The sequence below is a fragment of the Trichomycterus rosablanca genome, chromosome 2 (genome assembly GCF_030014385.1).
Source record: "Trichomycterus rosablanca isolate fTriRos1 chromosome 2, fTriRos1.hap1, whole genome shotgun sequence".
NCBI classification, from domain to species: domain Eukaryota; kingdom Metazoa; phylum Chordata; class Actinopteri; order Siluriformes; family Trichomycteridae; genus Trichomycterus; species Trichomycterus rosablanca.
In genome coordinates this window covers 32,844,532-32,981,095 of record NC_085989.1, presented here as the reverse complement: position 1 = coordinate 32,981,095, position 136,564 = coordinate 32,844,532, and the positions used below count along the sequence as shown (strand labels likewise).

The following is a 136,564-nucleotide window of genomic DNA, read 5'->3' as shown; positions in this document are numbered from 1 at the left end:
GTAGGTCTCATCATGGGAAATTGGGGTCACTATGGCCATTTGATATTGGGATGCATTTATACATAACACTACTTGATAAATAGCCATTACCAAGTTTGTATGTGTGAGTTCTAATTCTAAATCCACAAACTTTATATATGACTTTGCAGTAAGTGACAGGCATACAACATTCAGTTTTTAACTAGCTAGTATTATTATAGACTTACCCTTTTTTGACTAGTAAGTATTATTATAGACTTACCCTTTTTTGACTAGTTAGTATTATTATAGACTTACCCTTTTTTGACTAGTTAGTATTATTATAGACTTACCCTTTTTTGACTAGTAAGTATTATTATAGACTTACCCTTTTTTGACTAGTTAGTATTATTATAGACTTACCCTTTTTTGACTAGCTAGTATTATTATAGACTTACCCTTTTTTGACTAGCTAGTATTATTATAGACTTACCCTTTTTTGACTAGTAAGTATTATTATAGACTTAACCTTTTTTGACTAGTTAGTATTATTATAGACTTACCCTTTTTTGACTAGTAAGTATTATTATAGACTTACCCTTTTTTGACTAGTTAGTATTATTATAGACTTACCCTTTTTTGACTAGCTAGTATTATTATAGACTTACCCTTTTTTGACTAGTAAGTATTATTATAGACTTACCCTTTTTTGACTAGTAAGTATTATTATAGACTTACCCTTTTTTGACTAGTAAGTATTATTATAGACTTACCCTTTTTTGACTAGTTAGTATTATTATAGACTTACCCTTTTTTGACTAGCTAGTATTATTATAGACTTAACCTTTTTTGACTAGTAAGTATTATTATAGACTTACCCTTTTTTGACTAGTTAGTATTATTATAGACTTACCCTTTTTTGACTAGCTAGTATTATTATAGACTTACCCTTTTTTGACTAGTTAGTATTATTATAGACTTACCCTTTTTTGACTAGCTAGTATTATTATAGACTTACCCTTTTTTGACTAGCTAGTATTATTATAGACTTACCCTTTTTTGACTAGTAAGTATTATTATAGACTCACCCTTTTTTGACTAGTTAGTATTATTATAGACTTACCCTTTTTTGACTAGTTAGTATTATTTTAGACTTACCCTTTTTTGATTAGCTAGTATTATTATAGACTTACCCTTTTTTGACTAGTTAGTATTATTATAGACATACCCTTTTTTGACTAGTTAGTATTATTATAGACATACCCTTTTTTGACTAGTTAGTATTATTATAGACTTACCCTTTTTTGACTAGTTAGTATTATTATAGACTTACCCTTTTTTGACTAGTAAGTATTATTATAGACTTACCCTTTTTTGACTAGTAAGTATTATTATAGACTTACCCTTTTTTGACTAGTAAGTATTATTATAGACTTACCCTTTTTTGACTAGTTAGTATTATTATAGACTTACCCTTTTTTGATTAGCTAGTATTATTATAGACTTACCCTTTTTTGATTAGCTAGTATTATTATAGACTTACCCTTTTTTGACTAGTTAGTATTATTATAGACTTACCCTTTTTTGACTAGTTAGTATCATTATAGACTTACCCTTTTTTGACTAGTTAGTATCATTATAGACTTACCCTTTTTGCTTTGGTCCCAGTAATGAAAAAGTAATGTGGAACAGTGTTACTGTTTTAATAAGCAGTTTTAATAACCACTACTTTGTGGGTGAGTTGAACATTGTAGATTGTGGGACACAGAGATTGTGGTGAGGTTTAGGGTAGGCAGGAGTGGGGGGGACTGGCAATTACCAACAGCTGTAGAAGCTTAATAAAGAGATGATTCTAGTTTAGTTGCAATATCTTTCTCAAACTAATACATCATGTTTCACCATCTAGCAGACAGACACATTTGGGTTTGCTGGATGCCAGAAGAATGTTTGCTTCTGGATTGTACTGTGCTACATGTTCATTTTGAAGTGCAATAAGCTATGACTTTTTTGTGGGGATAATTTAAATGACGCAGCATGAAATGACATTTATAAAATGTGTTTTCCAGTTTGTTGCATTAGTTTGTGAAAAGCTATTTCTGTTTTAGCACACATTGTGACAACATTTACTGGCAACATTTATGATTGGTTGAATTCATCAATCTTTTTGAGATTTATGAGCATACAAAGTAACCAAAGCACACAATTCTTGGGCCACTGATTACTTACCTTCCTAAATCTTAGCTGCTTCCACCCAGAGTCATTGCCATAACATCGGCAAGCTGTGACTTAAACACTTAATTCAGTGCTAATGCACAAAGCTAATTAAACAGATACTTTTTAATGATTTACTGTTATTGTTAAAATGTCATATTACTGATTAGGATGCACTGAATGGTTTGAGACAACATGACCTGGTAAACGGGGTCAGTAGTTACAATAGCAGGCTCGGTGGGACCTCAGAAAGAGCAGCTGCTTTCCATGGGCACAGGCAAGGCACATTCCACCAGTGCCATGCTTACACAAAGCCCACCATAAACAGGTGCTAATGCTGAATCTGATATCACCGTTGGTCTGTTTCTTTTTACCTAGATTTTATTTTTATTTAAACAACTGTGTTCTGAACTTTAACTGGGTAAATGACACTTTCAGAGCTGTTCAAACCAACCTTATAAGGCAAATCCCATGATAATTGTTATATGGTACAGAATTACAGACAAAGTGAGGTACTGTAATCCAAAAGCACATTTTCTAACATCGTATGCTAAAAAGTAAAGTACTCACCAAGTTTATAATGCTTCTTTTTCCCAGTCTTAAATTAACATCTTTCTTGTATAAAACACTGAGAAAAGTATAAACTGAGGTAGAGACAGTCTGGCTTCTGTCTTCCAGCTCCAGCAGACTGTGCCGAGTCACCAGGGCAACTATGAGTCTGTTTACATTCATGACTAAATAGTAGGAGGGACGAAATATGAGTTAAACATAGAGGCCAATTTAAGCTGGGCATGTCCAGTGAAGTCCACTGGGGGTCTACCCGCTGGCACAAGTCGATGAGGCTCTATAAGGAATGTTATTGTAGGAATCTGTTATGCACAATGAAGCAAAACCACTACATGGCCAAGCTTTATTAGCGTAGTTTGGTTTAGCTTTTTCAGTCCATGCATTGCATAAATCTTGCATTACACTATGTCTGTGCCGATGTGGCACAGACATCGAGCACCACCTTTCTAACAGGTCTGAGATCAGACTGTGAACCACAGCTCAGCCATGAAACAGTAAGGCAGATACATAAACCCACAAAGTGTTGCAATGTAAATTTTGTGACACTAATAACAACACTCACTCAGTACTGCTTCTGAATGAAACATCAAACTGTTTTTGGGAGCCAATTTATTGATTGAGTTTCCATTGCCGAGCAGCTGCACAGAAACTTAATATACATGCACAATGTCAAGCGTAATGAAAGCACAGCACAGTCGGACTCTGTGTTATAATCAAATATTCTCCAGACTAATGAAGACCAAATGACAATTTTCTGTCTAGAATAAGGACATATAGCAAAAAACATGCTTTGCCTTTGGTGACTCTCTTGACTTTTGAACAATTTCTAGTAACACACATTCAGTGACCCACATTACAGCAAAGCCATAAAGTCTGGCTAGCATCAAGCACATGAGTATTGGAAATCCAGCAGCACCAAACAGTGAATATAAAGTCATAGGACCCATGAAGATCAAATTAATATTTTACAGTTTGTATCTTTGTTTGTTTGGATTTTAACGTCATGTTTTACACTTTGGTTACATTTATGACAAAAACAATAGTTATTTGTTACACAAGATTCATCAGTTCACTAGGTTATATCAAACACTGTCATGGACTGTTTTGTAGCTCCAGTTCACCTCAGTTGCATGTCTTTGGACTGTGGGAGGAAACCAGAGCTCCTGGAGGAAACCCACACAGACACGGGGAGAACATGCAAACTCCACACAGAAAGGACCTATACCTAATCTAAATTAATAAATGGCTAAAAGGAAAATGACTAAAAAAAGAAAACCTTTAACCATTCTGAAGAAGATAGAACAAGTAGTCTGATCATCAAAAAATATATAAAAGGTGCAGGGCTTCACCTTGTGCTTAAATTCCTCGTTACAGATTGGGAGATTCCTTAATATAAAGAGGTATTTTAGTCTAATGAAACTAAGCTAGAATGTTTTGCTTTTATTTATTTTATTTTATTTTCAGGTAACATTATTCCCACTGTAAATTATATTGGTGGTAGCAGCAGAAGGACATTCAATCATGCTGACCCAAAGTTCCATGTCAAAGCAACACTGAAATGAAGAAAAACTGTTGGTATCAAAGAGGACTTTGTTTTATTGGCAGTATATCCAACTGTGTGTGCCAAGCTGCTTAAATGTTGGCTTAAGTTTAGTGACAGATCATTTTAATTTGGTTTATTAAAAAAAACTTGGATGTCGTCTTAAACACATGTTAAACCTAGAAAAAACCACCAGGTGGTAGTGTTTTACTAGTGAATTGTTTTTATTTATTTATTATTATTTTTTTATACCAAGTCGTATGTTATGAACCCCGGTTTAGGATCAGATAACAAAATCCAGAATCAGAACAAGACCAATTGCAGCTACTAAATTTGCCCTAAGTGTATGTGTGGGTTGGTTTCTGCCCTGTGATGGACTGGCGACGTGTCCAGAGTGTGTTTCCTGCCTTTCGCCCAATGACTCGTACACACTGCAACCCTAACAAGGATAAAGTGGTTAAAAAAAAGACAAGAAATTAATGATCTGTGCCATATTTATGAACTTGTCTTCTGCTGTCATCAAGATCTTCTGCATTAAGACTTAAGAAATATGTAGAACACCGACAGAACAAAGAGACCACTGATACTTCTCTGGAACAACTAAAAGTATGCAGTGATTAGTTGCTTTCGTTACTTTTTATCACCACATTCCGAATGTGAAACTAATATGAGACTATGTAGAGACCACAAAAATCCCAGTCCTTTACATTTCATGTAGATTCAGTCAGAGTTTGCAATTCACTTAAGGAATGCAGGTTTGAAAAAGCTCATAACAAATCTCTTGGTGGTCCCACATCGTTTGTAAATGGGTTCACAGCTGAGTAACTTTTCTACTTTTACTATAATTCTCTAAACATTTACATCAGTCTGTCTGAACCTGTAAGAACCCCCTGCCCTTCCTCCTTTTGTCTATCATCAGGGTAATACAATTTTCTGGAATGCAGCAGCAATGCAACTGTATAATAAGGCTTTGTTGAGTGATAGTTTAACTAATTTAACATGATCAAGTCAGCTCTGACTGAACCACTGAAAATTCAGCACATTCATTAAATTACTGAATTTTATTAAACCTAGAACAATGATTAAAAAGAAGCTGCCCTTAAAGAACATATATACTATAACTACTACTATATACAACACAAAATTTAAGCAAAGGTACCTCTGGAAAAATATGACAGCACTGTTTAAGTCAGGATTAAACATTTCTCTATAACAGTTTTCCTGATCAGGGTCATGGTGAGACCAGTGTCAACTGTGTTTAACCACAGCAGACACAGTAGACAGTGTGGTTAAACAGTAAAAACATGAGACTCTAATGAAAATGAAAATCACAGTTATAAAACTATGAATGTGAACTGGAACACTGCAAAAAAATAACAATAATAAAGTAAAAGAGGAAATACTTTTTGTCCACAAAAGCTTGTCCACTGATGGTTACCATTTTTCTCAATTTATTATACTCAATAAAATCTACACTGCAACACTTTGTGAACACCTGACCATAAGCTTGTAAAATATCCAACTCTAAAACAATGGACATAAACATAGAGTTGGCTACACCAGTTGGCGCCAGTTCTGGAAAGGCTTTCCACAAGATTTTAAAATGTGTCTGTGAGAAGTTGTGCCTATTAAGTCAAATGTTTTGGAGAGATCCAGCCAACCCCAGACTCCCATCAAACGTCTGTGCAGAGAACGGAAGATGAAGTTTACATACTCATTTACATTTATATTTTCAGCATTTAGTAGACGCTTTCATCCAAAGCAACTTACAGTACTGTGACAGTACACTGTCTAAGCAATTGAGGGTTAAGGGCCTTGCTTAAGGTCCCAACAGTGGCAACTTGGCAATAGTGGGGCTTGAACCAGCGACCTTTCGATTACTAGTCCAGTATCTTAACCACTGGGCTACAACTGCCATACTCCTGCAATTCAATCTAATTACATCCACAAAATAATATTAAAACAGCAAAACATTTTTTGTTGTTGTTCTTGTCATTTTCTTCCAAGTGTGTCAATTTTGTCTTTTCTGATTTCTAGCTCGCAATCTCTGCCACATACACTACACACACGCTGACTAAGGAAAGCAACAAGGTAGTACACACTTCCTCTAACGTGTAAATCTGCAATGCACTTCTTTTCACCGGACATTAGCAGATTCACAGCGAGAATTGTATAACATATAAGGAGGAATATGCTAACTCACTCACTCACTCACGTTATTAACCGCTTATCCAGTTAGGGTCGCGCGGGGGGAAGGGGGGGGGGGGTATGTGCTGGACGGGGCGCCAGTCCATCACAGGGCAGACATACAGGGGTTGGACAAAATAACTGAAACACCTGTCATTTTAGTGTGGGAGGTTTCATGGCTAAATTGGACCAGTCTGGTGGCCAATCTTCATTAATTGCACATTGCACCAGTAAGAGCAGAGTGTGAAGGTTCAATTAGCAGGGTAAGAGCACAGTTTTGCTCAAAATATTGCAATGCACACAACATTATGGGTGACATACCAGAGTTCAAAAGAGGACAAATTGTTGGTGCACGTCTTGCTGGCGCATCTGTGACCAAGACAGCAAGTCTTTGTGATGTATCAAGAGCCACGGTATCCAGGGTAATGTCAGCATACCACCAAGAAGGACAAACCACATCCAACAGGATTAACTGTGGATGCAAGAGGAAGCTGTCTGAAAGGGATGTTCGGGTGCTAACCCGGATTGTATCCAAAAAACATAAAACCACGGCTGCCCAAATCACGGGAGAATTAAATGTGCACCTCAACTCTCCTGTTTCCACCAGAACTGTCCGTCGGGAGCTCCACAGGGTCAATATACACGGCCGGGCTGCTATAGCCAAACCTTCGGTCACTCGTGCCAATGCCAAACGTCGGTTTCAATGGTGCAAGGAGCGCAAATCTTGGGCTGTGGACAATGTGAAACATGTATTGTTCTCTGATGAGTCCACCTTTACTGTTTTCCCCACATCCGGGAGAGTTACGGTGTGGAGAAGCCCCAAAGAAGCGTACCACCCAGACTGTTGCATGCCCAGAGTGAAGCATAGGGGTGGATCAGTGATGGTTTGGGCTGCCATATCATGGCATTCCCTTGGCCCAATACTTGTGCTAGATGGGCGCGTCACTGCCAAGGACTACCGAACCATTCTGGAGGACCATGTGCATCCAATGGCGGTGCCGTGTATCAGGATAACAATGCACCAATACACACAGCAAGACTGGTGAAAGATTGGTTTGATGAACATGAAAGTGAAGTTGAACATCTCCCATGGCCTGCACAGTCACCAGATCTAAATATTATTGAGCCACTTTGGGGTGTTTTGGAGAAGCGAGTCAGGAAATGTTTTCCTCCATCAGCATCACGTAGTGACCTGGCCACTATCCTGCAAGAAGAATGGCTTAAAATCCCTCTGACCACTGTGCAGGACTTGTATATGTCATTTCCAAGACGAATTGACGCTGTATTGGCCGCAAAAGGAGGCCCTACACCATACTAATAAATTATTGTGGTCTAAAACCAGGTGTTTCAGTTATTTTGTCCAACCCCTGTACATACACACACACACACCCATTCACCTATAGGGCAATTCAGTGTCTCCAATTAACATGACTGCATGTTTTTTGGACTGCGGGAGAAAACTGGAGCTCCCGGAGGAAACCCACGCAGACATGGGGAGAACATGCAAACTCCTCACAGAAAGGACCCGGACCCGCCTGGGGATCGAACCCAGGACCTTGCTGTGAGGCGACAGTGCTACCCACCGAGCCACCGTGCCGCACATATGCTAACTATTGTAATATTTTTATTTATATAGAATGAGAAATCTATTTGAAGTTAATTTAAGGAAACACATTTTGTAGTTAATTAGGTATTAAAACATTTAATTCATTATCAGTGTCTGTTTTACCACTGCTTTATCCTATTCAGGGTCCAGTTGGTGGGTCCAGTTCACTGGGCGAGAGAGTAGGAAACACCTTGGACAGGTTGCCAGTCTATGACAGGGCAGGTATTAGAACATAGTCAGTAAAAACATTCCAGATCCAAATACGCTAATAAGCAAGCCTAGTGTGACAGTGGTAAGGTAAATGTCCCTAAATTGTATAAGAACTTGAGAAATATTATAAGATATTGAGAGTCAGCAAGACTCAGCAAGGACCCATTCTCCTTGGCCGTATAGTATAGTATCATTATTTGGTGTTTGGTGTAAATCATTGTGTATGAGAAATCATTAACATGATGCTAATATTTATCTAGGTCTCTGCTGTACTGCTAAGAAACTATAGCTGCCATTGTTTGTCCATTCATGAGAATACAAAATTCAATAGACCTGTTAGCCAGAACAAACTGAGGTTTAGATTTTATGTATAGCTTGGCTTAGCACTAGTCCACATTTGCCATTTTTATCTGCCAAATAAAAATTCCACCTTTCTGGAATTAATAAAATAAACTCTTAATCTGGCTTCTTTAACAAAGCCTTAGCATAGAGACAAAATATTAGGCATAATTTATACCACAACATACAGCTGATGCACCTTCAGTTCAAAGTGAAGCATAAATGAGCCATATGCATTAGCTATAGCTCAGTTTTTTTTTTTTCAATTTCTTCATGCATTTTCTCCCATTTTCTCCCAGTTTAGTGTAGTCAATTTGTCTTTCACTGCTGGGGAATCCCTGATTGCAGTCAAGGTGGATATATTGCTGCCCTTATCGGAACCCTTTTTCACCCATCAACCGAGGAGTACAGAATCTCGGCGCTGGTGTGCTAGCGGAATATCCCGCTGCGCCACCTGGGCGCCTTATAGCTCAGATTTTAAGTGACTTGAAAATATAACAGCTGGCTACTTGGTGAACTTTGGCACACATAAAACTTAAAACTGCTTAACTTAAACCACACAAATGTTTTTTTGGTTTTCAGAGCTTCAATGCTCTAAACAATTAATTTTTTATTTTATTGTAATATCATTATAATATTGTAATAAATAACATTTTTATATATATTTTATATTTTAATTAGATATGTTTAACCATACATTCATATGGAAAAGTTTTGACACCTATGGTCAAATCCCTTTTTTTTTAAAAGCATGTTTGCTGTCCACCCTAAGTCTAAAACTTTGGTCAGCTCAGTATTATTTATTTATTTATTAGGATTTTAACGTCATGTTTTACACACTTGTTACATTCATGACAGAACAGGTATTTACTCATTACACAAGATTCATCAGTTCACAAGTTTAATGTCAAACACAGTTATGGACAATTTTGTATCTCCAATTCACCTCACTAGCATGTCTTTGGACTGTGGGAGGAAACCGGAGCGCCTGGAGAAAACCCACACAGACATGACATGGCAGTATTTACAAAAATCCTGCTACTCTAAATACTAAATACATTTTCTTTCATTTGATGTATCATTCAACTGATAATGACTAGCGCAATCTAGCTCTGCAGAAAAGTTTTGCAGAAGAATTTGAATTTTTTTGTTTGTTTTCTGTAGAACAGCCTTCCCCGACCTTTTTTGCAGCTTGGACCGGTTTCATTTAAGATATAATTTCACGGACCGGTGGGGGCGGGAGGATTTAAAATAGAATAACTATAGAATGGAAAAACAGTGTGAATCCTGAGCTTTTTTCGCTGCAACAAGACGCTGCTCCCACTTAGTGGTGATTGGGGACAATAACACCCGGAGAGTATTGGAAACTTAATTGCTTTTGTAGCGATTTCTAATTATTTATTCTTTCTGTGCAATCCGGTAATAAATGACCCATGGAATGGTACCGGTCTGCGGCCTGGTGGTTGGGGACCACTGCTGTAGAAGATATGATATGAAGATAAGATATTATTACACCACTAGTATCATTAGGCTATGACAGTGACTATGTTAGGTCACTTTTACCAGTCAGGAGTGCACCATTTCAGATTGAAATAGTATGCAATTACCAAAGGCTTGTTTGAACACTACCGACAAAGCCGTAACTCACTATTAAGTCTGATGGCACAGCTGTTCTCTGACCCCACAGAAGACAGAAATGTAGAGTAAGAAGCAAAAGGATCCTACATGTTTTACACAATGACATTTAGAAACTCACTTTGATGATTTGTGGCAGCATTGATAACTGAGAAACCAGGCAGAGTTCAAACTGGTGACATAGTGAATTTATTATGAACTACTGTGAGTTAGATTTCCAGTTCTTTAGTTGGTGAAATGTCAGCGTTTTGCTGTGTAGTTGTTTGGAAAGTGTTGGGAGAAAGTTAGGACAGAGACATGTTTAACATTGTATTCCATCACATTTGCTATTAATTAGACTTTTTAATCATTTGGGAACTGAAGATACTAATTGTTGCAGTTTTGCAACGGCTTGCGTGGCTGTTCTCTCATTCTCTGCTTCATGGTGCACCATACATGTTCAAATTCCAATGCCAATCCCTGCTCTGATTAAGGAGAACGAAGCTAACCCACGCCCCCTCCGACACGTGGGCAGCATGCCGTATGCATCTTATCACCTACACTTTGATGAGTGCAGTGCAGATAAGCTGCGTGTACGGAGGGACACACCCTGAGAGCACTCTTTTCTCATTTCTGTGCAGGTGCCATCAATCAGCCAGCAGAGGTCGTAATTGCACCAGTCATGAGAGAGAGACCCCATCCGACTTAGTCCTGCCCATATGAACAACAGGCCAATCGTTGTTCATGTAGCCGCTCAGCCTCACCCGGCAAGGCAGAGCTGAGATTCGATACGATGTATTCGAGATCCCAGCTCTCGTTCCAGCGTGTGTTTTTACCAGCATAATTTATGTGTGGAAATATTATAAACATGGAAAAAGATTTAAAAAAGAACAATAACTAAGTGAACTTTAATGTTCTGGTTAACCACATTACCCATAGGTACTGTAAATAAACTTGAACCTGTGACTTAAAATGCTAAATGTCTGTCCAGGCACCTCAGTGCCAAACATAATTAACCCAACTTAAGAAGGGAACAGAGCCAGCAGGTCTCTGTAGTCAAAACAAAGCCCACTTGTCCTGCTCCACATTTTCAGGAAAGTGGAAGAAAACGTGACACAAACTTTGTTCCTGGTCCTTTGTATGGTGTAAATGAAGCAAGATGGAGGAATTCCAGTACATTCAGCCTGTGGTGTGCCCCTAGGATAAAGAGGCCCAAAAAAGTAAGCAAGAGAAGGTGGGGGTAGAGGGTAAACACCATGCCTGGACATGTGCCTGTTGTCCTGAACTGAAAGAAAAGGAGGAAGGGATAATGAAGTAGACCAGTTGTCTGATCTCTCGAAATGTGCTCACTCAGCAAAGGAAAGCAAACAAAAGTCTATGTGTGAGAGATAAATCGATTTTTTTTTTCTCTAGCTGTGACTTCTCTGTTTGGTACCCAAAGTACAGCGGAACCTTTCCGGGTACTTTCCAAGTATTTAAAAAAAGTATATAAATAAAGACTTTTATGAGCATGACATTTCTTCTTTGATGCTGACTTCACAAATAACTATCAGATATTTAGATTATTTAAAATGATGCCTTATATGTATGATATATTGTGACATCACACACACAACCTCAACACGACTTGTTGCTATAATACATAAGCTGCACAAAATTGTGATTTTTAATGACTTTTAATGACTACTGCAGGTTTACAATTATTCAACCATCTACAATTTACACAGATCAGCCATAACATTAAAACCACCTCGTTGTTTTTACACTCACTGTCCATTTTATCAGCTCCACTTACCATATAGAAGTACTTTGTAGTTCTACAATTACTGACTGTAGTCCATCTATTTCTTTACATATCTTTTCAGCCTGCTTTCACCCTGTTCTTCAATGGTCGGGACCCCCACAAGACCACCACAGAGCAGGTATAATTTGGGTGGTGGATCATTCTCAGCACTGCAGTGACAATGACATGGTGGTGTGTTAGTGTGTGTTGTGCTGGTATGAGTGGATCAGACAGCAGTGCTGATGGAGTTTTTAAATACCGTGTCCACTCACTGTTCACTCTATTATACACTCCTAACTAGTTGGTCTACTTTTTAGATGTAGAGTCAGAGATGATTGCTCATCTATTTCTGCTGTTTGAGTTGGTCATCTTCTAGACCAGAGGTCACTAACAGGCGGACCGCGGTCCGGATCCGGACCCAGAAGCTGTCCCATACGGACCCGGACCTACAGCCAAAACATAAAGTTATTATTTGAAACCTGACGGAGCGCTTCTATTTTAACCGGCGCAGCTTTTGTAATCTTTACGGTAGCGGTTTAGCGGATGAGAAAACGCACAGACCAATCACGTGACACCACTCAGCCAATCAAGTCTGTGCATTCCAGCCGGTAAACACTGCGACTCTACAGTGCAGACAGATGAGAGAGTTAGAGGCGAGTTACATGTGGAAAGACGGTGGAAAGAAAAAGAAAGATAGCGAACGTAGAAAAAACGAAGGGAGAGATACAGACGACTGTGCAGGAGAAAGTTGAGAAAAAGACGAGTGAGACAGGAGACAAATAGCGCTCTCCAAAAAAGAAACGTGTACAGCAAAAATACAGCATTTAATCCGTGATAGAGAGACTCATTTCTGTTCTTACTTCCCACTGGAGTACAATTTATTTTTATTATCTCTTAATTTGATAAGAGAAAGGTTTGATAAGGTGGGGCGGCCCGGGTCCTCTCTGTGTGGAGTTTGCATGTTCTCCCCGTGTTCGCGTGGGTTTACTCCAGGTGCTCCGGTTTCCTCCCACAGTACAAAGACGTGCAAGTGAGGTGAATTGGAGACACTAAATTGTCCATGACTGTATTCGATATAACCTTGTGAACTGATGAACCTTGTGTAATGAGTAACTACCGTTCCTGTCATGAATGTAACCAAAGTGTAAAACACGACGTTGAAATCCTAATAAACAAACAGACATCTGATTTGACAGTCAGTTATTGATTACATGCAGATGTTGATACAACTACTAGGCTATTTATATATAATATATATCAATATATATATATATATATGTAGTTAAACATTCCAGACCTTTGCTTCAAGAAATTTTCTCTAACTGGACCTCTTTAAATTTTAGTTGAATACCCCTGTTCTAGACCTTCATCGGTGGTCACAGGACGCTGCCCACAGGGCACTGTTAGCTGGATATTTTTGGTTGGTGGACTATTCTCAGTCCAGCAGGGACAGTGAAATTCCATCAGCGTTGCAGTGTCTTATCCCCTCATACCAGCATAACACACACTAACACACCACCACTATGTCAGTGTCACTGCAGTGCTGAGAATGACCCAGTGGAGCAGATAAAATGGACAGTGAGTGTAGAAACAAGGAGGTGATTTTTATGTTATGGCTGATTGGTGTATATGTATTTAATTGTGTGGCAACAGTTTACAGAAAGCTTTTTTCAGCATTATGTCCAGAGGATGGATTTACATTCATTTATTCACTGTCAGTTTTACCACTTCATCTTGTTTAGGGTAACTGTGTACCCAACTGCATGTATGTGGACTGTGGGAGGAAACTGTAGCATGTGGAGAAAACCCATAGAGAGGAACATGCAAGGGGGAACATGCAAGGGGGAACATGCAAAAACCAAACAGAAAAGACCTGGAACGCTTGACTTGGGAATTGAACCTAGGACCTACTTGCTATGGGGCAACAGTGCTAACCACCGAGCCACCATGCTGCCAGATTTACATCCAGAGCTGCTTAATAGCATTTGTGAGCAGTTCCACCCAGTGTAGATCATTGTCACAGAAAAAAAAGAAACAAAAGAAGAAAAAAACATGGCTCTATCTCATAGTCACATAAGCTAATAAGTAATTTCATAACACATCAATATCGAACAGGTGCATGAACCACAAACAAGCCCTTGAATTAGTATACTTAATGTCAAGTCTTAGCTCAGGTGGTGTAAAGCACCCACATGATGCTAGAGCTTTGGGACTATTTTCTAGCTTTCTAGCTATTGTCTAGCTTGAAATTAATGTGGCTTTGGATGTGATGTTTGGGTGCTGGGGCATTTAGCTTATCAAATGTTTCAAATGACTTATCACAGGTGGTGTGTGAATATTGCATACTTAGGGTGAGCTCATGTCTGTCCTGTGTGCCAAGCACAGAAAGCTTTGCTAGCTATTCTATTATTTGGTAGAGGTATGTGTGCCTGTATGGGTTAGATGGCTTATTGAGAATATGTGGTAAGACTGATGGGGTTATCAGCAGAGCAACTCGCTGGTGCAGAAGAAAATGTTATATCCAGAGGACAAAGAGATAAGCAGAGGGATAATGAATGATGGGTAAAAGGTGGCTTAGTCACAGTGGCCTATGGGATTTGCTGCTTGTGGCTTCATGAGGGTTTCAGCTTGGCATATGGCAAAAGGCTTGTTTTGAAATTCATGTCAAATTCAAACGATAATTAGTTACTAACATTTGCATACACTATATTGCCAAAAGTATTCACTCACCCATCCAAATCATTGAATTTAGGTGTTTCAATCACTTCCATTGCCACAGGTGTATAAAACCAAGCACCTAGACATGCAGACTGCTTCTTCAAACATTTGTGAAAGAATGGGTCGCTCTCAGGAGCTCAGTGAATTCCAGCGTGGTACCGTGATAGAATGCCATCTGTGCAACAAGTTCAGTCATGAAATTTCCTCACTACTAAATATTCCACAGTCAACTGTCAGTGCTATTATAACAAAGTGGAAGCGATTGTGAACAACAGCAACTCAGCCACCAAGTGCTAGAGGCCACATAAAATGACAGAGCGGGTCAGCTGATGCTGAGGCACATAGTGGACTCTAGAGCAGTGGAGACATGTTCTCTGGAGTGACGAATCACGCTTCTCCATCTGGCAATCCGATGGACGAGTCTGGGTTTGGCGGTTGCCAGGAGAACGGTACTTGTCTGACTGCATTGTGCCAAGTGTAAAGTTTGGTGGAGGGTGGATTATGGTGTGGGGTTGGTTTGGGCTTGGCCCCTTAGTTCCAGTGAAAGGAACACTTAATGCTTCAGCATACAAATAGAATTTGGACAATTTCATGCTCCCAACTTTGTGGGAACAGTTTGGGGATGGCCCTTTCCTGTTCCAACATGACTGCGCACCAGTGCACAAAGCAAGGTCCATAAAGACATGAATGAGCGAGTTTGGTGTGGAAGAACTTGACTGGCCTGCACAGAGTCCTGACCTCAACCCGATAGAACAGCTTTGGGATGAATTAGAGCAGAGACTGCGAGCCAGGCCTTCTTGTCCAACATCAGTGTCTGACCTCACAAATTAGCTTCTGGAAGAATGGTCAAAAATTCCCAAAAACACACTCCTAAACCTTGTGGAAAGCCTTCCCAGAAGAGTTGAAGCTGTTATAGCTGCAAAGGGTGGGCCGACATCATATTAAACCCTATAGATTAGGAATTCAGAATAAGTTCATATGCGTGTGAAGGTAGACGAGCGAATACTTTTGGCAATATAGTGTATCTTTTTTTTTTTTTTTTTATCTATTTTTTCCCACTTTTTTCCCCCAACTTTTATCCCCATTCTAGTCGTGTCCAATTACCCTGAATGCGTCCCCTATACTGATTCGGCCGCTTACTGAGGACGCCACTCAACTGACTTGCGCCCCCTCCGGCACGCAATCAGTACAGCCTGCATTTTTCACCTGCACGAGCCGAGTTCATACACCGAGAGACACTGCGCACGGAGGGTCACACCCCCCTCAATGTTATTCCTCAGCCCTGTGCAGGCGCCATCAGTCAACCAGCAGGGGCCGCAGTTGTACCAGTTATGAGGACCTATGCTCCGACTTCTACCCCTAAGCCCCTGAACAACAGTCAAACGTTGTTCATACTGCCGCCCAACCCAGTCGGAAAGGTAGAGCTGAGTTTCGATACGATGCATCTAGAAACCCAACTCTGGTGAGCTGCGCCACCTGAGCAGCCAATATAGTGTATCTTAAATGTACATTTCCAAAGTCCCCCTAAACTCAAAATGAGATTTTAAAGGTTTCACTCCTCTTGCATTGCTCATTCAGAGTACTAACTCCCACAAAGGCTGGGTGAACATAATAAAAAAAAAAAGTGATTTTTTAAAAATTCTTGAATGTTTAATTAACTGAAAAAAAATAATAGAAAAGGTTTTTCACTGATGTAATTGTATTTAGTAAATATAAAATGTATAGAATTTTTCTGGTTACACCTTTCGAAACATTTTACAATACGCAAGTGAATTGGTAACAGGTGTTAATTTGGCATAAAAAGAGTATCCACTAAAGCCTCAGTCTTTGCCAGTGAAGGTGGGTCATGGTTCACCACTTTGTGCCAAACTTTGTGAAATAATTTAATAGGTGTGGCTAGTGAAATTAATTGTTTCAATAATTGGTTGATTTAGTAGTTAAGGGAGCAATTACTTTCCACATTGGCCAGGTAGGGCATTATCTAATATTAAAGTAGTGTAATGATCTAATACTGTACATTAAATGTGACATATGCAAAAATAGATGACATGGGTCTGTAGAAGTACAGAATCTGTATACTAAGCTAGCTTGTGAACTAAGCAAGTACAGTAGTAATGATCATTCAAATCACTGTAATAGTATGTCTCAACATTATTGGCTACTGTAAAGTAAAATTTTGTCAATAAGATAATGAAATTCAATACTCATTAGCCAGCTTATGTGCTAACATTTCTTACAGCATTGTATCAACAGACATCCCAAGTCTCCCGAAAGTTCCGGGAGTCTCCCGCATATACATAGCGGCTCCCTAATGCCCGCAAGTCAGATAAAATCTCCCGGAATCTAGAACGAGCGGCCAAGAGCGACACACACGCACACATACACTCGCAGGCAACACAGACTTTTTTCCCCGATCGCGTATTAAATCCGTTATCTGATATAATAACAGACCCATGTCATCTATTTCATGTCATCTATATGTCATCTTCTACAGACCCATGTCATCTATTTTGGGCCAGTGATAGCTCAGTGGTTAAGGTACTGGACTAGTAAACAGAAGGTTGCCGGTTCAAACTAAGTTGCCACTGTTGGGTCCCTGAGCAAGGCCCTTAACCCTCAATTGCTCATTGTGTTCAGATCATTGTGTAAGTCGCTTTGGATAAAAGCGTCTGCTAAATGCTGAAAATGTAAATGTAAATGTAAATGATATACAATCTAGCGCACTGTGTAGGGAACACAAATCAATTGTCTAATATACTGTCTAGTGCACTATGTAGCCACTCTGGTGACTGGTTGCATGTGACTGTGTAGAATGTTTCTGAAATTAAAATCTATGGCTAATGTAACGCACACTAATGGAACAACTTTTTTAACTCTATTTTGTTTGTTTATTGGATTTTAACGTCATGTTTTACACTCATGACAGGAATGGTAATTACTCATTTCACGAGGTTCTTCAGTTCACAAGTTTATATCAAACACAGTCTTGAATAATTTTGTATTTCCAATTTACCTCACTTGCATGTCTTTGGACTGTGGGAGGAAACCGGAGCACCCAGAGTAAAAACACGCAAACACAGGGAGAACATGCAAACTCCACACAGAAAGGACCCGGACCGCCCCACCTGGAGATTGAACCCAGGACCTTCTTGCTGTGAGGCGACAGTGCTACCCATTAAGCCACCATGCCGCCTCTTTAACTTTATTTATTAAGAATTTTTTTTTAAAGTATGTAGTCACCTTCTGATGCATTTTCCCCAGCATAGTACCAACTTTTTAATGCCATCAGCAAAAAATGTTGCAAAGCCACTGCAGCGCTGCTTTCACATCATATGAAAATCTTCTTCACCTTAAAGCTTCTTTGAGCGGTCCAAAAAGGTGGAAATCAGATGGTGCTAAATCCGGACTATAAGCTCTGTCTCAGTCTCTCAGACACGACCAATTACTGCTTCCCCCTCCCTCACTGTTTCCAACCAAAATATGCAAGTGCTGAAACATTTTGAAGATCCCTCATATGTATTAGATTATACAGTACATCTCTTTGCCACCTAGCAATAGTACCTAACCTTAGCTGCAGCAGTTCAGTGCTCGTGTGGTTAAACTGAAGTAATTTCATACAGTTATATTCCAAAATCTAGCAAAGCTGTCCCAGAAAAGCAGAGTCTATGAAAGATGACAATTTTTCACAAGCACATTTGGATTTGATGTATGCATGTCCAGATAATTTTAGTCTTGTGAAGTAACTATGCATACTAACAGTTCATTCTTAAGGCTGCGATTGATGGGTTTGTTAGGATTGTTTACTTGCACTTGGAGAAAGTTAGTATTGTCAGATGAAAGACTGCATGTTCTGGTGGTTATTCTTCCTCCACAGCTGTACAGAAAAGAACTGACTTTTAGTAACCTTTAGTTTGTACCAGAAAAAAGCTTTTTTTTCATGGAGAAGCAGATGGCTGTTTTCTTCATTGTTGCCATAGAAGCATTTAAACATTTCAGTCTGTTTGGAGTGACTAAACTTCAGTTTGACTCAGTCCGGCCCCACCCTATACTCTACATGCTTATGTACTGGGGCTCTTATTTACTGTTGTTTCTCTCCAAAAATTGGTTTATTCTCTTGTTATTTATTGTCAGTTTAACAGTAAAATAACCACATAAAGTGAAACAAATCCACACTCTAACAATGCCAAATGGATTTAAATGACAGTGAATTCAGAAAGTATTTAGACTTTTTAACTTTTTTTTTGCAAACTTTGTTTAGTGAATTTGATTTTATAGATATAATTTTCATGTTTGCCCACCTATCAATTTACACTTAATAACCCATAATAATTGTAAAATATGTTATTTATAAAATTATTCAGATCCTTTATTTGATACTACTACTACTACTACTACTACTAATAATAATAATAATAATAATAATAATTAAAATAATAATAATAATAAGAAGAAGGATAAAAAGATGTTTATACAGCACTTTTCTAATACCCAAAGGTCACTTTACATATCAGAAGACAAGAAGAAAAAACACACCTAAAACATACAGTGGGGCCAAAAAGTATTTAGTCAGCCACTGATTGTGCAAGTTCTCCTACTTAGAAAGATGAGAGAGGTCTGTAATTTTCATCATAGGTACACTTCAACTATGAGAGACAAAATGTGGAAAAAAATCCAGGAAATCACATTGTAGGATTTTTTAAGAATTTATTTGTAAATTATGGTGGAAAATAAGTATTTGGTCAATAACAAACAAGCAAGATTTCTGGCTCTCACAGCCCTGTAACTTCTTCTTTAAGAAGCTCTTCTGTCCTCCACTCGTTACCTGTATTAATGGCACCTGTTTGACCTCGTTATCTGTATAAAAGACACCTGTCCACAGCCTCAAACAGTCAGACTCCAAACTCAACCATGGCCAAGACCAAAGAGCTGTCGAAGGACACCAGGAAGAAAATTGTAGACCTGCACCAGGCTGGGAAGAGTGAATCTACAATAGGCAAGCAGGTTGGTGTGAATAAATCAACTGTGGGAGCAATTGTAAGAAAATGGAAGACATACAAGACCATTGATAATCTTCCTTGGGGTCAAGATCTCATCCCATGGGGTCAAAATGATTATGAGAACGGTGAGCAAAAATCCCAGAACTACACAGAGGGACCTGATGGATGACCTGCAGAGAGCTGGGACCAAAGTACAAAGGCTACCATCAGTAACACACTACGCCGAGAGGGACTCAAATCCTGCAGTGCCAGGCGTGCCCCCCTGCTTAAGCCAGTACATGTCCAGGCCCGTCTGAAGTTTGTCAGAGAGCATATGGATGATCCAGAAGAGGATTGGGAGAATATCATGTGGTCAGATGAAACCAAAATGGAACTTTTTGGTAAAAACTCAACTCGTCGTGTTTGGAGGAAGAAGAAGAACCCAAGAACACCATACCTACTGTGAAGCATGGGGGTGGAAACATCATGCTTTGGATCTTTCTAAGTAGGAGAACTTGCACAATTAGTGGCTGACTAAATACTTTTTGACCCCACTGTAGGAGGAAGTACTGAGAGAAAAAGTAGGTTTATAGCTGAGTATTTAAAGAAGAAAATAAAGAGCAGAGGTTAGGTGCCGTAATGCTGATCCGCCACCAACAATAACTAATCTTAATTCTGGAACAGACAAAAAGCCACTATCAGAACACCTAAAGGGTGTAGAAGTTCTGATAAAAAAAGACTGGAGCCAGACAAATTTAGAAATTGGTAGCAGTTCCAGATGTAACGCTCCTTTGATACATATCTACAAGTTTTGCACATTTAGACAGGATTTAGACAGACTGAATGGTGAGCATCTGTGAACTTCAGGTCTCTCTACAGATGTTTGTTAGGGTTTATGTCTGGGCTTTGGCTTGGCCACTCAAGGACATTCAAAGAGTTGCTCTGAACCCACTCCTTGGGTCAATGTTGTGTCTAAAGAGGAACTGTTGCCCCAGTAAGTTTGTATGTGCTATGTATGTGCTAACTTTCCCAAGACGGACAGCCAACTGTAAAAAAGGTTAAGGATGTCCCAATCTTCTTTCATTCAAAATGACTGATGTCAGAGCACTTCTGGGAAACTCAAATATTTAGATATTGTTTCATATCCTTGCCCTGATCTGAGCCTTGCCATAATTTAACCGCAGTGATCCTTAGACAGTTCCTTGAACTTCAGGGCTTGGTTTTGATCTTGACAATGCACTGTAAATTGTAAATACCATAGACCTGGTAGTCTGCCTTTTAAAACTATGTCTAATCAATTTAAATTACAACTCATTGACTCCAGTCGAGTTTCAGATACATCTCATGGATAATTAAAGCAAACAGTTAAATAATTAAAAGCAAAAACGATGCACCTGAGTACAACTTGGAATTGGGAGATTTTACTCACTTACTCACTTTCCTAACCTCGTATCCAAATAGGGGCGGGGGGATGCTGGAGCCTATCCCAGCTTTTCAATGGTCGCAAGGCACACAGTAACACCCTGGACGGGGCGCCAGTCCATCGCAGGGCAGACACACATACACACACACATTCACCTGTAGCGCAATTCAGTGTCTCCAATTAACCTGACTGCATGTTTTTGGACTGTGGGAGGAAACCGGAGCTCCCAGAGGAAACCCACGCAGACACAAGGAGAACATGCAAACTCCGCACAGAAAGGACCGGACCACCACTTTCCATGTCTGAAAGTGTTATTCTTTCTGACCAGTTTTTATTTTTTTTAAATCTTTGGTGTATATTTCTGGTCTGGAGTGCTGATAAAATATAGACAGTGATCCCTGGATACCACTGATTTACTGGTTCAGCCCATTACAGGAGGCCAGGAGTAGAGAAGCTCCATCTGTGCTTGGGAAAGTCAAACAAGTACTGTAAAGGAAAAAAGCTCCTTCACTCTGTACAGTGTATATTGAGTCTTACTATATACATGTACCGCTTTACATATTTCCCTTATCTATGTTTATCTTACATCCCACTTACATTTCCTTTTCTTTAAATGTAACGAAGAAAATACATAAATCAATACCTGCAATATGGCTCTGTTTACTGCTGAAGTATGAGCTTAACACCTAGCAGTAGATGTTAACTGCTAAAAGTAGAAAGGAAAGATTTCCATTGTTCTCACTGATCATTGTATTTTGTAAATATAGACACGTGCAAAATACTCCTGAAAGTTGGGACAGAGGCGTGTTTATTTATGTTCCATCACCTTTCCTATTAATGAGACTTTTTAATTGTTTGTGAAATAAGACACTATTTGTTGCAGTTTTGCAAGTGAAATTTTTGTCCAACCCTGCTTGATACAAGACTTAGATACTAGTATATACTAGATACAGTATGCTAGATACAGTATATACCCGAAATATTCAACACCCTAAAGAAAATAGGATTTATAACTCTAAACTCTAAAAACAGAGTTTTACTTTTAGTTTGGCCAGTTGAACAATACAGCAAATGAATAAAGAAAATAAATGAGTAGCAGGATATTTTTATAATGCCATGTCATTCAATCCCTATGTAATATAAATGATCTTAAAACCTACTGCTCGTCTGAATTGCCTACAGTTGGGTTATATGATTAAACCATTGGGAACTCGATAATGACCCATAATTTCCTTTAGCTGTGATGTGTTATATAAACACCACACAAAGATTCAAGTGTTCAGTGTGTGTTGCAACCACATCGAAAACTAAGGAGCTGTAACAAAAGCTGAAAAAGGAAATAATTTCATTGCACCAAAAGGGCAAAAGTGCAGCAGCAAACCTACCTGAATGGACAAAAGGAATGGACAAAATAACAGAAACTAACAAAAGTATCAAAAGAAAAAAACAAGTCATAGTGTACAGAAAAGGAATAGAATCAAAGAGAGAACTGATTTTCACAACTGAGCCAGCAAAAATGTAAAAAGATAAAGCATGTTGACATTAGCACTGCTGGAAAACCAGACCTAGCCAAGAATCATGGTTTCAAAGAGAGTGAGAGTTTAGGTTTGATTTGGTTAAGGATCCATTTCCATTTGTTTTTTTGTTTTGTTTTTTGTTTTGTTATCCATGGGAGACCAAAATTCAGATGCATTGACTGTATAGCTTTCACATCCATAATTAACCACAGAGAAGACCATAGTCTGGACAATTCTAATCTTTGTTTGGACCTGTAAATCTTTTCCAGGTCCTTGATTCTTGTTCAGTCTGTGTTATATTTCCTGACTGCTGAATCCACTGCTGTTAATAATTGATCCAAGTAGGCAAAAGCTGTCCACTACATCAACACCATCTCCATTAGCGGTTAAAGTTAGTTACAACAGGGAAGTCCTGCTGTAATGACATTCCATCGTTTCAGTAATTTTTTTTAACAGCAGTATTTATTGTAGCAGCAGCCAAATAATGGAACTTTTGTGTGACATGTTCAGGTTCACACCAAATTACCCACTTTATCAAGGTAAGCCCTCATCACTACATTACTATGCCTGCTTTATAATGAGTTTTGCCTTATGGCCTCTGTCAACTGTTAAACATTAGAAAAGTGCACATTCAAGCTAACTACTAAAAGTTTAAGGTAATTATTTTTATTATTAGTTAAGGAATGACCATAAAATGAATACATGCCCACACAAAATACAATATACAAACGCATGTAGACACCTGGCTGACCATGAGTTTTTTTGGACATCCAATTCCAACAAACAGCAACTTGGATAACTTATTGGTGATGTAGTTCTATAATATCAATGAACTTGGTGACATGGTCTCCTAACTTATTATGACTTCTTTGTGTCCATATTTGGGACAGTGGTAGCCTAGTGGGTAGGGCCCTTAACCCCGTCTGCTCCAGGGGCACCGTACAATGGCTGACCCTGTGCTCTGACCCCAGCTTCCAAACAAGCTGGGATATGTGAAGAAAGAATTTCATTATACTGTACATCTGTATATGTATATATAACAAATAAAAGGCATTCTATATAAGCTTGACACCTGACCATTAGCTTGTTGGACATACCAACAACAATATATCAAAAACAAATGATATTACAAGAGTGACCTCTGTGTGATCTGCTTAGCTTAAACAACAGTCACTCTTCTGAAAAGGCTTCTCACAAGAGTTTTAAGTATGTATATGGAAATGTGTGGCTATTCAGTCAAAAGAGCATTTGTATAGCTGGACACTGATATTGATCAAGAAAGCATCAATTGATGTTCCAGTTTATTCCAAAGCTTTTCAGCAGGGCTGAGATCAGAGCTGCATAGATCTGTGTGGACCACTGGAGTTTCAAGCTTTTCTTTATGTCTTTATAGACCTTGCTTTGTGCACAGAAAAGGGCCTTCCTTAGACTGTTGCTGCCAGTTAGGAAGCATATACAGTAATTTCCATTATGTAATTGAATGATTACAACTGTTGTGGCTGAAACACATGAATTCCAACATTAGAAGGTGTGTCCATATAGTGTATACAGTGTTTAATCAAGTGTCAGACAATTGACTTTGGCCCATATTTGGTAGTGACTTTACTTGGATTAAAAACTCATGGATTATAACAGAGCTCTATGCATTTTGTTTTGTCAGAACGTGCTGCAAGTTTTAATTTTAAGTCTTTGGAAAAATACCAAATGCTAAACTGTTTGACCATGAAAGCTAGCCAGGTACACTTGATTACCCAAATTCTACCACCCTGTCTGTGTTTGTAGGCAACTTAGTTTGCCACCCAGACATGTCAGGTTAGGAGCCACAGGTCATATTTCACCTGTTGAAATCTTTCCCAGTGTTATGTTCAGTATGAGTGTATGAGCCTCAAGGTTTTCCCCAAATATTTCTCATCCAATATTCTGTTGCTAAAGCAGACATGGGATGTGAAGTTAATAATAAACAGATGTTGAGTACAGATCACGTCACCTGTTAATATTACAATAGGCAACTCCATATGAGTGTAAGTTAACCCAGGCAGGGACAGATTAAACAGAGAATCTAATCAGAAGTAGACCAAACTAGACCTAAAATAAGCCAAAAACATAGACTAAGAGCTAAGAGCATGGGTGGAGAGCACTGTGTGTGGGGACAAGTGAGAGATAGAAAGAGAAAAGGCGAGAGAGAGAGAGGAAGGCGAGAGGGAGGGAGTCTGTCATTGTGAAACAGCATTGGCTGGAATACACGTGTGAGTTTGCAGTTCCTCTCTGCAGAGTTGAATAGAGGCCAGCACAGTGCTGGTGCTGGAGCAGACAAGAGGCGGAGGACTGACCAGCATGGAGCTTCAGTCACCCCGAAAAAGCTGAAAAAACAGGACAAGCAGTTTGGACAGAGGAAGAGACAAAAGCAGACCAAAAGAGAAAGGAAGAGAAAGGAGAAAGGAACCCCTTTGGATTTGTTATTATATGTAAGTGTGTTCTGTTGTTGTTACATGTGAGTGTTTATCACAGGGTTGGGCATTACCGGGCAGTAATGAAATACAAGTGTTTAGAATACAAAAACAAAGTGTTTGCATTTATTAAAGGAGATATGAAGACTACAGGACACATTTTAAGTATTCAGATTAAAGTGTAATTTATAATTTTAGGAGTATACTTCAAATACTTTATAACTGATAGAGTGGGTGCAGCACAGCATCACGGGTCCTGGGGATCTTGGATCTTGGTTTGTTTTCTCCCCTGAGCCTTGTTTCACTGTTTGTGAGATGTTTTGCATGCTCTTCCCATGTCGGTGTGTTTTTTCCTCTGGATACTCCGAATTCCTCCCACCACCCACCCCCCAAAATTATGCAGGTGGACCGGCTGGACAAAATCAGCCATGGCTATAAGTATGTAAATGTGAGTGTGTTGCTACTTGATGAATTGGGGCCCTGTCCAAAGTGTATTTCTGTCTTCTATTTGGTCTAAATAAAGTAGAAAATTAAACAAAATAAATAAAAAAAACCCTGTAGTTTGTATTAGTTTGTTGAACAATGGGACATTGTACAAGAACATGTAAGCAGTGAAGAGTTGATGGATATCCTACTGAATGTCACTTTTCTTTACAGTGCTCGACAGGTTATTAGATGCACATTTTTGCTACAGATGTGTGGTTCTTCTGAACTGCTGAAACACATTGTATTGGGTTGGTGTTTTGGGTTTTGAGTATTTATTAGGTACATGTACAGTAATATTGTTATTTGTAAGAGTATTACAGTATATACAGATGCTTGCTGACAGAGTAGCATTTGTGAGCAGTGAAGAGAGAGGTGGATTTATGGGGTATCGGGGGGGGGGGGGGGGTGTCTGTAATGCAAATGGCAGAAGGGCTGCACTCAAACCACATTTTTAGGCACATGGTATATCTACTTAAATATCACATTGCTTCAACAATTATCATTGTATTGTTCAGACAGGTCCACCTTATTTGTAACTGTAAGAAAAATAACAGTGTGATGCTTTGGCCAATGTTCTGCTGAGAAATCTTGGGTTCTGCCATCCATGTGGATGTTACTTTGACATGTACCACCTACCTAAGCATTGTTGCAGACCATGTACACCCTTTCATGAAAACGGTATTCCCTGATGGCTGTGGCCTCTTCTGCAGGATAATGTACCCTGCCACAAAGCAAAAATGGTTCAGGAATGGTTTGAGGAGCACAACAACGAGTTTGAGGTGTTGACTTGGCCTCCAAATTCCCCAGATCTAAATCCAATCGAGCATCTGTGGGATGTGCAGGACAAACATATCTGATCCATGGAGGCCCCACCTCGCAACTTACAGGAGTTAAAGGCTGCTGCTAACATCTTGGTGCCAGATACCACAGCACACCTTCAGGGGTCTGGTGGAGTCCATGATTCGACGGGTCAGGGCTGTTTTGGCAGCAAAAGGGGGACCAACACAATATTAAGAAGGTGGTCATAATGTTATGCCTTATCTGTGCATATACTTCCCAGTCCCAAGTTTAAGTATCTGTTTGTAAAAGTGTTTTTGGAGGTTTCCACTAAGCATGTGTTTGGAATTATTGTTCTACAAGCAGTTGCTTTTTTTCTAAAATGAGTATGGAGCCAGATTTTCCAAAAGCTCAAAAGTTACATCCCTCAGATGTGTAATATTTTGCCACCATCACTACCCTGTGAAAAACAAAGCACTCATGAGCAATTCTTTTGTATACTTTTGGCAGGTTTCTATATGTGGCCCCTGCATGGACACTCCAAGCTTCTCTTTAAGCTCCTCTGTTGTTTCTTTTCTCGTTTTTCTAGTATTCAAAACCTGAATGATGTTAGAAGGCCTAGTGTGATGCTATGTTTCTCTGGATGGAGTGTGGAGTAGGCTACATTTGCACATGAACACCACAAAGAGGCTAAATTGGTCCTTATGATCACCTGAACCAAAAGACATGTCTGCCAGCAGCATTCATACCCCTCCCTTTACCTTTCTTTGTCTGTGAATACCAACAAACAAGGATTCCTCTCTGGACTAGCTACTAGTCAAGAACCACTGCATTCCTGCAAATTTGGTTTCCCTACCACTCCTGTCTACTAACTGTCAAGTTGGTCAACAATGTTATCATAAACTATCTTTCATTTACATCAAAATGTCACTCAAAGCTGTTTTTATTGTTTTTGTTTAGTGCAACTGATATATCAGCGGAACAGACTGATTAAGACAAACAAAAGGATGTCCAGGAGCAGCTCGACAGGAGACCTTGTACCAAGGGACATTACAGAAATACTGGCCTTGCAAAGTAAAGTCAGCAAAGGCAGGACTAAACGTGCCACCTCGCTTGGACGAGCCTTCAGCTGGTTTAAAGGAAGTAATTTAAAGAACAGCGCCAAAAATGATCAGAGTCGGTCCGGGAGTCTGGGATGGACTGGAGAGTTCACCACAACCAGAGAGGATCATGGCAATCAAGACTGCTCCAAAGGTAAGTCAACCACTAAAGACTAAATCTTGAAAGTCACATTTCAAAATGTCAAAGTATTAGGTTTATCATGTTGATACTTCAAATTATATGAAGCTCGTCACTGGCTTTTTTGAATTGATGCTTATGCAACATCAGATGGCAGCTAATCCTACATGGAGGGGGCATTGACTGCCACATTCTGTATAAATGTGTCATCCAGAATTGGCATTTTGATCTTTATTCTTAGCATAGATTGTCTGAAAATTCAAAGCTGACATTTTGTCTACTACGACTTGTCACTCCATGCTAGGGATTTAGCGTACATGGAAAGCACAAGCAATAAAACAGTGTAACATCCACTATTATAAAATAATAAAATGTTGATCAACATTCTTTATGTCCAGGAAATATTTATTGTGGCTTTATTTCTGAGTTGGGTGATAATTTTGTTTCTTTAGGAGGCATTGTTATGAAAGTGCACAAGGCCCGTATTTCAGCCAAAGGAGACTTGCTATGTAGAAGCACATGAGTTCACCTCTGAGAGTCATTCTTTAAAACCTGTTAGGTAACATGAGCCTGGGAAAAGACCCACAGGAGAGAAATCATTTGTAAATAAGTTGTAGTCTAGTGGTTAAGGTACTGGACTAGTAATGAAAAAGGTCACTGGTTCAAGCCCCACCACTACTAGGTTGACACTGTTGGGCCCTTGAGCAAGGCCCTTAACCCTCAATTGACAAAAACACAGTACTGTAAGTTGCTTTGGATAAAAGCATCTGCTAAATGCCAAAAATGTAAATGTAATTAATAACTAATCAAAATTACTGTAAATGTAAATATACAGAGTAGGTGTTCTATTTCTACACACCTTGGTGTTATACTGTTATATGCAATAATGAGAATGCACCAGTATGAACCCCCATACAAAAATCCAATTTGTGTCAACCTTGAATAAATAAAAGCTAGTTTGTTAGCTGTAAACTAGCTTGCCTTGCCTTGCATATGTACAGTACAACACATTTGTACAGTTGCATTGCACAATGTCAGTAATGTAGAGTTTATTATTTTCTATGTACTTTCCTAGGACTCCTAGGCCTTTGGCAATATACCAACATGGGGCAGTTAGGTAACAGAGTGAGTTTGGGATGACAGGATGACTTAGGATGACTGTTTTCCTTGCATGTCCTGTTTATTTGTAGACTCTCGTAGTTTTTAAAGATGATACAGTGTAGTTGTATTTTGTAGTTTCTTGAAAAATACAACACAACCAATTTAGTATGCAACATACATTATATTTTATGGTTTCGAATGACATGTTTGAAGCATAGGAACTTTTCATGATCATTCATCCTGTACTACAATAAAAGTTAAGAGAGTGAGAGCAAGCATCTGTATGATCTTGTGTGAGAAGAGAACAATTAAAGAAACAAAGCTGTATTGAGCCAGATAGATGAAAGAGTGAATTCCTTATTAAATGTTTTTTTTCTTAAATTAAAGCTCACCATCCCATTCTTTAAGTTCTCACAGACTGTGCAACTCCTTCACAGTAGAATTACAGGGAGCTAGAGTTACACACATGAGGCTAACCAATTCAGTCATTCATTAGAGCTTATTATGGTAGATTTTGTACTTAAATTAACATTATAATGTTCTTTGAACCTTCGTGTGACTATTATGGTAAGAGATGCTTACAGACTGTAGGCTTTAGGTTGCAAATATTCTACAGTAGCTGGAAACGTCTTGACTTTTAACTTTATTTAAGTCAATAATAGACAAACACATTTTGGACATATTACCTTACCTTCTGTTATCCTATCTACTACTACATTCTCTTTAACAGAGTTGTGTTCTTGGATTATTGTCTATTTGTACTGGATTAAAAAAAAAGGTTTACTAAGGAAAACATTTCTGTAAGTCACTCTGAATGAGGGAGTTTGCTAAATGCTATAAAAGTAAATGTTTATTTAACACATTCATTAATCATTTACAGTCCTAGCTAAAAAAGGTATGTGGGGCCTTATATTTAATAACTCACATCACATCACTACAGCGTCATCGCTTGGTGATGGTTGGCTGCACAGATGGCTGAGATTTCTCCAATGCCCTTTGTGTCTGGTTGCTTGCAGCAGACTAGCCCTTCACAATAAAATTCATGTCATGATGTCAATCCAGCTTATTTTTGGCCGTCCTCGTCTTCTTTCACAAGTCATAACTTTGCCTTCATTGTTGTCATGTGGGTGCCTTATCACATGCCCAAAGTAACAAAATCTGTGAGAGGTTTAGTAGCTGCTTTTCAGTTCTTGTAAACTTCTCAGTGGTCATCATCTTCCTCCATGGGACTTTCAGCCTGAATTCATCCTTGTTCATCTGTCTTTAGTGTCCAGGCTTCACAACTATATGTGGCTACTAGTCTTTCATCAATCGTAGCTTGGTAATGCTGCTAACTGACTTGTTTCTCCAAATCTTTGACAGTTTGACCATTACCGCCATGCGCAATGAATCAGCATTTTATATTCACTCACAGCCTTGTTGATACAAGACACCAGCTACTGTAGTTGTTCTGGTGATGTGACCAATAATACAATGCCATCAGCATACCTAATATTGCTTATGCTTTTTCCACCAATCCTGAATCATCCCACAAATTCTTGAAGCACCTTTCTCATTAATTTAATAATATTTTTTAATAAACTACCCTCTTCTGGTTTTGCCACTTCATCTCCCGTGCTTACAAAAGATTTAAAATAACAATTGTGTATGATGGCAAGTGCTGTTCTAATGTTGTGTTAAGCTGGGACAGAGGCAAAAAGGTGGCCGATATAAGCAGATTTACTAGGCTAATAAAAAAGACTGGACAGGTCATTGGAAGCAACTTGGACTTATTGAAGCTGGGAGTGTTCATTACACAAGAGACCACATGACACTGCACACTTTTATTACATTTGTATTAATGATTTCATTAAATTTTCATAACACCACATTACATTATTTTATTTTATTTCATCATGTTCTTTTCAGTTCACCTGCATTCTATTTCTCTTTTTTATTAACTTCTCGTTTACTTAAACGTCTGTGGGCACTTTATAATGCTCACCCATGCACCAGTCACTTTTGTCCTTGTAAGAACTTAGTCAGCATTTTTCATGTAATGTGTCTTGTATACTGCTACAGTAAAACAGTTTCCCTACATGATCAAAAAGGCTTCTCTTTTTCTTTAACTTTAATACAGTGTTATCATTAATCATATAGTCAGTATAACAATTTGAGTAAGTCAAATGTACATACATTTTATAATTTGGCACTACCAAAAAGCAAGTATGCACATTTGTGAAACTGACCATGTCAGGTCCTATATACAAAAGGGCAGATTTCCTTGTCTTGTTTTTGTATATTCAAGACATTGTAGCTATGTATTCAAATCTTTAATCTGGGTTAATTATTTGCAACCATTGTTCACCTTGATTATGATTATGTGATTTGTAATGAAAAACATTTTGGTAAATTTGAGAAAAATGTGAAATAAAAGCATTTTTACTAGTGGTTTCAGACTTTTGGATCCACATTTTAGAAAAGCAGAGGCAGAATGTGATTAGTGCAGAAATTCAGGTCATTCTGAAAGGCTTAGTTTTGTACAGAGAATGATGACTTTGGTGTCCAAGTGGAGAAACTTCTGATTGTCTTCTGATTGGCCTGGATATGTTTTAGATGTGTCAAACTTAAGGCCCGTGGGGCAAATCCGGCCCGCCATGTCATTTTATGTGACCCGTGAGAGCTTAAAAGACTTACGATTGTCCTAAAATACACTGTAAAATCGTACATAAACGGCATCTCCCACAATGCATGCTGATTTTGTGACCCGCGAAGTGACCGCATTCTACCACTAGATGGCAGTGTTTTCACATCAGCGTTTAACTAAGGCGGTTTTCCAACAAGTGATGTTGAGAAATATTTACAAATAATCCCAAGAGAAAATTGAAGCAGAAGGAAGGGAATTTAATGAAAGATGGGACAGTGAAAAACCGGTATGTCTCTTGTGTTATGAGGCCGTGTCTGTGGTAAAGGAGTACAATATAAATGTAGATATACATTATAAATATACAATCTAAATTTGGCATTTTGACACCAAACACAGAATTTAGCCTCCAAGAAAAATAACAAATTGATCTAAAAGGCAGACTGCAATCACAGCAGGATACGTTACAATCGGCTCTTTGAGGGCCACCATAATGCAGATGCATAATGCTTTGTTTGGCCTCCTGCTGTCCTGTTGGCTAGCCCATCATTCTAACCCAGTTTAGGCAATGTTAGCACATCTTTGAAGCTAGGGTTCCCTGTCCCTTAAAAATAAATGTAAGAATTGTATGTTAGTGACAGTAGTGTACAATCAACAAGCACAGTATTAGTAATAAAAATATGTATTTTTATAAATATTACTAATACAACACACACCTTCATGCTACTAGCATTTTAGCATTACTGTAGACTTTTACATCAGTCAGTCATATAGATATCATTGAAAATATATCATTGAAATCACTACAAAAATATTATTGAATATAGTGCTTGTTATTTTTGCAAATATTAAAGAAGACTATTATAAAGTGCAAATCTTTTTAGTGCCAGGCAAATGCAGTGTTAGTTTGTTATCAGCTACTGGGACTTGGAAAATATCTGTGCCCAAATACAGGAGAACTGAAATGTGATGCTCAGTAATTATGCTGGGAAAACACAGCTGAATTTTTAATGATGTTTAGTGACAGTGATATACATGCCTATCACAGGTCACACAATCAAACATGTGAGCCTGTGGATAAGAAGAGAGACCTTGATGACATGGTCAAGGCTGTTTCTCACTTCAAAAACATTTACAACATTTCAGAGCTGGTTAACTCCCTAAGGAACACAATGTCTTTCTGTTGACTCACTCACAATTCACATTCACACTGATGCGAGACATCAGTAAAACTGCTTTTCTATATGGATATAAAGTTAAAACAGAATCATGTAAAAGAACAGATTTTCAGAACATAAAGTGTTGGTTCTGTTGGCACCAACCCACATGGAGTAGAATATTTTCCCAAGTTTATATGAAGAAGACACAATGTACGCAATGTTGTGACAAACCTTAATGTAAAATACAGTAGACCCTTGAGTTACGAACGGTTTACCATACGAACATTTTGGGTTACAAAAGATCACCAAAAGAACGTACGAACAAATTTCGGATTCCAAACCGAAATTTGCAAAACATGTCACGAACAAGTTGACTCCGAGTGTCTCTCTCTCTCTTTCTATATATATATATATATATATATATATATATACTGTATATACGTATATACAGTATATATATACAGTGAGCGAACATTCGGACAGCAGATGGTGTTTTTTCGGTGTTGTCTTTATATTTTGTAAAATTCAATATTAAAATGGCCTTAAATAAGGTGCAGAGAAAGCTTAGTGTTGAGAAAATGAACAAATCTATTACATTTGTTGTTGAATAATTACTCCTGCCAGTAGCTGTCACTGTGTATCAGACAGAGGGGACAGTGAGTGACAGAGAAGAAGGAAGTCGGCTGAGTAAAGTATTCTTTCTTTCGTGCAATTACACCTACAAAATACAACACTATTGAAATAAAGAAAGAAATAATAGAGAGATGTGAGACTTATTGTTGTTTCTGGTAGATGCATTTTATAAAAAAAGAAGGAAATGTATTATGGTGTATGATACAGCACGTACTGTACTGAGATGTACAGTATGTGTTTTATGTACACTACTACTGTGTATTGTTGTTTATTATTATTTATTACAGTATTATCTATTCTATAATTTAAGATTAAGGGAAAATATACTTGTATTTATAACAAAAAAGACCATTTAAGACATTAGAAAGGTTAGGTAAGAAGGTGGTTTGGGAGGTCTGGCACAGATTAATTCTATTTACATGATTTCTTATGGGAAAAATCTAACTAACAAACATTTTGACTTAAGAACAGCCCTGCAAGTGATTTGAATTGGAGATACAAAATTGTTGATGACTGCGTTTGACATTAAACTTGTGAGCTGATGTAACTACAGTTTCTGTCATGAATGTAACCAAAGTGTGTAAAACATGCAGTTAAAATACATACAGTGTATCACAAAAGTGAGTACACCCCTCACATTTCTGCAAATATTTCATTATATCTTTTCATGGGACAACACTATAGAAATAAAACTTGGATATAACTTAGAGTAGTCAGTGTACAACTTGTATAGCAGTGTAGATTTACTGTCTTCTGAAAATAACTCAACACACAGCCATTAATGTCTAAATGGCTGGCAACACAAGTGAGTACACCCCACAGTGAACATGTCCAAATTGTGCCCAAAGTGTCAATATTTTGTGTGACCACCATTATTATCCAGCACTGCCTTAACCCTCCTGGGCATGGAATTCACCAGAGCTGCACAGGTCGCTACTGGAATCCTCTTCCACTCCTCCATGATGACATCACGGAGCTGGTGGATGTTAGACACCTTGAACTCCTCCACCTTCCACTTGAGGATGCGCCACAGGTGCTCAATTGGGTTTAGTCCATCACCTTTACCTTCAGCTTCCTCAGCAAGGCAGTTGTCATCTTGGAGGTTGTGTTTGGGGTCGTTATCCTGTTGGAAAACTGCCATGAGGCCCAGTTTTCGAAGGGAGGGGATCATGCTCTGTTTCAGAATGTCACAGTACATGTTGGAATTCATGTTTCCCTCAATGAACTGCAGCTCCCCAGTGCCAGCAACGCTCATGCAGCCCAAGACCATGATGCTACCACCACCATGCTTGACTGTAGGCAAGATACAGTTGTCTTGGTACTTCTCACCAGGGCGCCGCCACACATGCTGGACACCATCTGAGCCAAACAAGTTTATCTTGGTCTCGTCAAACCACAGGGCATTCCAGTAATCCATGTTCTTGGACTGCTTGTCTTCAGCAAACTGTTTGCGGGCTTTCTTGTGCGTCAGCTTCCTTCTGGGATGACGACCATGCAGACCGAGTTGATGCAGTGTGCGGCGTATGGTCTGAGCACTGACAGGCTGACCTCCCACGTCTTCAACCTCTGCAGCAATGCTGGCAGCACTCGTGTCTATTTTTTAAAGCCAACCTCTGGATATGACGCCGAACACGTGGACTCAACTTCTTTGGTCGACCCTGGCAAAGCCTGTTTCGAGTGGAACCTGTCCTGGAAAACCGCTGTATGACCTTGGCCACCATGCTGTAGCTCAGTTTCAGGGTGTTAGCAATCTTCTTATAGCCCAGGCCATCTTTGTGGAGAGCAACAATTCTATTTCTCACATCCTCAGAGAGTTCTTTGCCATGAGTTGCCATGTTGAATATCCAGTGGCCAGTATGAGAGAATTGTACCCAAAACACCAAATTTAACAGCCCTGCTCCTTATTTACCCCTGGGACCTTGACACATGACACCAGGGAGGGACAACGACACATTTGGGCACAATTTGGACATGTTCACTGTGGGGTGTACTCACTTATGTTGCCAGCTATTTAGACATTAATGGCTGTGTGTTGAGTTATTTTCAGAAGACAGTAAATCCACACTTCTATACAAGCTGTACACTGACTACTCTAAGTTATATCCAAGTTTCATGTCTATAGTGTTGTCCCATTAAAAGATATAATGAAATATTTGCAGAAATGTGAGGGGTGTACTCACTTTTGTGATACACTGTATATTTAGACAATTGCACTTCTCCATATTGGTCAAAATAATAAACAGATTAATAAAAAATTATATAGTAGGACTGCTGTAGTAAGAAGCTCTTACTACAGCAGCTTTGTCCTTATTTTTTCTTACGTACAACAGTTAATTCACATTAAGGACGGGTTTGAATGCACAACCAAGACTGAAGACATATTCGGGAACAGCTCTAGCCAGGGACAATCAGGGACATCTGACCCACATCAGCCTGACCATCTCAGGTGTCTCAGTGTGTGTGTGTGTGGGTGGGTATTGTTATGTAACCCACAGTAATGAATACATCTGGGGACAGATCCACTCTTAGCATTTACTTCATCTATGCCACTCAGTCACTTGTAATTTTCCTAACAAACCAATGGCTCTTTTTTATAATCTCATTATGAAAACTAAAATAGCACAGTACATCTTTATTGTTATCAGGGGGAACAGATGAGTGGGTGATCCTTTTGTAGTTACATTTTATGGGGCATTAATTCATCACCCAAATGCTGGCTGGGCAGTGCTTGTGTTTGATGTAGGACTGTGAGCTGTGATGTTAGTGTGTTGTGACAGAGGAGGTAGCTGTGTGTATAGATTAGAATAGAGTTCAGAACTCCAGGGGATAATCACACTGATGTGGAACATGTATCAAATCAGGCTGCAGAAGGTCATGGGGAAAGTGGCATCAGACAAGGTCATTCTGGTTACACCCTTAACTGTATGACAAAAAAACTGCACACAAATTCCCAGACCAGCCTACCAGACTGGAACCCTGTGACCAGCAATAACAAAGATAGATCACATCACCACAGAGATAATAAACTAGGTTCCTGTTGTCATAGGAGCTACCATGCTACCTCCCAATCTCCATCACACAGTGTCTTTCTTTGTGTGTTATTTCAGTGTGCCACTTTTCCAACTTCTCATCTAAAGCACAGTGGATGAGCAAAAGCCCAAATGCCTTTCAGTAATTCAGAGCTGCCCTATTAGCTTCTTCTTTGTGTTTCTTTAAGGATACTGTACAAAAATCTATCATGAAGCCTATTTCTTAGTTTCTTCATTTTTGTTTGTGAGGAAACAATAATTTCTGGAATTAGTCTATCTACTTGTGTGACTGATAATAGCCTGTATTGTAACAAAGGAGGCGCTCAAGCAGTGTGGATACAGGTGCAGTTTTTTCTTTCTAACAATCTGTGTAAACAGTACAGACAGACACAATTAGAAATACTCGTGGTCAAAGAACGTTGGTACAGGTCACTCGATTGCCTAACAGGATCCCAAGGGCTAGGTAAATGGGAATGGTCGTGGGTACAGGCTACGGTCAAGATCAGAAGGCAATTTAGACAATTTAGTATCTCCAATTCACATCACTTGCATGTATTTGGACTGTGGGAGGAAACCGGAGCTCCTGGAGGAAACCCATGCAGAGTTCAGAGTTGCGGTGGTTATGATTCACTGGGAGAAAGATAGGAAACATCCTGGACAGGTTGTCTGGCCATTACAAGTTTGCAAACCTGACTGCATGGCTTTGGACTGTGGGAGGAAACCGGAGCTCCCTGAAGGAAACCCACGCAGACACAGGGAGAACATGCAAACTCCACACAGAAAGGACCCGGGACTGCCCCACCTGGGAACTGAACTCAGGACCTTCTTGTTGTGAGGAGATGGTGCTACCCACTGAGCCATCGTGCCACCCCCACACATAATAAATGAAAAAAGAAAATAGCTTTAGTACCTAACTGTACACCTACAACAGGTGTGTTCCTAATAATGAGGTCAGTATGTTCATTTGTATGGTAGGTGTAGCTTATAAAATTATAAATGTCCAAGCCTGGGCAACTTTAAGTTTGGTGTATTTTATGCCCAGGAGTGTACATATCAAATAGGTGTACCTACTTAGGTGCTTGGTGAGTGTGTATCATCTGTTAAAACTGTTGTGTTGTGCTACATCCAGCAGATCTACTAAATTACTCTCTGCAGATATGTTGAAGTAAAAAAAGCATTTTACCTTTTGAAATGTAGTAAAGTGAAAAATGTCAAAATATCTTTACTTGATTAAAATACGAAGTACAGTACCAAAGTTTCCTACACCTCTATACATAGCTGTATACTGGTAACATTTACTCACCTCATCATGTGAAATCAGTTAAGAACAGAAGAGATTGCAAATTTAAATAAATGAAAAAGTAGAACTGCTGCCTGTTATGAGGTATCATTTATAAATGAATCAGAAAGCAGAAAAACAAATCCTATAAAAATTAAAAAGTTAATTTAATTACATATATGGTATGTGGAATTAGGGCGATCAGGCGACGCACCACCGAAGGGCGAAAGGGAAGAAATTTTTTGATCACAGCTGTGACTGTTTTGGTCTGTTTTGCCTTTGAATATTGTAGTCCAATCAGCACCGAGTTGTGTTCTGTACAGTACCGCCCCTTTTGGGGCGATTTTCAGTCAGACTGAAATTGCTCGCATTGCTCTCATAGACTCTCATGTTAAGGCTCTTTTTTTCGAACTGCAGGTGCTGCAATACATTGTAAATGGGTTCTGGGAGGGCTCGCACTTACGTGCTTGCGTCACATGTAACCTGGTGTCGCGATCTCGTCACCATGACCACCATTACCTCAGTTCGGAGCAACTCCATCGATGCCATTCAGTCATCGTAGTAATCAGGATAAATTAGCAACTTAAGAATTAGGGCCACCCAGACCAGTATACAGTCTAAGCAAATGAGGGTTAAGGAGCCTTGCTTAAGGGCCCAACAGTGGCAAACTGGCAGTGGTGGGGCTTGAACCAGCAACCTTCTGATTTTTAGTCCAGCACCCTAACCAGTAGGCTACAGCTGCCATGTTAAGTTGGTAAATGAAACTGCCGTGTGTGAATGACACAAATATTGTGAAATGAGCTTATGTGTGTTCAGGGGAAGGGACACAGCACAGCATGTAGTGAAATGCTCATCTGTGAGCTACTTCAAGTTACACATTTCCACCAGTGAGGTCTCTAAATCTCCAAAATCCCAAATCCTACATTCAGGAGCTTTAATTAATTTAGAATAGAAAGCCTTAGGAAATAGACACATCACATATTTGACTTCATATGTTCTCCATCTTAGCATCCCTAATCATGCTAAATATTCAAAGAGATTTAAGTTGTACAGCTTCACTATATGGCAAAATATGTGGACACATGACCGTGAGCTTTTTGGACGCCCTATTCCAAAACCATTAATTAATTAATTGTCTGTTTTACCAACGCCATTGGGTGAAAGGTATGAAACACCCTTGACAGGTCACCAGTCCATCACAGGACAAACACACACACACACAGCTGGGAGGAAACCAGAGTTCTCAGATCAAACCCACACAGACATGGGGAGAACATGCAAACTCCACACCCAGGAGCTTCTTGCTGTGAGGCAACAGTGCTACCCACCGAGCCACTGTGCCGCCCCCTTTTCCAAAACCATCTGCACTGATAAGGAGTGGCAGCTAAAACAGCCTCCACTTCTTTGGATGGGCTCTTCACAAGCTTTGTAGCGTGTCTGTTAGAAGTTGTGCTTATTTAATCAAGTGAGTATTTGTGAGGTCAGGCACAGATGTTTAGCGCGAAGGTCTACACTGTGGTTAGGGTCAGGCTCCTGTGCAGGCCACTGGAGTTTATCCACTTGCCAAACCACGGACCTTACTTTATGCACAGGTACACAATCATGCTGAAGCAAAAAAGGTTCTTTCCCAAACTGAAAAGCTGAGTTTTATATAATATATTGTATACACATTTTAGCAACATGTGTGGCTAGAACACCTGAATTCAATAAATAAAATGGGTGTTCACATACTTTTATCCATAGCCTATAGGATATAATAAATTATGTGCTCTAAAACACTTTAAGTTCTTTTTATTGAAAACATGGCAAATATTACATCATATCTCCTTAATTTTGAGCCTTTCTCACCTGTCCCGCTCTTACCACAGACCCAAGCATGCCAGGAATGAAAACAGGAAGAATGGGCACTAAGCTTGCTTCAGAAATCTAACCCATCAGTTCCTGATTCTTTAAGTCAAAATCAGAGACAAACAAAAGAATCGGAACATCTAAAAAAAGAAATGTAGAGGCCAGGCTGACATGCTGGCACCAGGTGAGCACTTTATGTGCCTGCCAGTTCCTAAACCTGCTGGAATGGTTTTCGTCTCGATTCCAGCTGTGTTTCGAACTGCTGGAACACTGGATTTCCAGCAGATTTAACAAAGCAGATTTGTTTTGTTTAATGTTTCTGACAACAGAAACAATATCCAGAGCATTTAATGTGGTCTAGATGGCTATGCCACACTGTAGCTGTCTTAACCAGCAGGGGGCAGTATGAAGCAAGCACAATTCTCCTTATCAATACGCTGTAACTCTACAGTCTTAGGTGGTAAAGAGAAGACATGCCACACCTAAGACAATATCTTTCCCAGCATTCACTCACAATGTTAAACATTTGGCTAGACCAATTATGCAAACCGTATCGCTGTATTTTAAAAGCAAATGTTTAGCCAAAATTGCCACCACTACAGTTACTTTACTTTACACTACGTTGCTTTATTCATGTTTTAAGTGTATTGCCCTAGTTCCAAATTAAAATGCTCTTTTCTTTATACTAATGAGCCAAAACATGAGAACCCCCTGGGCCATGCCCATTTCATAAGAATTGTGCACATGATGGTCAGGAATACATTACATGTTGGGCTGATGGTAATTATGCATAGTACATGTGTTAAGTGCATCAGATATAAAGACATATGTGATTTTGATAAGGGTGATTTTGATTATTAATGCAAGGTAACTAGGTTGAAGTATCGTCAAAATAGCAAGGTGCTCACAGGCAGCCGTACTGAGTACCCACTGACAGTGGTCTGATGAGGGACAAGCTACAAACCACCAACAGGTTGTTGAGCAGCCGACACTCAGATGCCCCCATGGTTGAAATACAACCCCATGATTGAAACTGCAAAACTATAGTGTGCTTTATAGTGGCAAAATTCACATGGGGAAAATGTCCCTTTTACGGTGCTGGCAATAAACTATGATGATATGCCCTCTAGAGCAGGGTTTTTCAAAGAGCCGTAAACTTGTACACGAATGTCCCCTTGTGAAGGCTTTACGTAACATCTTGTAAACCACAGAGAGAGTACATTTTTACATTTACATTTTCAGCATTTAGCAGACGCTTTTATCCAAAGCGACTTACACAATGAGCTGAACACGATGAGCAATTGAGGGTTAAGGGCCTTGCTCAGGGACCCAACAGTGGCAACTTGGTGGTGGCAGGGCTTGAACCGGCAACCTTCTGTTTACTAGTCCAGTACCTTAACCACTGAGCTATCACTGCCCAGAGTAAGATGCATTGCTTGTGTTGCCTGGGTCACGTAAAAAATTCAGTAAATTTAATTTTAATGGGTGACCTTCCGATAAAAAAAGGTGCCATTATGAAGTGTATTCTATGCCAGCCCTAATTGACAGTGTCCTAAATGGTTCCTTTTCCAGAAGAGAAAATGGGATTCAGTGATGTGGTACTCCTACAGGTGATGCAATGCCCAATTAGGTGCTTCTCTAATGGAGTCATATCCTCCAGGTGATAATGTGATGTTGTAAAGGGTGTCCCTACATGCATGAGAAAGTGGGGAAGCTTCTTAATTGATGCCTATCCAGTGGAGAAAATGTCATGTAGTGCCCTCACAATGGGATGAACTTGACATTTCCTCATTTTCCGACACGTGTACAATCGCCAGTCGCTTCTTTTCACCTGCCAGGGATGAGGTCTCACACCAAATCCCACAGTATCGTGTAAGAAAAGCCACGCACTGACGTCTATTATTATTGTCTTCCCCCGTGCAGGCATCTCGACCGGTCAGCAGATGCCAAGGATCCATGTTTCAGCCATTGTCCCTCCCCATACAGACACACAGACAACCGTATGTCTGTGTAGGCACCCAACCAGCTGATAGGAGAGCTGAGATTCGAACATGAGAACTAAAGACTTCTGTAGTGTGGGGCTAGTGTGACTCGCTGCTGGGAAGTTCCCAGGAGTTCTGGGAAAATGTCAAAGATGAGCAAAACTGATATACAAAACTAAAAGTCTTAGAAGCTGATATCACATAAGATCATGACAATGCTCATAGTTAACCTAATAAAGGGAAACACGTCACTGATGAACACAATCAAGAATTGAAAGCAATGACATGAAGGGTGGCGGCAGATAAAACAAGAACAAAAGCACATTGCATGTCTTGTCAGTAAAGCTATGTGTTTTACTTAAGGGTGTGATGCTTTAGGCAGGCTGCTTGCTTGCTACAGATATAAAATTTTAAATGTAGGATTTTCTTACGTCCTTCTTCACCCCTTTAAAACCACATGGAGACTTAAGGAAGATGAAAATATGTACCCCTAAAAAGACATGCAGCACCCAACATGGGTAAAGAAGTGAAAGGTAGATGTCTGGATACCAGCAGTTATCAAACATGACTTGAATATAAGAGGCTAAGTACCATGAAGCCCTCGGTTTATTATATCCTTGTCATGCAATATCCACTTCTTCAGATCACGAGCCAACTAAAATACCAATGTGCATTTTTGGGAGAAATAAAAATCTTTGTGACTGACAGGTTTAAATAAAGCATGCTTGCAGTAATACAGTCAAATAACCAAAGACAGTTGCTCTATAGCATATGTCTTTGCAAATTATCAATGCTAAACTACACTATTCAGCCAAAAGTAGGATGACACCTGATTATTAAGTTCAAATTAAGTTTGTCAGCCACATCCATTGCTAACAGATTCATTCTATAAAATAATTAATGCACTCCCAACTTGGAGTAATTGCTTTGGCATTAGGGTTGAAGCCCTGACCTCAACCCTACTGAACATCTTTGAGATGAATTAGAATGGCTTTTGTAAGCCAGGCCTTCTTAGCAGCTACAATATTGCCAAAGCAGTGAACATAAATTTAACAAAACAACAACTAACAGATATTAATACTGAAAGAAAAAAATACAAAAGATAATAAAATTAAATAAAAAAAATAAAAGTACTAGTTGTACGAATAAATACATTTATAACAGAAAATCTGAGACAGGCCTGTATGTGTGTGTGTGTGTGTGTGTGTGTGTGTGTGTGTCTGTTTTGGGTGCATTACTCACTGTGTGTGTGTTTTGGTGCATCACTCACTGTCCCTTAGATTGTGACAGGCTGTTTTGTACAGTACTATGCAGCCAGGATGTTGCTCTCCCCCTGCTCCCCTATCAGGAAGTATCTCTGTCTGTGTCTGTCTGTCTACAACCCCAAATCAAATCAGAAAAGTTGGGACAGCATGAAAAACAATAATAAAAAACCCACCAAGTGGTCTCTGGAATGAAGGACAGATTCATTGGCCTCTTCTCCACTGATTCATTCACATTGTGTTGTATGGTGTCCATGGCTTTTCGACATCTGACATTCGAGCTCTTTTTCGCTGGGCGGTGTAGACCTATATCCCAGTGGAGTGAGTATTTATTTTTCTTTGCTGGGTGAGTGTGCACATTGTGATACCCCCTACTCCACTAATGTGTTTGTTTTATCTTTCACCTTGTCTCGTTGGACTGCAGTTTTTAGTTGGCCTCCTTTGTTGTTTCTGTTATTTTGGTCACACAAAAGTGAACTGGCACCCTGTCCAGGGTGTGTTCCCACATTGTGCCCAGTGTTTCTGGATGGCATCCAGTATAAAGCAACCTTTACCAGGATGAAGTGGTAAATTAAAATTATTAAAAAAAAATATAGGAGAAAAAGAATGAGTGCACTGTGTAAATATATGTGCTCCTCTTTAATCCTGAATGTGAACTTAGCTTATATTGCAAGTATTATGCAGTATTATTTAAATGTGTTTTTCTACAGCTGATCCCATATTTGCATTGTTTTGTAAGGCCCAGCTTTTTCTTTATCCAGAAACGTGCTTCTTTTCTGTCTACCTTGCCTAAACTTGTTACTGTAAAACTTTGAGTAATAGAAAATACTTAAAATTATTATTTTTTCAAAGGTAGAATTATTACTATCCAATGTTTTAAAAACATTATCTCGAATTAGTGAGATATGCCAGACAGGTGCATCATTGGAAAGGACTCTGCATTGCTTATCAAAGCTATTCTGTATAAAACATCTGGGAAATGATGCCATTGACCACTGTTATTAGAAGAAGAAGAATGCTTTTATTTGTCATATATACATATACACGTGTACAGTACAATGAAATTATTTTTTGGCATATTCCAGCTTGTTTGGAAGCTAGGATCAAAACACAGGGTCAGCCATTGTACGGTGATCTGGAGCCAAGAGAATTAAGAGCTTTGCTTACAGGCCCAAAAATGGCTGCATGGCAGCTGGGATTCAAACTCTCAACCTTTTAATGGATAGCCTTTATCTCTATCCACTAGGCTACCACTGTGACTTTATTCCTAGTTAGCATTAGTTAGCATAACTGCATAATAACTCTTCAAAATGAAAATTGGATGCAGAAGAAGCAAGACTACTGACAGGAACCAATGTATTACATACAACAAAGCTGTCATATTGAGACTGGAAGGCTTTAACGTAGCATACCTATTTTATAGTAAACCCGACCGTTAGATTAGATGGCTGGGTTTAAATTCCCACTTGAATTAATAATGACTCTCACATTTAACAGGTATGTAAGTAATAGGTCTGCTCTTTTGATAAATAACATTTTGCTTCCTTTTGATACATGTATGCGTTAGCAATCAAGAAGCTTATAAACTAAAGAGTATTAAATTACATGAGCACAGGAAGCATTTACAGAGAGAGAAAATGGGCACTAAGAAGTAAGGTAAGAGGGTTAGAAATGCAAGAATATGGTTACAAAAATAGATTTGAAGAATATTCTAAGATTCAGGTGCTGTGTTGAAGTGAACCAGGGGTAAGTGGATGTAAACAGCTGGGTGCGGTTGGACATAAACTAAAGCAGCAATAATAGAAAACAGTGTTGGTTATAAGGTTAAAGTTTTACCTAAGCAGGCAATAATACTGAACTGTTGCTGTATTATACTGCTATGCTGTGACATTTTCATCAGATTCAGTCCTACAAATAAGATCACAAAATTAGATTTGTGCCACAAACAGCAGAAGTAATCCTGATCCTTCTGATCTTTCACATAGTGCTGATCACAACTAAACTGCCGATATGAAAAAAGCAAGTGTGTGTGTGTGTGTGTGTGTGTGTGTGTGTGTGTGTAGAGTATCAGGGCAGGGTTGAGCCTGCAAGAGCTCGTTGCAATCCCTCCTTCCTCACTAGAGTGAGCTATAACATATCATCACTGAAAGCAGGGTGTACTAAACAAGGCAGAGAGGGTGGTGTTCATACACACCATGCACACTGACACACACACTCACACTCTGGATTACTGGCATAGCATGCACTGGCGCTTTGTCCTGCATTGGCAGCCTGAGTAGACTCCTTCTGGAGTAAAAGACTAGGTGAAGAAGCTTGTAAATAAAAACACAGAGAAGATACTTCAGATGCAGAAGGCAGATGTTCCTGACAGTTTGGGAATCTAAAACTCGCAGGAGGTAACAGTGATGACATGGGGAACACAATCAGCAAGAAGAAGGCAAAGGCCAATATTAACACCAGCCACCACCCAAGTAAAGTTAAGTCTTTCTGGAATTTTGGATGTGTGGACAAGTTCAAAGGTAGGCAAAGACATTTATTAAGAACCACTGATTTTTGGTAATTAATTATGTGTCACTCTGGACACCATAATTTCTAAAATACTGGATTAATTACTCATCTGTCATCAACATCATAATTTGTATATTATTTAGATACATTTTGTACATACTAAAACATCAGAAAATCACTATTTTCTTGTTTTTGTATTTTGTTTTAGATTGTTTACAATGATCTTATTGTTTTTACCTTGAATTACCTTTCCGACACAACCTTCTTTTATCTGGACTTGGGACAAGCACTAAAGGTGCACTGATGTTTGTCTTCCCAATGACCAAGTTCAATAACACCATGCACATTCTGTTTGTAAGACCTGCCAAAAACAAATCCCAGAATTATTCTATTCTGGTATAGAGCCCCTCTCCCCCCCAACATGCTAAAATGCACTTTTAAAAACTAATAGCTTCATATTTTTTAATTGTTCTAACAGGGTATCAACATATTTGTGTTGTTGGACTGTTGTCTACTTGAACTAGAGTAGGGAAATGTTTATTGTGGAAGCACTTATGTTAGTCGCTCTGGATCTGAGCGTCTGCTAAATGCTGAAAATGTAAATGTAGTTTTTGCTTAACCATGGTGCATTTTTGTTTAGCATTAGCTAAAGAAGCAGATTTAATCTGTTCAAAGACTAAAATATTAATTTTAGCAGATTCAACATTATCATATTGCATCATTATTCAAATTCACTTTGTCTTCTAAGAATTGCCATTGGCAAGTATCAGATTATTGCACAGCGCAACTGATGGTACAATATTTACTTTTGCCAATTATTTGCAGTTACATATTTCTGGCAGAGATGTCTTCAGATTCCCATTTATATTCAATAGCATTAACCAGAACCTTGTTCTGGAGTAAACAGTCACATAATAGTCTAAATAGTGCCAGTTTCTTTGAAAACATAACCATTGCACTGCTAAGTTTGACTAGTTGTTGCAGTCATAAGATTTGGCAAATTAATATTAGATAGTATACAGTGGATTCTTGTTTGTTTGTTTATTTGGATTTTAATGTCATGTTTTACACACTTTGGTTACATTCATGACAGACACGGTCACACAAGATTAATCAATTCACAAGGTTATATCGATCACAGTCATGGACAATTTTGTATCTCCAATTCACCTCACTTGCACTTCTTTGGACTGTAGGAGGAAACTCACACAGACACGGGGAAAACATGCAAACTCCACACAGAAAGGACCCGGACCGCCGCACCTGGGGATCGAACCCAGGACCTATATAGTGGATTCTAAACTTTTTTTTTCTGCAACTTCTGCAAGGTTTACAAGTCCCTATGCTGATGATAAATTAGTATGCTCATCAAACACAAACCACAATCACTCAATACTACATGTGTTTTGTACCATTAACATATTTGACATTAAAAGGAAATCCACAACTACTGGATAACTCACCGAATACAAACATAATAATTTAGTCAGTTATGGTTTGTGGTTCAGGAGCCTTATTCCTGTTTAAGTTCTTGTGTTTGGTTCCCTGGCCTGAGGACATCTGTGGGTGTGTCTAGCAAATGGAAAGCTGCCTTAAACCAGCTTGATTTCCATCACTCAAGCTATTTGCTCTTTTCACAGAGCTAAATGAAGGTAGATAAACTGGTTTGCACCTGGCAGCACCTACACTCTCACCACTTTATTGTCTTTCTAAAAATTCCTTCTAAAATTTACTGGTTCTCCTTTCTGCTTTCTGACATGATCCGCTATTTAGGATAAAGGTCTTTGTGCGAGTCTTATTTTGATTAACATGAGAAACAATGGGATTTGCTTTGTCGTTTATCAGCAGAGGGTCTGCTGTTTTAAATCTCAGCTTAAAGGTAGAGTCAAAAGCTTCCTCTAAATCATCTTGACTAAGTCAACAATGGCCCTTTAATTGCTTGGTAAACTACATATGTCGGGCTAGGTTTTTTGTGGAATCTTTCATTCCACTTATAATAATTGTTTCCATTGTCTTACAACCCATAATGAATCTATGTACCAGTCCCAAATTTGGTTACCTTTCTTGACCAGGGACCAAGCATACCAAAGTGCAGACCCTTGATTAGTCAATCACCACAAACTCACCACTACATATTTTAAACCCACTTGCAATAGATTTCATTAAGGAAGTTGCCATGATTAAAGTCCACTGGAGAATGCCATTACAGCCTCACCTTTAGCAAAGTCTGTCTACTTTCATGTGTACCGTTGTTAATTTGAAAACAGCCACGTTATATATGGCACGGATACTTAAAACTTTTTAACCCCATCCCCTTTGTCCAATCCAATTGCGACATTCAACTAGAAGTCCCACCAATCACTTTCGACCAATCAGACAAGGTTTTGCCAAAAGTCCCACATTTCATCTACCATTTAATTAGTATTTTTTTTTACTCTAAAATCCTACCTATTTATTTATGGATGTATTATTCATTGATTTATATGATATATTTAAGGATTTGATCATTTTCACTGTGTGCCTAATGTGTTTCACATTGACCATCGTTTATATTCTGATTTAAGTTTATAAATAATAATAAAATTTTTATTACAATATGAAACATTAATGTTTGTTGGGTATACAAGGCCAACTTTTTATCATCATACTGTTACTTTTGTTTTGAGAAAACCTTGTCTGACTGATTAACACTAAGGCGGGATTGCTGGTTGAAATGTTGCAATCAGATTGGACACAGTCCAGTGCAGCAGTTTCATTATTACTGATGAGACTTTAATGCTCACAGTGTGATAGATGATTCAGAAGTGTGTGTGTGTTGGAGGGGTTCAGCTTGTGGAAACTTCATGTTTTTTTCACCATACTGTCCCACCCAGCATACTAATGTATTAAATCCTAATTGCACTCATCAAACATTTTATTAAGTATGCCATTTCTGTTGAAATGTTTACAGCAGTGGATGTTGGGTTTAGACCAGCTCCCTATCAGTGCAGGTTAGTCCAAAAAGGCTGAAAGGAAGCCCAACATCCCAGCCTGTCTCCTAATGCACCACTGAACATATCACATAACAGACTGTTCAGGCCCTGTGTGGCAGAGTATAGGTTATTATGTATCCTCTGGTCCAGGCTGTCCAGGGTAGAGGTGGTAATTTTCCTTTATTTTAGTCTGTTATCATTGTCCACACAGCTAAGCTAATAAGCACCTTCTCTTAAAGGTCTCTCTGTCTGAATATGTGTCAGCTATGTCTCCCTGAATAGATGACACCTTTTGTGTATCTTATGTGATGACAGTTGACTTTTCCAGGGTATGGTGACATGTTTGATGATTAACACTAGAGTATTAGTCCTGATCTATCCATATCCCCTCCATACAAAGAAGGGATGAGACACGGAATGAGGTGGGGGAGGGCTACTCTGGCTACTGTCAGGCAGCCAATAAGAAATATGAGAGCTTGATGCTCATGGATGTTACTAAAAGGCTAAGGATGATATGCCAGCACTGTTGTTTATTACCAGATAAAATGGTTAAAGAGACCGCTATATAAGACCATTATTAATGATGTCTGTAGCTAACCCTCAGTCCATGTGAGTATGTCAACATTGCATTGTTGCTGTACAGAAATAGAAATTATAACAAAGAGTAACACCTACTCAACTAAAGACTTTTATCATATACTGTCACTTAAAACTCAACTATTAAAAGCTGTTAAAAATGTTTCTTAAAATATTAGAGTCTCAAGTATCTGCTAATACCAATATTGATTTGTGATCGGTGTGTAAAAACCACAAGGGCTCGCTTATTCTTTTCTTTGGAAAATCGTTGTCACTTAACACAGTCCACCACTGCATCAAGAAATACAGCTTTCAATCTAAGAATTAAATCAATTAAATCATAATCTATTAAAATTTGCTCCTGGTTAATAATAGTCTTAATTTTGTATGCATTGTGGTCTTGGTTGATTTGTGTCTTGGCCTTGTTTTTATCCTAGTTGGTATGTGTCTTGGTCCTGTATTAATCTTGGTTGAGGTGTATATTGGTTAAGTGTCTTAATCCTGGACGGTATATATTTTGGGTTTGTCTTAATCTTAAATGATACTAGTCTTAGTGTTGACTGGTATGTGTCTTGTCTTAATCCTGATTGATATGGATCTCTGTTTGTATGAGTTTTAGTCTTGTCTTAATCCTGGTTGGTATAAGTCTTGGTCTCACTGTATATCAGTCTAGTCTTATTCTCACTGAAATGTTCTTGGACTTCTCATAAAAATTCACACAAAATCTTATGCATGTGTCATAGTAAATCTGTGTGTGGTCCACTTTAATGCATTCTTTAAGACATTAATGTGGGACATTATTTGAGATGTAATGTCAGACATGTTTATAAAAGAGGCAGCAAACAGTGGAACAGTGATAATAACAACCTGCCTGGCCTTCATGGTGTACAAGTTGTAGTCATAAGATCTAATTTGACTAACTGAGAGCATGCTCTGTTTGGCTCTAACCAATTTGCTGTCATGCAGAACATATTTAAAGCCTTATAAAGCTAGCCTAAAGCATAGCTTAAATGGAACAGCAAATAAAAAGCATTGTACAATACTTTTTCTCCTCAATCTGAAAATTATATGACTCTGATAACATAACATGCTGGTTACTGGTGTTAAAAATTGATGCTGCCTTCAAATGAAAGTTTAGGGTTAACAGCAGCCAACACCAAACAAGGAAACTCTTGAATGTTCACAAGTAATCACTAAAATTCAATTTTAATGTAAATGGGAAGTTCACGCCTCACGGTTTGAGCCTCGTATCTGCTAGAATGAAAAATAAACCAATTTGCAGAAAGCTTAACCAAGATAGAATAACACTGTGGCTAAAAGCTACAAAAATGGTAAGGGTATATAACAGCTATGGCCAAGATAATGGAAGCAAAGTAGCAAAAACTTCTGCAGCATGGAAAACTGGTTGTAACAATATGGTTAGCTACTCAGAGCACCTGTAGCAACCATTTTCTTTAAAAAGCATTAAGAAAGGAAGCTCAGAACAAGCAGGGACGGGAATGCACAAGTGGCACCCCACCTAGTGAAGCAGTCAATGCCCAGGGTCGGTCCAAATGTGGAGTCCGCCTGTAGGGCGGCTCGCTTATCCAGGGTGGTTCCCTCATGATGCCCAAAAAGTACCCTTTCCCAGAGTGGGTTTCCAGAAAAATACAAAAGTGTGCCGGCCTCATACTCCAGTAGAATAACTGACTGGTCCAAGCCCAGCATCACAGTTTCAAGAAAAAGCAGGTTGCTAACTGGGGACATGGCAAGTCTGAGAGCAAGAAACCATGATAAATAGAAACACTTCCACCTGGAGTGAATTAAACCTGTCAGTTAAGAGGAACTGATGTCAATCATCTGCAACTCCATGCACCACTTGCTGACCATATTTGAGAAGCATGATTCTGTAACTAAGCCATGCAGAGAATGTACATGACAGACAGGCTTGTTAAATTTTTAACTTAATTAATTTAGACAAATCGTTTGTTTTATCAAAGAAGAGGCTTATTCATTCAAGCTTTCAAACAAATGAGTAGAACAAGCTATGCTTTCTCTCTTTTGATGTTTAGAGAGGTCTATCCTTCACCTTTTGACCACCCACCCTCTTTGTCACTCTCATGCTCTTCTCACTGAGTGACTCATCCCCAGCAGGCTTTCTCCCAGCTCTGTACCAGACCGTCAGATCTTTCACATGAGACTGAGGGCAGTGTGGAAGAGAATGACATAGCCATTTATTTCACCACTGGACATATTCACAAAGTGCAGACAGGCTCTAAAGTTAAGATAAACAGTGGTCATTCAGGGCTGGTGAGAAACAGGTCTAATCATGTCTGTTAAATCTGCATTTAGAAACACCATTTAGACTCTTTTGCTGCTTGGTGTGTTTGAAGGTGTGGCCTTCAGTTGAACTTGCTCAATACAACAGTGTCTTTTAGTTTTGCTACAGATAAGGTTCAGGGCTGCTGATGAAAACACTGAAGCTGTCTTCTTGTGTTCTTGTATATCAACACATGGTTAAGAGAGGTGGGAAGTATTTTGTTTACTAAATGTATGTACTACAGTATTGTTTTAAGTATTTCCACTAAAGTTAAGTATTTGGCACGTTTTCAGTATATTTTTACTATATATAAAAAATGATACCCTACTTATTTAAAATAGCTAGCTAGCAGACACTCAGGTGGCACAGCGGTAAAACACGCTAGCACAACAGAGCTGACATCTCGGTTTGAATGTATCATTGTATGCGAACAACAATTGGCTTGTTGTTCCAGGGAAGAGTGCCGGAGGGGATTGCTTATAACTGCTGCAACTATGACCTCTGCTGGCTGATTGATGGCGCCTGCACAGAGATGGGTGATAATGTGGACAGGGTGTGTCTCTGCATACACAAAGCTGATCCTCGTGCAGGTGAAAAGATGCAGTCAGCTTTGGCACGTGTCAGAGGGGGCGTGTTAGTCATGGCTCTGCTTAGTCAGGAGTGGAGATCAACATCAGTAGAGAGGAAGCGTAATGCAATCGAGTGATTGGATACAACTAGCTTGGGAGGAAAATTGGGGGAAATGCAAAAAAAAAATGTATCTAGATAGATAGATAGATAGATAGATAGATAGATAGATAGATAGATAGATAGATAGATAGATAGATAGATAGATAGATAGATAGATAGATAGATAGATAGATAGATAGATAGATAGATAGATAGATAGATAGATAGATAGACCCATATCAGCTACACTTATTGTAAACCAGTGAATGTAGTTATGTACTCTCCATAAACAATAACAGTACAATGGGTGGAAATTTATGTTCATAGAATGGCACTTTTTCTACAAATCAGATCTTTAAATGACTGCCTGGCTAGATCTGTACTAGTCAACTGAAAGTGTTACGTGAAATAGAAACACCTAGGAGCAACAACAGCTCAGATGTGCAGCATGCAGCCACATAAACTCACAGAACATGACCAACTGGGGCAAAGGACAAAAAAAGATATCTCTGGAAGCAACAACAGAGCATAACATATATAATGGAAGCTTTGTAAACTGTTTTAGAGCCAAGCAGCAGCACAAATAATACAGATACTGAACTGTGAAGTAAGTCTAAAGAATGTACATGGTCTGAAACTTAACCTGATATAATGTAGTTGAAATGAATTGAAACTGTTACTGTGAGCCAACCCTTATTATCCAGCAGCGGTGCCTAGCTGTACATGTAGTGTGTTTGATTAAATAAATGAGTTGTGTAGGGAAATACAACAATGAATATAGAATTACTAGATACCTTGGTATTTATTGCATGAAGATCTACCAGACAAGTACCAGAAGACAATAGGCTAGATGTACTGAGCTGTTTACCCTCAAATTAAGACAATTTGGTTGCATGCTGTGTAAAAAATGTATATGCTCAAATAAACCTGTAGTAAGAGCCTAAATACAATGTTGACATGGCATGTTCATGAGAAGTAGCAGTAGTAGATTTTGTAGCTCCTAGATCATGGTTTAGCTATTTAGTCATGTATACATTCAATATTAAAAACTACATTAATTATATATAGGAAACATAAATGCATTCAGTCATACATGGTGGTCTTCTGCTATGAGTTTACCTTTTGACGCTTGGTCACAAAGATTGACTTGTTTTCGCCCATTTGTTATTTTTATATGTTTTGTTATTTATTTTCTATTTTCTAGGCGTATTGCTTTGGGTTTCTGTTCTGGTGCTTTGACGTCTTCCATCGTCTGCCTGTATGTTTTTCTTTTGTAACCTTCCCATTTTGTGTAATCCTGCACCAAATTTTAGACATTGCTGACTGGGAGCAACCAAAACCTTTTATTGTTTCAATTGACAACACTTTTGTTGAAGCCATATTTTCTTTTAATTAGTTCATTAGTAATCCAACAGCTTATTATGTTCTCTAAGCAGTCCCTGTAACCCGCTGACTGATTTACCTTTTCAGACTTGCTGGTATTTGTTTTAGGAATGCAAATAAAAAGGTTTCTCTCAACACTGAGTGATTCCATAATTTCTTCCTCTACTTCATATGGAAAAATATGACAATAATTAAAATCATTTTATTTAATTTGTTTGAGAATGTTGTCAAGTGCCAAGCTGTGTACTGGGTACTAAAACTTTCATGGGAGTATGTTTTTTTTTTTTTTTTACAAAAACAAAATACAATACAAAATACAATCGGATAATTGTGCACAGTCACTGGCCTTGAGGTTGGGTTTGTTTTCATAATCCTCACACTGACAAACGTATAAACAACACTCCCACTTACAGGAATTTTAAACAACTGGTTTAGTTTCAATTTTAAATAGTACTTCTAGTCTTTTGTATTATGCATTGAGAGTGAGTGCGTTGCTAAAGGAGAAGCTTTCTGATATAAATCACACTATGCCTGTAATAGGGCCCAGAGCTGGTGCTTCCTGCATTAAGCACTAATTAAATTAGGATATTACAGTCTAGGAGACAAGACAGGCACACATACAAAATCCTTTGTGTATTCATGCCAGTTTACAATTGTTCAGTTATACTTACACAAAATGATCATGACATCGACCTGCAAAACACATCTGAAAACATACAATGACAAAGTTTTAAACCATTTTTGTTTGTTGGTTTTTGTGGTATTCCACACTTTCTTAATGCATATATTGACTTTACTTACTTTATTAATCATAATATCTACAACATACAACAGAAAGTTGTGTTAAAAATATTTGTAAAAAATATGATAAAGAATTAAATGTATAGGGAGATAAAGTAATCCAACATCACTAAATAATAGTGTTTATTATTGTGCTGAACATACGTTGGATATCACCAACACAATGTTCCACCTACACACCAGGCACAGACACACTTGGAGTCTTAGTTCTTACCTCTTGTTTTGAACTTTCCATCTCGATCAGATAGCAGTGGAAACACTTGGTTAATAATGCACACACATACCTCAGTGCAGATTGTAACTCCAATCACAATCTTATGTTCTTAATCTGATCTTACAATGAAGATCAGATTCAAAAGGAAGCAAATCAGCCCCTGCCTTGGGACCTTGAAAATCTAAAAAATGACCAGTATAACCAGCAATGCCAACTGGAGGTTACCAACAGATTTGAAGAGCTAGAGAGACTTGTGGAACCACACACCAAACAGACTGTGGCAGCAGGTGAAAGCTGATGAGGAAACAGTACAAAGGAATTGCAGTACAGAACAAATGCAAGAACTGGATTTTCACTGACACTACTGAGTGGATAGGAAAGAAGAGTGAAGCAAAAAGCCTCCTGAATACACAAAACTTTGATGTGAAGTGCACTTAGAGTAAATCGTCAATGAGTTCAAAAAGAACATTTCTCAATGAAAAGCCAGAAACAGAGTACTTTAAAAAACTGCTATCACTTAACACAGTCTACTGCTGCATCAAGAAATGCAACCGCAAACTATTTTAAAGCCATACATTTTATGTAGAAATGCCACTGAGATCTCTGGGCTGAGCTTGTCTGAAATCAACTAAAAGACTAGAAGACAACTAAAAGAAAGTGTTGTGATCCAATAAGTCCACATTTCAGCTTGTTTTTGAAAAAAATGGATATTGAGGATGTGAGCTTCACTGGTCTTTCTATAGAACATTGTATGATATAATAAATGACACTTTTATTACACCATAATTATGAGCAACCAAAAATTATTTATAAAACATCTATAAAGCTTAATGATTTGTCAACTTTATAAAACACTTTTTATCTTTAAAAGTACTTAGTACAGCACGCTATAAACATATAGTTTATATTTTTTAAAGAAAGCAAAGATTTGTTTTATAATTGGACATGTAATTTCTACAAATATTAATGGTCAGGGTTGTTGTGGCTTTACCTGGAAACACTAGGTTCAAGGCAGGATGTTCCTGGCATTGCACACTTATTCTATTACTAACACCAAGGGGCAATTAAAAGTAGCCAGTCCACAGTTTGCGTGTTTTGTGAGGAGGAAGAAAACCAGAATACCCAGAGAAACATGGGGAGAATGTGCAGTGATGTTTGCAGTTCCCCAGGACCCTTATTGCTTCAAGGCACCCACTCCAACAACTGCATCACTATGCCGCTCCTACATGTCTGGTTTTAAAGTCTGTTTTTGCAAAAAGGTTCTAAAAGTCTGCTTCTTGTTAACGTTTCTGATGTTATAATGCTGGTGCTGATACAAACAACATCTAAACATTACAAAGTTGATGAAGTGACAACTATTACATGTGTTATTTTACATTTATAAGTAAAGTTTATTAAGCTAAGAATTTATAGGAATACAAGGATTGGACAAAAATGCTGTTGTTCTTTTTACGTGGCCAATAATCATGATGTCTGATTCAGCAAACATATATAAGAGACATCATAAGGCACTCAGCTGTTCCTGTTTTGTGCTTGTATTTGTGCTGAGTTATAACTCTCTTTTTTGCTGAGATGCTATGTCATTAGCCTTGCTGACTCTGAAGCAGTTTACTGTGCTGCAATTTACAGTTTGGAATTAGTTCAGCATCACCAACTTCTGGCTTGCTTACATGTAAATGTCAGCATAATGAGTTCTGAACTTGCATTCTTTTTAATGCCTAAAAGGCTTATTTTTCCCCAAATATGTGAATTAGCTGCAAGAAAGGGCAAGTGGTTCATCTAACATTATTTTAAATGAGTTTTTATACAAAATAAAGTAAAGCTCTTTGCTGTGTCATAGCACAATATGGAGTTTAAACATGGTAGACCACTTTATCCTGGTCATAGTGGTAGTGAATGTGTAGTCAGATGGACTGCTGTCCTGTCCAGGGTATGTTTCTAATTTGTGTTAAGTGCTTCTAGAATAGGCTTTTATGTAAAAATGCAGTTTGTTTTGTAGTATGTGCTGCAAAATTATGCACTTTTTGATTATGCATCTCAATGGATGGATGGATGGATGTCCTCACATTTACTACACTCAGTCATAAATGCTACACATATTTACACAGTAGAACTCTATCAAGCTGTGCCACTCATTAAAGCTCTACATTAGCCCTTGCCAGTCATTATAACTATCTGCATGACCATTTCCTCTCATTAAAATCATCTGCACAAGCTGTTCTGAAACAAGATTCCTCATTTAAAAAGCTTTTTTCACATGTTTAAGTGAACAAAGCTGATAATGGTTATTGTGTTTCAGATAAAATAGCAAACCAGAAGCATGTTAGTCTAATGAGTTCATGATGAGGTTAATTTACCATTTAGAAATGCCTGTAATTACTGCACTTCAGTGCATATAAAAACAACAGTGAAACTGATTCTCTTTCTATTTTTAATAGAATTTATTGTGAATTATAATAAAATAAAGTATTTCCCTAGTTAATTTATAAAACAATGTGAATGCTGGCAATCAGCGTGTCTACATAATGAATAAAACTTAAATCAAAAAAGCATGTAAAACAAATAAGGAATCCAAATAAAAGAGGCAACATATTTAAAAAAGATATAAGATCATTTTAAAGTTATTAGACATACCTTAAAATTCCTAGGTCTCTTCTAATTTAGTCAATGGATTACAATTAAACTAGTTAAAATGGTTATTATAACACAATCCATTACACTTAGTTGCAGACAAAATTAATAAACTGCCATTTAAAGGTCCTGATCTTAAACATCTGTGGTTAGATAGCAGTTAGATAACAAGGGACAGTGGTAACCTAGTGGATAGAGCTTTGGGCTATCAAATAAAAGGTTGAGAGTTTGAATCTCAGCTCTGCCATTTAGCCACTGTTGGGTCCTTGAGCAAGGCCCTTAACCCTCTCTGCTCCAGGGGCGCCGTACAATAGCTGACCCTGCGCTCTGACCCCAGCTTCCGAACAACCTGGGATATGCAAAGAAAGAATTTTCTTGTACTGTACGTTTGTATATGTATATATGACAAATTAAGGCATTCTAATCTATTCAGAAGGGTTGTACATGACAGCTCCCCTACTAACCTGGCAAAAATTGAGGAATTTTAAGAGAACTGGTACAAAATGCCCTGTTACATCTTACCAGTACAACACACTAATGCTTTTACTTACTCTTTATATCTAGGGACTATGTAGAGTAGCCAACTCACCATCTGCATGTTTTGGGAGGTGGAAGGAAACCAGATGAAACATAATACACATACAGTAGGTGGAATATGCAAATATTCTGATACAATGATGAATATTAAAGCCTGTAACAATGTGTTGGGAAAAGATAGTGGATGAGTAAATACTTTTTAAGGCACTGTATCTACAGTACACAAGATTAATCCAGATCTTCTGTTTTTCATTATAATAAGTGGTTACATTTAATTAACATTCTACAATAGCAGTATATATTGATAAAATCTTTCCAAAGGCTCACATGACACATGAGGGAGTTGTTTCTCCCAGGGGGCACATTTAATGTTTTATGGAACATTTTTGTGGTATTGTTTAAGATTCTGAACATTTAGTCTGGACTTGGGTACTCTGAATTAGGTTTGTGACTGTCTGAAACATTTTTACTCAGTGTAAACATACTGTATCTTACATAAAACAATGTAATACTTTTAAAAAAGAGGACCTTGCTATTTCAGATGTTAGTTTCTTTGGATAAAAGTTGCAGTTAAACACTGAAAGTTCAACACCTTCTACCTTAGAGTACATGAGGGCTCAGTGATGCACCCCTACAGTGTTTCTTCATCATATAACACCACATGTCCAACAAGTTTTTAGATAAGTGTCCAGCTAGAACTACTTTGCACATCTTGTGCTTTTGTAAAAGTAAAAATGAAAGCAGCAACAGCACAGCTACAATACAGTAATCTTTAAAATCTGAGTGAACAGAACTGGCAAGTGTTAAATATTCTTTTCAGAAGAGTACACACTGTTGTACAGTATGTGCAATTTGGTGCAAACTCTACATTAACATTATGGGATGTTTGGGCAGTATGGACATAATCTGATTTACCTCATTTGAAACATGCCCATATGCCATGCCAGGGTGGAGGCACGGATTGACAAAGTGCAGTTCTTTCTTAACTGCCCATGGCTGAAGTTCAGGCTTGATGACCTGCCTGGCCTGTCCCACTGGCCTTATTGCTTACATTTTTATGTATTTGTTTCTAGGGGCTCAGCTGGCATTCCTGTGTGTAGATGTCACAGGTGTCCTCCCTAGTCTTGTGTGTTTGGATGGCGTGGCAGCTTTTTTTTGTGTTTTTGCTGCTGCAGGTTTACTGGGTTCCGCTGTTTGGTGCTTTGGGTTTGAATTTCAGCAGTGCCATCAGCAGGCCTGGCATCTACACAGACATGTTTGACTTTGTCAGGTTGGTGGCTGAAGCCCTGTGACGGATTGAACCCCTACTATGGGTCAATGTTTACGTTTACTGCAATTTGCACTTTAACTGCAATTGTTTTTACATATATTTTTCTATATATTTTTTCCTTGTTTATATATTATATACTTTTAAAAGACTGTTTATTATATTGTTATCTTATTTGTATTTTTATTTGTACTTGTACTTTTATCTTATTTGTACTTTATTATAGCACACTCGTAGAGTTCCCGAGCCTCCCAACACACATTTCAATGTACAACTGCTGCTAACATTTGTACAAATGACAAATAAACTTGAAACTTGAACTTGTTCAGGGTATTTCAGCCATGCAAAAATAAAGAAGTTTGAAGAAATCATTATTTTGTTAATTTATTCAGTTATTATTTTTCTTGTGGCTTTTTAGTAGCATCATTGTTAATGTGTTGATTAATAAGGATTTTAACATCATGTTTTAAACACTTTGGTTACATTCATGACAGAACAGGTAATCACTGGTTACACAAGATTCATCAGTTCACAAGTTCAGTGTCAAACACAGTCATGGACAATTTTGTATCTTCAATTTGCCTCACTTGTATAACCCTCACAGACACGGGGAGAACATGCAAACTCAACAAGAAAGGACCTGGACCGCTTCACCTGTGAATCGAATCCAGGACCTTCTTGCTGTGAGGTGACAGTGCTACCCTTGACGATGCAACCTTCTGCAATTGGGTTTACCCTTTAAAAATCTTAGGTGCAGGATTACAGCATGGCACCACTGTCACAAAGTGCTCATCACCCTGTGACATTGTTATTGTAGGCTATTATTAAATGATGTTGTGTTTGTAGCAGTGATGTTTGGGAGGTGGCTGTGCATGTTGTTTCCTGCACTTACTTTTTTCATGTCTTTTATTTTACTGCCAGTCTACACCCATCATTGTTAGTAAAGCTTTTGATTAAGCAAGCGTACAATTGCCTAGTGTCTTAAAGCCATGATTTGTCATGTCTTCATTTGACCTTGTTTCCTTCAGCACACAAGTCACCTTATAATTACAGAGTTCAAAGCTATCACCGTTCTGAGCTGTCTGTACTGGTATTTTATTGTTACTCTCTGACTGCACAGACTTTCCTTTGCTTAGGGTCAAAGGTAAAATGTGATTAAGAAAGTCCCAGGGAACAGTGTGACCATCCTTCTTTAGTCAAACAGCTTCATGTTCTTTATAACTGTTTAGTCAGAATGGGATTTTTTACATTTTACAGTAATTTGATTTGCTGCAGCCTTTTAGAAATCGTGGCACTATTTGCTCCTTTGCTTTAGGGGGGTTTGTTAAAAAAAAAGTCTACATCAGAGAACCAAGTAATGAAACAGTTAAAAGTTATTTGTTATCATCCACCCTGTTACACAAATCAGTGAGTGCTCTATTGTTTTGTTTGTTTGTTTTTTACGTAAAATGTTTGTTGGGTGGCATGGTGGCTAGGTAGGTAGCACTGTTGCCTCACAGCAAGAGGGTCCTGGGGTTTGGTTTCCAGGTGGAGTGGTCCTGCTCCTTTCTGTGTGGAGTTTGCATGTTCCTCCCACGGCCCAAACACATGCAGTCAGGTTAATTTGTAGATGCTAAATTGCACTAGGTATGAGTTTGCCCTGTAATGGACTGGCTTGGTGTTTCCTGCCTTTCGCCCAGTGAATTGCAACCACCATATTTGTTAATTAATACAGTGATATTTGTTGAAAGGTTGAGAGTTCGAATCCCAGCTCTGCCATGCAGCCACTGTTGGGCCCTTGAGCAAGACCCTTAACCCTCTCTGCTCCAGGGGCGCCATATGATGGCTGACCCTGCGCTCTGACCCCAGCTTCCAAACAAGCTGGGATACATGAAGAAAGAATTTCATTGTACTGGACACCTGTATATGTACAGTATATATGACCAACAACACACCACAACAAGCTGCATACTAACAATAACTCTAAAATTGTAAGGATTGGTTAAATTATCCTAAAACATTTGTAAAATTATCAAATTAGCTTTGTGTTTGCATTAAATACCGAATGATAAATCATAATAGCACAAAAACATGTTTGTCCTATTAACAAACTAATTTACTTTTAACACCTTTACTGAAAACAATGATTAATTCATAATTATTCTGACTACACAAGGGTATGTGAACCCTTATTGTTTTACAGTTTGAAGAAGGGATTAACTAAACTAATTTAGCAAATTTTATTCAGCATTCAGACACTGCTAGTTCACCAAAAGTCTTGAAATTATGTGCTTTTTGCATTTTAAAGGAAACAACCCATTTTCTGGATTGTATTATAGTCCACTTACAATAGGCTTTTAGCTTTGGTCTTCATGAGTCTGTAATTATTCCCAAATTAAAGTTTTTCTTAGACTGCCAGATGACTAAATATGCATGGAACAAACATTCGACCACAGTGGAAGGAATTTCCTATAACGTTTATATTTACTTTCCACCTCCCTCTGTCTCTTTCTTTGTGTCTGCCCACCATTCCAAAGGCAAGGTGGCAGATTCCTAGAACACCATGCAACCAATTTCATACACGTAGCAGCCAAAAGTGTGTAGACTACCTGTCATAGGCTTGTTGATAGATAGATAGATAGATAGATAGATAGATAGATAGATAGATAGATAGATAGATAGATAGATAGATAGATAGATAGATAGATAGATAGATAAATAGATAGATAGATAGATAGATAGATACTTACTTGATCCCGAAGGAAATTGAGGCCTCAGTAGCAAGTTACATAAATCAAGTCAAAAAGTAAGTAAAAGTAAGTAATAGTACACACTACAGAGATTCACATTATACAAAAAAGTATCTGTATAACCACAACAACACTAGGACAACACACAACAACAACAGGACCTGAGGGTAAATATGGTACATATGGAGGTGTAGTTTCAGTTAACATTGCGAGGCTAGTATGAAATATAAGTCACAGTAGTAAGATATAAATTATGAAGTAAATTATAAAATGAATTAAAGTGAATTTAAAGTGGATTATAAAGTGAACCACAGTGCAAATATAAGAAATTTGCACTGTTGGACATCTTATTCTAAAACAATTTGCATTAAAATGGAGTTTTTCCTCTACTGGTAACTGTAAACACTTACACTCTTCTAGAAGAACTTTTCACTATATTTCACAGTGTCTGCAGTCATTTGTGTCCAGTCAGTCAAAAAATAATTTGTATGGTCAGACACTGATTTTGGACAAAAAGGTCTGGATTGCAATCACCACTACAATAAATCCCAACAGGGTTTATGTCATGCTCTGTGTGGGCCACTGGAGTTCTTTTATAATTGTCAATCCATGCCATTATTGACTGCCCTTTGTGCTCAGTCACACTGAAACAGGAAAGTTTTACTACAAACTGTTGCACCATTTATGATTTGTAGTTTAATAGATTTGTAATAACCCTTACTTGTAAAGACAAGTGCTATATAAATACGGTTTGACCAAAGACTTGTATAAAGATTCTTTCTATTTTAACCCCAATGGTATTGCTTGAATACACCAGAATCATTAGCTTGAAAAACAATGCAAACTGTAATTATCCAACATTATTTAGGGTGGCCAACTGAAGGTGTAGATGATTTAAAGAAGTGTGAGAATTGTATATGCCTTGTTAACTGTGTAAACTTCTTTAAAAAGACAGTTTGGTTTAAGTAATTGTACTGTAATTGTGCATGTAGGAAGCTGTGCTGAAAGTCAAAGGACCTGAGTACTGATGGCTGATGGTATTTGAAGTCCTTGGTCTGCACCATTTTGTAAATGTTATATTTTGAATGTGTGTGTGGTGTTCTTGTATGATTGTGTTAGTGATATTATCTTAAGGTAATTAATATGAAGTTTATTTATTAATGTAATTATGTAATGTAATGTTTAAACTAAAAGTATGCATGATAATGGTGAACTAGTGGAAATGCTGAGTTACCTGTAGTTGGTTTTGTCCAATACCACAAAGTATTTCAGGGGTGGATGTCAGCCAATGGAAGGGGAGAGGTTTTTTTTTGGTTATGGTGAAGATGTAATGGCAGTGCTATGGTTGAGAAACACTTAGGCCTAATTGGAGTTTTGATTTATCTATGAGGTTTATATGGACTTAAATCACCATCATTGCATCAGTACTTCCTGATCCTGACTCAGTTTTTCCATCACAGATCAGCTCTCCTTTTATTTCTTAATTGTGAGATTAAGCTAATTCTCCAAATTGTGAATGTTCTACAAACCTTTACCCATGTTTACCAGTGGTGCCAGTAATTGTGGACAGGACTTTAGGATTTGTCCTGCTGTATAAACAAAATTTTGGTCTGTAGGTCCTGGATTAGGTTGCTTTGAGACAATGTTCATTGTAAAAAGTGCTATAGAAATAAAACTGACTTGACAAAGTTTAGTCTGCATACACTAATGCAGATCTTGTACACTATGAAAATACAGTGGTACCTTGTAACTTGATATCCGCTAAACTTGAAATCTTAAAAAAAAAACTTGACACCCTTTGTCGAGAAATTTGTACCCTTAAACTCGTTTGTGCAACTGCCGTTTTGTTCAGCGCTTGGTTTGAGTGGTGCGGTAAAACGTCATCTGTGTGGAATAACCGTCAGATTCACTCTGAAAGCGTCCACATGTATCTGTGTTTAGGTGGACTTCCTGTTTCACTTTTAAACTTGTGTTATAGCTCGGGGTGCTGAGAAATTGGGAGAATCAGCTTTTCTGAGAGAGTCTAAAACGCTTATTGTTAAAAAAAAAAAGCTTAACCTGACTTAATGTATTAAAAGAATGACACAAGAACACATAACTTCTCTTAATTATTACTGCTCATAAGTTCTCTCCACTTATAAAATTCCCCGCTCGCTGTTTTAGTACAATAAGTCACGTTAAGCTTTATGCACCACCACACTCCAAAGGAAATAACGACACAGTCAGGGAATGCGCCCTTACTGAACTCGCTAAGGAATATGGTATTCGAAGATCAAGCATCTCCACGATTAAGAAGCATAAGAAAACAATAAAGTAAAGTGCAGATTTTATTGTTTTTTTTTGTTAATGTTTAACTGTTTTTCAATTGTATTTCAGTGTGTTTTATATTATATTTGTGTTATTTTCAGTGTATGTGTTAAAAACAACCCCATTATTTTACATTATCCTAAAATATACAGCAGGGCCAAAAAGTATTTAGTCAGCCACTGATTGTGCAAGTTCTCCTACTTAGAAAGATGAGAGAGGTCTGTAATTTTCATCATAGGTACACTTCAACTATGAGAGACAAAATGAGAAAAAAAGATCCAGGAAATCACATTGTAGGATTTTTAAAGAATTTATTTGTAAATTATGGTGGAAAATAAGTATTTGGTCAATAACAAAAGTTCAACTCAATACTTTGTAACATAACCTTTGTTGGCAATGACAGAGGTCAAACGTTTCCTGTTAGTCTTCACCAGGTTTGCACACACTGTAGCTGGTATTTTGGCCCATTCCTTCATGCAGATCTCCTCTAGAGCAGTGATGTTTTGGGGCTGTCGCTGGGCAACACGGACTTTCAACTCCCTCCACAAATTTTCTATGGGGTTGAGGTCTGGAGACTGGCTAGGCCACTCCAGGACCTTAAAATGCTTTTTACGGAGCCACTCCTTCGTTGCCCGAGCGGTGTGTTTGGGATCATTGTCATGCTGGAAGACCCAGCCACGTTCCATCTTCAATGCTCTCACTGATGGAAGGAGGTTTTGGCTTAAAATCTCACGATACATGGCCCCGTTCATTCTTCCCTTCACACGGATCAGTCGTCCTGTCCCCTTTGCAGAAAAACAGCCCCAAAGCATGATGTTTCCACCCCCATGCTTCACAGTAGGTATGGTGTTCTTGGGATGCAACTCAGCATTCTTCTTCCTCCAAACACGACGAGTTGAGTTTTTACCAAAAATGTTCCATTTTGGTTTAATCTGACCACATGATATTCTCCCAATCCTCTTCTGGATCATCCATATGTTCTCTGGCAAACTTCAGACGGGCCTGGACATGTACTGGCCTTAGCAGGGGGACACGCCTGGCACTGCAGGATTTGAGTCCCTCTCGGCATAGTGTGTTACTGATGGTAGCCTTTGTTACTTTGGTCCCAGCTCTCTGCAGGTCCCTCCATGTAGGTCTGGGATTTTTGCTCACCGTTCTCATGATCATTTTGACCCCACGGTATGAGATCTTGCTTGGGGCCCCAGATTGAGGGAGATTATCAATGGTCTTATATGTCTTCCATTTTCTTACAATTGCTCCCACAGTTGATTTACTCACACCAACCTGCTTGCCTATTGTAGATTCACTCTTCCCAGCCTGGTGCAGGTCTACAATTTTCTTCCTGGTGTCCTTCGACAGCTCTTTGGTCTTGGCCATGGTTGAGTTTGAGTCTGACTATTTGAGGCTGTGGCCAGGTGTCTTTTATACAGATAACGAGGTCAAACAGGTGCCATTAATACAGGTAACGAGTGGAGGACAGAAGAGCTTCTTAAAGAAGAAGTTACAGGTCTGTGAGAGCCAGAAATCTTGCTTGTTTGTGGGTGACCAAATACTTATTTTCCACCATAATTTACAAATAAATTCTTTAAAAATCCTACAATGTCATTTCCTGGATCTTTTTTTCTCATTTTGTCTCTCATAGTTGAAGTGTACCTATGATGAAAATTACAGACCTCTCTCATCTTTCTAAGTAGGAGAACTTGCACAATCAGTGGCTGACTAAATACTTTTTGGCCCCACTGTACATAGTTCCATGGAACCATGGAACACATTAACAGGTTTCCCATACATCCTTATGGGAAAAAATACCTTGAAACTCAATGCCAGGGTATAGAGAGAGACACAACTCCAGATGAACACAGTTTACCCAGACAACTCATGGAAAAAAAAAAAACTTTACATATGAACTGTACTGCCGAGTGTTAAGGGTCACTTAAAAATGGCAGACAAAACAGGGAAAGATGCCACTGGGTATGTGGCTTTCATATTGAGGGGTTTCGTGCCAGTGAAAACTGTAGACTAAATATAAATCACAAGGTGTAGTTCACTGATGAGTCAGTTGGATTTCTGTGTGTTTCTAATCTTTGGTTTGTCTTGAACGTAGCATATCCTTTTTGACCTACAATCACTAATTCAATTACATCAGCATACTGAAGCAATCACAAAATGTCTAGCTGTTTCTTCTATATGCATTCTTTTTCTTCTCGAATTAGAACTACCACCATCAAGGACAAAACATGGCTTGAATACTGATTGCATGACTGTAAATGCTGGCGTATGTTTTTTATTCAGCATTGGTTTCCATCTTGTTTCTCTGCTATAAAGTCCTGAATTATGGAGTGCTGCAGAGATCTGTGTATGTCCAACAGATTCTCCCATTCCTGCACAGGACTTTTGGAGCTTCGGCTGTGCTCTCTCCTACCACTCTGACCAAAGCTCTTCTTGCCTGTATGCCTAATTTGGCCAGACGGTCAACTCTCAATGCTGTGCCAAGCTTCTTCTGTTTCAAAATTATTGTGGTCACTGTGGTCCTGGTAGGACTCGGAGCCCTAGGCATTGTTTTATATCCCTGCCTTGACCTATGCATTGCTACATTTTAATTGCAGAGATCTATTGATAGTATCTTGGATACTTCCTTGAATATGCATACAGCATTCCAGTCAAAATATCTCTCATGCAGCATGCTGTACAGTTATAGTGCAGTATAACTGTACAGCAGTATACAGAGCAAAACCTAGGATTAGATTCACTACAAAACCTAGGATCGCATGTACACAGATTAGGCATAACATTATGACCACCTTCCTAATATTGTGTTGGTCCCCTTTTTGCTGCCAAAACAGCCCTGACCTGTCGAGGCATGGACTCCACTAGACCCCTGAAGGTGTGCTGTGGTATCTGGCGCAGATCCTTTAACTCCTGTAAGTGGGGCCTCAATGGATCGGACTTGTTTGTCCAGCACATCCCACAGATGCTCGATTGGATTGAGATCTGGGGAATTTAGAGGCAAGTCAACACCACAAACTCAATGTTGTGCTCCTCAAACCATTCCTGAAGCATTTTTGCTTTGTGGCAGGGCGCATTATCCTGCTGAAAGAGGCCACAGCCATCAGGGAATACCGTTTCCATTAAAGGGTGTACATGGTCTGTAAAAATACATTTGGAAAGCTCTCAGATCGTGCAGCAGTGTTTTTGTTAACCCAATCCAGGTACCTTTACCTCTAACACAAATGCACAAATTACATCCATTTGATAATTTGTGATGGAATTCCTGTTGTGTGTACAGTACCCCTTAATGAAAACATTATGCTGCAACTATTATGATTTCTTATCTTATTCTACAATCGGTATACTCTGGGTATACTACTACCCACTACTCTTGTAGTTAAAGCAGTAGTCCTGTATATTATTAGATACTTTTAGACATTGAAGGAATGCACTGTGGAACATTTCAAGGCTGGAGAGAATGACAGTTGATTGATTCTATGACTAAATGCAAGCTAGGCTCAAATGTCACCCTAAGATGCACAAAAAGATACCTCTATTAGGCAGTGCCATGATCAATATAAGTTATTAATAGTTCACATTGGCTGAAGCTTTTAGACTTGATGGTGTATGAGCAAATATGTTTTGTTTTTTTGTAGACCTTTTGTGATATTGATCGATAAACAAATATAAGTGAACGATCTTGTGTGCAGTGTGGTAAACTAAAGTTAGCATGATGACTTGGCATTTCTGAAAGAGAAAGTCAGAGGAGACAGGTATAGGTTAGAGATACTTCATCATCCTTTCAGGTACTGAAAAACTGGGGGTGGCACGATAGCGCAGTGAGTAGCGCTGTTGCCTCACAGCAAGAAGGGCCTGGGTTTAATTCGCTGGCCGAGCACTCAGGGTGCTTTCTTTGTGGAGTTTGCATGTTCTCCTTGTGTCCTTGTGGGTTTTCTCTGGGTGCATCATTTTCCTCCCACAAGTCCAAAGACTTGGGGGCAGTTGTAGCCTAGCGGTTATGGTACCAGATTAGTAATCGAAAGGTTGCTGGTTCAAACCCCACCACTGCCAGGTTGCCACTGTTGGGCCCTTGAGCAAAGCCCTTAACCTTCAATTGCTTGGACAACCTACAGTATATTGTCACAGTACTGTAAGTCGCTTTGGATAAAAGTGTCTGCTAAATGCTGAAAATGTAAATGTAGAAATCTAAATCTACTCTGTGTGTGTGTGTGTGTGTGTGTGTGAGAGAGAGAGAGAGAGATAGAGAGAGAGAGAGAGAGAGAGAGAGAGAGAGAGAGAGAGAGAGAGAGAGAGAGATTGTGTGTGGTTCTAGTGGCCAGGGGGGTCTGGGGACGTTTCCTTCCCTTCACACAATGAATCAGACCTACAGCGACCCTGACCAGGATAAAGAGGTGGTATGACAGAATGAATGAATAGATGAAAAACTAGACGTCCCAGCTGTTTCCGCAGAAAATCCTCTGCATATTCTTAAATACACTGCTTATGCAGTCATGTACAAATCTGGGTATGAAAAATGGAATCTATACTATAATATCTGTGCCAGTATTTTCTTACCCTAAATTAAATACAAACTCTAATCCCAAAAAAGTTGGGACATTTTGTAAAAGACATTTTGTTGGGATGTTTTGTAATAAAAAAGAAGAATTCATTAATATGTAATATGTATGAATGCTGTTCTTGTAGCATCTGTGCGTGCAAACCTATACATAGTTTTAGATTCATTTACTCTTTACTCTATACCTCGGTTTAAAGCTCATGGGTACACACTCCCTCACTGACGCATTTTGATATGTACCATGAGCTAATAAAATGCAGTTTGGGATTTTCCAGTCAGGGGTCATGCGAAGGAGGAGATGTGCTTTATGATGAACTCAGAGCCAGTACATAGCTCATCTGGCTCTTCATCAAAACAGATGTTCCCCTATCCAGGGCTGGACTGGGAACAAAATTCAGCCCTGGACTTTTTTCTTGGCCAGCCCACTACAAGCACATCGCTCCACACATATCACTGCCCTATGTAGTGCACTATGTTGGACATGACATAATACAACTTTCACAAAAATAGTCCTTAAAACGGCTGGTTTAAAGCCCCCGGTATCCAACAGTAGCTTAGATAACTACTTATTAATCATTCAGTGACTTAAAAGAAATGTTTTGTACTGTTAGAAAGTACCCTAAGTAGGGCATAAGCGACATTTGAGATGGGCCCACAGTCTCTTCTTAAACGGCATTACTAATGAAGCAGAGGCGCTGGACTCTAACTACTGTATACCTTTTCTGCTCTTTGGCTATGCTGTAGTTCCTCACTGCCAAACAGGTTGTCCAGTTTCCTGCACTTTTCTGCATCTGCTTGCAGCTCTCTGAAGTTAGGGTGCCAGTACGACTGCAGTGAAGATTCACTTGGGTGGCCAGTTACAGCCATAATTCCCCTCGCCTCCAACCCTGCATCAGAAAGTTTCTGCACTGACAGTGGCATATTAATATGGAATAATGTGAGGTGGTCATAGGTGTGCGTATATCTGGGATTTTACAACGAATTCGAACGCGGCTCAGCCAATCAGATTTTACGACCGGACTTATCTTTTTATAATAAATATTTTTTTTATTACGGTTTATCCTGGGGGAGGGACATTTCTGTGATTGACCAATGGACATGCAGTGAGGATACTGTGGCGGGCCAATGCACACTTCAGGATTATTAAGGAATATTTAAAACAGAATTTCTCTCTCAGCGGCCCACATACAGAGCGGCCCACCGGGAAAACTCCCGACCCTGCCGATGGCCAGTCCATCCCTGCCCCTATCCCTCCACCTCATTCTCAGCAACACTGCCTCATGAGAACAGAGACCTCACCGGACTTTACATTGTCCATTGGATTGAAATACATATTGCATGGAACAAAGCTCTGATTTAGTATGAAAGTACAGTTTGTACACTTTAGAAGTAGTAAACATATCAGAGCCTAAGTTAGATGTTTCATTAAAAAAACATTGTTTCACATTCTCTACATTTAGGTCTGCGACTGAGGCACAACTACAAACCATAGTTTATTAATTAATTCATTTACTTAACGTAACCATGTTATTCTAATAAGGATCAAACTTGACATATTTGCTACTTTATTTACCTTCCTACATATATGTACAAACAGTTATACAGGCCTTTTTAACAAAGGTTTGGATTACAAATAGAACAAATTAAGTACAAGACAAGTCAAATTAAATTTTATTCCAATGATCTAAAAACAATGAATTTACTATCATTACCACCCATGCTGCAAGACACTTGCACTGTACTACCATCTGCTGGACTTACTAAACATAAACTAAATGGTCAAGGGTTTGTGGTCAGCTGACTTTAAGCTTCTTGGACATCCCATTTCAAAACAAAGGACATTCAACCAGCATTCACCATTTTGGAAGGGCTTTTCACAAGGTCTTGTGTCTGTAGGAATTTGTGCTTATTTAGTTAAAAAAACATCTGTTAGGTCAGGCACTGGTTTTGGACGTGAAGGTCTGGCTCACAATAGATGTTACAGTTCACCCTAGAGCTGTTTATTGGGATTGAGGTTGATATGTAGGGCAGGTCAATGGAGTTTGTTCACATCAAACTTGTCAAACCAAGCCCTTAATAACCTTGCTTTGTGTACAGGTTCAGTGTCAGGCTGGAATAAAACTAGTGCACTCAAGTTAAAAGCATGTAAAGTATTCAGCTAACATTCCTACTTTGTAGTGGGCTGTTTATCATTTCATTCATGTCTATTTATATGATAATTAGCACAATTAATCCCAAATTACCATAAAATACATTTGATATGTGAATAGATGGATGATTGTAAACAGAAAAGCTGTGTGTGATGTAGCTGTGCTTAAGGTATAATTTGTAATACTGTCTGATTTTCTTTTTATTATTTTTAATTGCATTGAATTTTTTTGGTTTAAAGATTTTGCTTTAAAGCTAACCTGGTCAAATATGGCTCAAATGCAACTTATTGTACCAAAAACTGTACATATTTACTGTTCACTGAAAGAGAAAGTACAGCCTGGCAAAGAAGAACTCAGAAAAGATGTTTAGAATCTGGCAGTAGCTATGCTATATGAAAAAACATTTTAAAACAAAATAAAAATAACAGTATTAATATGAATTACCCCCTTGCAGCTTTATGAGCCTTATTCTTTTAAAATGGGTTGGAATACAAGATCTTGGAATGTGTCTGTGGGAAATAGTTTTTTATTTAGTGAAAAATGTATTTGTGAGGCTCTAATGCCTGATTAGAGGGGCTGGCTGGCACTTAAAGCTTTGCTTAAAAAGGTTTGATAAGTCATGAGTGAGGAACACCAATGACCTGCAGAGAGCTCAGACCTCAATCCTATTTGGGCTTTGGGCTGAATTGGAATGTTTATTATTCTCACTCAACATTAATGCCTGACATCACAAATGCTAAATTGGCAGAAATTTCCACAGAAATCAATAATGAGTAAGACAAGTGTGATTCATATACCAGGGTAATTTACCGTAAAATAACATCCATGTGTTGTTTGTTTTCTGTAAACTTGATTTGAATTAATGCCAGGGCTAGCTAATGGAGTTAATGTGTATAGAAACTTGGGATTTTTGGCTTCACGAACAAGTCCCTCACCCCTTGCCGTTTACCAGATGGTGTCTTTGGGGTCTACTGATAAATATTAATCAAGCTTGTATAAAGAGACAACAGGGGCAAGCAGTCTGTTCTTGGAATGTCTCGCCTTTTCAAAGAGGATTCCAACTCATGCTTAGTCTTTAACATGTTAAAAAACGCATATCTGTACCCATGTTTAAAAGTATCTTTGTCATTATACACATGAGATGTAAAGTTTAAATCTGAGAACGTTGATCAAGTCTGGTGGTTAAGAAACTCTAGGTAAAGTTAAGAGTCATAAATGTATTGTTTAAAAGGCACACTAAGAGCAGACTGAAGTAAGATTTGGCAGTGCACCAACCTAAATACCTCCTTTTATTTGTCTCAGCAAGTGGTGCCATGTTTTCTGAGCCAATTCTTCTTGGGTCCTTGACCAGAGCCAAAATCAGGGTCTGTGCAGCGCAGAGGGTGGTGAATAAGAGGCTGAATAACTGATTCAAGAGTATATTCCTCTTGTTATGCTAAAATAGTTCACAGCTGTTTAAAATAATGGCTAATAAGACACAGACTGCTGACAAATGCTTAACATTTTTTGTAACTCTTTTTTTGTAAAAAGGTAAAGAAAAACATAATGTAATGTCCTATAAGCTGTTTAAGAACATCAGTCTTTTTGCTAAGACCAATCACAGTTATAGAGTTTAGGTGTTTTGGCCACACCCATTTCTAACAATCAATTACAGTGGACCCTTGGGTTACGAACGGTTTAACATACGAACATTTTGGGTTACGAACAATCTTTTTCAACTTAACGTACGAACAAATTTCGGATTACGAACCGAAATTCGCGAAACACGTGACGTCCTGAACAAGTTAACTCCGACCGTCTCTCTCTCTATATATATATACAGTGAGCGGACAGTGTTTTTTTGGTGTTTTCTTTATATTTTGTAAAATTCAACATTAAAATGGCCTCAAAGAATGTGCAGAGGAAGCATAGTGCTGAGAAAATGAATCTATTACATTTGTTGTTGTATAATTACTCCTGCCAGTAGCTGTCACTGTGTATCAGAGAGAGGGGACAGTGAGTGACAGAGAAGAAGGAAGTCGCTGAGTAAAATATTCTTTCTTTCATGCAATTACATCTACAAAATACAACACTATTGAAATAAAGTAGGAAACAATAAAGAAATATGAGAGTTATTGTTGTTTCTGGTAGCAAAGCAAAGCAATGTTAATACAGATCTGGTATGATGAGTTTGGTGTACTCATATAAACACCTGTGACCTGCACAAAGCTATAATCTCAACCCAACTCAACATCTTTGGGTTCAATTGGAATGTAGATTATGAGGCCTTCTTGTCCGACATCAATACCTGACTTCACAAAAGATCTATTACCTGATTGGACAAAATTCTCTCATACTCCAAAATATTATGGATAGCCCCAGAAATGTAAAGGCCAATACAAACTCAAAGCATGGACAACTCCTTATTAATGCACTTGATTTTAAATCAAGATCAGAATCTTTATTTATTCGCCAAGTACCAGGTGTACAAGGGATTTTTCTTGGTGCAAGTGTCAACATTTAGATGTAGTAAAATAATATAAAAAAAAGGTATATTATATAAACATAGACATTTATCTAAACATAAATACACTACACTAACAAACTTTAAGTAAAAAGCAAGAGAATTATGGCATGATATATACAGATGATACATATGTACAGCAAGTGTGTTAAAGTGCATGTGCAGTAGTTTAAAACAGAGGGATGTAGGAATGCTCCCTGTTTAGGAGGGTGATAGCTTGGGGAAAGAAGCTGTGGAGGTGGCTAGCATATGATTTTAAAAGTAGTTGAATTAAGCCACTGCCTATAAGCTCATAGACATAGTTGGCTTTTCTGAGTTGACAGTTAGCAAAGAAAATAATACCATATGAACCGAGAAAGCACGATCAATTTCACTTTGATTTGGGATCAAAATCAAGATCCCCAAAGGGCTTTTTTTAATATGTGAGACTCCATCTGGAACTGGCTTGTAACTCACTTTCTTGCTTACTCACATTTAGCAGACAGAAGGGGAAACTATCTGCACTATAGTAGTTTTTGTATTTGTTGAAGCCATTCCAACTTCTGCTTTACATTTACATTTTTGGCATTTAGCAGACGCTCTTATCCAAAGCGACTTACAGTATGTGATAGTACATTGTCTAAGCAAATGAGGGTTAAGAGCCTTGCTCAAGAGCCTTGCTCAAGGGCCCAACAGTGGCAACCGGCAGTGGTGGGGCTTGAACCAGTGACCTTTTAATTACTAGTCCAGTACCTTAACCCCTAGGCTAGCAGTGGCCATGTGTACTTGATCAGTTAAAACAGCATGTGTGTTTTGTTATGGTAATTGAAATCCATTGATGAAATGGTATGGTGGCTTTGCATATCAAACCCTAACATTAGTTTATCATAGTTAATTATGGTCAATGATCAACAGAGGGAATTTAACAAGTACTGATCAAAAAATGGCTAAGCAAGGCATAACTCAATTTGCATACTGATACAGCCATTGAACAGTTTGCAAACACACAGAACCGCTAGATTAAATTACTAACTATTTAATAGAAATAGCAAGAGCTATACATATGGAGTATGCATTAGACCTAAAAGTGACTCTAATTAGGGTTTAGAGGAAAAAATGAGAAAATTTGGTCCTGATTAGGAAACCGGACTCCAAGTTCAGTTGGAGTGATCAAAGGGGGTTAAACCCAGCCAAGCTTCTTAATGTTTCACGGGCGGTTATGTGTGACAAAGGGAGGGGTTGTTGTGAAAAGAAAGGAGGGAGGGCAGAAGTGGCAGAGAAAAGGCAGCTGGGATTGATGCTGATCTCATTGTGTCCGATTAGCTTATCCGTTATCAGTCTGGGCAACTCGGCTACCTCACAACATCAGTTCAGTTCAGTGGCTGGGAACCATACCAGGACTGTATCTCTCAAACTATTATTGGCTTTTGCTACAGTGATAGCATTTTAGGACTTCTAGAATCTTCACAAAGCAGAGATGGTGGTTTTTCTTAGTAAAAAGTTGAGATATCTGCTGTCAGTCTTCAAAAAGAAGGGTGAGTAAGAGTTTTTAGGTATTGTCATGAAAGAAAATGGGCATCTAAAATGCATGTAAATTAGATGATGTAAAGAAATTAGGCTGTTTGTGTCAATAGTTCACACATGTAGAGAAATAGTGAATAAAACAACATTGCCAGTTTTAAAAATCTATATCCAAAATGTTGAGTAAAGTTGGCCAAAGTGAAGACCTAAGTTTGTATAGTACATGACTCTGCATTGGTTTAAATCTGTGTTTGGAACACTGGGATGCTTTGACTTGCATCATAATCCTGTACCCCAATCCTATTAGAAACTTGTGGGATTACCTGGAACAGCATGTCAACTGCTGAAAATGCACCCATAAACTGTACCTAAAATGCAAACTCAGTTAATAGAAAAGTGGAGTGTAATTGAGAATTACTATGCCAAGTCCTTAGGTGAACAAATGACAATAATTATTAAAATCATTAGCATGTCTATTTTGTGTTAGTCACCTTGTGCAAACTGGACAATATGCAGCTGGCCAATTCACTTGTACCTGTACTATGTGGCCAATAGTACATGAATGCCCGATCTTGTTAGACATATCATTCCAAAACCATTAATTAATATGACAGTAATTTAGAGTTGCAGTCATAACAGCCTCTGCTCTTCTGCAAAGGCTTTTTTATATGACTGGTAGCAATACATGTGGCTGAAACATCAGCACTCAATAATTAGGATGTGTGCAGACAAACAATAGGCAATGTGTTGTGGAGTATACAAATGATTTGTAGAAATAATATTATATACACATCACTGCTTATGGAAAATTTTAAAAGTTACATTCAGCAAGATATTTATAAAACTGCTCATCTCTGTTAGCTCTGCATGGTATCACAATCCACATCTTAACGGTCAAGTTACCTGACACCCCCAAGGGGTGGCTACTAATCAAGCCGCCTAAAAGTTGATATCTGGTAGGGGGTACAGAGACTGTAATAAAGAACTGATGCGATTTCTGAAAGAAAATTCCCTCAGGTTTGCATTCTAATAGCTTTTTCAAAAGTTGTCTTCAGAAGTTGTCTTTTTCCCCCAAAGTGTCTTCAAACTTCGAGAAGGGCAGCTTTTCTACTGTTTCTTAGACTACCCAAAGACTGCTAAAGGTCCTTCTGAAGTTTCATGTTTCTTTCAATCCTCTATTCAACAGTAAGATAACAGTCAGCTTCAGAGCTAATAAGACATAGCCATCTTAGACTAAAGCTTCTAAAAATGTGGACTATTAAATACACTATCAGTAAATCTATTTGCATTAAGTAATCATGAACTAATATATCAGTTTACTTAAAAGGGGTAATACATAGCTTTGAATGCAACCAAATTCTACATTTAAATGATATTTTTGCTGTATTTGTTAGTCTCCTTAACACAAAATTTTTCAAAAAAAAAATGCACAATGATATTTCTATCCCTGTGCGATGTGTACAGTAATGCACTACAATTACTCAGTGATATCTACTTAAATACATGTGCAACCTGTTTTAATGGAGGAAAATTGACTCAATCCATGTGTCTCTTTGTACCATAAGTGAAGAAACAAGAATTATAATTGGATGTAAGTACCAAAATGGTCAAGGCTTCAAGTTCATCTCTAGACAACCTAATGTTCCTGTGTCCACTGTGCAACATCAATAATACATTTACAGCACATTGCAAACTCTAGTCTGGCATTTTATATGTGTCAGCGGTGGGTCCTCCTGAGTCTCCTATGGCACTGTGCTGATCTCCCTAGATGTGGACAAAAGTGAAAGATTTATAGAAGATTGCTATAAAAGATTATTTAAATGGTTGATAAGAACATCAAAAAAACAAATTCAAGATGACCTGCAGACACAGGGTGCAACAGTGTCAGCTCACCCTATCTGTTGTCATCTAAATGAAATAGGACGCTCTAGTAGGAGACTCGGGAGGACCCACTGCTGACACATATAAAATGCCAGACTAGAGTTTGCCAGAACTTGCAATAGAAAGCCACACTCCTTCTGGAAGAACATCCTGTGGACAGATAAGACCAAAACAGAGATTTCTGGTAAAGCACATTATGGTCCCAATGATAAGAACACCGTCCCTATGGTCAAACATGGTGGACGTTTACAGATGTGTTGAGGGTGCTTTGCTGCTTGTGGCACTGGATGCCTTGACTGTGTGCCTGGAATCATGAGATCTGAAGACTCATCTTGGTCAATTTTGAAGTGCAATGTAGGGCCCAGTTTCAGAAAGCTGAGTCTCTACTGATTACTGCTGTTTACAAAAGTTTCATGTTAGTTTCGGGTGAGAGTATTCTGGTGTCCATCTGTTCAATTGCTGCTTCTCCCAATGTTTGTGTTCTTGTTTTGATTGTTTGGTTGATTGTTAGGATTGTAGAGCTTTGAATCCTTACAAGAACTACTTTCACTGGTGTCACACTGTTTTACAGTCCGGCTGTGGGTGTGGCTGCATTTTCCGCTGCTACACTGCTCTGTTTTTTGGCTGTGTGTGGCTGTGTTTACTGCTGCTATCTTGCAATGTCTGTCTTTATTGTTCTGTGTTTTGAAAATTGTAAGCCTACTTAAAAAAATGTGTAAAGCATCCCTAGCATGGGAAAGACGCTAAATAAAAAATGTGGTGATGATGATGATGTCTCCTTCAGAGAGCATGGGTCTTCCAGCAGGACAATGACCCAAAGTATGTTTCCAAAAGCACACAAAATAGATTAAGACAAAGGACTGGAAAGTTCTGAAGTGGCCAGTAATCTGAAGAGTCCAGATCTAAATCTTATCAAATACCTCTGGACAGAGCTCAAAACAGAAGAAGGAAGAAGGCACCCTTCAAATCTGAGAGACCTGGAGCAGTTTGCAAAAAAGTGGTCCAAAATTCCAGCAGATGTTACAGAAAGAGATTGATTACAGTTATTGTTTCCAAAGGACGTGCTATCAAATATTAAGTCAAGGGTGCCAATAATTTTGTCCAGTCCATTTATGGAGTTCTGTAAGGAATTATTTTTTTCTGTTTTTGTGTGTTTATCCAGTGCAAACAAAAGAAATAAACATGTGAATAACAGTGCATGTTCTGAGAGCAATGCAGGGGTGCCAACATTTTTGGCCATAACTGTAAATATTTGACTACTGACAAGTCATTGACTGTGTATATTTGATTCATATAAAATCTAAAAGTGTCTTTCTTTCTCTTTCTAGCTGGGCAAAAGCAAGACCAACAAGGAAAACTGAGCGTACATTACATAGCCTCCCAACATTACCAGGAGAATGTGTTCATTGAGGGTAACAGACCAAAGCATTTGGAAGATCTGCACATAGAAGCACAAGAAGGGCTAAAGATACTACAACAGGAGGGTAAGTATACTTTCCCTTATAGCTAAAAGTGATTGTCACTCCAGCTAAGTCTAGTTACCTCTACACACAGTTAAGGAATTATTTCAAAACTTGCAAAATTTGTGTGATCATTACTGGAATAAATAAATGTACAAAAATCAAAGAACTAATTGTTGATAATGCTATTGAACAAACAACATAAGCACATGCAAAATCTGTTCATGATTTGATTCCCAGTGAATTTTCAGAATCACTATTAGTACATTATGAAGTGTTACCCAGAAGCCAAAAAAAACAGACAGCTACACTTTCTGTATTCTTATGGCACATTTCTTGTGTGTTTTGTTTTATCATGTATGGTTCAGGCCATTTACATAGACAAATATAGAATAGAATGCATTTATTTGTCATATATACATATACAGGTGTACAGTACAACCAAAAATTTTCTTCGCAAATCCCAGCTTGTTTTTGGAAGCTGGGGTCAGAGCGCAGGGTCAGCCATTGTATGGCGCCCCTTAAGCAAACAGGGTTAAGGGCCTTGCTAAAGGGCCCAAGAGTGGCTGCATGGCAGAGCTGGAATTTGAACCTCCAACCTTTCAGTTGTTAGCCCAAACGTCTACCCACTAGGCTACCCCTGACCCTTATAAAATGTAAAATAATATAATATATACAAAAGGATATGTATTATAATACATAAGGAATATAATATATAAAAGATACACTACAGTATTTGGCTAAAATTATGTAGACACCCTTCCTAATAATTAAGATCAAGTGTTTCAGCCACATCCACTGTTAACAGGTGTATAAAATGAATGAAATTTCATCCTATTATTAACAGTTTGGGTATAGCCCTTTCCTGTTCTAGCATAACTGTGCACAATACTTTGATGTGTTTGGTGTGGAGAAACTCCACGGGCCTGCACAGAGCCATGACCTCATCCTCATTAAACATCTTTAGTAAAAGTGGAATGTCTACTCCAAGCCGCCTCGTCCAGCAGCCTCTGACCTCACAAATGCTCTCACAAATCTTTATTAATGTCTATGGCTTTGGAATGGGATGTGCAACAAGCTCATGGTCAGGTGTTCACATACCTTTGGCCATTTAGTGTATGATTTATCTAAATAATTTTTCATTCAGGCTGTTGTCATTCAATCAAAAAGTTTTATGAACTAGTTTTAAGTTGTAAAGAAATGATTGCTGCACTCTAATGCTTTAAATAGTGCTATATTTTTGTTGGTTGATTAAATCTTGAAAAACTTGATCTTTTGTTCTGGTACAAGTCAGTTAAGATGATGTTTTCCAGTCTTATGTCTTTTGACATTGTTAATAATGGTAGGCTGTCACTATAATTGCAAGTGTGATTTAAGGCTATGAGATTAAGAAGATAAAAGACTCTAGTTTCTTGTCTATACAGGCAGAGTTTGTTGCTTACACAATATTTCTAACTATTCCTATTATTACATATCCTTGTCATTTTTGTTAATTGTAAATGAAATGTAATCTTGATTGTGTAAAGTGGGAGTATTAGAGTCCTAATATGAATTTTTCAATGTTTTAATACAGTGCAAAACAATGAACTGGACTTTCAGGATGATCATTCGATTGTAAGTTTGTCTTTCAAAGAACTTTTAAAATTTTTGCTTACTAAATATGCCACATCATATTACTAGTTTGCTTTACGTTTAGTCCACAGCTACTACACAACAAGAAAAAGATGTAAATTGCCTTGTAGAAGATGGACACCTGAGTTTTGACAGCAATGCTGATCAGTCCATCACATCAGCATGTACTGTATCTGCACTGTCCACAAGACCTGTGCTAACACGCCAAGGTATAGAACATAGACTTCATTATTAACTTAATTTACTGCACTTAAATTAATAATAAACATCATGTTTAGCCAGACAGATTTTTTTTTTTTACATAATTAATTACACTATAAAATGTAGTGCCGTTATGTTTACACAATGTGTTTTCCTGTTTTTTTATTTGTATGTCCTAAATAGCCACTTTTGACTATTATAGTAAAATCAATCCATGTATCAGGCTCATTTGGATGTAGTGCATGTCAAATCTTAGCTGTAATATTGAGCGGCCTGGCGCCCACACACACATATCCACACAATTGGCTGTGAATGAAGGAATAGGCAAACAGATTTCTCATTGCTGCGGCAATTGTGACCTCTGCTGGCTGGTTGAGGTGCCTGCATGTGGGATGGTCGATTCATAATGACTCTCCCTGCACTATGCTGCTCTAGGTGAGACCCCATCTCTGGCAGGTGGGAAAGTCAGGGTGGGGGATCTGCAGAGGCAAAGGAAGTTGCACCTGGAATATTGGATACAACTAGATTGGGAGGGAAAGGGGAAAATGCAAAAATAAAATTTAAAAAAATGTAGTGTTTGTGTTTACAGAAATGGACTACAAGGTGTGTAGGGAAATGGTAGTAAGCATTAACTGCAGTATAATAAAATAGCATTAAACTTTCTAGCATTTATTTAACATCTTGGGCTTTTGGACTGAAGTTAGACAACAGTTTTAATCCACCATCAACCAAACATCAATATGCCATGGAACAAGGATGAATGAATTAATTCATTTCCAAAGACCTGTTTTGGTGTGTTTTTGTGGACCAACATCTCACTAAGACACTTTGTGATGGCTTTCCTTGAATTGATTACATTCTTTGATTGATATATTTCTCAGGTTCAACATTTAAGCCTTTGAACAGTGTAAAAAGGCTGGACAAGACCAAAAAAAGAGGCAGACGAACAACTATTATGGGAATCCCGCAACACGTTCAAAAAGAGCTATGTATGTTATGTTCCTATGAACATACAGTGTTTCTAAATGGAAATAGAAATGTGTAATTATCATGAGGTAAAATCATTTGCTTTCATGTCTAACAGGTATGGGAAAAGAGGCTTTACTGAAACAGCTCCCAGCTGGTGAAGATGATGGAACAGTGATAATACCCGTAATTGATGGTGGTGTGTCCGTTACAAGTCATAATGGGGCACGGGTACACCTACAGGATATTGAAGCTCTTCAGGTTTTCAGAGAGGAGCAACTTCTTAAACAGCAGATACAAGCTGTGTATAGAGATGACTCACTTCTAACCAGTAAATCTGGACGACAGCCATTTCTTATGCAGAGACCAAAGTCCTTGGCTGTACCAGAGTTAACAACTGTCTCCACTTTCCTACAAGAACCCCAGGGCCCTGTGATGTCTATCTCACCACAGGCAACATATTTATCCACAATTATTCCCAATGCAATCCTTCCTTCTTCAATAGATGTGATAGAAATTGACAGAAATTGTCACCGACGCAGTGTTTGTACAGTAAACAAGAATAGCTTGGCCTCAGCAAGTCCAGGTTCTTCATGCTCAGAAGGGGGTACTCACGATGAACCACCTTCCACCACTTTCAAATGGAGCGGTTCACAATCATCTGACACTATCGTTTCTAACCCATCTACCATATCTTTTAAAGGATGTGAGCCACCTTCAAATGATGTGGACAAAATGAAGGACGTGACAGATTTAAATGAAGAGCGGTTGAGTCTAAAAAGCTCAGCAAGTTGGTCAAGCTCAACCAGCAAAGCCGCCAGGCAGAGACCGGAGCAGGGGGAACTGAGCAATGCTCAATTGTGCTCTCGTAACCTGTCAATAATAAAGGCTAAACTACCACCAATACCACCACCAAGGAGAACATGCTCTTCACACCATGAAAATCTCACACAAAGGCCAAGAAAATCTGCAAATACAACAGATATTAAATACTTGGGATTCAACGGTGGACGAAAAGACGAAGGACTCAGTGAAAAAGAAGAGACATCAATTTACAATGAAAATACTTCTACCTGTTCTCCAGTCTCAGTATTTTCAGATGATGCCCACTCTCTGACCACCAGTCCGTTCAGTCCTGTTCAAAAGTCTGCTTATGCTCTTAAACCAAATGACTCATCCCCAGAAAATAAATTTGAAAGAACAATGTCCCCTTCAAGTGGATACTCCAGTCAAAGTGGAACACCAACTCACTCGTCAAAAGATATCTGTCCATCCTCGCCAAGAAGGCTAAAGGTCAAACCTCCTAAACCAGAGAGGATAAGTGTGCGAATATCTCCTGTAGTTTCAGTCTCATCACTGGTTTCCATAACATCCACTACATCAGACCAAGCCAGTCACTTTATACAAACCACTGCACCACAGCCATCAAGTGTTTACCTTACTGTAACAACAAAAAATGTGTTGCCTCCTACATCTGTAGCCACAACCTTCAGGGAACTGTTTGACATTCCTCCTCCACCCAAAGTAAAAGCACCTTGTCCACCACCCCCTGAAACCTGGGCTCACAATAAATGCACAACTGAACTTTTATTTGGCCTAAATCCAAATGCCCACAGGCCATATGAGCTTCAGAAACCATGTGAAAAAAAGTCAACACATAAACTTGATGAAAGACAGGCAGTAGTAGAACACCAATTAGAAGAGGCAAAAAATGTTTCCTCAGTAGTTAAAGAACAGGTGACTCTGGATAAGACTCCATCAAATCCATTAATCCAAAAAACAGATGATTTCCTATCTCAAGTTCACCACCAACAACAAAAATTGGACCAAAAAAGCACAGTAACATCATTAACATTCGCTGGGAACAATAATCAAAAACCACAATCACCAACAAAGCAGTTGGATAGTAAGTTATGTCATGATGGTGGTAATGGTTTATCAGAGAGTAACAATTTTACCCCAAAGGCTGAAGAAACATACACACATGACCAATATTTAATCAATCACTGCACTGACAGAGACCTCCCAAATCATAAGCCCACACAAACAGTAACCATAGAAGGTCCTGAGACTATTGAACTCTCTCAGTCTTTCTCACCACCTTCTGAACATCCTCCTCTCTCTTCACAAAAGGAAGAACTACAGTCTGGGATTACAAAGGAACTCTCCATTCTAGAGTCTTCCTGGCCTCCACCACCTCCACCTATGGACGAATCATCTGACTTGGTATTTGAGGGGCATGATGAGATAGACTTCCCTCTTCCTCCACCACCAGTCATGCATGAATCATTTTTAGAAAATCCTGACAACTGCAATAAATCATCATCTGGACCGAAGGACAATGCAATTCCAGAAGAGTGCACTGATGTATCAGATATGGTCAGTAACTCAGAGCAAAACCAAAAGCCACAAATTATTATAAGCACAACAGTGGAGAACATTTTTAAAGAATCGACTCCCAAAATTTCAGAAGACAAACTACTTGATCAATCAGACATCAAACCACAGTCTGCTGAGGATGTCTCACAAGCTGTCACTGATACGGTTTGTTTAAAAACATCAGTGCTTCCTAAAACATCTACATTGCAGAATTTTCAAACGTCACCTCAGAAGATTACTCCTGAACCCCAACATGATCTTTCAAATCCACTAACTCGAGCAGCTAATGATTTCTCACAACAAACAATGACTGAGTCTGCTGCAACCTCCTCAGATGTGTCACCATCATCTGTTCTTTCAGCAGAAGATGAGTCCACTGTTAATTTTAGGAGGCAACCAAATTCAGCAAGTAAAGACAACAAAAGCAAAGAACCATTGTCCAACTATAAATCTGCACCAAATTCAAAAGAGGATGCGAACATTCCCCTGGTCACGCCCTCTCTACTTCAGATGGTACGTCTACGTTCATTAAATGTTGAAGACCAAGTTGCACTCACACAGGATAGCAAAGCTGGCACTGAACCCAGTCCAGACCCAGATCAGTGTGTATCAAACATGGTAACACCACAGAAACCTATTCGGAAATCAGTGCAGTTATCTATAAAGTCATCATCTACTATCCCTGCTCCCTCCATGTGCCTTCAAGAGGCAATACGTATGAAGACGGCTGCCATGTCCTCCAGTGGACTTTCAGCGAGGCCCAATCTATGCTTATCAACCCCCACCACAAATAGCAATCATGACCCTGTAACGTCCCATAAAACACCTGACGATGGTGACCTACATAAGTCTCCTGCCTCAACAGCCAGCTTCATTTTCTCCAAGAGCACAAAGAAAGTTGTCATAGAGACCCCCGCATCTCCAGAGGCCCAGGCAGGTCTCAAGCAGAGTCTTGCCACAGAGCTCATGCAGATTTCAGATCAGACTAAGTCAGTGGTTATGAATGGCACAAAAAAGCCTGTCAAGATCCCTCCACCTATTGCTAAGAAACCAGTTTGTGTACCGATTCTGTCAGATAAGGTTGGAACTGTCACAGCACTTAAAATGGAAAACTCCTCAAGCAAGCAGGAAAACGGAGTAGCAAATCAGCAAAGGACATTACAACCTGCTGGTCAGCAAGCACAATCCACTGGAAACCAAATGCTAGCAAGTAAGAAATAAAAATACTACATTATTCAAGCCCTCTATTCAGATGGTACTAGCTTTACAGGAAGTGATGGGGTGATATAATTATTCCATATTTACTATAAAAATATATAAACCCAAGTGATATATATATCTTTTCCGAAGATGGGATTTGTATTTTCATGCATTAAAATTAAAAAAATTGGAGAACACTTCTTTTTGTTGTGAAGAAATCTTGGCCCACTCTTTTATTATTATTATTTTTGTTGCAGAGTAAAGGGCTTTTGAGAATAAACTACCTGTTTAAAGCTCTATATATAGTGATATATATCACTCTTTTATTATTATTATTTTTGTTGCAGAGTAAAGGGCTTTTGAGAATAAACTACCTGTTTAAAGCTCTACCACAACATATCATATATCGGGTTCAACTCAGAACTCAGTGGATAGACCAATCCTATATCTCAATTTTGTTATTAAGTGGAGGAACTTTTTTTTGCTCTTTTGCTTATGCATTTTCCCCCTTTTCCCCCAATTTAGCATAGTCAATTCGTCTTCCGCTGCTGGGGACTCCGAGACCTTGTGTTCGAGGAAGGTATTTTTGCCTGCGTCTCGCTCCCTCTGATGCGTGCGCACTTCACTGACTCCTTATTCGCCCATACATTCGGTAAATATGCGAGTGCGACCAGTATTCGTGCACGGAGAGCCGCGCACTGATCACCGTGCTCCTCCACTTTCTGTACAGGCACCTTGGGCTACTAACCAGGGTCCTCACATAGCGTCGAAGACCCCACTCACTTTTTCAGTCCAGTCTTTTTCCCACCTGGCAGACTTCAGTGGCCAATTTTGTCTGCTGCAGGCATTGCCAGTTATGCTCGCTAGAGGGTGCCCAGCCGACCGGTAGCAGAGCTGCGGTTCGAACTCGGGAGTTCAGAATCTCAGCGCTGGTGTGCTAGCGGATTACCTGGGCGCCTAGTGGAGGACCTTTTAATGTGTTTCTTAAAGATTTCATTTTTGGTAAAGAGCAGAATTATGGTTTCATTAGTAATTGCATTGCCACACCATCACACAGCCTCTATTTTGACTGCTGGTCAATGATTGTTATGATGATTACTTGTAGTTTATGACATTAGTCCATGGAAAGTTTTAACAAAAGGCTTGTAGGTCATCAAACATATTTGGCAAACATGACAACTCCCCTTTTCCCCTTAGTAAGCCTTAATAGTAATAGGCTATAGTAATAGACCTTTTAATTATAAAAAGCCAATCAGCATGTTTGACCAAAGTGCCGGGTGGCCTTGAGTGTAAAAAATGTCTCTGAACCCAGAAACCAGCACATTACTTGTGCTTCACTGTGCCACAAAGCATGAAAACATGGGCAAATGCTTATCATTTACTCCAGTTCCTATTATACCTCCATGTTATAACCTGTTTTGTTGTGCCTTATGTAGTGCACATAAGTAGGTTGTAGAACTCTATTTGGGACTCAGCCTACCTTGGAAATCACACAGAAACAGGTGCATGTGTAGTAGTTATAATCTGAACAATTTAAAATTGACATAAAGAAGCATATCACACCTGAGAAGCATTTTATACTGTACCATCAAAAACACATATGTCTATTGTATATTACTTCATACTAACAAGCTTCATGTTGCTAACTACAAACATTTTCTTTTACAGGAAGAACAGAAACTCCAAGAACGTTTGAAGTGTCCTAAGCAATGTTTTAAATGAACTGTTTGAAGGATAAAATCAGACAAGAAAACAATAAAAGGGTTAAAGGAAGCAAGGTCAAGCAACCATGGACAATGTAGCCATTGTATTGTAAATGCCTTAGCCTGAATACGGCCTTCATATTTATGCAACAACAAATCAGTTATGATTCCTTTGATACTATAGCTTTAAAATATTTTTATACACAGTATAGTTTTTGGTTCACTTCACAGATTATAATTATTAAAACAGCCAGTTAACTTTGTTAGTTAGTTGGCTGCTGTGATTAGTTAGACGTGTCTGTTACACTTGCACCACCTAGTGGTTATAATGGGTAGTAATCTGTTGATGCATGCTCAATAATCCAGGTACACAAATCCACAAAGTTGAATCAGTTCATCTGGACACAAGTTTGTTGTAGAGAACAAACTTGTGTCCAGATGAACTGATTCAACTTTGTGAATGGGTAGTAATCACTGCTGATTAAAGACGCTGCATGGAACTGCTTTATTGCTTTTTAATGGACGTCAAACTGACCTTTTTTTCACCCCAACCACCCAAAAACATATCTTTTAACACAATTGTGTTCCTACAAGTACTTAATTCCCCATTAAGAGGGATAAAATGGAGTTATAAGGCTTTTTCATGGGCTTAAGATATAGGTTTGTTGGAGTGTTATGAATTACCATTATTATGTACTCAATATTCAGTCAAGATACAGTGCAATGAGAAAGTATGTGCCTCCTAAGCTGCAGCCAAATGCTTTAGATTACTGGGAATGTCTTTCATATCACTAAGAAGAAATTCTGGTTCACTTTATTTGCAGTATTACTTCAATTCAACATTTTTTACCTAAGTTATATATAGTCCTGGTTGTATACATTTTATCTTAAAGTTCTGAAACAACTGACATGTAAAAAACTAGTGAAGTGAAGAAACTAGAAATGGTCCAAATATTTTCTCATGGCACAGTATATGCTTATAAAGTCCAGTTTAGTTGCCATCATAACCATGTACCTATTTGCTCATTTACATAAAAGCAGCTGGCAAACGTTTTGTACCACTGACCAAACCCTGGAAGCAGCTGCTTGACAGTCCAAATTTGTACAGTAGTCATATATTTATATGTGCGTAATGGTAGGAGCCATGCTGCTGGTAACAACAGCGCATGAGTTCCAGACTGGGCACATAGCTTCATATGAACCTAGCCATTGGATGGAGGCAGATACTGTATTAGTGCACCCTTAGTGCCGGTCACAAGCCCAGATAAATAAAACGGTTGCATCAGGACGGTCATCCTGACTAAAAATGTCACATTCACAATCACACAATGAAGTCTTCCTTTAATATAGATATATATTTTAAGTCTAAAGAAAGGGTTAGGGTGACAGCAGAAATCAAGACACATAAGCTGATAGAATCTGTATTGAACACATTTTAAGGAAACTGCTTTGTATTTACGATAATTTTAATTTCAATGCATCAGAGTAATACTGTTTAAACTTGAGATTTTCCCCTTAAAATGTTGATTTAAATGTTTTATTATCGAAAAAAGCACTTTGCAAGCTTTTCTGCACCAGCTTTGATGAAACTGAACAAGTCAGTCTGATTAGTAAAATTGCTATAGAAACTTGCTGCTTCTAATGTTGCTGCTTCTTTATTAATAAACTTGCTTTGACACTTTGAGAACAATTTTGTGTTACATTTTTGTATATTTATGAGTTGACAATAACAACTAAAATCAGTTACAACAATGTATCTTTTACAACCTATCCATCTTTAAAAACGTCCAAACACACCATTTCTTATTTACAGTCACTGAATATTTTCCAATATGCTCAATTATATGCATTTTTTACCCTAATTGAAGTAAAAGCATCAATTCACATTATATAAAACTTGTTGGTGTGATTTTTTTTATACTCACAACTGATTTACACTGTAATTACAAGTCTATTTTTAAATGTTGAAGACTTTCAGTATATAATAGTTCAATATTATTTTAGTATTTTTATCCAGTTAAATAGAAAACACAGCAGAACATCTTATACATACATTAATTTTACAGAGCTTATTTACTTACATTTACAGCATTAAGCAAATGATTTTATTCAAATTGACTTACAATTATGACTGATAAAATGTGTTCTCAGTAGTTAATAGAATAAAGTAAAAAATATCTCATACCTATATACATATACCTAAATGGTAAAACCTGAGTAACCGGTCATTTTGCAGTGTAAAATCACAGGTAAAAAACTATCAAAAAGAATATTTGATAAAGAATAGAGAATTCATTATCCTCTAATAATGAAGTGTGTCTGTGGGCATTTGCACCCATTTATTAAGTAGAACATAGGTACTGGTGATGTATGAGAAACCCTGGTGATAGGTGTCATAAACCGCCTCAAAGATGTTAAGGTCAGTTGATGTTGATGGTTGTGGTCAGTGCTCTGTGCAGGCCACTGAAGTTCCTCCACACCAAACTGGTCAAAGCATGTATTTATGGACCAGGAATGAGCCTTTACCCAAACTGTTTCCACAAAGTTGGAAGCAAATTTATTTTGAAGAAATTTTATACACAACAGTGGCCTAAAAAAACTTAACTCATTAATTATTAGGGGTGGTCCACATACTTTTGGCCATAAAGTGTAGGTTTTTGCAAAATGTAGTCTAGCTTGAATGTTTTCTTGCCACCCTACCCCACAGCCCAGACATATACTGTATAGAAGGCATTAGATTGTTGTCAACATGTACCGTAGTACACAACCAGTACTACACAACCAGTACTACAGAAATTTCTGCAGCTCCTTTAATGTTGCTGTAGGCCTCTTGGCAGACTCCAAGTCCGGTTTTTCATGAATTTTTAGGGAAAGTCCAACTCCTAGTAAATTCCTTATTTTTTTCTTATACTGGGTTAACTTACTTGGAATATATATTTGTGCAACTAAAAGTAATTATGTATAATAACACGTGAAGAACGTGAAAGTGACACTTAATAACCGAAACTTGCCCAAGTTACACATAAAGTCTATTAAACATGCCACATCTCGAATAGCTTTAAACCACCTTTAAGAATGAAAGAGAAGAAAGGGGTTTTAATGTATGTTATTTATTTTGTATTTGGTTAACAGTATGCATTACTTATGTTTAACAACCTCATCCATTTATTCATTTACTAACAGGTGAAAATGATTATTGTTGATGTAGTCCCACCATACCCATCATAATCCTGAGATACATGTGTGACATGTAACCTTTTAACAGACCATTATTTACTAAAGCACATAATGATAAAGATAAAGTTGAAAGACAACATAAGTATTGAGAATGATGTATTAATTAAGTGCTGATATTTTAAAAGAAACAGAACAGTATGAGAAGAATTATTTTTTAAAAATGCATGAAACACTTTTGCATGTACAGTTTTTAACCTGTGTTTACAGTTATTACAATAATGTATTATTGGGACACTAGGTTGTCATGTAATTCAAGAATTGAAGACAGAGTTGAAGAGAATGAGAGAAGTATTATTTAGCTGATGTTGCCACCCTTTAGTGTTTTACAGGTGATTTTTCCTAGTTTGGTGATCAAATCATTTTCTTTCCATTGAGCTACACACTCATCTGAAATCTTCATGTCCACCTGAGAAAGCACACACATTCAGAGAGAATATAACATGTAATATGCCTTTCACTCTCCTCAAAATACCCCTAAACACATCATTATAAAGCATTTATGTACATTCCATTTTAAAGCATCTTTGTGGAATAAGTTATTAAATGCATGAGTTACTAAAATTTATTGGATTATAAACTATCCTACATAAGCACTTTAGTAGCTCAACGGTAAATTACACTAGGCCATTGCAATAGAGAGCCAGGGTTCAAATTTTAGCAGTGCTATCAGCTGGATGGGCGTCTACACAGACATGATTGGCTATGTCTGGAAGTTGGTTGGCGGCACAGAACAGATCTCAGGTGTAGTGTGATAGCGTGTTACATCACTGCACCACCCAGGTGCCCAGAAGTATATTATATTGCCAAAAGTATTTGGACACCTGACCATGTGCTTGTTTGAAATCCCATTTCAAAAACAAATTATATTAACACAGAGTGACCTTTATGTGATCTTTTCAGCTATAACAACAGCCACTCCTCTGAGAGGGCTTCTCACAAGACTTTGAAGAAAGTCTGCAGATTTGTGGCCATTCAGTCAAAATATTTTTACATACCTGCAACTTTTCAAACACCTTCTTTTTTGGCTTTAATTCATCATCCGGTGTGCCTGACGAGTATCCATCTACAAAAACACGGTCACCTGGTGCTGACCCTTCAGGAGGATCCAATGGTTCGACTTTCCTGGGCTCACCTTCCCTGCATCATATATAATTAACACAAATGAAACTACAAATTACATTTAAAAGACCAAAACACATCTGAACAGGCTTGTATATTACTAGCACATTAAAACTGACAGATTGCGGTTCGCTTCTACTTGAGTCAGTCACTAATCTGATTGAAGTAAAGGTTTGTAAATAGATAGCTGGTAGTATTACTATTTCAAAATAAACTCAATACATTAATTTATTTATTTATTAGGATTTTAACGTGATGTTTTACACACTTTGGTTACATTCATGACAAAAATGGTAGTTACTCGTTAGACAAGAATCATCAGTTTATAAGTTTAATGTTGCATGTTCTCCCTCACACACGGGGAGAACATGCAAACTCCACACAGAAAGGACCCGGGCCGCTCCACCTGGGGATCAACTTGCTTTAAAAGCATTTAAAAAATGTACTAACAAATAGTCAATCTAATAAAAACCACAATTAATTTTTTATATAATGTATGGTATATTTACATACAGATACATTTAAAGTCAGTGTGTAATGTTTTTTAGTGCCTGGAAAAATTGACAACAAGATTGTTTGCTTCTAACGAGTCAGTTCTTAAAACTCTTTATTGGTAAGTCTTGGTGAGTCATTAAAGATAAACAGTATGCAGTTTAGATTGACAATCAAAGAACTGGTGAGGCTCAGTGCAAATCAGATCATTCGTAGGCATGTAAACCTACTCTGTGAATAAGAAAAATTGAGCCACTATAACAGGTACTCACACTGAGGCACAGAGCAGCATAGCCTGAGACTCGATTCCACGCATATTCTGTGGCTTTAGATTGCACAGTAATACCACAAGCCGATCCTGCAGCTCCTCCTGAGTAATGTAGGCCACCAGTCCGCTCACGACAGTCCGAGGCTGCTCCTCACCGACATCGATCTTCTCTAAATACAGAGAGTCTGCGTCTGGGTGCTACAGTGTAAAAAATAAGCACATGCATTATAAAAGCGTTATACCTTCAGCAGTTAGAAAAGTCCCAGTAAACAGTGTCCTGACATTTGCTTTATTCATCAGCAACAACTACAAACTTCTGCCAAGCATAACAATCAAATGTTTTTTTTCCAGGCTTTGCCAAGAGACTACTGCTCTATATTTGTTATTTTAAGGTTGCAATGAAACTAGCCCTATTTGTGTGGGCACAGAGAAGCTATCAGCTGTAGTCAAACAAAATATGAGGGATTTAGGAGGCCATGCAACAAAGTGACATTATAGAACTTTAGACAATCTAGAACAATCTAGAACCACTATATTATTAATATTATGTGTTAAGAATTGAAATGAAGGTGCTCAGGTGGAACATACGGTAGGTTACTACCACTGAGATCTGGGTTCAAATCTCAGACACACAAACACGATTGGCTATGTGTGGGGGAAGGGGGTTGGATGGCCAAAGTCTCGTGATGGATTGGTGTCCATCAAGGGTATTCCTGGATTCTTTCCTGGTAGAACCGGAACCATTGCGACCCTGACCATGGTTACTGAAAATGTAATTAAAATAATACAAATGCTGCCATTTGTATATTATTATTTATTAGGATTTTAATGTCATGTTTGACACACTTTGGTTACATTCATGACAGGACAGGTAGTTACTCGTTACACAAGATTCATTAGTTCAAGTTTTTAAATGTTAAACACAGTCATGGACAATTTTATATCTCCAATTCACCTCACTTGAATGTCTTTGGACTGTGGGGAAAAAAACAGAGCTCCAGGAGGAAACCCACGCAGACACAGGGAGAACATGCACACTTCACACAGGACCCGGACCACTCCAACTGGGAATCGATTTGTATAAGTTGTAACTAATTTGTAAAAGGTTTTGGAGAACAAAGGGTGTTCTAGTCCATTTGATCACAAAAAAGTATTGAAAACCTAAAACTACCAAAAATTAAGACTTGTGTCATACAGGAATTTTGACATACCTTCTCAACACTGACGATTTTACCCACTCGGAGATCCAGTCTGGATGGAATGACTTCATCATCCTCTGCTGCACCTTCTGTAAAACAACCACCAATTCTCAGGTTGAATAACAGAGCTTTGCTCATTGAGGCTATACAAAAGGTTTAGATGTATTTCATGAATTCATGCTATTACACGATCAATGCTGACGGATTTCCATTTGTGTGTTTATTGCACTCACTGTTTTTAGATGTAGCTGGATAAGCTGAATTGGTCAGTTTCTTTAACTCTGGTGTTTCAAACTTTTTCCTGATAGGATCCAGCAGCTTCTTCAGAGCCACCTCTACTGAGGCTTTTAAATCTCCGGGATGGACATGCTATTGATCAAATATAAAAAGTATTAAATGCTGTACAAACTGTACACTTTAAACAATCTACGTTACCATAGTAAAATGCTGAAGTGTTGAAGTACCTCCTCTGCAAAGTCTTTCTCTACATCTTCATAAACTGTGTAAACTTTGTCGCCTCCCCATTTAGGATCTCGCTTAATCACAAATTCTAAAGAAGAAATGAGTCAGTGAACATTCTTATGTTAACATACTTAGCTGATAAATGATATTAACTTAGGCTTTTACAGGGTCTGTGCTTACCAGAATGCAGAGGGAAGAGAACATGCTTGACAAAGGAAAGAACTCCATTGTTCTGAATATTTCCAGGTTCACAAAAAGCCTTCTTCAGCTTCTTCTTCACATCCTCTTTCTTATCCAGGAGGTCTATCTTGGATTCCTTGGAGAAGTAAAGTAAATGTGTGAACATAAGCATATCAAATGTTCCTGAGAAAAAGATGAGAAAAGGTTCTCCAAGAACATGGTATTTATACCTCACCTCTTCAGAAGAGCTCATTTTGCCTCCAGTCAGGCCGGGCACCATGGGATTCATCATGTGAATCCGTTTAGTGTAACCCAGATTGGGCAGGTACTGAAAAAACGGGAAAAAGAGAGACGACAACATGAATCGGATGACGCTGCAGCGTAGTTTCTGCTCACTGTGTTTGTTATTATTACTGTTTTACATTACTGCCACCTTCACTACATTATGCTGTTTTTCATGTAAAAAATTTGTTAATATGACACTTTGTGATGTTTTATAGTTGCTATATGCTTGTCGGTTAACATATCCATTAACCAATGACAAACGTTTACCAGTTATAAGTAAGGCCCGCCATGAAAATCGTGTCACAAACCATGAAATGAGCCGTTTTTCCATGTAATATGCAATTTGCAGTGAAATTCAGAATTTAAGGTTTGTGTTTAGTGATTTAAGATTTTTAATTCTTGTAGCTTATGAAATATGAGGTGCAATATGAGGCAGTCCTAGCAATCATACTGCAATTAAGTTAGTGTAACAGACTTTTCTGTGCTGTAGTGTGCTGACAATGTTTGATATGTGTTTATGAATTAAATGCATTTTGTCCCTTTGGGGATTCCATAACCAATGAAAATGTATGCTTCTCTACACACATGATCATCTCTCTGTAGTTTGTGTTGTGCCTCAAAAGTACAAGCCAGTAAAGTATTATGCTCCTGATAGTGTCTATGTACACTTTATTTATTTCTTTATAAACTCAGCAAACTCTAAAGACGCTCGGTTACATTAGCAATCGATTAGACAAGATTTCCAATATGTCGAAATCTAAAGCAGCTAAAAACATGATTTGGGTAACTGAGTTTGGAAAACGCCCAGCCGATTCTGAGGACATGGGAGGGGGGGTGGCTGTCAAAACACAGACGAGAATTTTCATCTTTGAAACAGTTTCAAACCGTTGCTGGATGTTTTAGGTCTACATTTAACTATTAAGGTAGGCTGTGCTGTGTATTGTAGCTTCCATTCATTCTATAATTCAATTTATGAGTGTTATTTAATGACTTCCATTAAATGTGGCACTTTTCTTTAAAAACAAAACATGAAATCTGTGTCCGTGAAATTAAAAACAATTTTCCGTGAATTCATTAGGGCCCTAGTTATAAGTAATTGGCAACCTTTTCCAATGTACATACTGTTTTTTTTAGATATCAGATATATTTTACATTTGAATGTCCACACTGAACAGATGTTTTGCTCATACTATATCTATAGAAATTCTTACCTTTTCTGCTAAAGTGAAAATTTTCCTCTGGTCAACTCCACCAAACTGTGCATCCACCTTTAAGTGTTCCTCATCCAGTGCCTACATACCAAAACAACCCATCACATCAACATGTTGGGACTACAATGCTTATACAATGCACACTGCAGAGTCAATTAGATTTAGTGAGTGAAGCTAAGCACCTGTAGTCCAGGGTAGAGCAGACCACTCAGGAGAGGATGCTCCACCTGCTTCACTACTTCAGCTCCAGCCTTCTTCGCATCATGCTCTGTTACTATGGAGGAAAGCCTGTACACATCCAGTGTGTACTCCCTGTCAAGTGAACAGCAAAAACACCATCACAAGATTAGAAAGAGTAAAGACTATGGTAAAGATTTACTACTCTGAAATTTACACCAACTAAAGAATGCAATTTAGCTTTTTCAGATTTAAAGGTTAAAGATTAAAATCTTGAACAGGCCGCTCAGGTGGCGCAGCGGTAAAAAGACACGCTGCAACCAGGGCTGGATTCTGAGTACCTTGTATCGAATCCAGCTCTGCTTCACCAGTTTGAATCTGAGTGGCTGTATGAGCAACGATTGGCTGGTTGCTCAGTTGGGGGGTGGGACAAAGAAGCGGATGTGGGTCTCTCTCTGTCAGAATGCGATTAGGACCTCTGCCGACTGATTAGAGGCGCCTGCACAAGAGATGAGGAAGAGTGCCCTTAGGGTGTGTATCTCCGCATGCAACGCTAGGTGGCGCCAAACTCATAAAAATGTGTGGGTGGCAAAAATGCATCCGGCTGCTGCCCATGTTTCGGAGGGGATATGGGTTAGCTTCGATCTCCTCGGTCAGGGCAGGGTTCGGCATAGACAGAGAGGAAGCACGATACAAATTGAACAATTGGATGTGCTAAAGGGGGAGAAAAAGGGGAAAAAATTATTGAACAGAACTACTGAGAGGCACATGTTTTAACCATACTGATGCCATAAGCCATCCCATCTGGTAGCTGATAGGCTCTGCTCCTAGAGTGGGAGGGATGGCATTCCTTTGCCCTACCAATTATGCAACATCATTTCAGGGGTCATTAAGCTTATGCGCTTGGAGGGGGATAGTTAGCATCCATGAGATGAAATCCAGAGGAAACACATTGGCTTTCACCCTCCTGTATGGCCGTTTGTCACATGATGGGTAATAAATGGCAATAATAGCCACTGTTGATGAAAGTTACACAATGACTTAAAAGTGGTTGATGAAAATTCAAGTTCATAGTTCATGGTATGTAGGTCTTATTAAGTTTATCAACAATAGAAAATGACTATGTGAGAAACAAGCATTGTTACTTCTGGAATCTCAATGTTTAGCTCTGCTATTTAGGACAATTGTTTTTTCCCCAATTCTCTAGGTTGTGCCAGTAGAACTTCAAACTGAAACAAGTTAGTAGACCTGGGAGATGTCTTTTACCTGCTCAACTGGAAGTCTGTTCCTTTTACAAACTTGAGCTTATCCAGAGGAACTCCAATGCTCTCCAGCATGGCCTTAATGACCTGTTCATAGTACTGTACACGCAGCTCAAGCAGCTCCCAGGGTGCTTTCATGTTGTCCAAGTATGCATGAAGGTCAGCAAAAAGGATGGTCACCTACAACAGACAAATCTAGTCATATTAATGCATTAACTATTAACATTCTTAATAAATATTAAATACACCTATATTTCCAAAAAGACAAATAAAAATGTATTTGGTTTACAAAGGTTCATCAGAGACAGCACACAGACTCCTCACAAAAACTGGTGTAAATCAGCCAATAGCAATGTTGCTGAGAATGGTTGACAGGTAATGTTGATTTTTTCATAATAAATTTCAGACAGACGGACGGACGGACAGACAGACAGATAGCTGGAAGGATGGATGGATGGATGGACAGACAGATAGATAGATGAATGGATAGATGAATGGATAGATGAATGGATAGATGGATAGATGAATAAATAGACAACTAGACAGACAGATAGATAAACAAATGGATGGATAGATAGACAGAGACAGATAGACGAATAAATGAATGATGATGATACTTTATTGATTCCAAAGGAAATTAAACAATTTAAATTCAAATTTGAATAAATGAATTGTGCCATTTAGCATCATAGCATCTTGATCTAAATGTTCTATCTAATTATAGGCCAAATTCAAACCTTCCTTTTGTCTCTAAGATACTAGAAAAAGTAGTTTCCAAACAATTATGTTCTTATTTGAATGAAAACTGTATTCATGAAAAATTTAAATCAGGATTTAGACCCAACCGTAGTACCGAAACCGCAATAATTAGAGTAGTTAACGAGTTGTTAATGTCTTCTGATAATGTTACCGATCTTCCGATCTTGTTACCAGCTCGCTCTCCCTTTAAGTTATTCTGTAATAATTAGGGCTGCCGGAGTCTAAAACTCTCTGTAAAATTGATATTTTACTCAACTCGCTTTGTTTATTTTTTAACTACATTCTCTGTTGTTTTACCCCGAGGGCGTTCTGATAGAAACCTGTTTACCCGCCCAAGGTTAAGGAATGAAGTCGAGACTGCCGTGCCAACAATGCTGCTCCTGCCGGATGTGATGGCAGTTGGCGTGTTTGCACCTAGAATGTCACGAACGCACTACAGACTTTATTGCAGACTGGACTGAATAATAACTCTATTATTATTTATATATTTATTGCTAGTTACAAATTTTAGTTCATTTTAATTCTGTGTTTGTATGATTTGTGTAAATCCTATTTATTTAAAATTTCCTCCAGGCTACCCAAGAAGGATGGGCCCTGCTGAGTCTGGTTCCTCTCAAGGTTTCTTTCTGTAATTTTAAGGGAGTTTTTCCTTGCCACAGTCGCCCTCGGCTTGCTCAAAAGGGTTTTTTTTTGTATCTGTTGGTCCTGGATTTTGTAAAGTTGCTTTGAGACAATGTCTATTGTAAAAAGCACAATATAAAAAAATTTGACTTGACTGACATCATAACTATTTGGATTGACAACTGTAGTAATAATCTGCATCATTCCATCATTCACCTACAACAGACAAATCTAGTCATATTAATGCATTAACTATTAACATTCTTAATAAATATTAAATACACCTATATTTCCAAAAAGACAAATAAAAATGTATTTGGTTTACAAAGGTTCATCAGAGACAGCACACAGACTCCTCACAAAAACTGGTGTAAATCAGCCAATAGCAATGTTGCTGAGAATGGTTGACAGGTAATGTTGATTTTTTCATAATAAATTTCAGACAGACAGACGGACGGACAGACAGACAGATAGCTGGAAGGATGGATGGACAGACAGACAGATAGATAGATGAATGGATAGATGAATGGATAGATGAATGGATAGATGGATAGATGAATAAATAGACAAATAGACAGACAGATAGATAAACAAATGGATGGATAGATAGACAGAGACAGATAGACGAATAAATGAATGATGATGATACTTTATTGATTCCAAAGGAAATTAAACAATTTAAATTCAAATTTGAATAAATGAATTGTGCCATTTAGCATCATAGCATCTTGATCTAAATGTTCTATCTAATTATAGGCCAAATTCAAACCTTCCTTTTGTCTCTAAGATACTAGAAAAAGTAGTTTCCAAACAATTATGTTCTTATTTGAATGAAAACTGTATTCATGAAAAATTTTAATCAGGATTTAGACCCAACCGTAGTACCGAAACCGCAATAATTAGAGTAGTTAACGAGTTGTTAATGTCTTCTGATAATGTTACCGATCTTCCGATCTTGTTACCAGCTCGCTCTCCCTTTTAGTTATTCTGTAATAATTAGGGCTGCCGGAGTCTAAAACTCTCTGTAAAATTGATATTTTACTCAACTCGCTTTGTTTATTTTTTAACTACATTCTCTGTTGTTTTACCCCGAGGGCGTTCTGATAGAAACCTGTTTACCCGCCCAAGGTTAAGGAATGAAGTCGAGACTGCCGTGCCAACAATGCTGCTCCTGCCGGATGTGATGGCAGTTGGCGTGTTTGCACCTAGAATGTCACGAACGCACTACAGACTTTATTGCAGACTGGACTGAATAATAACTCTATTATTATTTATATATTTATTGCTAGTTACAAATTTTAGTTCATTTTAATTCTGTGTTTGTTTGATTTGTGTAAATCCTATTTATTTAAAATTTCCTCCAGGCTACCCAAGAAGGATGGGCCCTGCTGAGTCTGGTTCCTCTCAAGGTTTCTTTCTGTAATTTTAAGGGAGTTTTTCCTTGCCACAGTCGCCCTCGGCTTGCTCAAAAGGGTTTTTTTTTGTATCTGTTGGTCCTGGATTTTGTAAAGTTGCTTTGAGACAATGTCTATTGTAAAAAGCACAATATAAATAAATTTGACTTGACTGACATCATAACTATTTGGATTGACAACTGTAGTAATAATCTGCATCATTCCATCATTCACCTACAACGGACAAATCTAGTCATATTAATGCATTAACTATTAACATTCTTAATAAATATTAAATACACCTATATTTCCAAAAAGACAAATAAAAATGTATTTGGTTTACAAAGGTTCATCAGAGACAGCACACAGACTCCTCACAAAAACTGGTGTAAATCAGCCAATAGCAATGTTGCTGAGAATGGTTGACAGGTAATGTTGATTTTTTCATAATAAATTTCAGACAGACAGACGGACGGACAGACAGACAGATAGCTGGAAGGATGGATGGATGGATGGACAGACAGACAGATAGATAGATAGATGAATGGATAGATGAATGGATAGATGAATGGATAGATGAATGGATAGATGAATGGATAGATGGATGGATGAATAAATAGACAAATAGACAGACAGATAGATAAACAAATGGATGGATAGATAGACAGAATAAATGAATGATGATGATACTTTATTGATTCCAAAGGAAATTAAACAATTTAAATTCAAATTTGAATAAATGAATTGTGCCATTTAGCATCATAGCATCTTGATCTAAATGTTCTATCTAATTATAGGCCAAATTCAAACCTTCCTTTTGTCTCTAAGATACTAGAAAAAGTAGTTTCCAAACAATTATGTTCTTATTTGAATGAAAACTGTATTCATGAAAAATTTAAATCAGGATTTAGACCCAACCGTAGTACCGAAACCGCAATAATTAGAGTAGTTAACGAGTTGTTAATGTCTTCTGATAATGTTACCGATCTTCCGATCTTGTTACCAGCTCGCTCTCCCTTTTAGTTATTCTGTAATAATTAGGGCTGCCGGAGTCTAAAACTCTCTGTAAAATTGATATTTTACTCAACTCGCTTTGTTTATTTTTTAACTACATTCTCTGTTGTTTTACCCCGAGGGCGTTCTGATAGAAACCTGTTTACCCGCCCAAGGTTAAGGAATGAAGTCGAGACTGCCGTGCCAACAATGCTGCTCCTGCCGGATGTGATGGCAGTTGGCGTGTTTGCACCTAGAATGTCACGAACGCACTACAGACTTTATTGCAGACTGGACTGAATAATAACTCTATTATTATTTATATATTTATTGCTAGTTACAAATTTTAGTTCATTTTAATTCTGATTAAAATGAACATGATTTGTGTAAATCCTATTTATTTAACATTTCCTCCAGGCTACCCAAGAAGGATAGGCCCTGCTGAGTCTGGTTCCTCTCAAGGTTTCTTTCTGTAATTTTAAGGGAGTTTTTCCTTGCCACAGTCGCCCTCGGCTTGCTCAAAAGGGTTTTTTTTTTGTATCTGTTGGTCCTGGATTTTGTAAAGTTGCTTTGAGACAATGTCTATTGTAAAAAGCGCTATATAAATAAATTTGGATTGACAACTGTAGTAATAATCTGCATCATTCCACTGCACTTTTAAACCCTGTGCATCATGCAGAGTACAAATAGTAGACAGTCTGAGACCAGTGTGCATGATTAGCTACAGGTTTAATAAACTGGCCATTAACTTTGTTGCTATGTGCATGTTGCGGTCAAACTAAAGCATGATTTACACACTAATCTGACCTTCATACACCTAATCAAAAATGTACACTTAATGTTGGCAACCACCCAGTACAAATGTTAATGTGCTGCTAAAAATAACAGCAAACAAAAAGTCAAAACAGCACCAACCTCACATCCAGCCTTCAGGAAGTCAGCAATCTTAGACATGGGAACAAAGTAAGCCACATGAGGCTTGCCTGTGGTTGCTGTGCCCCAGTATACCTTCAACTCTCTTTCCTTAAGAATTTCCTTAAGCCTTTCTTCCCCAAGAACTTCCTAAAGATACAACATGTGTAGGTAGTTAATATATACATCATACGGGTAGTAGGGCTGTCGCGCTAACCGCAATTTTGAAATATCGCGGTATAGACCAGCCAACCGCAGGGCATGCCAAGCAACCGCAACACCGCGGTGTTCACGTTTTTTCTTTCTTTCTTCTATTTTTTTTTGTTTATATTGTTGCAGGTCCATCTTGTTTTATACGCTTACATTCGGGCGTAATAAATGTTAAATGAATTCATAATGAAAATGAGCTAGGAGCGACATTTTCCCGCAACCTGTTCTCATGCGTTGCTGCTGAGTGTCAGGCTTTGTGTTTTAAAATGTAAACAATCGCAACAGGAATTATAGGCAAGTTTATTAATGATTAAATTGAGTTCACACTCAATAAATACTTGTAATTTAGACTATATTCAAACAGCCTTGGTGTACTAAAACACTTAATGACGGTTAATATGGCATTGCAGCCTGCAAATATTCTCTTTCTGGTCTTGCTGGAATGATTTAAATGTATTTTTTCGTTGAATAAAAATGTATTGAAACGAATAATAACTTGAAATGTAGTATATATTGTTATGTTAATTATATCTACTAAATAGATAGGTTGTCGCATTGTAAAGTCGCATGCAGGTACAGTACACGTGTATTAGTGTAACGAGCCCCATCAGAGAGAGTTTTAGTACCGAGGGGAACATCGCTACCCCACTCAGATTCTCTCTAAACCACATCAGATGAACGTGTTGGTTCTTCTAGCGCGCATAATAACGCAGGTTTAAACTCTTACAGACTTTATTATATTTCTTTTTTACCATATTTTGATTAGATGTGTATTTACAATATTTAGCCTAAACACTTTTTTTTTTTCGTTTCACAGTGTATATCTAGCCTAGGAGCTAAATTTAAACCTTTTTTTAATAGAGAAAAGACGCGCATCCCTGCTCTGTTCTGTATTTAACATTAAACACGCATTTCATTGGTCTTAAAGCTGTCTCATCTTTGTCATTATAAAGCAATAATATACCGAATCATAGCCTAACAATAAAGCTTGTTTATATAGCTCTAAAATGCAGATTAATTAAGTAATTTTCAAAAACAAAAAAAAATGGCGATATTACCGCATACCGCGATATTGAGACAGGTTGAATATCGCAAGGGGAAATTCTTTCACCGCGACAGCCCTAACGGGTAGCTTTTACACAGAGTAAGAAAGAACCAACTATAATGTGTCTTACCTGAAGATTTCGAGTGATGAGGTTGAACTTCTCATCCGGGCTCAGTTGTTCACCCATTGTACTGAGCTTCTGTTACTGCCTCAGCTATATTGACAACCTAGACAAAAACAGATCATTTTAGTAAGACAACAGAAACAATTTTATCTGCTATTTTTTTTTTTAGATTGAATTCAGTGGCTGTTGAACAGTTTACAGACTGTTCTACTTCATAACATGCAAATATTAGATAAAGGAAGTACACATAGATTATTTATTAACAGGAAACATAAAACACTAAAATATTTTACTGTGACATGTATTTAAAGACCTTACATTGCATAATATTTTAATTAAAATATACTTGAGATTCCTGAGTAAAAAGGTCAAGTCTATTTCAGACCGAGCTTTGGAATTTGTCTAATCATAGCAGTGCATTCTGGGAAGTATATCTACTACATTTACACCACACAACATGTGGAAAAAAGTGCATTAATCGTTAAAGTAATAGTTTACAGCTGGTACAAATGCTAAATACAAAAATCACGAGAACAAAACCAGAACAAACGCCAACAAATGGAATTTGGGGAAAAATCTTTAGTATTAACGATCTGAATCTGTTCGAACTGCTCAACAAAAATCCAAACTTAATACATTATTACAGGTAATAACAGTTAACATTTCAGATTTCAGATTACGAACCGAAATTCGCGAAACACGTGACGTCACGAACAAGTTGACTCAGAGTCTCTCTGTCTGTATATATACAGTGAGTGAACAATCGCAGTGTTTTTCCTGCGTTTTCATTATTAAAAAACATGCCCACACACACACAAACACATGCAGGTTTAATGTTATCCAGTTCAGTCTGAAAAAAAAACTTAAAAAGAGCCTCACAGTGAAGATAAACCGGAGACAAACGCAACAGCGCGCGCGTGTGTGTGTTTGTGCCTTTAAGAGATGATCTGTTTAGTGTCGCTAAGTGATTCATGAGTCGATTCACTTTCATGCGATGCGTAAGTTCTTCTTCTCGGTTATCTCTCCGTGTTTACTGTTATTAATTAAATGTCGTGGTTTTAAATAAACACCAGATACTTCAGAACAGTTTGTGTGACTCTTTTACATTAAAAAGCTTAATTTAAGAGCTTAATTAAACTGCTATTACCACAGATCTGTAACCGAGTCAGACTCGTTCCGTCTAAAAGTTTTCTGATGATCCTAAAAGTTCAGCAGATGATCCTGAACTAACGAATTTGGTAATGAATAAACTTTTGCCTCTGATTGGCTCTGTAACGTTTTCTGTTCTCATCTAAATCACAAGTAAGAACCGCTCACGATTTACCAAAGTGAACCAGGAGTTTATATAACGTGCTGATAGAATCGACTCAGATGTGACCGGGTTGAATTATCTTTTTAAAGTAAATATTACAATCAGCAAAATTACATCGTATGCATGATGCACAACGTTAATGATGTTATTTTAGGTCATGAAGAGCTTTCACGATGGTTTCTGTACGATTGTTGATGAATGGTGATGTGATGGTTGGTGCTTCGTAGCTCAAAGTCTGGATCAATCCACTGAGCTGTTAACTTAACGTGATCTTTTATATATCACACGATCGGATCGGCTACTTTTAGGAAATATCGGCCGATCACCGATAGCATATTTTGATTAAAAATCGGCCGATACCGATTCATAGCCGATCGATCGTCCCATCTCTAGTTATAATGGCTTATTTACCTTAGTTATGAAACTATATGACTAACAGGGTTTGGGACTATTTGGGATTCATAGAGATGAATCAGAAATAACTGCCTATAGACTGACATCGACAGTCGACAAGCTGTTTGTGATTGATCACATACTAACAATTCATTCATTCGATTATAGGGCATATCTGCCATGAATTTGAGCAGATTTACATTGCATTATAACACATGGATCACGATAAGTGTATTATAACCTCTATAATATTTTAACCCAAACTGACCAAAAGCAAGCTAACACATGCTAGTGAATCATTCATTCATTCGGTTACTTCAAATATCCTAGCTGTTGAGCAGCTGATAATTTTTATTACGCCCAGTGGATAACTTTTATTAGGTAAAAACAATATTTATTAAAAACTTAACAAGCATAAAATACTATATAAACACTGAGAAATGAAGAGTCAGTACCTGAGTCTGTGTGCTGCGAGAAAACGCGTTGTCGATGACACCCAGTTCCGCTTGTGTATTACATCAGGTCTTTCAAACTAAAAGTTTCTGTTAATCAACAAACTAATGCGTTTACAATTTAAAACTATAACAGAATACTACATAAATATGCCCTAAATAAATAGAATAAATAATAAATAAATATACATGATCGATATTTTATTTTTTTAAACTATAATAAAAAGAAATAATTATAATATTTTACTATGTCGACAGTATTGCATCAGCGCTGTATAATCGATTGTCGAGTCCACTAACCAAAATAATAGCATATGATAAAACAAACCAACCTGTTCAAAACACTGGAGCATTAATATTCTCAATCAAGTATAAACTTCAAAAAGTAAATAAATGAACACTTTGGTCTCGATGGACCAGGTGCCCCCTGCATTACATTTAATGCATTATTTTGAGGTAAGACAAATTCAAAGTACCTAAAAGAAACCACTGCGGTAAAGTTAGTTTTATATTCGACATTCGTTTAACATTCGCCATTCCGATCTATATAAATGGTTCAAAAAACACTTAACACCTACTTATTTTACGAATTCTTGCACAGATTTAAGTGGGCAACATACTACAAAAGCTATTTTATAATAATTTTAAGGTTAAATGTATTTATTTAAAGAAAGATTAAAATAAAACCGCTGATCAAGCGTCAACTTCAGCTAAAGCGTTAGGGAGCGTCATCAAACTAACAGAAAAACGTAGGAAACATTTACTCTGCACTTATTACAGAGAAAAAAATCCATTAAAGTCTTGTAATGTATTCATGGATTCATGTCAATCTATTTTTTATAAACACAAATTATTGTATCTCACAACCTACAAACCTTGTTTTATAGATACTGTTTTTATATGTCAGTTATTTTAATTTAAAATTAAGATAAAAAAATCCATGATATTTTGATATTGGAGACAAATAAATCTATTCAACTATGATATGATTTAATATAATAAACCCAAACTATTTTTAATATACACATATTAATGTCCCTCACCTCCTACAAACCTTGTTTTTTAAATAATACTTTTATTTTAAATTTATTTTAATTTATAGTTTATATCAATGAATACGTAATAAGTGTGTATAAGAGATAAATCTATTTAACTCTTACATGATTTAATATAATAAAACCAAAATATTTTTAATATACACATATTAATGTCCCTCACATCCTACAAAAAATGTTTTTTTTAAATAATAATTTCATTTTTGGTTTATAATTTGGGTTTATTATATTAAATCATATCACAGTTTAATAGATTTATCTCTGATAACCACTTATTATGGATTTATTGATCTTAAGTATTAATTACAAAAAAAAAAAAAAAAGCAGTAATTATAAAACAAGGTTTGTAGGATGTGAAGGACATTAATATGCGTATATTAAAAAAACTTTGGGTTTATTATATTAAATGATTTCAGAGTTTAACAGATTTATTTATCTTCAATATAAAAGTATTATGGATTCATTGATCCTAACTATAAACAAAAATAAAATAAAAATAAAAGCAGTATCTATAAAACAAGGTTTGTAGGATGTGAGGGACATTAGTATGTGTATATTAAAAATAATTTGGGTTTATTATATTAAATCATGTAAGAGTTTAATAGATTTTTTAGTTCCAATATAAAAGTATTATGGGTTTACTGATTTTAACTATAAATTAAAATGAATTTAAAATAAAAGTATTATTTAAAAAACAACTTTTGTAGGTTGTGAGGGACATTAATATGTGTATATTAAAAATAGTTTGGGTTTAGTATATTAAATGATTTCATAGTTGAATAGATTTCTTTAGTTCCAATATAAAAGTATTATGTATTAATTGATCCTAAGTATAAATTAAAATAAATTAAAAATAAAAGTAGTATCTATAAAACAACTTTTGTAGGATGTGAGGGACATTAATATGTGTATGTTAAAAATAGTTTGGGTTTAGTATATTAAATCATGTAAGAGTTTAATAGATTTCTTTAGTTCCAATATAAAAGTATTATGAATTAATTGATCCTAAGTATAAATTAAAATAAATTAAAAATAAAAGTAGTATCTATAAAACAACTTTTGTAGGATGTGAGGGACATTAATATGTGTATATTAAAAATATTTTGGTTTTATTATATTAAATCATGTAAGAGTTTAATAGATTTCTTTAGTTCCAATATAAAAGTATTATGGATTCATTGATCTTAAGTATAAATATAAATAAAAGTATTATTTAAAAAACAACTTTCGTAGAATGTGAGGGACATTAGTATGTGTATATTAAAAATAGTTTGGGTTTAGTATATTAAATCATGCAAGAGTTTAATAGATTTATTTAGTTCCAATATAAAAGTATTATGGTTTCATTGACCTTAAGTATAAATAAAAAAATAAAAAGGATTATTTAAAAAACAACTTTTGTAGGTTGTGAGGGACATTAATTTGTGTATATTAAAAATAGTTTGGGTTTCCTATATTAAATCATGTAAGAGTTTAATAGATTTATTTAGTTCCAATATAAAAGTATTATGGATTCATTGATCATAAGTATAAATTAAAAAAATAAATAAATAAAAGTATTATTTAAAAAACAACTTTTGCAGGTTGTGAGGGACATTAATATGTGTATATTAAAAATAGTTTGGGTTTCTTTTATTAAATCATGTAAGAGTTTAAAAGATTTCTTTAGTTCCAATATAAAAGTATTATGGATTCATTTATCCTAATTATAAATTAAAATAAATTAAAAATAAAAGTAGTATCTATAAAACAACTTTTGTAGGATGTGAGGGACATTAATATGTGTATGTTAAAAATAGTTTGGTTTTATTATATTAAATCATATAAGAGTTAAATAGATTTATCTCTTATACACACTTATTACGTATTCATTGATATAAACTATAAATTAAAATAAATTTAAAATAAAAGTATTATTTAAAAAACAAGGTTTGTAGGAGGTGAGGGACATTAATATGTGTATATTAAAAATAGTTTGGGTTTATTATATTAAATCATATCATAGTTGAATAGATTTATTTGTCTCCAATATCAAAATATCATGGATTTTTTTATCTTAATTTTAAATTAAAATAACTGACATATAAAAACAGTATCTATAAAACAAGGTTTGTAGGTTGTGAGATACAATAATTTGTGTTTATAAAAAATAGATTGACATGAATCCATGAATACATTACAAGACTTTAATGGATTTTTTTCTCTGTAATAAGTGCAGAGTAAATGTTTCCTACGTTTTTCTGTTAGTTTGATGACGCTCCCTAACGCTTTAGCTGAAGTTGACGCTTGATCAGCGGTTTCATTTTAATCTTTCTTTAAATAAATACATTTAACCTTAAAATTATTATAAAATAGCTTTTGTAGTATGTTGCCCACTTAAATCTGTGCAAGAATTCGTAAAATAAGTAGGTGTTAAGTGTTTTTTGAACCATTTATATAGATCGGAATGGCGAATGTTAAACGAATGTCGAATATAAAACTAACTTTACCGCAGTAAAGAAACCCCATGCAGACTTGCGGAGAACATGTGAAAACCTCCTCACTCTAGACTACAAGCTGCCACAGTGCTAAGTTAGTTTGAAGGCACTTATTATATGATAAAGGCTGGGGTTTGAATTTAATGCATAGCATACTAAAAACAGATTTAAATATTTTCTTGAAACACAAATGTCACAGTGTATTAGTTATGGTGACCATATTTTGTTTTTTAAAAACTATGTTACTAAACTTAAATAAATAGCTACTTTTTAACAAGATGACTAACGAATGCATTTATGGTCAGATAATCTTTCAATCCAGTGTTTAGCCCTAAACAATAATAATAGTAAATAAGATAGTCTATCAGTAGAGCTATTTTGACAGAATGCAGTCTGTATTATCCGGTCTTTACCTGATGAACTCTTTCATTCAGCTGCTGTTTTGTGTTTTGCTAAACTCGCACTTTTATTTGACACTGACATTTGTGAACTTTCATTTACGCTTGGGCATTTTTAGGAGGCGGGATCGAAAGAGAAAGGTGAAATCAGTGCAAAAACATGGTCACTCTAGCTCCTAGTGTTATTTGAAGGCATGGTTCGGACAGGAATTCCATCGTAGCAACCAATGAATTCTACTAGTGCATGTTTCAATTTAAACTTGTGACCAGTGGCACAAGTGGAACGGGTCATTTCTGTGTGTTCTCCTTGCACCTGCATGGTTTCCTCTAAGAGCTTTTGTTTCCTCCCACAGTCAGAATTGGAGAAAATTGCCCCTGATGTGTGTCTGAACATGAACTGATGAATCATTTGTAACCTGTAACTACCTGTCCTGATTTTTATACACAAGAGTCTCTGGAGATTACACAGTTTTGGCCAGTTTACATATTTTAAGGTTTACATCTTGTCCCTGAATATGATGAAGCAGCCACTTGAAATGAATGATTCAGTGAAAAGTAATGATGAACACACCCCATTTTTGGAAAAGTTAAGACATTTTGTAAAATGCCAAAAAAAAAAAAAAAAGAATTATTTGGAACCTTTATTTGGCTGCCAAAATACAAAGAAAATATTTCCCATGTTTTTACTGAACAATTTAATTGTATTTTGTAAATATAAACAAATGTATAATTTAATGCCTGCTACACACAAAACTGGGCCAGACGCAGGTATGCAGGTGAATTGGTAAACAAATTCACCAAAGGCTTAGTCTTTGCAGGCAAAATGAGTCATGATTTAACACTTTGTGCTAAACCTAATGAGACCATTGTCTTTTAGTTCATTAAAAACATTTTTCCAATGCAAGATTGCAAATTATTTAGGTTTTTGCCATCTGTTGAACATATTATGAAAAGATTCAGGAAACCTGGACAAATTCCAGCTGAACTTTCGCTTCAAGCAAGAAAGAGCAAAAACTTTATTTGCAATCTGCCAACAATTCATATCCACAGTTCCCAAATCATTAAAAAGTGATGAATTAATATTGGATTTTTTGTCTTTGTACGTTTAATAAAGATTCAAGAGAATTAACTTTTCTGGAAATTGACAAATAAAAAAAATTATTGAAATTCTATTACAACACCACAATGCACAAGAACAATGTATTAATATTTTAATCATTTTCCTTTCCATTCTCAACTTATTTTAAATAACTACACAAATGTGTTTCCCAATCATAAACACCTAAAAGAATTCAAACACTGTACATTATATACAGAAATATACATACATATGTACAACAGTTTCATGAGTTTAAACACCAGTGTAGCAGTGAAACAATCCGTACCTTTCCACTGACTGTAGAAACAAAAACACATTAAAAAATATGGAATTATATTTGACATGTCACAACATACTTAAACGTATATTTACAAGTAATCTTAGGAAATACATTTCTGCAAAAATCTCTGTAAGATAAGGCAGACATTAAACACACAGAAGATGCATTTGTTCATTAGTCATGTCTTGCAAACAATTTTGCATGCTATACTAGTGCTTCCCTCAACAATATTAGCACTGTTTATTACAGGTAACTGCTTTGTATATTGATAAAGAACAATACTTTTACAAAACAGACATGGACCAATAGACATTTGACACATCACATTTGTTTTTGCTCATATTCTTTTCCTACTATTTCCCTTAAGAGGCATGGGGCAATATTTATCAGGAACAACAAAAAATACAATAAAAATGTTTAAATAACTTCATATTACTCATGTTGGTGTCAGCTGGCTATGCACAGCCAACACTGTCAAATATACTTTAACATCTTGGCAAGTCAAAGAAAAGAAAAACTTCAACTGTGCAAATACGTTCACCTGGCAGCAGTTTGTGCTTTGTCTTCAAATAGGCTGATGTTTGAATTTCTGTTTAATAAAAAATCCAACAATCGCTAAGCCCTCATGACCACTGAGATCAAATATGATTTTGGCACCCAACTCAGAGTGATACAGTACATTGAGTATCACACCATTATCAAGTTGTGTTCTATAGACTGGCAGTGGAGAGAAGGCATGATGGCACGCACAGATCTAGCCGCACATAGGCACAGACACTACAGCGCAGTATTGTAAACTGTTTAAATTTGGCAGCACTACAAAAGTGAAGTACAAAATAATGCAAAATATTACAGTTGTTTCAAATTAAAACTAAAAAGGTACCCTGAATATAATACAATATGCTTGAATGTAACATTGCAAGAACAGCTGTTAAATTCAAAGTGTCACCCATTCTCATTCAGGTGGAGAATGTGTTGGTGTAGTGTGAAGGCTTTGTGCTTTTTTTTTTTTTTTTTTTTTTTAAATGGTACATCAAGACATTTCTCAGTCATGTTCGGGTTAGCAGCTTCAAAGTCGGCGGCACGAACCACAGAGGCATTTGCATCACGTTTCAAGCTTTGTGTGCATTTAGGGACAATGGACTCTTCAGGAGCTTGAAAGTGGCTCAGCAGGACATGGATCTCTAAGATCCTCCACTCCACTGTTAAGAGAGTAGAAGTGGACAGACAGACAGACAAACAGGTGGAAACTCTGGGTAAGTGTTATTGGATTAGTGCCTCTGTATGAAATTCATCTCGCCTTTGAGAGTCCCTTCTTTTGCTGTTCAAACATCTGAATGTCCTCTGTAAAGTCATGTGATTTGCGTCACAGGACATCACCCAGCTCTGTTTCTGTTGAGATTGCTTCTGCTTCCATCTCCCTAATAAAAATAAAAAAGAACATCAGTGTGCATTAATTCACTCGTTCATTCCAATTTGCGTAATGTACCAAAACCCTATACAGCTTAAAGGTTCCTATTTCTTTAATATCGACACTTAAGGTTTAAACTAAGGTTTTTTGCTATATTAGGTCTTTATGGTATATTTTTCTCTCTATTAAAGCAATTTCACAATTCTGGATTTTCTCCTGCATTATTAGTTTTACCAAAAATCAATTATCTTTCACAAAAATGTTATTGGCTGCACAATTAAACAAAAAGTGTAAATGCAAAGGACCAGAAGACTCCACTAGACCATTCAATTGAAAGTCAGAGAGTCAATAAATCAGCAAGTTTGTTCACGAGTCTTAGTATCAGTGACCTATGAACAAAAGACATATAATATCAGTCAGCAAATCCGACAGAAAGCTAGAGAATCAGACAGACAGGTACGAACCACCACGGCCCCAAATCACTAGCCTGTGATGCAAACAGCCATGAAAGTTTTATCGACCTGACCGAGTGACCAAGCAGGCACAACTGGCCATGTATTTGAAGGCTGGTAGAATAAGTCTCATTGGTCTTGTGCAATTGCTCAAGCATTACAGCCTGTTGTTCTCTTAGTATACTTCACACACAAGCCAGGAAAGATCGAACAACAGTCAATAAAACAGTGTATGTGACTGAAGCTTCTACCATCTGTGAACTAATAGTGATTTCTCTTTTCTCCATTTCAATCCAAAATCAACATCTGATGGGCATGACAGTGTAATGTTAATTGAGTAATGTTAATTGCTCAATTGCATCATACAGTACACTTGACCAGAAGCATGTGTACTTTTTTCACTTTATATTTTGTGATACAAGTGTGGAGTGAATTGCAACAGGGTATTTGGCAATGATCAAATTGAGTGAGAAGTTTGGGGGTGGGGGCAAGATAAACCTTTAAAACACTTTTTTTTCATGTAATTTTTTCAAACTAGCAGATATATAAAAACACACCACTTGCTTCTTAAACTCAAAACCTACATTGTAAAATAATAGAGGTTAATGTATAGCTTTACCGTTGCTCAGTGAGCAGTTTGCGGTTGCCCTGCCGTCTCTGCTCGTCGATTGGGTAGGAAATGAAAATAAACAGTCCTATGATGATAAGTACAATAGGAGCAGCTGAGACCAGAACCTTCAGTGTAATGTCCACTGCCTCTGGTTGTGAGCAACCTCTTGTCACATAACCTGCAAAGCTGTTGAGAAAAAAGTAAGTATAGAGAAAGATTAGTTAGATCTCACCACATGATCTGCTATAATGCAACTGAAAGGTTTATATAAAACTGTTTCCATGCAGATCTGGCCTACTGATTGGACCTAATCGCATTACACATCAAAGGCTCCATTTGCACTGCCTATTAACTTCTGTTTGCATCATCAGGCTCAGCTCAAAGTGGATGTAAATGCACACTAGTATTGGAGTACAGTAAGTATAGTAAATGATGGCACACTAAGTAGGATAAGTGCCACCCAGCACATGGGGATGTGTTTATTTATGGTCACTGTCTGTGATGTTTGGCATGTTCCCCAAACCATACCAGCAAAATGCCCCAGAACATAACAGCCACCAAACTTTCCTGCTGTAGAGGTCAAGCATTAAAGCCTGTTGTTCTCTTGGTATACTTCACACACAAACCAAGAAAGATCAAGCAATAATTAGTTAAACAGTGTTTGTGACTGTGAAGCTCCTGCCATCTGTGCATTAATAATAATCCCTATTTTCTCAATTTTAATCCAAAATCAATGTCAGATGGTCCTAACACAGTGCATGGTTAATTGCATAATGTTAATTGCTCAGTTACATCATGCAGTACACTCGAGTGAAAGTATCTGCACTTGTTTTTTTTTACTTTATTTTCCTGCAGTTTGTGTATTATGCTGAGATCTGGGTTTGAGTCTCAGTGGCGCTAACAGCTGGCCAGACCCTGCGTGCGCCCAGCCCATTCCAGTGGAACTGGAACTGTCATGACCCTGAACTTTGAATTAAAAGTACTATTTACTTGGTTTCCAGGAATTACCCTTACGGTTAGACAAAAATCAATTTGATCAGTTTAATCAGCCTGGAAAATCTCACTTCAAAGACTTAACACTTATACAGGCAGACAGAAATGTAAGAATTGCACATGATTTGTGGTCATGTGGTGCAACTCACTCCAGACTGAGGGTGGAGATTCCCAATGAGACTCCAGACGCAAACTTTGTGAAGAAAACATAAAAGGAGTAGAAGATGGCTTCGTGTCCCTGAGAGCCAGGATTCTGAACTTTGAAGTCGTCAACAACATCAGGAAGCATGGACCTACACCCACAGACACATACGGTTTAGTTTGTGAAGCGCTCTTGAAAAGCATTCATGGTTCTCATCAGCTGGCACTTACCAGGGCAGAAGGAAGGCTGCAGCAATGCTGACACCAGCAGTAAAGGCGATACCGTACGTCAAGATAAGATTAGGCTTGAGCAGGACCATCAGGATCATAAATGGAATCACAGACTGCAAAAAAAAACCAACAACAAATAAATAGGAAATTCAGGTCAACGTTCTCTAAACTTCATGAATTTACTGGTTGCAGTACTGCGATACAAAACAGGCATATCAGCAACAGCCTGTACAAACAATACATTTTAATGAGATTGTTTATTTCTAAAGCTGTTTATTTTTCTCCAATTTTTACCCAATTGTGTTATGCTTCCTCTGTACTGCTGCTCGACTGAGGAGAGTGAACTGACACACGCCCCCTCCGACATGTGAGCAGTAGCCGACTGCATCTTTTCACTTGCACAAGGTGAGTTCATATGCCGATCAGCCTTGTGCACGGAGAACCACACCCTGATCAGCATCATTCCTCTACTCTGTGCAGGCGCCATCAATCAGCCAGCAGAGGTCGTAATTGCATCAGTTATGAGGTCCGGATCCGGCTTCCTACCTGGATGTACAACAGCCAAACGTCGTTCATATAGCCGCCCAGCCCAGCCGGATGGAGTTGAGATTCGATACGATATGTTAGAAATCCCAGCTCTGGTGTGCTAGCGTATTTTAGCGCTGTGCCACCTGAGCGGCCATTTATAAAGCTGTTAACGGTACAGAACAAATAAAATAGGTTCAAAATGGTGGAAATCAGATGGTGCTAAATCCGGACTATAAGCTCTCTCTCAGTCTCAGACACGACCAATTAGTACTCCTCCTGCCATCACCGTTTCCAACAAAAATATAAAAGTGCGGAAACTTTTTGAAGATCGTTTGTATAATAAGGACATACTACAGTTGCACTATTCAAAACTGATTGTGCACATGTATGTGTAGTTAAACGTTAGGTTTAATCCCAATCACCATCTTTACCAGTTACCAGATGGTGCCACGAATCATAAATAGCTTATGTCCTAAAACGCAAGTCACTATTTTAAACACTGGTGCAAGTGACTCCTCTCAACTGTTTCTGCCAACACTTACTGTAGTCCCAACATACACAGCTGTCTTCTTGCCAAATCGAGTAAGGAACCACTGCCAAAATGGGATGGTGAGGGTGGCAGAGAGCTGCAGACAAAAGGAGATGAATGATTAATGAAGTGTCTGTGTTTACAAGCTGCATTAAAACTAGTATAACTGGCTTTTTTACTAGTAGTAAGTAGTATGGCATCTTTTACTCGGAAAAGCCATCATCAGCTTCGACATGGAATTTTTTTATGTGATTTATTATTTTACAAGAGAAATCATGGGGAAAAGGGCAGTAACTTTGTGTTTATGCAAAAGTGAAGCTTTAAGCAATACAATGTCTAAACTGTCCACATGTTTAATTAAAATACATCTTAGGATTTATTATTTATAAGGATTTTAACGTCATGCTTTACACACTTTTGGTTACATTTATAACAGAAACTGCAGTTACTCGTTACACAAGATTCATCAGTTCACAAGTTTAATGTCAAACACAGTCATGGACAGTTTTTGTATCTTCAATCCTCCCAGAGAAAGCCCATGCAGACACAGGGAGAACATGCAAAATCCACACAGAAAGGACCCGGACCGCCCCACCTGGGGATCGAACCCAGGACCTTCTTGCTGTGAGGCAACAGTGCTACCCACTGAGCCATCCAGTAGGGATCCAGTTTATTCCATTATTCCATGATGGTCTATAGTGCCACCTCAGACTCGGTCACCAGAAGTTCTGATAGGTGATGACTTGCTCATGATGTGCTCATCATTTGGTCAGACATTGCTAATTACAAACCACTAACCGTCTTCTCTATTACACAACAGTCTATGAATGCAAGACTGGCAAATTATTTCACTGACGAACATGAAGCCATTATTTAACTGCCCGTATACATACACAGAAGATCCAGATTTCCATGATTGACAAAAAGCAGATCTCAGACACAGATTTATGGTGAGACTCAAACTTGTTACCCCTGGGGGAAAAGGTGAATCATTTTCTGTAGCTCAAAGCTCTTATGTTGTAAGGGAAAAAATGGCCCCACTAACTATTTTATTTGCAGCTCATACCATGATAACCATGGCAACCCTCACAACTCAAAAAATAATAATAAAATGTGTATCCACGGTGGTTATTCAGTTTGGATGAGATATGAAAGATTAGTATTAATATGTCTTAACTACATTTTGTATTAGTGATTGAACTCAGCACAGCACTTACCATGACTACCAGCAGAACATTCTGAAAATCATCTCTGAAGCCCAGTGTGTAGGAACAGAAAAGAGCAAAGTTTCCCTCCAGGAGCTGCATAAACACAAAATAGGTCTTTTTAAACATAACAAAACAGTACATGCTGTGACTAGTCCAAGTGAATGCCACAAAAACAAACAGAACTGTGCAAAACAGGATGGTGGTACAGCAGCCTAAAGGAATAAAACTTACCATAAAGGCCAGAGAGGTAAAAAGGAAGCCCATCACCAGCTTGGCATATGGACCGTGGCCCATAACCAGACGAATCCCCTTGAAGAAGGATATGGGCTCGGCTCTGGACTTGGTGGTTTCTGCCAAAACAAGCCAGCAGTGTTATTAGTTTTGTGTTTTCACTTATTTAAAGTTTAATATAGCTTTTATTTTAGCATGGTTTTGTACAGAAGTCACGAAAAGGCCAAGCTTTATTCCTTTTTATCATATGATCAAGATAACAAACACTGTTTAATTGAGATCACGACTTATTCCATCTGGTTTTTTTTCTTGTGATCTCAAAATAACAAAAGTTGTACATTTCACCAAAACCAGCAAATGTTTTTTGATGAAGGTAAAACCATGTAAAAATATCATCAGTTCCATTTTTATTCATGTCAATTCTTATTCAAATGTTGCTAATGCCTTTATCACCAGAAAAGTGTTCACAAAAAACTTTGGCTATCTTCAGTACACAACAAAGTTGTTTTCTTAAGTTATCAATGAAATAACACATAGAATAAATCATGATCTCGAGACGTAGTGTCAGATGTTAGTTATCTTAAGGTCACAAGATAAAAAAAAAAAAAAAAACACCACCACATGGCCTTTCTGGACTTTTTTTTTTTTTTTTTTTTTTAGCTTTTTAGTTTTGTTGGCTTCTCCCCGTTTTTGGTTTCATGCACTTCACAGTCTCAGTTGTGTCCAAATATAGGAATAAAAATTGAGAAATGCTTGAATGAACCCTGGGCATTGTGTAACAATCACTAAGGTCAGAACATGTTCAAAGTATCATTAATAGTTGGAAATATATATTTTTTTATCTGACAATGTAAAAGAGTAGGATCATCATGTACTAAAGTAACTGATTCAATGTTACTGATTTTTGTTCAGAAAATGCCCGAGCTGATCCCTCCTATTAGAGCCAAGCAGTCAGTCAATGTAACTTCTCTAATTAACATGTCATACTGGAATTGCCATACAGGCGTGAAGTGAACACACTAAAACTGCATGCACTAGAGTTGAGAACTTTTGTAATGTTGGATCATTGCAGCCTTATTCAGAAAATGTGGTTGTACAATTATATTGTAAGCAAGCTGTAGCCTAGTGGTTAAGGTACAGGATAAGTAATCAGAAGGTGGTTGCTGGTTCAAGCCCCACTACTGCCAGGTTGCTGCTGTTGGGTCCTTGAGCAAGGCCCTTAACCCTCAATTGCTCAGACTGTATACTGTAACTGTAATGTAAGTCACTTTAAATAAAGGTGTCTGCTAAATGCATAAAATGTAAGTGAATTGTAAATATTGGTACAGTGCTTAAGACCTCACAAAGGTGTTCTTCAAAAAGTAGCATTCAATATAACAACATATGTCTACCACTTTTATTATTTTTTTAATCAATTTTATATTTGAAACCCATGAACTCACTTACGCCACCATAAATTTACTATTAATTCGATCATTTTTAATCTAAAAGTAATGCTAAGATGTATTTTGTGTTCATAGAATACCGAAGTAACTAAATCAATGTTACTGTTTTAATATTCAGAGGAACTAAGATAAAATAAAAGTGGTGTTATAAAACGGATAGTTCCGGTCCTAAAATCTGATTGGCTGAGCCGCGTTCGAAGCTGTTGTAAAATCCCCGATAAACGCACACCTAGGACCACCTCACATCATTCCATATTAATACGCCACTGAATAGGAAAAGTTAATGTTATTTTCGCTCTCATGTTGCCTAGCAACACTGTTAATCGAACTATTTTGCGTCGCGGAAGAATGCTTTATTGTAAGTTTATACACAATAAATACATTTATGAATTAAACATTGTTGTATTTATTATATTTTATGTTGACCGCCGTTTTATAAAAGCAATAAGCCACTCGAGACCGTGCATTACTGTTATGATTTTAGCACGGGGAAAGAAGTTTTTAAAAACGTCATCCCCGTGCTAAAATCACAGTAATGCACGGCCTCTCGTGGCTTATTGCTTTACTAACCACTCCTATTAGAGGCATGCATCTAGTTAACCAATAAAATTTTGTAAAATAATAAGAGATTGCAAAGATATTTTTCCTTTTTTGTTTTCTGGTGAAATTTAAACATTTTTTTTATTGTTTTTGCATCAAAAAACACTCATGAAGTCAATGCTGTGCGGTGCAGTTACAAGGCCCTAAATTTGTGAGAATATGTAAATGCTGTAAGGAATATTTTAAGCTGAACAGGGAATGGCTAAACACTGCAAACAATGTGTGAGCTGTTCAGCATTACACATACAGATCCTGTTTGCTCTCCTGGGCCAGCCACACTCTACAAAGACTGACTTGTTAAAGTTTGACTCCGAAGTGGACTGAAACTTCAGCACAATCGAATGTGATGACCCACTATATCAGTTGCATCCCTGATGCTGGTGTCAAAGAACTAATCTCAGTTTACCCAGCACCAATTTTAGTGCCACAAACCTCATGGCTGCCAACTACTGCATCAGAGTAATGTGAGACCTGTGGAAAAGTCCCTGAAACAGAATTGCTAATCTAAATATGAACAGATCTTTGAAGGTACGACCAATTCCCTATGGAAGCCATGTTCTTGAAATCAAAAGTGTAAGTAAGCACAATGAGCGTTAAGACATGGTGTGGAATAATCACAGACTTCTGCTCACCTTTGCGTTCCCTCACCCCAAAGAAGAGTATGATGGCACACAGGACATAGATGATACAAATAACTCCTGAGGCGATCATATAAGCTTTTCTCTGAGGAAAAATCGAAAGTAAATCTTATGCATGTGATGACATGGGCTATACATAAATCAATCCAGGCTAGAATGTATCAAAGTACCAGTCAGGACTTACTGTGTGTTCAAGGGAAACGTGTGGCTGGCTAATGTTGACCTCAGCTCCGAAAGTAGAAGAGTTTATTTCACTTTCAATTGGAATACAGGGTGCATTGGCCATTCCCACAATCTGGCCTTGAATGCCGGTGCCAATTACTGTACCCAAGACTTCCACAGTCATTCCTAAATAGAAAGCGTCAAGAATGTTAAAAAGGTATAGAGCAGGGCAATCAGACAGAATGCATTATTGTAGAACACCTTTGCCTATAGTCATCCTGGCAGAATGGTATGGTTACTAGTCAGAATCCAGAATAATAATGCCATGATTATGTACTGGTGGTTATTTCCTGTTAGATTACCAGTACCCAGGAAAGTAGACGTTCTATCAATTTGTGTGGTGGTTATGGGTATCCAATAATTCCTTGGTATAGCTCGTTTAAAAAGTGGAACTGCCAAAAGTATGTGGACATCCCTCTAAATTATTGAATCAGCCACACCCATTGCTTAAACAGCTGTTCAAATTTATTATTGTTTATTATTATATTGTTGTTGTAATTATTATAGTAATATAAAATATTAGAATAATATAAACTATATATAATATTTTAATATTTACAATCATTTTTATAATCTTTTACACAATAATACAAAATACTTTAATATTTTAACATTTGGAACTTTAATGGCTAGCCATGTGTTCTTGGCCTATATCATTGCCTGACCTTACAAATGTTCTGTTGACTTAATGGGTACTGTTTTCTACAGACACATTTAAAAATCTTATGGTAGGCCCTTGCAGAAGAGTGGGTGCTGTGATGGCCCATGGTTTTAGAATAGAATGTCCAACAAGCACTTGTTCAGGTGTCCACATACTTTTGGCTTATTCAGTTGAGCTACTCATCATATATGTACTTAATACTGTTTTTTGATACAAGCTGTTCTAAAGCACTTACGGTAGGCTGTGGCAGAATCCCTTTCCTTCTGTTCCGTGCTAATAAACATAGTGAGGGCAGAGTATGGCACATGGAAACACTAAAACACAAAATGAGCACAACTAAGTACTAAGAAACACATAACAGTTTACATTGTAAAAAAACATTACAGGCTGATACTCACTGTCTGTAGTGTCTGGAAGAGACAGTAGCATATGAGGTACCAGATTATTTTGCCCTGCTCAAATGGGGGCACATACCAGATGAGAAAGTAGGACACGATGGCAAATGGTGTAGATAGAGCAATCCTGCAAGCAAAGATATAAAGCAATATTATATAACAAGTATTGGTATAAGCAATTAAAAAAAGTCATGTGCTGCCACTTTTGAACTGTCAACAAAGAAAAAAATCTAAGCAGTTTGTGGACACTACTTTTAACAAGTGCTAACAGGTGCATAAATCAAGCATTCAGCAGGACAATAGATAGATAGATAGATAGATAGATAGATAGATAGATAGATAGATAGATAGATAGATAGATAGATAGATAGATAGATAGATAGATAGATAGATAGATAGATAGATAGATAGATAGATAGATAGATAGATAGATAGATAGATAATACTTTATTGTCAGATCAAAGATCTGAAATTTGTCTTGCATAAAAACACAGTAGCTCCGTTACAACACAAAACATTAACATTACAACACATAAAACACAGACAAACTCAATAGAAAGTACAGTGGGTTGTACAGAGGTACTTGTTGGAAATGTGGCTCTGTCATAGAGTAAGGTAAGATGTCCAAACCATAAAAATACTGTTTGCTTTGGTTACACTCACTACTAATTTACAAACTGCCTTTGAGAGCAACCAGAAGATTTAGGACCTGAGATCACAATGAGCAACGCCAAGCTATAACATGGACTGACATCAAATAGCAGAATCTGGGTTTGGTGGATGCATAAATGCAAGTCAACTGCAAGTCAAGCCTTATTAAAAAGTCAGTGGCCAGCCCTACTAATGCTCTTGTGGGTAAATACAATCTATTAAACATTTCAGACAGTCTAGTGGAAGGTTTGTAAAAGCATTTTAAAAGTTGAACATTCTTTTCACCATAAACTGAATATGTTTAATAAAAAAAAATCTGGCAAGAGAGAACACACCCAGAACACACCCAGTTTTTCACTGTCCTGAAGTTAAAATCATCTAGATGTTATGTTACGACACAAAATAGACAATACTGATTCTCAATATGTGCAATAAATGAAATGTCTTCAGTCACATCCTGCTATTACTGCACACTTCCGATGACTCAATGTCATGTACAGAAACACAATGCTAATGTGGAATACACGGAAAGAGTACTCATTTCCCAAAAATGTAACAAGATAGACAAGAGCACATACAATGGTTATGCAAACAGATTGTCCAACTGTATTTGTTTTTTATTTACTTTCACTATAGTGAATAATGCCAGTATAAAGTATCTATGGTGGCAAACACACACAGTAAACCACAATTATGCCCAGTGTCTGTACAAACTTGTTTTATGCTTTAACTATAGTCCTATTCAGAACAGAACACACAATACACACATTTTTATTTACAGGACAGCTTTATCTGCCAGTTACATACATGTTGACTAGCTGTCCATCAATAAAAGCAGGGTTTTCTCTGCCACTGCCAGTTAAAAGTTGGACCATCTAAGTGTTCTGTATATTTAGGTGGAATAATTACCATTATTACTATTATTTCATAACCCACTATGCAAAAACGACACATTGTATCTGCGAGGAAAAAGTTTGGAAAATCGTAAGCAGCAATCTAATATAAACTGGGGTTTGTTTTTCATACTTGGTTTAACTATGGTATTAAGTCATATTTTGTCTCGTGACCCCTTTCTCACAAGCCACTTAATTAACATCATCTTAAGGCTATAGTTTATATATGTGGATTTCTACATTTATAATGTAAAACATCTTTAAAATAAATAACATTGTTAAATAAAAATACTTCTATAGACAGGCTTGGTTGAATTTTATGTTTTACTAACTTTTTTTAATTGAAAATAAGTTAACACTATAAAGTAAACACTTTTGTACATTGTAATGCACAATCACAGTTTATTAGCTAAATTGCACATAGCGAATAAAAATAAACAAAGATTTGATGAACACGCACACACACGCAGGGCAATTTCAGTAGCTCCAATTGACCTATATGAATGTCTTTGGACATGTGGGAGGAAATTGGAGCAATTGATGGAAACCCACATGGACACAGGAAGAATGTGCAAACTCGACACAGAAAGGACCCACAGAAAGTGTCCGCGCTAGCCACTGTGCCACCATGCCTCCCTTATTTTATGATTCTTTTAAAATGAACCTGTAATGTTAAAAGAAGTATTGCTTTATAGAACACTGGATCTCAGTCTTTGTAAATAAGTTCTTTTCTTCAGCTAGTGTTTGACTATAAACACAGACATACCACCATACCGCCTACCACACCCACACATCTGGTTTATCGAGTTCTTCTGAAATTCCATTACAGCAAGTGCAAACAATGCAATCTGTTTGTAGTCTTTCTTTAAAAAAAAACCTAAATAATAAAAACATTTTGTTGTTATTATTAAGCTTAAATAAAACTCTTATATATTTAAGCCTTTTATAAAGGCGCAGAACAACAGCATGTTCAATATTCTCCACAGCAACAGCATTCGCTCTTGCATGAATAACGTTCATTCTCGGGCATGTCCTATTTGAACTGAAGTAACCTCACAAAACTCCACATGGTAGTGTGTAGCATTTTACAGCCTCTGATTGGAGCAGAAGCAGTGGTGTGTTGAGGGCTGGACCACTCAGGGCTTTAGGATTTACATATTTCCCCCGTCCTCCCAACTAGCGAATTCCTATCCCTGGTCTAAACTGCAGGGCTCAGATGTGCTTTTTCTGTTTATATACTCAAGATTAATCAATTAAAAAGGGAACATTTTATGAATTTTTTGTATAATTCCGACCCCGATCCTAGAGCACATTTACAAAATTGGAAGCATTCATGTAGAAGCAGTATCATTCTGGGCGTCAACCCAAGAAAACCCTGTTCTTACCCAACCTAGAAATGTACACAATTTTCCTAATTCTTTGTGAAACTCGGCAGAGTTCTCCAAACCAGCAATCATACTGACCCTAGACATTTAGCAATAGATGTTGACAGTGGGTAAAGAACTAGAGAAGAAAGGTCTGACTTTCTAATGGGGGAAAAACAGGTATTGTTTAAATTAGGCAAAAGCAAACAGCTGCATTTAGTGCTGAACAATTCAACCTCTTTCAGTTAAGTTTATCTTTATTAACTTTGTTTAATCAAACAAAAAAAACTGCCATATAACTGAGCCTAGTTATAAGTACATTGTTGTATACGGTGGTGGCTTCTTTATCTATTCAAGTCTATTTACCAATTTGAATACTGTAGTATTTGAATACTGCCTTAGTTAAGGCTGCATGAACAATCAAATGGCTTTAACAGTGATTACACGTAACAAACTTAACAATTGTGAGCCAACGTGGCAAGCTGTTATTTTTCTTTTGTTAAAGCTAACACACACATTGTTATTCCTTTTTCTTATTTAATTAAACATAATTAATCAGTTCAGCAAAAGTTAGCAAACTATTACTTGTGTGACTATTACTTTTGATGGTTCATATCACAGTGTCTATTTTACACTTATTTAATTATTTTAATATTTAAGAATATATTCAAGAAAGTCAAACATACATTTAATATCTTTAATATTAATATTAATGTTATTATTTTACATACTCTATGGTAGTTTGGGCTGCACCATAAATTCTCATTTCAAAAATTATATTTATATCTTCACAAATGTTTTGTACAATTTAGAAAGTCTAAAAACTGTAATTAATAAATAAATATAAAAAAAAAAACATAACTTATTGCAATATTTAATTATTGTTTACCAACTGTGAATGAGTTTGTCTAAGAAAGTGCAAAACAAATATACAGCGGTTGGACAAAATAACTGAAACACCTGGTTTTAGACCACAATAATTTATTAGTATGGTGTAGGGCCTCCTTTTGCGGCCAATACAGCGTCAATTCGTCTTGGAAATGACATATACAAGTCCTGCACAGTGGTCAGAGGGATTTTAAGCCATTCTTCTTGCAGGATAGTGGCCAGGTCACTACGTGATGCTGGTGGAGGAAAACGTTTCCTGACTCGCTTCTCCAAAACACCCCAAAGTGGCTCAATAATATTTAGATCTGGTGACTGTGCAGGCCATGGGAGATGTTCAACTTCACTTTCATGTTCATCAAACCAATCTTTCACCAGTCTTGCTGTGCGTATTGGTGCATTGTCATCCTGATACACGGCACCGCCTTCAGGATACAATGTTTGAACCATTGGATGCACATGGTCCTCCAGAATGGTTCGGTAGTCCTTGGCAGTGACGCGCCCATCTAGCACAAGTATTGGGCCAAGGGAATGCCATGATATGGCAGCCCAAACCATCACTGATCCACCCCCATGCTTCACTCTGGGCATGCAACAGTCTGGGTGGTACGCTTCTTTGGGGCTTCTCCAAACCGTAACTCTCCCGGATGTGGGGAAAACAGTAAAGGTGGACTCATCAGAGAACAATACATGTTTCACATTGTCCACAGCCCAAGATTTGCGCTCCTTGCACCATTGAAACCGACGTTTGGCATTGGCACGAGTGACCAAAGGTTTGGCTATAGCAGCCCGGCCGTGTATATCGACCCTGTGGAGCTCCCGACGGACAGTTCTGGTGGAAACAGGAGAGTTAAGGTGCACATTTAATTCTGCCGTGATTTGGGCAGCCGTGGTTTTATGTTTTTTTGGATACAATCCGGGTTAGCACCCGAACATCCCTTTCAGACAGCTTCCTCTTGCGTCCACAGTTAATCCTGTTAAATGTGGTTTGTCCTTCTTGGTGGTATGCTGACATTACCCTGGATACCGTGGCTCTTGATACATCACAAAGACTTGCTGTCTTGGTCACAGATGCGCCAGCAAGACGTGCACCAACAATTTGTCCTCTTTTGAACTCTGGTATGTCACCCATAATGTTGTGTGCATTGCAATATTTTGAGCAAAACTGTGCTCTTACCCTGCTAATTGGACCTTCACACTCTGCTCTTACTGGTGCAATGTGCAATTAATGAAGATTGGCCACCAGACTGGTCCAATTTAGCCATGAAACCTCCCACACTAAAATGACAGGTGTTTCAGTTATTTTGTCCAACCCCTGTATTTAAGAAACATAATAAATAAATTAAAATTAATATTGTATTACAGTTAAAATACTGCAAATGGGTGGTGCTGAGGTAAACTGCACTAGTTTATTACTGCAGGGATCATGGATGGTTCAGGCGAGAATTTGCTATCTGTTTCAGTTTTACCCTTTTTTAAAACCACTAAATCAAAGAGACAAAGCAAATGTCTAGTTTGACAGATTCATAAAACATTGCCAGCTGGGTGCAACAACTTTCTGTCTCATACTGCTTACATAGCTTAGAGATGCATCTGTGCTCCTGGGTCTGGGCAACCTTAATTAAACCATGAAGCAGTATCAATGTCACTATATAAAGCTCCCACTTGTATAAATGCACCACCACATGCAGGAATTATCATATGTCTGAGTCAAAGTTAAAATTATTTGATTTTGAAACCAAAGAGGGGTTAGGAAAGCACCAAACCTATCAGGGAATACTGAATACTGAACTGTACCTTTAAGCAAAACAGAGAAACCTAAAGCTTTGTTACTGGTTTTATTCCCATTAAATATGTCAACTGTATTTTTAGAAATGGCTAATGCATTACTTTATTAGGTATTATGGTAAAAATAAACTGCACTTTTTTCATAATGATAAAACTACTCAGGAGTATCTGGCCCGCTAATCTATTTCTAAAGTTGCGAATAATCAAAGAAAAACATCTAAAACCTGCAAGTGAATAGAACATTGTAATGCTTATGTAAAAAATGCTAACCAATCTGTCTTTAGTTCAAAGAAAAAAAAAGAACACTGCTCAAGAGTGGCAAGACACATACCAGGGTAGCATTCTTCCAAATCTGGTCCAAGGGCTCCGGCTGATCAGGAAGCCCACAGTTGGGTCAGTGATGGCATCCCAAGCTCGTCCCACAAACAGGATAATAGAGGCATAGAATGGATCCAACTAAATAGCAAAGAAAATGATAAATGCTTTATTATTTTATTACAAAGGGATGCAGTGAATATGCATTTCAGAACACAGCACAAAACCACAAGAGCTTACAGTAAACCAATCATTACAGCAATTCCAGTCATGATGGTTTTCAAAGTAGACTGTATGCTCCTTTTTTTTAAGATCAGATCAGCTGCCCTCCTTTCGTGCTCTAGTTCAACCCAATGTTTTTGTGGCATATCTACTTCAACTGACTCCACTCTGGTTTTAACCCAAAGCAAATGAACATGCTTATTTTGGAAGAAATTTGGATGACGTGGAATTATGAGCTACAGCAGAGCTTGTTGAGATTTCAAGAGTGCACACAGTATACCACTGTACATATTCCTGGTCGGTCTGGAATCTTTTAGTGTAAACAGCAAATAATATAGTAGACTGCTATACACAAACAGTAGTCACAGCCATAACCAGGTATGTTTATTTATAACAATTAATAATCTTTGTAAATACAGTGGGGGAAATAAGTATTTGATCCCCTGCTGATTTTGTAAGTTTACCATCTTACAAAGACTTGAACAGTCTATCATTTTTATGGACGGTTTATTTTAACAGAGAGAGACAGAATATCAACAAAAAATCCAGAATAAAATTAATTTGTTTATAATTTATAATCCAGTTATAAATTAATTTGTATTTAATTAAGGGAAATAAGTATTTGATCCCCTACCAACCAGCAAGAATTCTGACCCCCACAGATCGGTTATGTGCCCATGAGGCACACAAATTAGTCCGGTCCCTGTATAAAAGACTCTTGTCACAGAATCAGTTTCTTCCGTTCAAATCTCTCGACCACCATGGGCAAGACCAAAGAGCTATCAAAGGACGTCAGGGACAAGATTGTAGACCTGCACAAGGCTGGAATGGGCTACAAGACCATCAGCAAGAAGCTTGGTGAGAAAGAGACCACTGTTGGTGCGATAATTCGAAAATGGAAGAAATACAAGATCACAGTCAATCACCCTCACTCTGGAGCTCCACGCAAGATCTCACCTGGTGGGGTAAGAATGATTCTGAGAAAGGTGAGGTCAGCCCAAAATTACACTGGAGGAGCTTGTCAATGATCTCAAGGGAGCTGGGAGCAGAGAAATGCTGGATATGACCCCAAGAACACCATCCCCACTGGGCATTTCTCTGCCTCCAAACACGGCGAGTGGAGTTGATGCCAAAGAGCTCAATTTTGGTCTCATCTGACCATATCACATTCTCCCAAGCTTTCTCTGAATCATTCAGGTGTTCATTGGCAAACTTCAGACGGGCCTGTACATGAGCCTTCTTGAGCAGAGGGACTTTGCGGGCACTGCAGGATCTCAATCCATAACGGCGAAGTGTGTTACTAATGGTTTTCTTGGTGACTGTGCTCCCAGCTCCCTTGAGATCATTGACAAGCTCCTCCCGTGTAATTCTGGGCTGACCTCACCTTTCTCAGAATCATTCTTACCCCACCAGGTGAGATCTTGCATGGAGCTCCAGAGTGAGGGTGATTGACTGTGATCTTGTATTTCTTCCATTTTCGAATGATCGCACCAACAGTGGTCTCTTTCTCACCAAGCTTCTTGCTGATGGTCTTGTAGCCCATTCCAGCCTTGTGCAGGTCTACAATCTTGTCCCTGACGTCCTTTGATAGCTCTTTGGTCTTGCCCATGGTGGTCGAGAGATTTGAACGGAAGAAACTGATTCTGTGACAGGAGTCTTTTATACAGGGACCGGACTAATTTGTGTGCCTCATGGGCACATAACCTCATGGGTCAGAATTTTCTGGATTTTTTGTTGATATTCTGTCTCTCTCTGTTAAAATAAACCTTCCATAAAAATTATAGACTGTTCAAGTCTTTGTAAGGGGGTAAACTTACAAAATCAGCAGGGGATCAAATACTTATTTCCCCCACTGTAGTTACTGTCACGTCCACACATTTTTAGAAAAGCAGTATGTCCTTGTTTAATGTGAAGTTGGTTTGCTGAAGATTTTGAATAGTCTTACGTAAAAACTTAAACAGCCCTGCTCGAATTCCATGATTTGTTGATTTTCTAAGCAAACAGAAGTTAAATATACTTAAATACTTAAATGTTAAATTTAACAAAGAAACAGTAATTGTTCAGTAAATTCTAAGGGATTTGGCTACAGGCATCCAAACTTTGAATAGAGATGTACTTTTAGACAGATGAATCTCTGGTAGTGTGTGGGGTAAGTTAGGGTGCCTTCTTAAAATAAATGATATGTATTTAAAGATAATCAGAGGTATACACTCTCTAATTAGAGTTTGTAAACCATCATTACTGCACACTAGAAACGCTGGCAAAATATTTTGATCAAATGGAATTTCCTATTCTTTCAGTAATTAATGTTTTGATTTAAATAACCCGGTAACACTAAAATCTATGCTTTTTAATTCAAACTTCATAAAACACACTGTGATGTAGATTTGGGCAGCAAATGAATTACAATGACCTTTCTCAGAACCAACACATAGCAACAGGGTGACCTTGAGTGTCACAACAACTAGCTGTGTTAGCATTACGTTTTCCCACTAAGAAGCGTTCTGGCTATACAAAGTGGCTATGCAAAACAACTAGACTGATTTGCACTTTCTGACCACCAGTATAGTGTAATTAGCACTTACATGCACTGTCTCAATTTGAAACGCCTTACTTATAACTGTAAAGAGCTCCCTTGCTTGCCTAAGACACTTGATAAATGACCAAAGCTAATACAGTTCCCTGTGTGCCTCTGGTATTTGCACCCTTTAATCTGTCCAAGATGCTTGTTAAAACCATAGTAACTCCTTACAAGTTAATGACACAGCAGAACACTTTTCCACCAATTAATTGTTCAGCACAATGCCTTCATTGTTGCTATGAAGTGGCTGGCATTTTGTCCTATGACTGCTTAGGCAGGGGGGGAGTTTACAGTTTTGTTGGCTGTAAAACAAAACTGTTTTACAGTCTAAGCCAACAAAGTCAATTACTTGTGGCAACAGAAACTAACATGCTCCATTAAAGGTGAACAGCTATTTATGTCTGACTATTTTTTAAATAAAAAGGCAGTGCAATTACAGTTTGTTAAACAAAAATAGATTTATTTGTCTACAGAAACATTTAGGTGAAAATTACCAGGGGAAACCACAGAGGGAAAGAACCCAACATCTAAGAATAAATAAAACATGACTTGGATTCAAGTGATGAAATAAGTATTAACTCACCAGAGCAACATCAAGGAGGTATATCTGGAGAAAGAAGCCCAGTGCACATCCTGTGATCTGATAGGGTGCTCCTCCAATGGCATAACACAATTTATTGCAGAAAGATAAGCGTCCTTTCTGTTCCGACTGAAACATAAAAAAAAAAATTACATTTTCAATTATAGTACTTTTTAAAAAAAAGAGGAAATACATTTAACAAAACCAAGAGCATATAGGAAGTAGAGAAAAAAATCAAATTTTTCTGTATTTCAAAATTCAACTAAATGATTCAAGGCTCTTAAAAGGTTAGTAATAACTGAGGAAATGCCCTTATTAAGCTATTCACAGGATATACATAATAATCCTAACACAAACAGATATGTAATAAATAAATAAATCTATAATTAAATAAATAAGAACAATATAATCTAAATTCTAGTGTAATGCTATTTCTATCCACATCTAATCTTTGCATTCATAAATAATTGGCTGTGTTTTAAACTGTCAGCAGCAAACTGGGTTACAGTTGTATTTAATATAACAAACTGCTGCAACTGTTCTACCATTCAACCATTCAGCTAAGTATGTAAATGTAATAGAAAGAATTATGAATAAAAAAAATTATAAATTTGTAAAAACAATCTTTGTATGTTAATGTAAAAAAAAAATCTAAATTTAAATAGTGTTTGTATTGTAAAATGTATTTCGACAGCCCTACAGTATACCCACTACTTCAAACTGGACTACACCAGTTAAATTCAATTTGAAATGTCTAAGAAACCACTACAAAATAGCTAGGAACATTTTATGTAGTGGCAAAACAAAAGCTTTATTGTCAGATAGTCAAGATTTCAAGTTTAAATCTAAATAATGCCACTGTCATGTGTGGATAAAGCCAGAGAGCAGAATTGTCTTCATTTTGGGGCAACAACAACAGCATCTCTATCTTTACTGCTAATAATTTTGACATCAAATATGACATGTCAGCTCATTTATACAAATTAGGGCAAGTGGTGATTTTCTCCAATTGTTTTCTGGTGCAAAATGATGTTGCGCAAGCTGCAGTTTTAAAAGATACACAATGTGGCTGCAAGCATCTACTCTTGCAGATTAGTAGCCGTCAAGAAGTTTTCTGGATGTGTTAGTACGGTGGAAGTATCGGTGACTTTTACAAATGGGGCTGAAAATGTGGATCATTGTGAAAGGCTGATGACTGATTCTTTTAACATATTTGCAGAACAGGTTACCAAACCAGTAGCAACACCTCACAGCAAGAACTGCACTGCTTCTTATACAGGCATGGCCTGCTTTTCAAATTCTTTTTTTTTTTTATTTGGTATACACTGACAGATCATCAAACCTTTGCCAAATAGAAACACCCAAGCAGATAGGTGTTAATGTACCTGTAATTTTCATATATATGCTTTATGAGTACATATGATGAACCCATTTCCTAGCCTCAACTGGAAACCAAGACACACTTTGTCTGTTGTATACACAACTCATTAGAAGTTGACCAGTTCAGTTCTAAAATTAAGGAAAACCAATACAAACAGGAGTTTTGTTTTAGGGTGGTCCAAAACAATGCAGAATGGGGGAAAACTGTTTCCATGAAATAAGACCTCTATTGCCACTTCAAGTATACAACTTAAGCTAAAACAGAAAGAAACCCAACATGCTCTGTTGTATCCAATACAAAGAATCAACACCTAGTGATTAGATAATGCTTGATGTCTTGTATTGTTTAGCCTTAGTTTCACTTTATTAAAGATGCTTTTTTTCCCATGCAAGTTCCATTATTCAAGAAAAACCAGAATAACCTGTAACCTATGCACATATTTGAGAGGACAGGCTACAAAAATAGACAACATACAGCACACCTTCATTTATGATAACATATTATAAAACCATTGCCACTGAGATAAGCTGAGTGATTAAAACAAACCATGATACCACTGTGTTTTTCCTCTTAGCACTGTTATGGTGGGAGTGACTGACCTTCTTCTACACCTGTAATGTGCAAATGTGTCCTTTTTTTTGCCAAACACATCTTTCAACAATATTTATACCATTAAGGGTATAAATGCCAGAGGGAAAACACAAAGATGATTGGTGTTGAATGAATTAATGTGGCATCTAAACTTTTAGACTTATGAATTACATGTTCTTTTTATCTCAATGCCTGCACAAAATTGATGTCAGTGTGACAGTTTGCATATGATGTTTCAGAGAGCCACAAACTTCTGATATGTAGGAATAAATCAGCATTTTGGGTATAACAATTCATAGACTGTGTTGTTCAGGCATATACATAACATGGCTGAAATCTAAAGAGAGCCACAAACTTCTGATATGTAGGAATAAATCAGCATTTTGGGTATAACAATTCATAGACTGTTGTTCAGGCATATACATAACATGGCTGAAAGTTGTCCACATACATTTAAGACATAAAGTGTATAAAGAACTACATATGTGTAATGTGACCTGAATGCTCTCTTAAAAATCTCTCTCATATTTTTTTCCAAACATATGACTACAGAAAAGGGGAAATGGGAATAATAAATAAATGACAATTGGGGGTTTTACTTATTGTTTAGTTTTTCTATTATTCTAAGTTTAGACAATTCTAATATTGTCAGCTCTTTTACATGGAATTGCCTATATAAATCCTGATCTTGTATTTAATTGTATTTCCTGCTCAGAAGACTGTAGACCCATGCCAAAGTAAAGCACACTTGACTGTGGTCCTGAGTAGTCCTAAGACTGCCACGACACACATACCATTTACAAATATGTGTAAACTTTAAACATCAACTGTCACTGACCCACCAATCGTTGGGGGATGTTACTAACTGTTCTGGGGGCATACTTTTAAAAATATTTATACAATATACAAATAGGAACTTTAATGCTAGTTACACCAGAAATATTTGAAAATACCAGCAGCAGGTGCATTAAAATAAGTTGATATAAAATATGCACTTTTGGTTGGGTAATAAAGAAACTGAAAGATTATATGTATATGTATATGTATGTGTGTATATTTTGGTGACGTGAAGATCAGCCAACAGCACATGACGCGTAGCATATCGGTTTACCAACTGCACATAGCACAGCTCTACATGGGCATGTGGGTACTGTGTTCATATCAAATCAGTTAGTAATCTGGATTATGAGCTTCTAGGATGACTGTATTTTATAAAAATAAATATTCAATTGGCTCAGCATCAAAGATAAAAAGGCGGCAAGTTTAGCGCTAATGATAATTTAGGACACGTCATTTATTCGATTATTGCTAGTTAAAAATAACCAATCAGTATATCTGATTATTATACATGATTATATGCAAACTAACTAGTATAAACACGCGTAATTTACATGTGTTATCAAAAGAGTAAACTGCTGCTCAAACCCACGCCCATAGGCTAGCGTATGCCTTTCATATGAATCAATACAGAAATCTTGGGTTTGAAAAAACAGCAAGAAGAAATATACATTTACTCAAATATACTACTTTCATTCAACATTAGAATGTGTATTAATGATACAACAGAATAAATACCTTAGAATCCGTCTCTTCATCAGACTTGTTATTCGTCAGCAGACTGGCATTAGAATACTGTTCAGCCCCCTCTCCTCTCGCCATTTCGTCTAAATACCCTTAAAACGCTTTTTGTGTTGATAAATGTGTTAAAAATATTCAAAACAAACACAAACTCTATGAACGTATGATGTCGTGTGTGATTATTTGAAGCGTTGTGTTCACTGTGTAAGGAAACGTTTAGTGCTACTGTGGCTTTGGGAAAGCCGGTTGTAACACCCTTGATTCATAAGGAGAAGCTCCGCCCACAAGTCTCGTACGACTCCAATGGAGAGAACGGAAACGTTACGCATGAGTAGTGAAGGAACGGAGACTAATGGCGTCACGACTATATCAGCTTCATTTGCAGACAGGATGAAAACCGTTCATTTCTTGAATCGCTCCATGCTGGTCAGCATTGCAGTGGGTATAGTGCAATCCGAAAACAAGGTGCTACTTACTTTTACACGCCGAGCAAAGCAACCAATCCACCTACTGGCAAGTTTTTGTAAGGTGTAAGGAAAAAAGAGTAGCCAGAAGAAAGGAAAAGACACGTTGGGCCCAGCTAACAATTTTTGGTTCCCAGAACGTTCTGGGAACGGATCATTTTGGTTGCCCTTTGGTTCCCCAGGAAGGTTTTCTTTACTGAAATAGAACGATCCCGTTTGGTTGTGCATTATAGTTCTGGGAACGTTCCCGTAACCTTAAAATTATTGAAACCTTTAAGGGAACCTTGTACTAACCTTTAAATGATTGAAAACTTTAGACAAGAAAACCTCACTTTCTAGCTGTGCTAATGGAGAGTTCTGCTTGCTATAGGCCTATACATACACTGCAAAACATGTGGAGTAAGATTTACTTAAAAACTTTTTCCACGTACAAACTGCTAGTAAATTTAACAGACCATATATTCAAGTAAAAGTTACTCACAATTCTATCTGGATTTTACTAGAAATTCTTCAGTAAAAGTTACTTTGCTACACACTGCTTCAAGTATATTTTAATAGCTGTATCTTAGTAGATTTTACTTAAACATTGCAGCACTAAAAGCATTAAAACATGGCTTATAAAATGCTATATTATATATTATTAAAATGCTATATTATTAAATGCAAAATAATTTTACATTATTCAATTCAACATCAATGATTACCATATACAAAAACCACTATAACAGACAACATTTTTGTCAAACTTTTTTTATTTGTTTTGCTCAATTAATGGAAATGCATTTTTTACTTACAGTTCAGTGGACAAAATGTCTTTCAAACAGCGTGTTTTCTAAAGTCTCACTCGCTACACAAAAGTAAAAAAATTTAAAATAATGGAAAACAAACTATAAAAGTGTCACAGTGTAAGGACAAAATAAATGATATCAATCTTTCAAACATTTTTCTTAAAACTTGCAGTAAAAAATAAAAATAGATGCAAGTAAAAGTTTGTCAGAAACACTCGCTCCAGGTGGACTGACTGTAGTTCTCCTCCTGAACTCATCTTTCACCTAAGACAAAGACTTAAAAAATAATATAAATTAATAATTATAAAGTTTATGTAGACCTCAGAATGTTATGTTACATACATATTATAATTAAATTTTACTTTCTCAAGGTTTGCTAACAGGTCGCCTAATAATGCACATTTGTATTTGAAAGACCCGGGACTATACAGCCTCAGACAGATTTATTATTTAAGTAGCAAAACAGGCTTTCATAATCATGAGACAAAAGAACTATTTTAGAACCAACGTTTTAAGCCCACGTTCATTAAACGAAACAAGTTATCCCGATTAATATAACTACATAACATTAATTCTGACATGCTAACAGATGCTAATTTGGAGTCAATAGTGTAGAAAGTTAAACAAATTTTAAATATTTATAATATTAACTGGCACGGTAATATAATTTCTTAAAAAATGACAACTTACCATAAAACAGTCCCCTTTGGCCAAAGTATGTCCTCAACAACCGAAAAACTTTGTGGTGAGAAGACTTGAGAAGATTCAAAAGTCTCAGCAGCTCGTTTTGCACTCCGTGTGTGAAACATGTCCGAACTTGCCAGGCAATGCGCATGCGTGGAACATAAAGTAATATTTACTAGAAGTTTTTAGTTTTGCTTTGCTTCAATCCAATAAATAAAAAACATAGTTAATTTTACTTGGTATTTAGAATAAAATGTACTAATGTATTTGATAACAAATAATTACAAAGAAACACCAAGTAACACACTAAATTATATGTGACATTCTTAAGTAGCAAGACTGTACTAGAATATTCTTGTATAAAGTACTTTAAAAATCTTCACTCTATTTACTAAGTCAAAAAATCATTTTTTTGCAGTGTAGAGCTAATTTCTCTCACTGGATCATGAGAAAACCTTCCGGGAACGTTACACATAAGAAATAAAACCTTATACAAGCTTTAACTAACGTTCTCTGTTAGTTCTCATAAAACCATGAGAGAACGTTAGGTTTCATAGTTTTATAGTTGGTACTTGTAAGTAAAGGTTGATCTACATGGACCGTCTCAAGCAAAAGGCTGCTTTTTTGGTAAGTTCCTACTAAAAAACTTTAAAAATCATAAGAAAACCTTCCGGGAACGTTACTGGAACGTTACTTTAAACACGTAAGAAAGAAAATCTTAAGGCAACTTTTAGATAACGTTCTCTGTTAGTTTTCATAAAACCATGAGAGAACGTTAGGTTTCATAGTTCCCGGAACGTTCCGGGAACAGCGCTGATTTTTTTAACGAAAATAGAACGTTACCATAACGTTTATGGGATGGTTCCCTAAAAATAACCATAGGGGAACCAAAATCTAACGTTACGGGAACGTTCTGTGTTAGCTGGGGGTATCCCTAGGACATGTTGTTTTAGGGCACCTGCTTTACCACCCTCATTTTGTATTGTGGCGCCGGCGAGTAGGAAGGAGAGCGTCGGGGCTGCGAGTGAGCTGCCCTTGGCAGTTCACTCAGTGGATTAGGACAGACACTCATTCATACACAAAGACATTCATACAACAGACAAACATAAAGGCTGCCTATCCAGCCCTCACCGTAGCCACCCCAGCCCCAACACTGGGCTACACGGCCACGGTAAGTACGGACAGCATGGCCGCAAGGGCTTCTGGGTAAAGCCCGTGGCGGCCCCCTAGCGGTGACGCTACATTGCCCCCTCCCTAATGGTCAACCGACCCGGTGACCAACTCGCCAGCGTCCACTGGGTGGCTCCTCGGCCAGACCGCACCCCATTACACTGCCGAGCCGCTCTTCCACCCACTGCTGGACCGGGCACCCTGCCCCTACAGCCACCTGGGCTAGCGCACTCAAACAGACCGGACATATTGGCCCACTGTACCACCAGAGCCACCCAAATGCCACAATCCCACTTCTGACACCAATGTGGCGCCGGCGAGTAGGAAGGAGAGCGTCGGGGCTGCGAGTGAGCTGCTCTTGGCAGTTCACTCAGTGGATTAGGACAGACACTCATTCATACACAAAGACATTCATACAACAGACAAACATAAAGGCTGCCTATCCAGCCCTCACCGTAGCCACCCCAGCCCCAACACTGGGCTACACGGCCACGGTAAGTACGGACAGCATGGCCGCAAGGGCTTCTGGGTAAAGCCCGTGGCGGCCCCCTAGCGGTGACGCTACAGTATGTTAAAAATTTTATGTAAATTGTATGTTCAAATATGCTCCATTTTACTGTAACAATGTTGAGCAAGTGTTTTGCTATTTGTTTATAAGGTCCCGGGTTAAATCCCCAAGGGGGGAAGTCCGGGTCCTTTCTGTGTGGAGTTTGCATGTTCTCCCCGTGTCCACATCAAGAGTCAAGAGATGTTTATTGTCATTTCAGCTATATACAAGTACATATTGAAACGAAACAACGTTCCTCCAGGTCCAAGGTGCAACATAGAACAAAAAGTGCAAGACAGTACAGTACAGTGCAGGTAGACAACATTACAATAGTATGAGAATGCTTACAATAAATAAATAAAGGAAGACAGAGACTAGAGACAAGTGTTGGTTAGTACATGGTACTGAGTAAATAATGGTGAGGTAGATTATACACAGGTTATGTGTATCAGTCAAGTTAAGTCAGACTCATTTATATACGCTTCTTACTATGAACATTGTCACACATCAACTTTACCCCTGCTGAGCAAGCCGAGGGCGACAGTGGCAAGGAAAAACTCCCTTAGAACCGTCAGAACCACCGCAGTAAAAATGGGTTTCCTCCGGGTGCTCCGGTTTCCTCCCACAGTCCAAAGACATGCAAGTGAGGAGAATTGGAGACACAAAATTGTCCATGACTGTGTTTGACATTAAACTTGTGATCTGATGAATCATGTGTAACGAGTAACTATCTGTCCTGTCATGAATATAACCATTGTGTAAAACATGATGTTAAAATCCTAATAAAGAAATAAATAAACCAACCACCCCATCCTGGTCAGGGT

General features: G+C 37.6%; 3 protein-coding genes across 5 annotated transcripts; 1 reads left to right on the top strand and 2 right to left on the bottom strand.

Moving 5' to 3' along the window:
• The first annotated feature begins 24,931 nt into the window (after nt 1-24,931).
• Nucleotides 24,932-85,913, top strand: nhsl3 (NHS like 3). 2 transcript variants are annotated; one of them, XM_063014434.1, is made up of 8 exons: nt 24,932-25,114; nt 27,320-27,613; nt 77,335-77,490; nt 79,040-79,080; nt 79,163-79,307; nt 80,181-80,288; nt 80,384-83,854; nt 85,513-85,913. In XM_063014434.1, the coding sequence occupies exons 2-8, from the start codon at nt 27,367-27,369 to the stop codon at nt 85,548-85,550; spliced, it is 4,206 nt and encodes a 1,401-aa protein (XP_062870504.1). In that variant the 5' UTR covers nt 24,932-25,114; nt 27,320-27,366; the 3' UTR covers nt 85,551-85,913. The 2 variants fall into 2 exon arrangements, with proteins under 2 accessions (XP_062870504.1, XP_062870512.1); XM_063014442.1 differs by lacking the exons at nt 24,932-25,114; nt 27,320-27,613 and adding an exon at nt 74,082-74,139.
• A 2,724-nt stretch (nt 85,914-88,637) lies between these two features.
• yars1 (tyrosyl-tRNA synthetase 1) lies at nt 88,638-103,723 on the bottom strand. 2 transcript variants are annotated; one of them, XM_062990736.1, is made up of 14 exons: nt 103,658-103,723; nt 101,504-101,600; nt 100,122-100,268; nt 95,444-95,619; nt 94,183-94,312; nt 94,001-94,081; nt 92,740-92,832; nt 92,505-92,640; nt 92,327-92,412; nt 92,096-92,231; nt 91,875-91,951; nt 90,668-90,861; nt 89,780-89,921; nt 88,638-89,190 (listed from the first exon to the last, which is right to left on the bottom strand). In XM_062990736.1, exons 2-14 carry the CDS (start codon nt 101,558-101,560, stop codon nt 89,080-89,082), a joined length of 1,566 nt encoding a protein of 521 aa, XP_062846806.1. In that variant the 5' UTR covers nt 101,561-101,600; nt 103,658-103,723; the 3' UTR covers nt 88,638-89,079. The 2 variants fall into 2 exon arrangements, with proteins under 2 accessions (XP_062846806.1, XP_062846807.1); XM_062990737.1 differs by lacking the exon at nt 103,658-103,723 and adding an exon at nt 102,182-102,201.
• Nucleotides 103,724-108,782: 5,059 nt separating this feature from the next.
• On the bottom strand, nt 108,783-132,307 carry mfsd2ab (MFSD2 lysolipid transporter A, lysophospholipid b). The gene is made up of 14 exons (XM_063014422.1): nt 132,085-132,307; nt 128,541-128,666; nt 125,171-125,295; nt 119,262-119,385; nt 119,099-119,177; nt 118,165-118,328; nt 117,975-118,065; nt 115,298-115,416; nt 115,076-115,159; nt 113,872-113,955; nt 112,802-112,914; nt 112,579-112,722; nt 111,446-111,622; nt 108,783-110,384 (listed from the first exon to the last, which is right to left on the bottom strand). Exons 1-14 carry the CDS (start codon nt 132,166-132,168, stop codon nt 110,330-110,332), a joined length of 1,569 nt encoding a protein of 522 aa, XP_062870492.1. The 5' UTR covers nt 132,169-132,307; the 3' UTR covers nt 108,783-110,329.
• Between the last annotated feature and the right edge of the window lie 4,257 nt (nt 132,308-136,564).

Coding starts and splice junctions, on each gene's coding strand:
- mfsd2ab (XM_063014422.1), bottom strand. CDS start 132,168: ATGGCGAGAGGAGAGGGGGCTGAACAGTATTCTAATGCCAGTCTGCTG. Junction 128,667..132,084: donor ATGAAGAGACGGATTCTAAG/GTATTTATTCTG, acceptor TTTATGTTTCAG/TCGGAACAGAAAGGACGCTT. Junction 118,329..119,098: donor GGATTCTGCCACAGCCTACC/GTAAGTGCTTTA, acceptor CTTTCTATTTAG/GAATGACTGTGGAAGTCTTG.
- yars1 (XM_062990736.1), bottom strand. CDS start 101,560: ATGGGTGAACAACTGAGCCCGGATGAGAAGTTCAACCTCATCACTCGA. Junction 95,620..100,121: donor TCCTGAAGGCTGGATGTGAG/GTTGGTGCTGTT, acceptor TGTCTGTTGTAG/GTGACCATCCTTTTTGCTGA. Junction 92,413..92,504: donor TCTCTTCCCTCTGCATTCTG/GTAAGCACAGAC, acceptor TTTCTTCTTTAG/AATTTGTGATTAAGCGAGAT.
- nhsl3 (XM_063014434.1), top strand. CDS start 27,367: ATGTCCAGGAGCAGCTCGACAGGAGACCTTGTACCAAGGGACATTACA. Junction 27,614..77,334: donor CAATCAAGACTGCTCCAAAG/GTAAGTCAACCA, acceptor TTCTCTTTCTAG/CTGGGCAAAAGCAAGACCAA. Junction 77,491..79,039: donor AAAGATACTACAACAGGAGG/GTAAGTATACTT, acceptor GTTTTAATACAG/TGCAAAACAATGAACTGGAC.